Source organism: Cryptomeria japonica, chromosome 9 (genome assembly GCF_030272615.1).
Source record: "Cryptomeria japonica chromosome 9, Sugi_1.0, whole genome shotgun sequence".
In the NCBI taxonomy this organism is placed as follows: Eukaryota; Viridiplantae; Streptophyta; class Pinopsida; order Cupressales; family Cupressaceae; genus Cryptomeria; species Cryptomeria japonica.
Genome location: NC_081413.1, coordinates 329,437,601 through 329,581,779, shown reverse-complemented (window position 1 = coordinate 329,581,779; position 144,179 = coordinate 329,437,601). Strand labels below are relative to the sequence as shown.

General features: G+C 38.0%; 1 protein-coding gene across 1 annotated transcript; it reads left to right on the top strand.

Annotated features, from left to right (window-relative positions):
* Positions 1 to 37,927: 37,927 nt before the first annotated feature.
* LOC131029763 (cytochrome b5) lies at positions 37,928 to 136,455 on the top strand. The gene is made up of 3 exons (XM_057960412.2): positions 37,928 to 38,082; positions 135,754 to 135,820; positions 135,945 to 136,455. Exons 1-3 carry the CDS (start codon positions 38,005 to 38,007, stop codon positions 136,181 to 136,183), a joined length of 384 nt encoding a protein of 127 aa, XP_057816395.1. The 5' UTR covers positions 37,928 to 38,004; the 3' UTR covers positions 136,184 to 136,455.
* The last annotated feature ends 7,724 nt before the right edge of the window (positions 136,456 to 144,179 follow it).

The following is a 144,179-nucleotide window of genomic DNA, read 5'->3' as shown; positions in this document are numbered from 1 at the left end:
CCCAATATGGGAAAAACCACGGTGAGAAATGTTGTTGGAGACTGCTGCTCCAATTCAGCCTCACGAGTAAAACACTGAATTACAAGGATTTAGGGTACCAACACAAGAAGAACCAACCCCTATTGATTTAGGGCACCAAACCCTACACCAAGCTCCAACTTGATGATGTATATTGAAATACAATTTAGATACAATTAATGTTAGAGTAATCGGGTCTTTACTTGATTAATTAAACGATATTTGTTTAATTAATTAAGTTCCCCTTTATCTCTTTTACACTTAAGCTAACATTAGGTGCATAATAATTAATTCTTTTATTAATTATTATGTGCAAGCCTAGGGTTTTCCCTTTTAGGGTTTTTTGACCTATTAGAGGTTTAATTCTTTCTTTTGTATCATTATTCTATTACACATTTTTGTGAATACAGATCTCTTATATTCTTGAGCATTTTTCCCGTGTTTATATTTTTCTCTGTTGCTTCCTTGCTTCTCCTTATAACAGGTTTATTCAGCTTGCAGAGATCATTTGGGCTCCTATGGTGTTGTATTTCTCACCTCTAACATGGTATCAGAGCTTCAGATCTGCAGTTACCTGTTCTTGTTTTTGAGTTTTTTTTACATTGGAAGCAGATCTAGGGTTTTAGAATTTTTTTGTGCACCTAGGGATAGGCCTTTTTTGAGCACTTTGGGCCTAAACAGACCTCACCATCATGCTTAGAAGGCCCAAAAACCCCAATGGTCATATAAATCTTGATCATTTTCGACACTTGAGCCTCTGGGGGTATTTTTTTTGTTCTATACCAGGTCGTACGACCCTGGCACGCAGTTCGAGAAATTTTTTAAAATATATAATTTTTTTTTTCCTTTTTATGGCATGTAGGCCGAAATTTGTTTTTTTTTTTTTTTTTAAAAAAAAAATCCTTCAAAAAATTTGGCAACGAGTTTAAAAAAAAAAAAAAAACATTTTTGGGGGTTTAAACCATGGTATGCAGCGTACCGTGGGCTCCATGGCCTGCAGCAAGCCCCGCCGTCGCCGGCCCCTGCCCACTGACTGCTTCCCCGCCAGCCTTCGACCGCCACCAGCCTCCACCCCGGTCGCTGCCGACCCGCCGCCGCTCCGCCCCCGGGCCACCTCCGCCCGACCCTGCCACCAGACAACCCCTCTCTTTTACCTTTTGGGGGGGTTGGTTTTTTCTTTCTATCTTGAGCATACGGAGTCATTGTTTTGAAAACAAATAGGCGTTAGAAATCTGGTTCCGAGCTAGACCTCATGGTGTTGGAAATTTTTTTCAACTTTGTTGTTTGACTATACATTTTTCCAGTCAAAGTGGGGTCACTTTTCTGCACTTCCGGGGCTGTAGAATGGGCAAACGAAATCTGTTTTTTTTAAACAAATAGGCATTGGAAAGCTCTCAACATGCTTTATACAGATATGTGATCTTGTTTCTCAGATTTTTAATTAGGTACATGAGATTTCAATTTGAATTTTTTTCTTATGCACTGCTTCCTTCTCACTAGTATGTACTAGGGTTTGGGTTTATCTCTTGTGGGGGGGTGTTTTTTTCTCGCTTTCTGTCATTTATATCAAAAATATAGAACACAAAAACTCTCAAAACAAACAAACCCTTCTGCATCTTCTGTCTATTCTGAAAGATCACATAATAAAAAAAACACAAGCAGGTACAGGGGCAGAGTTTCATGGTAGATTCTTCAGTTGAGTTGTTGACATCACACAACTATCACACCTAGAAGCCTCACCTTGTGTGAGGCTTCTCAGGGCATGAGGGTTGTGGTCTTGTTTGGATGAGGTTCAGCCTCTGTTGTAGCCTCCTTTTGAGATTCTTCAGCACATAAACAAGATGGTTGAGGCCATGGGTTTCCTCTCATTACATGTTTCCGACAGACTTTTGTTTCACCTTGATGCTTTGCTCACTTCTCGAGCTATGTGGTTGAAGTTTGAGACTCTCTTCGGGAGAGTTAATGAGATCCAGATATTACAAATTGAGGCAGAGTTGGTTTCCTTGTCACATGATTCCTTTCCCACCATTGAGGATTTTTTGAACAAATTCAAGACTACTAGATCTATTCTCCAGGGGTGTGGAAAGATCAAGACAGACCCAGAGTGCATTCACTTGATCCTTTCGAACCTTCGGGGTCCCTTTCAATTTTTTGCCTCTACTTTCTACTCCACCATGGATGGCTTGGGTGCTCATTTTACCATGCCTACCTTTGATGTGTTTTGTGAGCGTTTGTCTCATGAGCAGTCTCACCTTTCTTAGTTGGACATGCTCTCAAGGTCCAAGAACAAAGCATTGGTTGCTCAGACATCTAAGGAGAAGTAAAAGGAGAAACCGAAGCCAAAGAAGAATTCTGCAGGCAGTGAGCATTCCTCCAAGCTACCTCCTAAGTTTGATTCTAAACCACCATTTAATCTAAAACAAGGTAAATCTTCGCAGTCTGGTGAGTCTTCCTCCAAGACAAAGAAGAAATCAAGAGATACTTGCAGTTTTTGTGGCAAGGAAGGACATCCAATTTTCAGGTGTTGGAAATGCTTAGAGGCTTTAGAGGAAGCCATGCAGTAGCATCACATCTCCTCACCTCAGGCATCTTCTCCTTCCACGAGGAAAGGTCATTCTCTCACTACTCGAGCTTCAACCTATGGGTCCACTTGGATTTTAGATTTCGATGCTTCTCACCATATGACTCACACTTAGTAGTTGGTTACTTCTTTTGTCTCTTGTGGTACTTCACAAATTGCAGTGGGTGACTATGTTCAGCTTTCAGTCTTGGGTTCAAGTTCTGTCTCTTTGGATGGGGGTACTTTGCAAGATGTTCTGGTTGTTCCTGACATCTCGATGAACCTCCTATCCATTTATCAGATTTGCCATTCTAGCTCTTGTAAGACAGTTGAGTTCTCACCACATGATGTGGTTATTCGGGACCTCCATGACTTTGATTTGGTTGTGGCTAGTGGGAGTGTTGATACTGCATCTCTTCTTTACATATTTGATGGATTTGAGCCCTCTGTGGGTACAAGTTCATCTCTTATAGCACATGCAGGTTTTGTGAGTAAGCTTTGGCATGAGCGCTTGGGCCATGTCAATTATAGATATCTTTAGCAGATGAGTACATAGGCACTTGTTCTTGGGCTCCCAGAGATTTCCTGCATTGATGGTGTTTGTCATGGTTGTGTGCTTGACAAGCATCACAGGGATCCCTTTCCGAAGGGAAGAGTCCCTCATGCTTTGGCACCTTTGGAGTTGATTCACAGTGACCTCATGTCATTCTCTACTCCTTTTTCTAGGGCCAAGTATGTACTCACATTTATTGATGACTTCTCCAAACACACATGGGTGTACTTTCTTAAGTACAAGTCTGATCTCTTTGATTCAAATCTTAAAGACATTTGTAGAGAAGCAGACTAGTTGTTCTATTCGGTAGATACGTACACATAATGGGGGGGAGTATGTGAATCAAGCTTTCAGATATTTTTGCACTAAGCATGGTTTCCAACATCAATTTATTATTCCCTACACCCCTCAACAAAATGGTGTCATTGAGAGAATTTACGAGAGATGGCGAATTGTATGATTCAGTCCAGGTCCATGGATTTGTCTTTTTGGGCTGAGGAAGTCAATTATGCCAACTACATTTAGAATCAGATGCCTCACAAGGCAATTCAACATATGACTCCTGAGGAGGCTTGGTCTCATGACAAGCCTGATGTTTCTTTTTTCCAAGTATTTGGAAGTGAGGCAAGGGCATTTATTCCTGATTCTCTGAGGAAAGCAATGGAGTGGAAGAGTCGACCCCTCATTTTTGTTGGCTACTGTGAGGATGTTATGGCATACAGGTTGTTTGATTCTAATTCCAGAGAGGTCCTATTTCGACGGGATGTTCAATTTGATGAGTGCCTTCCCATAGTGGATACCATGTCTCCAGTGTCTACCCCTCTACCTACTCCACCTCAGATGCCCAAGTGGGCTTGCTTTACTGTTGAGGTGGCAGGATCTATGGCCGGTGATCCTTCAAATACTCATCGCACCCATTCTCATACTGTGGGTTCTAGTCTTTTGAGTCATGCCATTTCAGATGATCCTCAAAAAAATTCAGAGGCAATAGGACACCCTGTGTGGGATTGTGCTATGGAGGAGGAGTATTCTTCTTTGATGAGGAATAATATTTGGGATATTTGTCCTCTTCCTAAGGGTAGAAAGATAGTTCGGTGCGGATGGTTGTATCGCACCAAGTATGTTATTGATGGTTCGATTGATAAGTATAAGGCACGTCTTGTTGCAAAGGGTTTCTCGCAGGTTGAGGGTATTGATTACTCTGAGATATTTGCCCCTATCGCCAAGATGAACTCTATTTGGTTTGTACTATCCCTTGTAGCTTCTAGGGGATGGCCCATTTTTCAGATGGGTGTGAAGAGTACTTTATTGCATGAAGACCTACAGGAGGAAATCTATATGGAGCAGCCTCAGGGATTTGTGCAGGACAGTTCTTTGGTTTGCAGACTTCGGTGTTCATTGTATGGTCTCAAACAGGCTCCTCGGGCTTGGTATGAGAAGATGGACTCTTTCTTGCTCTCCACTGGTTTCACACACTATCATTCCAATCACACGGTGTACATTTAGTATCTTGAGGGTGAGATCCTAATTCTTGTGCTTTATATTGATGATATCCTCATCACAAGTAGCTCATCCTCTATGATTCAGCATGTTCACCGAGCTTTGATGGACCAGTTTGAGATGACATATCTCGGTCTTCTGCACTATTTCCTTGGTCTCGAGGTGATTCATTCTTCTGATGGGATCTTCATTTACCAATAGAAGTATGCTCTTGACATGCTTCAGTGCTTTGGCATTCTTGATTGCAAGCCTGCCCCCACTCATTTTTCAATCAAGGGTTGTTTTGATTACTACTTGCCCCACTCCTTCAGTAGAATCTACACTTTACAGGCAGTTGGTTGGTAGTTTGTTGTACCTGAGACACACTCGTCCTGACCTTTCCTTTGCGGTTGGCCTTGTCTCTCGATTCTCCCATGATCCTCATTAGAGTCATTGGCAAGCTGCTAAACATATTTTGTGGTACATTCAAGGCTCTAATTCTCATGATATTCACTACACATCAGAGGAACCACACATTGTTGGCTACATTGACTCAGATTGGGCTGGTGATGTCAATGATCGAAAGTCTACTTCTAGCTTTGTTCTCTGTCTTGGCTCTGGTCCTATCACATGGTCTTGTAAGAAGTAGACTGCTCATGCATTATCATCTACAGAGGCTGAGTACCGAGCTGTTGTGCTCGCAAGTCAGGAGATCTTATGGCTTCGATAGTTGATGACTGAGTTTGGTTTTCCTCCTGATAGTCCCACTATTCTTTGGTGTGACAATCAAAGTGCTATTCACATTTCTCACAACCCAGTGGAGCATCAGCAAATGAAGCACATTGAGCTTCACATGCATTTCATCCGCCAGTTGATTCCGGATGGTTCTTTCATTTTGGAGTACATTCCCACTGCCAACCAAGTTGCAGACATCTTCATGAAACCTTTTGCATCATTGCGCTATCTTTAGTTGCGCTCTATGCTTGGGGTGAAGGAAGTTGTCCTTGGGGGGTCTTTACGAGGCCTTCCTTCCTTCATATTTCTTTTAGCATGTTCTTTTATCTCTTTTTGGAGAGGAGTTTTTTCCCTCTGGGTTTTCTCCTTTTTCTTTGTTTCATTGAGATTTCCTTGTATTTGGGTACCTGATCAGGCCTTGATGTCAGGATCCATCTTTCTTGCTTTCAATAGATGTTATAGGTTTTAGCTTCTCCCTAAGTCTAGCTTAAGGGGGCGTGTTAGAGTAATCGAGTCTTTACTTGATTAAGTAAATGGCATTTGTTTAATTAATTAAGTTCCCCCTTAACTCTTTTACACTTAAGCTAACATTAGGTGCATAATAATTAATTCTTTTATTAATTATTATGTGCAAGCCTAGGGTTTTCCCTTTTAGAGTTTTTTGACCTATTAGAGGTTGAATTCTTTCTTTTGTATCATTATTCTATTATACATTTTTGTGAATACAGAGCTCTCATATTCTTGAGCATTTTTCCTATGTTTATGTTTTTCTCTGTTGCTTCCTTGCTTCTCCTTGTAATAGGTTTATTCATCTTGTAGAGATCATTTGGGCTCCTGTGGTGTTGTATTTCTCAACTCTCACAGTTAAGGCTTCTTGTTGCAAATGAATTCTGCAACTCTTTGGTCAAATAGATCTCTGCCAGTTAACAATCTTCTCTTCTTTACAAGATCTCACACTGTCGGTTATGAGATCACTCTCTCTAATTCTTGGCCTCTCTTCTCTCTCTCTCTCTCTCTCTCTCTCTCTCTCTCTCTCTCTCTCTCTCTCTCTCACATAGTCTCACAACTCATCGCGTCACACTTGGATGCTGCCTTGCTCAACCACTCCTCACTGGTTTTCTCAACTGTTAGACCTGCAACAGTTATACCGGTACTCAATCACTATCGGTTAAACCCTCTCACCGGTTTGTTTGTTGACTTACTCTGCAACTTTCTGAGAATAAATTCTAAGGAAGATGATTCTTGTCTGCACTCAAGCTCTCTTCACTCTTCTTCTTCTCCTCCAACATCAATCTTTTGTGTTTCAAGTTCATGTATTTATAATCATGGATTCCCGCCAAGAATGCATTCAAACACTACCATGTTAGGTTTTCCTTTTCCAACTCAATTTGAATCCCCTTTGATTTGATCTTGTTTTTAGGGATATGATCTTTATGACAACAATCGATCACCAACCGAACTTCACATTCCAATGTGCGTTTTCTAAATCTAGAGGTCTGCACCACGCTTTTCTGCTTTTCTCTATCACTTGCCATTAATGGTTTTATTGTTTCCTTCACCTAACAAGTAAGAAGATCAAATCTTCTTGTAGGATCAGTGCAATATCTTTTCCATCTTGCCTTCCTTGAGCTGCAATCTTCTGGCGTCCTCTATGACTTACAGGTTCCTCATTAAAGTCGACCTTCTCATAGATTGTTGTGTCGATGCACACTCCACCGACCTGTGCGATACCTCCACCTGGCATCCAGCTTTCATGCTTGTCGACATCCACCTTTTATTCGATTCCTATGTCGGTTTGACATACTTTGTCATCCAAGGTTGACTATCGGTTTATCTTATCTTTCCGATATGACCATCAGCCATCCTTTCTGTTTTGTTCACCGGTTCTTGTGCCTTCATAACACCCAAACAACCTTCATCCCAGTTTATGCCTTACCGATAAGCCTTCTTTATAGATAGATGACACAAGTCACATTTACTGGTAGCCTTTCTTCTGTCTGCACACTCTCATGTGTATTGCTATCATAGCAGTCACCTTGCCAAACCGGTTGACCTCAATGACAACTTAATGCCAAATTGCCAACAAAAGATTCATCTTGGATTTCTCAGGTAGAGGTAGACCACCTTGGTTTCCCTCTGACCCCAACAAATTCAGAGGCTCACTTTTCATTAACCCCAGATGTCTGATGCTGGAGCATCCCCAGTTCACAACAATCTTGCATCAACCAAAAACATTTTCCTTTCTGTTTTGTTTTCTGTTTGCAGTTTCAGTTTTCCTTTCTGTGTGTCCTGATTTTGGCTCACCAGATCCTATGGAGTTATATTCTACTTGAAGACTTGATCATCTTTCTTGCTTTCAAACTACATCTCATTTGGATCACTTGCCAACAAGATATCGCTACTGGTTTCCATGACAATTTCTTGCTACTGGTTGTTCTTTTGTTACCGGTTGCCTGAGACCTATTCCGAGGATCTACTGGAACCCATTCTGAAGCTTGTGGAGCCTTGAGCATTGATTTCAATGTTCCTTGGTATGTGGCCGACCTTTTTCCCATGATCTGTGTTTCATCCTTTGGATTTTCCAGAGGAATCTCTTGGCGGAGGCCGACCTTGTTTATTTTGCATGTTAGTTCTTGTTCTTCAGGTTTTGATCCCTTTTGGGACGAGTGGATCCTTTGGATATATATATATATATATATTTGTAATCATGCTTTAGAATGTAATCAATTAGAATCAATCAGAGTATCAGATAGATAGATTGTGCCTATAAGATAGATCTTTCGATTCAAGGTTCTGATTGTGACCTATTCTACTAGGCCTGTGTGCTGGTATGTTGTAACCCGGTTGTTACCAGCTGGATGTAATCAAATTTCATCCAATAAAACTATATGTTGTGTTTCCGTTATGTTTACTCTTGCTGACCGATTCAGATTGATCTCCTTAAGGTCCCTCCTCACCGGTGACTGCTTCAACAATGAACACATATGTCACAACATCTTTGAATGTATCATAGGGAAAGCCTCAAAGAAACATTGCAGTACCAACCACAAGAAAAGCAATAGATGTTATGATAGATAGAGTTGAATGTACAAGTTGTCAAGGAGTCTTAGATGAACAAAAGAATAACATACAAAGCTTTAATAAGAAAAGACAATCACAGAAGTAAAAATTCTAACCCAATCACAGACACAGTCAAAGCAGTGACAATCATCTATGGCAGGTTTGAAATAGAGGTTCAAAGGCAACCAAGATATATTTTAAGGCATATGACACAGTGATAAGAGTATACTAAACTCTAGTTACATAGCAGATCTGAGACAATCAAGAGATAAAAGAACACCTTCAGCACATTGTAAAAGCATGTCAAGCCTAGAAGAAAAAAATATAAGAAGTAAAACCTTGGTTACAATCATATGATCGGAGTAATCTCAAGGTGTGGCCTCAGAGACATATCAAGTCATTAGCCTAAAGATCATTGCTACAAACTTAAACACTTATAATAGATAAAAAATATTATCAAGCACGAGACAAAGAAATACAATCCTTGGTACAGAAGATCACTGTCATAGCAATCCATTACCTCTCATAAGCAATAACAATGATCAGAGCAATAAGCTTTATTGCAAGAAACTAATGCACAATGAGAAGGGTTCCTATCAGAGAATAGTCATGAGACATCATACACAAGTGGTAAATGAAGGTGACCAAAGAAGAGCATGAAAAAGGGTAGTGCCTTTATGCAGACAAAAGATCCTTGGCTCATTACTTATTACAGTCATCAAGAAACACAATTAATACAAGCTTCATGATTTGAATTGGTGATATCTGCCACATGCACAGTACCATTAAGACAAATTAAAGTGACAAGTTTCGAGTAATAACACAGTGAGTATGGAGGGATTTTGAATAGAGATCAAAAGTGACAGGACTAACACAATTGTAGGATCTTCACCCATCCAAAAGGCAGCCTCTAGCTAATTGTCCTAAGGTAAAAGTGATGAACAATAATGAATAGTAAAAGCACTCAAGACCAACATTCATGGCTATAAGGTATGAGCACTTGCTTGACAGAGCTTCATTACATATAAAAGCAATCCAAGTATGTGACAAAGAATGGAACCAATAAACATGCAGTTTATACATTAACTGCAGAGACTGAGAAAGTAGTGCTACAAGGTTATAACATCATTGTTAAGGCAAGAAAAATGACAAAAACAATCAAGATTATAAGGTCAATATACAAAAATAGTTATGTGATTATTTTACAGTCAAAAGGCTTGCTCCAAAAGATAATCTTGTTTAAAGAGATTTGAAGAAGTTTGATGCAAACTAGTAACAAAACATTCAATAAAAGAGATAGAACACTCAAAGGCCATGGAGTGATATGAATGCAGTTATAAATCATGGCAAAGATACAGGATAAAAGCCCTTTATCTGACTGTCACAGAGTTTTCAAAAATCTTTTCATAACATAGTGGTCTAGTTGGATGATGTGAAAGCAACGAGCAATAGGGTTCTAGAACCCCATCACGATCCATTCATAGTATACATGAAAACACTATCGAGGTCATAGAAGAATCCTCATTAGGATTAAGAGAAACCCTAATCTGGATACACGTATTCACATGAAAAGGACACCATCTGAAGGTAGATGTGCAGTCACGATAGCTTAATGACAGCCAAGAAATGATTGTACAAAGTCCAAGACAAGTGCAATGAATAATAGTTACAACTATGATAGTATAACCTTTTAGTCAATCATGTAAGTCTCACCCATTAGTATTGCAATCCAAATCACAACCAAGCATAGTCAAAGTGATAGTAAATTGAGAAGAGAATGAGTATCCTGACAGTCATTAGTTGGTTGCAGCATGTATATTAGATAATAAAATAGGTCACTATTAGGATGCACTATCTTCATGGAGCAAAGGGGTTAAAATACATAAAACATACGTTACCAAAGTAGTGTAGGGACAGTTCTAAGACAAACACCAACTACAGTATCAAAGGTCAAAGCCATGGGATTGAGAGTTGGTAGTCAAGGAACAACAAGGAGACAAAAAGAATACATACTGACCAGATATAATAGTGACCACATATAATAGTGACTTGAGTCATCATAGTGATCAAATTTAATAAGAATGTATCCTCCAAGGTGAACCTACCATTCAAAGATAAAAATGGCAGTGGAATAATCTCAATGACGGTGGATGGGAAACTAAGACAATAAAGCATGCTAACAAAAACATTAGAAATTGTACAATGACTTTTCAAGCTTATAACAATCATTGTGAACAGTATGCCTCAGAGCAGTGTTTTAGCAAAGAACTAGTGATTATACAGTCCAAGCCTATTATGAAGCCAGAGAGTGATTTTAAAACAAGCTTCTGAGATAAGTTCTTATTTCTTCCAAAAGGAAATAATTATAAGAGGAAGGAATAGACACTTACCACGTAACCAATTCCACAAAGAAGTCCAAATTCATGCAAAAAAAGGTCGAATTCAAAATCCTAGCTCGAGCCCAAAGAGACCCTATTCGAGCACAACACATTGAGTGCATGGCGGCCACAAAGGTTCTTCCCCCAAAAATGTAAGAATGCGAAATGGAGAGATTAAGGATTTTAAGGTTCAAGATATTCTTATTTCCATGCCCTAGATTCATGCTTTATGGGCTTTCTTTTCATTTTGCTTTTACTAAAGAAAATTATGCATGCAAATATATGCCTTTGTAATGCCCCGCTAGGAACCCTAAAGGAAAACAACACAACTAGGCAACTAAAGGGTGAAATAATTTTTTTTTAAAGATTAAGTGCATTAATTATAACAATTGCACGTTTAATAACACAACAGAAGTCTAACACAAGATTTCCTAAGGGTTACCAACGAAGATTAATTCGTAGATTATATTAACACCATGGTTAATCCAATTGTCCATTTAATTAGGTAAATTAAATGCTTAAGTTCAAAACTACATATACATCTAAATTCCATAATGAAGAAATTAAAGTATTCCAATGCATCCAATTTCCATAAAATATTTAAACATAATATCAAAGCAACTGAATTAACATACATTCCACTGACTTACTATTACAATATCCATAAATACATGGCTTCCAATAATGCCACAAATTACAAATCTACAAAATCAAGGTTACATAAAAGTCTGATACAATGACCACAAGGTCTCAACTTAACAATGATCACGGACAAGAGCTGGTACATGAGCCATGAACCAAGAAACACCAACGAAGCCTTTCCTCGCCTGAAGATACAATCCAGAACATCCGATGGGAAGTGGCACTACCACCTGACCATGTGATCCCTAAATAGAATCACCCCACCATGCTAGGAGATAGCAGAAAACCCTCAAGCAAGCAAAGTAAGACAAGTACGAAAGAACTACAAGACTCTGCAAACATCCATGTGACTCAACTCACAAAACACTAGTGACTCTAAGGAGAGAGTGTCATCGCATAGCTTAAGATGGATACCATGGTACAACCTCCATAGGTCCTAGCCCCCATCCGGGTTATCCTGGTAACCTCTCTCGAGCCTCCGATTCCAACTATCTCATGCAGACCCTACCAATCCTTTCGTGAAGACAAGGTGGTAAGTTTGTCATTCCAGGCCTTCTCGTAGCATTATGAGCCTTGTACAAGCACTACACCTATGCACGAGGTACATTATCTTAATTAATATTTATCCTACCCACCCCCTAATCAATTATTAGGTTATCACTTTTTAACTAACTTTCGACGGGTTATCCTGTCATCCACTGCGGGCACGACCCCCACTTGAAAGCCACTATCTCTCATAAGACACTAACAGGAAAGATCTCTCTACGAGAACTCTATGGCAAAATAGACAACCATAACTAATCCTGACAAAACACAGGTGAAGGATACACAATCACTAACCCAAGATTGACCATTTGGACGAAACACACAATGGCTCACATCAATAAGGTTATACAACAACACCTGACCAAGGAGACATAATTACATAGGACACAAAGACAACTCAACCAGAATTGCAATGAAATTAAACTTGACTGCAAACACCATTTACACAAGATACTAATACATGCAATCTTTTTTTTAAAACAGCCAAAAGCATAAATAACTTGCAATAAAAGATCTTCCAGACAATAAGAAAGTACAACTATTTAATATAAAGAAATCAAATTGTCATTTGTCCAATAAGTTAAATAAGATCTCATAGAAATAATTCTCCTAATGTATTTTCAACATAATTATCAATTCTAAAAATTATAAGCTTTTCTGAAACATTCAAACTATAAACTGATTTTATAACTATAATATAATTGTATGCATACCTATATATATACATCGTATATATATAATATACTTATAATTATATTACAAATATATATATCAACTCATAACCAGTATTTAAATAACAGTAAAATAATATAATACCCACCAAAATGAAAACACATCTAATATATAAATATATATATAAACACACACACACACACACACACACACACACACACACACATATATTTATTATATAACATAACTCATAAATCATTCTGATTACCCAACCCCTGGCCACAAAACCCGAAATAGCCACATCACAGTACGCACAGGGGTAAAAGAATAATAATATAAAAAAAAAACATTTATATGTTGGCCCTAACATGGTAGCTCATGCTACCGCCAGTAGCACTGCTACCGCGCAGTAGCAAGTACTACCATCCGGTAGCACATGCTACCGTCAGTAGTACTGTGTACTATCACCGGTAGCGGATGCTACTGTAGGTAGCTCCCTACCCAAACATATATTTATATATTATATATATTTTTTTTATTATTATTATTTATTTATTTATTTATTTATTTTTTTTAAAACATGAAAATAATTTCCAAATTCAATAAAACCCTTCGACAGAATTTACATAAAATTCCCAATTCAATAAAATTCATTCACAGAATTTTATTCCAATTACATTTTTTTTAAATTAGATAATCCAATAAATTTAATTCACAGTTAAATTTATTTCTAAAGAAATCAACAAATTTCATAGAGATTTATTTAAAGGACTATCAGAACAAATCAAACAAGAGAGAATAATTTTTCCATAATAATTTTTCTAATTTTCTCAAAATTAAATTACTCCCATAAACTAGAAAATTAGAAGAGGGTTTTGGATTTGACAATAATTTTACACACACATCATTCAAAGAAAAATGGAAAAACAAAATAGAATTATTTACTTAAAAACAACAATCAAAAGAAGCTATCCAACCTGATATAGCTTTCCTGGAAGAATTTTGTAGAAGAGCTCTAATCCTTCAACAAGCTTCCAAATAATTTCTCTTTTCCTAAATTCCCTGACCTGTTTCCTCTCTATCTAAAATAAAGACCTATTCCCCTATTTAAACTAAAATTCTAGGTTCAATAGCTTTTTCCCAAAAACCTAAATTTAGAATAAAAGTAATTTTATTTTATTTTCTAATTTTATCACAAAAGATAAGCTAACATGCAATAATTAAAAATCATTATTCTTTCTTTTCTTTTCTCATACAAATTAATTAATTTTCTAAATAAAGAATTAAAGCAATACTTTAATTCTAATTAATTCTTTTATTCTTTTATTCATTTATTCTTTTATTTATTTATAATTCTAGGAAATAATAAATACAATTAATTTAATTTATTTTTCCACAAAAATTTAAATAAAAATATATTTCTAATATCATGCAACTTGCAACTTAATTTAATAATTTATTTTAATTAACTAAATTTATACTCTCAATGCATAAACAATTCAACTATGAGATAATTTCATAAACTTAATTAATTAATTAATTAAATCCACTAAAACACACACAACAGAACAAACCTCAAGCAATTATTCATAAAAAGATCAAACGACAAAATACGAAGGCCGAACTAACTGACTGGACGACCAACTCACGACACTCACATGAGTGTAACTAAGTAAAATAGGGTCAACTACTACCTTTGCCACTTCCATCGGAAAATATAAGGCACACTCAGACCTGTGAAGCCAGGTGGAGACAATACCCCGTACCTACCCGGTACTTGTACCTACAATATCCTGAATCACCAAACCACACATGCATATATACAATATAGAAAACACGACATGCACACCGATGAAGGAGAATCGCGACGTTCCCTGTCTCACCGAAATGAGTGAAGGAAAATCGTCCCCTTGCATCCAATACATTTGCAGACACACCACATATAATTCCACATTGCATAAATAAAGTAAAATGTCAGTATATAGCAATAATCCATAAAATGCCATAAATCACAAGTACTGAAATACTGCAAATAAACTATGCATCTCATATCCAGAGAAAGCATGAAATAATGTCATAAAAATCTGAATAACACATCATGGTAATGTATCCTCTGAAAAACAAACAATAATAAAATATGAGTCTAATGAGTTCAAACAAGTAGGGACACTACATTCTCCCCCCCAAAACTAGGCTTACTCCTGGAAGCCTAAAAAAAATAAGAATACAACTCTCTCATCTTCGTTGCATCCTCCCAAGTCGTCGAGGTCATCTAAACACTCCATTGTCTTCTTGCGATAGTCTATGCAAGCACTGTGAGATGATAGCCAATCCATCCCCAACACAACTCCATAAGAACCCAAAGGAATGACTCAAAGGTCAACTAAGGTAACTATGGTTCCTAGGTCCAACTCACAACTAGGAATAAAGGCATCTACAGAGACACAGACACCTATAGCCATCTCTACTGGCCACCTCCCCCAGCTTTCCTAGCCATGACCTAGCACCACAAAAGAGAAAACAGTTCAGATCTACGACAAGGATAAGATAAGAGAAACACAAACATTAAGACCTAAGCAAAAAGGTCAAACTGGATAGGCTCACTACAAACCCAGAGTACCCAGTGTTGAAACTTGGCTCTGATACCAAATGTAATGCTCCGCCAGGAACCCTAAAGGAAAACAACACAACTAGGTAATTAAAGGGTGAAATAATTTATTTTTTAAAGATTAAGTGCATTAATTATAACAATTGCACATTTAATAACACAGGGGAAGTCTAACACAAGATTTCCTAAGGGTTACCAACGAAGATTAATTCGTAGATTATATTAACACCATGGTTAATCCAATTGTCCATTTAATTAGGTAAATTAAATGCTTAAGTTCAAAACTACACATACATCTAAATTCCATAATGAAGAAATTAAAGTATTCCAATGCATCCAATTTCCATAAAACATTTAAACATAAGGTCAAAGCAACTGAATTAACATACATTCCACTGACTTACTATTACAATATCCATAAATACATGGCTTCCAATAATGCCACATATTACAAAGTTACAAAATCAAGGTTACATAAAAGTCTGATACAATGACCACAAGGTCTCAACTGAACAATGATCACATACAAGAGCTAGTACATGAACCACGAACCAGGAAACACCAGCGAAGCCTTTCCTTGCCTAAAGATACAATTCAGAACATCTGATGGGAAGTGGCACTACCACCCGACCATGTGATCCCTAAATGGAACCACCCCACCGTGCTAGGAGATAGTAGAAAACCCTCAAGCAAGCAAAGTAAGACAAGTACGAAAGAACTACAAGACTCCGTAAACATCCATGTGACTCAACTCACAAAACACTAGTGACTCTAAGGAGAGAGTGTCATCACATAGCTTAATATGGATACCATGGTACAGCCTCCATAGGTCCTGGCCCCCATCCGGGTTATCCTGGTAACCTCTCCCGAGCTTCCGATTCCAACTATCTCATGCAGACCCTACCAATCCTTTCGTGAAGACAAGGTGGTAAGTTTGTCATTCTAGGCCTTCTCGTAGCATTATGAGCCCTGTACAAGAACTACACCTATGCACGAGGTACATTGTCTTAATTAATAGTTATTCTACCCACCCCCTAATCAATTATTAGGTTATCACTTTTTAACTAACTTTCGACGGGTTATCCTGTCATCCACTGCGGGCACGACCCCTGCTCGAAAGCCACTCTCTCTCATAAGACACTAACAGGAAAGGTCTCTCTACGAGAACTCTTTGGTGAAATAGACAGCCATAACTAATCCTGACAAAACATAGGTGAAGGATACATAATCACTAACCCAAGATTGACCATTTGGACAAAACACACAATGGCTCACATCAATAAGGTTATACAACAACACCTGACCAAGGAGACATAATTACATAGGACACAAAGACAACTCAACCAGAATTGCAATGAAATTAAACTTGACTGCAAATACCATTTACACAAGATACTAATACATGCAATCTTTTTTTTAAAACAGCCAAAAGCATAAATAACTTGCAATAAAAGATCTTCCAGACAATAAGAAAGTACAACTATTTAATATAAAGAAATCAAATTGTCATTTGTCCAATAAGTTAAATAAGATCTCATAGAAATAATTCTTCTAATGTATTTTCAACATAATTATCAATTCTAAAAATTATAAGCTTTTCTGAAACATTCAAACTATAAACTGATTTTATAACTATAATATAATTGTATATATATATATATATATATATATATATATATATTATACTTATAATTATATTACAAATATATATATATCAACTCATTACCAGTATTTAAATAACAGTAAAATAATATAATACCCACCAATATGAAAACACATCTAATATATATGCACACACACACACACACACACACACACACACACACACACACAGATATATATATATATATATATCATTATGATTACCCAATCCCTGGCCACAAAACCTGAAATAGCCACGTCACAGTACGCATAGGGGTAAAAGATTAATAATATAAAAAAAAACATTTATATGCTGGCCCCGACACTGTAGCCCATGCTACCATCAATAGCACTACTACCGCGCAGTAGTACAATGTACTACTGCCGGTAGCGGATGCTACCATAGGTAGCTCCCTACCCAAACATATATTTATATATTATTTTATTTATTTATTTATTAAAACATGAAAATAATTTCCAAATTCAATAAAACCCTTCGACAGAATTTATATAGAAATAAAATTCCCAATTCAATAAAATTCATTCACAGAATTTTATTCCAATTACATTTTTTTTAAATTAGATAATCCAATAAATTTAATTCACAATTAAATTTATTTCTAAAGAAATCAACAAATTTCACAGAGATTTATTTAAAGGACTATCAGAACAAATCAAACAAGAGAGAATAATTTTTCCATAATAATTTTCCTAATTTTCTCAAAATTAAATTACTCCCATAAACTAGAAAATTAGAAGAGAGTTTTGGATTTGACAATAATTTTACACACGCATCATTCAGAGAAAAATGGAAAAATAAAATAGAATTATTTACTTCAAAACAACAATCAAAAGAAGCCATCCAACCTAATATAGCTTTCTTGGAATAATTTTGTAGAAGAGCTCTAATCCTTCAACAAGCTTCCAAATAATTTCTCTTTTCCTAAATTCCCTGACCTGTTTCCTCTCTATCTAAAATAAAGACCCATTCCCCTATTTAAACTAAAATTCTAGATTCAATAGTTTTTTTCCAAAAACCTAAATTTAGAATAAAAGTAATTTTATTTTCTTTTCTAATTTTATCACAAAAGATAAGCTAACATGCAATAATTAAAAATCATTATTCTATCTTTTCTTTTCTCATGCAAATTAATTAATTTTCTAAATAAAGAATTAAAGCAATACTTTAATTCTAAATAATTCTTTTATTTATTTATTTATTTATAATTCTAGGAAATAATAAATACAATTAATTTAATTTATTTTTCCACAAAAATTTAAATAAAAATATATTTCTAATATCATGCAGCTTGCAACTTAATTTAATAATTTATTTTAATTAACTAAATTTATAATCTCAATGCATAACCAATTCAACTATGAGATAATTCCATAAACTTAATTAATTAATTAATTAAATCCACTAAAACACACACAACAAAACAAACCTCAAGCAAATACTCATAAAAAGATCAAACAACAAAATACGAAGGCCGAACTAACTGACTGGATGACCAACTCACGACACTCACACGAGTGTAATTGAGTAAAATAGGGTCAACTACTACCTCCTCCACTTCCATTGGAAAATATAAGGCACGCTCAGACCTGTGAAGCTAGGTGGAGACAATACCTGTACCTACCTGGTACTTATACTTGCAATATCCTGCATCACCGAACCACACATGCATATATACAATATAGAAAACACGACATGCACACTGATGAAGGAGAATCACAACGTTCCCTGTCTCACCGAAATGAGTGAAGGAAAATCGTCCCCTTGCATCCAATACACTCGCAGACACACCACATATAATTTCACATTGCATAAATAAAGTAAAATGTCAGTATATAGCAATAATCAATAAAATGTCATAAATCACAAGTACTGAAATCCTGCAAATAAATTATGCATCTCATATCCAAATAAAGCATGAAATAATGTCATAAAAATCTGAATAACACATCATGGTAATGTATCCTTTGAAAAACAAACAATAATAAAATATGAGTCTAATGAGTTCAAACGAGTAGAGGTACTACAACCTTGCTCAAGACTTTTAAGTCTTTTGACCAAGGCTATAGATATAACCCTAGATGTAAAAAAGGGTTTTTGAGAAAACTAAGTAATAAAAAAGCTTTTATTAAATTTAAAAATATTTAAAATAGCTTTTATTAAGACAATTTTATTAAATGTCTTAATAAAAGTTATTTTAAATTATTCTTATTAAAAGCTTATTATAGTTTTATTAACTTTTTAATAAAGTTATAAATATTTTAATATTTTAATATAATTTTATTATAAAAATTACTTTAATTGTTATGCAAAAATAAAAAAGGGAGCTATATTTGACAACACTACAACATGCAGTTTTCAAAGGGAGAGGTGCTTTTTCAGGGGCTATTTTTTGTAGTTAGAGTATCAGTTGCATATAGTTTCAGTTGAGGGGTTATTTTTCATCATCAAAGAGTATTTTTGATACATTTATTTGATGGACTTGAAAAGCACTGAGAGGGGAGGGTGAATCAGTGACACCAAAACAAACACAACTTCAAACAATAACCGGTAGATAAACTTAACCAAGCATTTAAACAAAATACATGCTATCCAAAATGAAATAAAAACATCCACATAAAGTAGAACATCCACCATAACACAAGTGTTTATACATGGAAAACCCCAATAGATAAAAACCACGTTGAGATGGAACTCACAAGTTAACTATTTGCAGTAATAGATAACTCACCGGTTAAGGTCTTACAAAGTGCTCTGCTAGGAGCGAATCTTGTTAGAGATCCCAAGCTTGATTAGAAGCTTATACCCTGTTAAGAGTAACCTCGCTGGAGGATTTGAGAATCCAAACTAATGGATCACCTTGTTAAATGATTTGTACAATGAAGCTTGTTAGAGCTTACCCGATTAAGGGATTTGATTCAGTTGTAATGATTAGAAAACAACAAGAAAGGTTTGATCTATTCTGAGTAGCACAAGACTTGCTTGATCAGATCATTCTAAGTACATTCAACAATGCTCTTCATCTTAACACTTATCGCTCTTCAACAAAATCTTTCACTCTTTATGCATATCAGTATTCGCGTAAAATCCTCTCCTATATCAGTTCTCTTTTATTTTTAATGATTCTCTAAGATATCTTTAAATAGACATACAAATCTTATGTCGGTCATAGGAAATCAAAACACAATTTCCTTGGTGCAGTGTATCTAGACAAGTAAACATAACTCATCACAAAAATGACCGTCAAGAAAACGGTACTGGTAACTCATCACAAAATCAAATACCGATTAGAACAGTCAATACCAGTTGGAACAAAACATGTGAACCGTTGTCCTGGAATCTTCCATTTGATCTCCATCTTCATTTTCATCTTCATTTTGATGTCGACTTAATGTAACCACAAGTTATCTCTTAAGCACATACCGGTTGACACAGAGTACCGGTTAGAGATAGACCTTAAACATATCGGTTAACAGTGTAAACCAATGAAGTTACACTGGTAGTCAATGTAATCATATGTGTGTGTGTGTGTGACTGTTTCATCAATGACAACAAGTGATGAATACATTACAATCATCATCAAGCCAACAATCTCTCCCTTTGGCATTGATGGAAACACTTACAAAAAATAATTTTACCGCTAAGTGTGCATACACAACATATTTACATATGTACTCATATTCCCCTTTCAATGCAATACTCCCCATCAATGCATGCATGAATACAAAATTTTCAAAAACACACATACATATTATTACTCCCCCTTTGGCAACAATGCCAAAATGCTAAAGTAAAATATATACATATATATGGAAAATCTATATCAAAGTTTTCAGCATATATTACAATTTTTTAAAAGGTTCATGCATTTGATGAATACTAAGAGGGGGGGGGGGGTGAATTAGTATGCCAAAAATTACTGTACTTAAACACTTTACTAGACTACTAGTAAACCGGTAAAATAGTTTAGTAGACAAACCAGTTAGCACACATGCAAACCAAATAGCAAATAATGCATTCACCCACAGAAGCACAAACACCATAACATGAGAGATTTTGACATGGAAACCCAAATGGGAAAAACCACGGTGAGATGGAACCCACAAGTAACTATCTGCAGAATAGGAACTAGACCGGTTAAGGTCATACAATGTTCCTTACCAGAATAGATCTTGTTAGGAATCTCAATCTCTATTAGGAGATAAGTCTAATTAAAGACTACCTTGCTAGAGGATTTTAGATCCACAGATGTGAACCACCTTGTTAGAGGATTTACAAAAGGTTTTTGGGCCTACCCGGTTAAGGGCTTCAGACTTGTCAAAAATGTGAGTAATCAACAAGTGAGTGATCTAGAAAATAGCATAGATTGCTTGGTTAGATCCTTGATAGCTCGTTCCTAATGCATTCCAGCATTACTTCAGTCTTCAACACATTCACACTCTCTCTAACTCATCAACCACCTTAAACTCTAGCAACTCCTTAAAACCCTAGACATGATGTCCTTATAAAGGAATCTGATTTCATGTCGATCCAATAGGATTACAATACAATTTCCTAGGTTCAATGCATCTAGACATATTCTGTAACATGACACAAAAGCACCGTTAAAGTGTCGGCACCACCAAACAATCGGTGGATGGTAACTCATCACAAAATGCCGGTTGGTAAGTCATCACAGAGTATTAACAGTTCATACAAAATACTGGTTGCCGGTTTGACAAAAATGAAGGCTGGGAAATATGTGTTCTTCCGCTTTGATCCTTTGTACCGCTTGAGATCCTCAAACCGCTTGGGGTCAACATACCGCTTCAGACTGGTGAACACATTCTGCAAAACACCGATAGTCTAAAGAGTATAATGCATCATACCGGTTGGGAACAATTGTCAGTTGAGCATAACTCATACATATAAAAGTGATCTCAAATCAAGTGTGTGTCCATCAATGACAATTAAAGCATTAATCATAAAAAATGCCAACAATCTCCCCCTTTGGCATTGATGGCAACACTTAGGCAAAATTTTGACATCTAAGTGTTTTACAACAAAAATGTGCCATAATCAAAATTACTCCCCCTAAGCATATACACTATCCCTTTTGCAAACAAAACAATGTATAACTATTTGCGTACAGAGATAGACATGAAGATATACAGAGCATACATCAAAATTTTAAATACCAGACTACTTCTCCCCCTTTGCCAACAATGACAAAGTACATTTGAACAACCCCTGTTTCCATTTGGTATTAAAATAATAAGAGTTTATGACAATAAAGAATAAAACTTGTCATAAACTGATTTAAAGTCCTGCAAAAATTGTTTCATAGATAAGGACCAGGACTCAAGTAGGGAGGTAGCCACTTCCTTCTCTATCTGTATCTGGGAGACTTGTTCTTCCATGGCGTCTATTGTGCTCATCTCTTGAGTCACCATTAAGGCATCTAGATTGAGATAACATTTCTGAAGTATTTGCAGGCGTGGGAGTAGAACCAGTTGTAGTTCCTACAAATCTCGAGTCCGGTTGTTGATTTCTAACTCTATTTTGGCAGACTGGATATGAAACCGGTCAACGGTTTGCCCATAAGTTGTAAAAGAGTCATATGGCAGCTTGAAGGTGCTCATGTATAACTGCAAGTTAGATTGTAGCTTTTGCTTCTGTACAAGCACATCATCACATAAGAGATGGGGTTGGCAAATCTTACTCAGTAGTAGATTTCCCTCATCTAGAGCATCCCTTATATCTTTTTGAGCTTTTTGCAGATCGGACCGGAGCTCATTTAGCTTCTTCACCAGGGCAATGTTGAGAGCCTTTTGATGCTCTTTCTTGGCATTTGCCTCTGCTACCTCTTCTAGGCTCTGCACCTGATCATCCACTACGGTGCATAGGAGTTTCAATTATTATAGTGATAAATCAGTATTGGGGAGGTTTGTGTCGGGTAACAAACCGGTAAGAGTGTCCACCGCAGCTTGGATCACATCTTGCTCCTTCTTCCTCCTTATCACTTCAAGGTGTTCTTGAGCAACCTTAATTCTTTGTAGCAGCTCCATTTCGTTTGCAGACTAGAGGTCAATAGGACTGGTAAGGTCAGCCAGTTCGGCTTGACTACTGGTTGCCTTTGGAGTCTCCATCTGAGTGCTTTTTGCCGCTTCTTCTTTCTCTGTAGCTATTAACTTTTCCTCTTCTGTCTTTTTCTTTTCCTCTTCTTTTGTTTTCCTTTTCTCTTCTTTCCTCTGCTTCTCTTCTTCTTCATCCTTTTTCTTCTACTCCTCTTCCTACTGCTTCTTCTCCTCTTCCTTTTTCTTTTCTTCATCTTTATGCTTCTTTTTTTCTTCATTCTTCTTCTTCTCCTCTTCCTTCTTCCTCTTTTCCTCTTCATCCTTCTTCTTTTCCCCTTCCTTCTTTCTCTTCTCCTCTTCATCCTTCTTCTTCTTCTCTTCTTCATCCTTCTTCTTCTTCTCCTCTTCCTTTTTCCTCTTCTCTTCTTCATCCTTCTTTTTCTCATCTTCATCCTTCATCTTCTTTTCCTCTTCCTTTTTCCTCTTCTCCTCTTCATCCTTCTTTTTAGATCCTTCTCCACTTCCTTTCTCTTCTCTTCTTCTTTATCCTCCTCTGCTTTCTTCTTCTCCACTTGCTTCTTTGCTTCCTCCTTTTTGTCATCTGCTTCCTTTTGCTTTTCTACCTATTATCCCTGCTTCTCTTGTCCTGTTGCTTCTGATGGTGTATCTTGAGTAACATTTTCACCATCTCAGGCATCTACATCAATGGGGTCCATTTGTTCTATGACCAGTTCTTCTTCACTGTCATACACTACATTTGGTTTGCCAGTTTCCGGTTCTCGCTCAACTTTTCTATTGGCTTCAGCCACTTGATGCATCTTAAGAGCTTCTTGAGCAAGAGTATGTGTATCCTTGATCACTTCTTGACCCTTTCCTTCCAGTAACAAGAGTCTTCTTCTTCTCATGAAGAAGAGGCCTTTGTATTTATTCATAACTTCAAAAAGTTCTGAATTAGATACATCAGGAAAATGTTGAACAAATATTTTCTCCCTCATTTCCTGTTCCTTTTCTATGGCAATGCACCATCTATTGTCTAAAGAATTATACAAAGAATCTGGTGTCTCAGATCTAATTTCTGAAGGTGACCGGTCATTAACACACAAATACTTAATGATTTCCTATTCAACTGCTTCCTTTTCATCATCATTGAAGTCATCAAAACAATCAATTAAATCATTCAACACTTTTCTCCTAATGTTCTTTATAGTTCTTTGACAATGTGTCAAAGGTTTGTAGGAAGAAATGTCAATATTTACCGGTGCAGATGATGTCGGTTTATTCTTTGTCTTTTTCTTTGTTTGCCTAGTCTTCTTCTTAGGCGGTTCTTCTGACATAGTTTCTTCTGAGTCAGGTGTATTTCTTTTTGTCTTCCGCTTCCTCTTGAAGACTTTTGCAGGTGTCGCTTCAGGTTTCTTCTTAACTGGTGACCGCTTGGTCACTTTGGGACTGGTTGCAGTAATTGGTGCCGATGCTGAAGGCACTGCCTTTCCTTTCTTTTCAGAGGGTTCTATAACCGATGCAACCCTTTCCAAATAGGTGTCTCTTTTCCTTAGGATCAAGGGGTGAGGCGATTAGGGTAGAAGCATACCCGTCCAACATATCATACATCACCTCATAGCCCATAGGCTCCAATTCTTCCTATCTAGGCTCAATGACCTCCATTATGCATTCATCCACTTTGATGATAAAGCAGATTTCCTCTTCATATTTCTTGGCAATATCACCGGATATCCTTATCCTTTGGCTCATCTTGCACCTAAACTCATCAAAGTATTTGTTCAGTTCTTCCGAATAGCCAGTTCCAACTGCTTGTAGGCTCTCCTTGATTTGTTTTGTTACCAGTTGGTCGGCAGACCACTGAATATCACCTACTCCTGGAAAGTAGCCTTGAAAGTAAAAGAACAACCCAACCAGTAGTTGTCTGAACTTGAATCTCAGTGCATTGTCCTATTTGATTGACTTAAGATTCAACATAAGTTGTCTTTGCATACAGGTGCACAGATCAAATGATGCATCCTCCTTGATCATCCCGTAAGTGACATGTACCACTGCAGCAGAGACAAAATTAATTCTGCTGGCAGAGAATGTCCGGTAGCCTATCACCATGCAGGTATACTTGACCAGATCATCCTTGATTGAATTGACGGTCATTCCACGTGAGTCGCTCACTGAACCGATGAGCTTGGACATTTCAGTCTTGCTAACCTTCCTTAGGGCTGACACTTCCCCTGTATTGCAGAAACCGGTGACCGCATGAATTGCTTCCATGTGATATCATGTGTTCTCTCAAGGTACATCTTGTCACCATGAACTCTGCTCAGAATGATTCAAATGTGGTCATCTATGAAATCCTCTAGGAAGTAAACTGCATTGTGAAGTTTCTTCTTCTCCAAGATGCTATACTCTAGTTTGATATTTTTATCCTTCCCACAGAACAGACCTACTGAGAATGGATTGCGAGAGATCCTAGGGCTTCAATTTTACAATCTATATAATCACAAATGTCTTCTTCCACTATCACACCAGCCGGTACTTGAGACAAGGCATTATATTTCGACTTTCATTGTATGAAGTCCATAGAATCAATAGTTGCACTAGAACTATCATGAGATGCGGAAGCCATGATAAAACAAAAAACTCGAGAAATACCTTTCAGAAATCGAGAATTTAGGGCTTGATAATTCCACTTCGCCTCACACTTCGTCGGTTGCTGAATCACTGCTTTGAGTTCTTCTCTTGATCGTTTGATATTTCCTTCTGAATCTTCTTCAGGGTTTCGAAATTTCTTTGAATCGCAACACAAATCACTTTTTCTTCACTCTGCACTTGAAAAACTTCTTCCCTCGAAAAATGATAGTGAGAAATGATTTGAAAATTCCTTTTAAACATATTCCTCACCTACCGTAATAAATGCTCCACCATTAGGGCATAAACCCTAATTTTCCTTTTACCATTTCCGGTCTTCTACTAACTGACAGATATCTCATACCAGTTAAGGTCTTTTACCGATGTAAACTGGGGGTTCGAAGTATTTATCCATTTGCTCCCCCTAAGCTTTTCTGATGTTTAGTTTGTCGGTTCCATGATTTCCACACTAGGTGCAGAAACTGGTTCATCTTGCAACACCGTTGGTTTCTTTTTCCAGGTTTTGTTCATATCCACTTGAACAGTTTCAATATCAATCTTTCCTTCCAGAGTGACCGGTATGTCATCCGATATGTTCTTTCTTGTCCTGCAGAATCTGGCAATGTGACCCGGTTTGTTGCAATGATAGCAGATCATTCCAGGTGCTCTCCAAGGTCCATTATTCATGTTTCCATTCTTCCTTGTGCATGTTGCAGCTGTGTGACCATGACCATGGCAAATCCAACAGTTTTCTCTCCATCCAGTTGCTGCTTGATAGCCACCGCTACCTGACTGGTGATTAAAGGCATTGAACCGGTTGTGATTCCGGTTCACAAAAGGTTCAAGACCAACTCCTTGAGTCCTCTGAGGATATCTTCTAGTGTTGTTCATAACAGACATGCATTCAGATGCTCTATGCCCAAACTTGTTGCATGCATAACAATTACCATTGAACTTATTGGATCTAGGTACATTGTTTATAAAGTAAGGAAAATTATTATAGGCTCTACTCCTACATACATTAGTAGTATGTCCTTCTTTAAGACAGTTAAAGCAAACAGGTTTGAACTTTTGCTTACCTTTGCCTTTGAATGTCGGTTGCCTCATTGATGCTTCAACATTTGCACCAGAGGTCTCACCTTGCTCATGACTGGAGTAACCAAGTCCATTAGTATTCTTGACAGGTTTGGTTGATTCAAGCTTTTGCTCTAGCTTGATAGTACTCCTGTTGAACTTAGCAAGTATTTCCTTTGACTTAGAGAGTTCTTTGGAAATAGTAGCATTTGTTTCCATCAGGTTTGCATTCTCAGAGATGGCTATGTTCAGTTCTCCTTGCATGTCTTCCTTTTCCACTTTGCTCGCATGGAGTTGAGCAGTTAGGGCACTGATCTCTTGCTTCAGCTTGGAGATTTCATAATCTTTGTCTTTAACCAGATCTTCAACTTTCCTCCGGTTCTCAAGCTCTTGGAACATTTGAATAGTCAGTCCTTCCAACTCTTTTCTTGGGTTAGAATTGGATTCATTCAGCTTTTCTACTTCTTGAATTAGGGCTTCCATGTCCGCTTCATCAGAAGAACTATTTTCTGATAGCTCCATCAACTTTTCAACATGTTCTCTCCTTTTTGCATGAGAGGCCTTATATTTGACCATAAGATCATCATAGGCTTGCTCAGACAGAGTGAGCTGATGAGTAAGTTCCCTCATAGTGTATTCCCCCATATCTCTTTCTAAGTGGTTAAACTTATAGAAAGGTTGGCTTTGATACCAATTGATGAATACTAAGAGGGGGGTGAATTAGTATGCCAAAAATTACTGTACTTAAACACTTTACTAGACTACCAGTAAACCGGTAAAACAGTTTAGCAGACAAACCGGTTAGCACACATGCAAACCAAATAGCAAATAATACATTCACCCACAGAAGCACAAACACCATAACACGAGAGATTTTGATGTGGAAACCCAAATGGGAAAAACCACGATGAGATGGAACTCACAAGTAACTATTTGCAGAATAGGAACCAGATCGGTTAAGGTCATATAATGTTCTTTACCAGAACATATCCTGTTAGGAGATAAGTTTGATTAAAGACTACCTTGCTAGAGGATTTTAGATCCACAGATGTGAACCGCCTTGTTAGAGGATTTACAAAAGGCTTTTGGGCCTACTCGGTTAAGGGCTTCAGACTTGTTGAAGATGTGAGTAATCAACAAGTGAGTGATCTAGCAAATAGCACAGATTGCTTGGTTAGATCCTTGATATCTTGTTCCTAATGCATTCCAGCATTACTTCAGCCTTCAACACATTCACACTCTTTCTAACTCATCAACCACCTTAAACTCTAGCAACTCCTCAAAACCCTAGACATGATGTCCTTATAAAGGAATCTGATTTCATGTCAATCCAATAGGATTGATTACAATACAATTTCCTAGGTTCAATGCATCTAGGCACATTCTGTAACACAACACAAAAAGCACCATTAAAGTGTCAGCACCGCCAAACAATCGGTGGATGGTAACTCATCACAAAATGCCGGTTGGTAACTCATCACAGAGTATTACCGGTTCATACAAAATACCGATTGCCGGTTTGACAAAAATGAAGATTGAGAAATATGTGTTATGCCGCTTTGATCCTTTGTACTGCTTGAGATCCTCGAACTGCTTGGGGTCAACATACTGCTTCAAACTGGTGAACACATTCTACAAAACACCGATAGTCTAAAGACTATAATGCATCATACCGGTTGGGAACAATTATCGGTTGAGCATAACCCATACATATAAAAATGATCTCAAATCAAGTGTGTGTCCATCAATGACAATCACAACATTAATTATCAACAATGCCAACAACATTAGCTAGTCTCATAAAAATATCATTGAAATTGTGCCTCATCTGGGATAAAGCATTTTCCCATGATTCCAGTATGTTAGCAGTGTACTCAGAGGTAGACATCAACTAGGAATAGAATTCTTCCATTGAGTCTAGCGTGCAGGTTTCAAGAGTAGCTAGAATAGCTTCTACATTGGAGTAGGCTCTCTGAACAATGTCGACTTGCGAGGTGAGCTGACTCTTGAGCTCTCTTAGAGATCGGAATCCCTTAGCCTTCTTATTATCATTCATGTTTAGTCTGTCATGCAGATCATCTATAAACCGATTAAAGGCATGAATGAAGTCCTGGAGTGGGACATATGCCTTGCATAACCTTTCCATTTCCTACTCGGTTTCATCTTGACTGTTAGAAATGTTAGATTAAAAGAAAGTAACATTGGAGGTAGAGGCAAGATACTTCCCTCCAGATTCAATAGCTTTCTTCAATAGACTTCCATTATGAGATAAAGCCATTTTGCCACTTTCAATGTTCTTAGCCAGTTTATCTCCATATTTCTTCTTGTGGCTCTTCTTAGCAGATATTTGAGCAGCATCTTCAAGTGATTTGATTTGATCATATGCATCTGCAACTAACTGACCAAGTTTGCTGATGGGTTTAGGAAGATGTGCAACAACTGTTTCCAATAGTAAGCCAGATAAAATTTCTACTGTATTCTGGATTGTCTCTACCTCAATCCTTTGCTCTTTTAGTCTCTTCTTGTGTGCTCGAGATTGCATAACATTAGCAATCTTCATCATTTTTGATGCACTCAAAGTGTTCATGTCAATGGATCCTGAGATACTTAAAGAATCACCATCATCATCTTCAAGTAGTTTCTGCTTCGCCGGTTCAGGGGTACACTCTTGATGATAGCTCTTTCTGTGTTCTTCTCTATTGTATCTTCAGTTAGCTGAGTGACAACTTCCTTAGTAGACTCCTTTTGAGTAGTTTCAATGACCGGTGGAGATTGGGGTTTCTCCAATTGTTCAGTTGTCGGTTCATTGTCCACTGTGAGTTGAATACCCGGTTGTTCAACTAATGTAACCTGTACTTCAATGATTGTAGGAGGATCCATATCTGGTGCAATAATGTCTCAGATAGGTCTACTATGTCCTGAAAATATTCATCAGCAAGAATAATGGAATCATCCTTCTTCTTGATTGGATAGACTACGTCAGCTTGAACAATTTCCTCTTCATCCATTTCCAGTCGAGGAACATCATCTGTAGTAACATCCTTTTTGCTAGAGTGGATGACTTCTTCCCTCTTTTTGATTACTCAAGCTAGCTGATGTGTCTTAGACTCAACAACTGACTTGTTTGCTTTAAGAAGCTTCAATCTTCTCACTTTAAAATCAAAATATACTTTGTATTGCTCAATTAAAGAACTAATTCCATCCGATGATAGATTGGGAAAATATTGTACAAATATTTCATCAAAAATCTTCTTTTCCAATTGAATTGCTTCCTCCCATTTATCTAACAGAGTATTATACAAAGAGATTGAAATATCTTTCTCCAAATCATGTGGAAATCTATTGTAATGACCCAAATAAGTAATTACCTATTGGATTACTTGCTTTTGCTCATCTTCAGTAAAAAAATTAAAATATTTTTTTGACATTATCAAACCTATTTCTTTCTAATGCCTTCATTGTCTTCTCAAAGACTATGTCGGGTTTGTAGGTAGAAATATCTATAGGTGTAGTTGCCTTCGGCACTACCTTTACCTTCTTGGGTGTTCAGTCGGTTGCTTTTTCCTTCTTTGGTTCTTCTTTAGAATCTGTACCCTCAGATTCTGGTTGCAAAATCAATTTCTGATTTCTCTTCTTTGGTGCATTCTCCTTCTTTACATATTCTTTAGGCGTTGGTTCCTTCTTGGTTAGGACACTCCGAGTAACCCTTGTGGTCTTTTTCACAGGAGATTTTTCATCAAACTTCTTTTGCTTTCCTTTCACTTTAGCTACAGGTGCAGTATCGGTTTCAGTTGGTACAACTTGGACTGCCAAAATGTCCAATTTTGCCTTCTTTTTATCTTTAGGCGATGCTAACAGGGTATTAGCATAGCCGGCCAGTAAATCATGATTAACCTCATAGCTCATATCTTCCATCTCTTCCTCTCTAGGTTTAATTGCTTGCATCAAGCAAAAGTCAGTGGTAACCATGAAGATTATGTCTTTTGCAAAGTGTTTTACCACATCTTCAAGTAACCTCATTCTCATGCCCATCTTTTTCTAAAATTCATTAAAATACTTGTTCACGAAAGCTAAAAAAGATTCTTCACAACCTCAATGTTGTTCTTGATCTGTGCATTAACCGATTGTTCCTTGGACCATTCAATATCTCCAATACCCGATAGGAAGTTTTAAAAATATAAAAATAACTCGGCTAATAGCTGACCATATTTGAACTTTTGTGTGTTGTCCTTCTTAATGGATTTCAAATTTTGAAATAATTGGTCTCTGATGGCTTCACAAATATCATAGTCTGCATTATCAACAATCATTCTATGTGCTGTGTGAATTGCTGCAGATGGAACACTGTTAAGTCTACTGGAGTAGAATACCTGGTAGCCTATCACCATTGCTACAAGTTTCACCATAGGGTCTCTAATATTGTTGATAGAGAAAGCATGCTTATCAGATGTAGAACCGGTTAACTTGAAGACAATATCCTTTGAAATTCTTCTTAACACAAGAATTCACTGGTTGAGTAATAACCCGTTACAACCCTAATAGCTTCCTTGGTTATTGTATGGGTCCTTTCCAAATACATATTCTCTCTGTGGACTTGACTCAAGATGATTCTTATGTGTTCATCCTCAAAATATTCAAGAAAATATGTGGCATTATGAAACCCTTTTTCAAAAACCCTAGCATATTTGGTTTCAATCTTTCCGCTCTTATCAAAAAGTGATTTCAGCTGAGTATAGACGTGTAGAGTTCCTAAATCTTCTATCTTGCAATCTATATAGCTGGACAAGTCACCTTTGACCACAACACCACTCGGGACTTGCGATAATGCATTATAAGACATAATTTCATCTGCCTTTAGAGCTTCCTCAGGCTCAGCAGTGAGCACCAACCTTTCTACAGACTTAGAAGAAGATGCCATTCTAGTTAAACAAGTTTCAAAGCGGTATACAAAGAAATACCTTGTATCTGCATGTCGCTCTGTTTCCCAGTTGAAAAGTCCAAATGTACACCTGTTCGCCTCTCTGCAACTTTCGATTCAACTTGATTTCTCTAAACACGAAACAATTTTCCAATTGACAACAAGACAATCTTGTTCTGCTTTGAAATTGCTTCAAATTTATCTTTCGAAAGAGTTAGGGTAAAAATGATAAAGTAAAACTTGTTTTTATCCACTTTACCGACAGTAATAAATGCTCGCACTTTAGGTTACAAACCCTAATTTTTATTTACCGCTTAAGTGAAATACCGGTTGATAACACGTTAACAAAAAGTCACCAAAAAAATTTTACAATTCAAAAATTTTTTCCCGCTCATTTTGTGAGGGGTCTGGAGATGTTTTACCATTAAGCTCCCCTTAGCCGTGCTAGACAAGCTTAAGTCACCGGTGTTGGATTCTCTTCACTGGGTGAAGGAACAATTTATTCCCCAGGCGAGTCATCACCTTTCTTTTTCCAAATCTGATTCATATCTTCTCTGGTTTCCTTGACATCAACTTTCTGCTTACCTTTTTGATCCTTAAAAGAGTTGACCGGTTTGTTATTTCTTGATCTACAAAACTTTGCTAAGTGCCCCGGTTTGTTGCAGTGGTAACAGACCATACCAGATGATCTCCAGGGTCCTGCATTTCCTCTTCCTGTTCTTCTTTTGCAGTTCATAGCCACATGACCAAAGTTATTACAAAAGGTGCAAACAACATTTGTTGCCTTTTCCATTTCGAATGGACTAAAGCGGTTGCCATAGGATCTTTGCCAGTTCCTGTTTACTCGGTTATCAAAATTCCTTATCCGGTCACCATTTGGTCTAGAATGCATGTGTGATACAGGATTGTTTGATCCATATCTACACTCAATATGTCTATGCCCATACATTCCACACGTGTAGCAATGACCTTCAAACTTTCTAGACACATACCTAGCATTAGTATTGTAATTTGCATTTATGTTAGGTTTGTTTTTACAAACATTTGCAGTATGACTAGGCTTGTGACAAACAAAGCAGACATGTTTAAAAAACTTCTTACCAGTAGTCTTATTGACTTTAGGAGCAGTTTTGTTCTTTGTACCAAAGGATTCACCTTTTTCAGTTGTATGAAAACCAAGTCCAGAGATATCACCCTTCATTCTCTGTGATTGAATTTGTTCTTCCGACATGGTAGAACTTTTGACGAACTTCTCCAATTTCTTATTGGTTTCAGTAAGATTTTTGACAAGATCTTCATTATGCTTAGATAGGTTCTCTTTCAGAGACGATGCCAACTCAAGGTCTAGCTTTAGGTTCTCCTTTTCTTCTGTTTCAGCAATCAAGTCCTCATGTATAGTGTCTTTTTCTCATTTGATCTTTATGATCTCTTGATCTCTTAACTTGATAAGATCTTCAACAACTCTTATGGCTTCCAGTTCCTGACTCATGTGGATAGTGAGACCTTCTAGCTCTATTCTTAGATTTAGTTTTTCACCGTTCACCTTTTCAACTTTATCAGCTAAAGCTTCGATATTGGCTTCATCTGAAGAACTATTATCAGATAGTTCTAGCAGTTTTTCAGATAGCTCTCTCCTTTTGACTTGAGAAAATTTCAGTTTGCCCCTAAGGTTTTCAATTTCATTTCTGCTAGCTGCTAGCTCTCTAACCATCTCGAAGTAGCTCCTGTCCCCCATGGTAGTTTCAAGATTCCCTTCTAAGCGGTCAGGCTTCAAAGAAGTTAGGATCTGATACCAATTGATGGACTTGAAAAGCATTGAGAGGGGGGGTGAATCAGTGACACCAAAGCAAACACTAACCGGTAGATGAACTTAACCAAGCATTTAAACAAAATACATGCTATCCAAAATGAAATAACAACATCCACATAAAGTAGAACATCAACCATAACACAAGTGTTTATACGTGGAAAACCCAAATAGGTAAAAACCACGGTGAGATGTAACTCACAAGTTAACTATTTGCAGTAATAGATAACTGACTGGTTAAGGTCTTACAAAGTGCTCTGCTAGGAGCGAATCTTGTTAGAGATCCCAAGCTTGATTAGAAGCTTATACCTTGTTAAGAGTAACCTCACCGGAGGACTTGAGAATCCAAACTAATGGATCACCTTGTTAGAGGATTTGCATAATGAAGCTTGTTAGAGCTTACCTGGTTAGGGGATTTGATTCTGTTGTAATGATTAGAAAACAACAAGAAAGGTTTGATCTGTTCTGAGTAGCACAAGACTTTCTTGATCAGATCATTCTAAGTACATTCAACACTGCTCTTCATCTTAACACTTATCGCTCTTCAACAAAAGCTTTCACTCTTTATGCATATCAGTATTCGCATAAAATCCTCTCCTATATCAGTTCTCTTTTTTTTAAAATGATTCTCTAAGATATCTTTAAATAGACATACAAATCTTATGTCGGCCATAGTAAATCAAAACACAATTTCCTAGGTGCAGTGTATCTAGACAAGTAAACATAACTCATCACAAAAATGACCGTCAAGAAAATAGTGCTGGTAACTCATCACAAAATCAGAGACGAGTTATAACAGTCAATACCGATTGGAACAAAACATGTGAATCGTTGTCCTAGAATTTTCCATTTGATCTCCATCTTCATTTTCATCTTCATTTTGATGCTGACTTAATGTAACCACAGGTTATCTCTTAAGCACATACTAGTTGACACAGAGTACCGGTTAGAGATAGACCCTAAACATACCGGTTAACAGTGTAAACCAGTGAAGTTACACCGGTAGTCAATGTAATCATATGTGTGTGTGAGACTATTTCATCAATGACAACAAGTGATGAATACATTACAATCATCATCAAGCCAACATTATGCATGTGCTTTGCACACTATTTTGGGCAAATTCGCCTAGGGTTACTTCATGCAGATTTTTGGAGCTTGTCTTCTATATATTCTTCTCTCCTCTTCATTATTTTGGGGGAGTTCTTTCTTTCCTCAACATGATTGTAAACTGATTGTGGTCTCTTTTATGCTTAACGACAATAATGTAGTTCATAATTATGAGTTTGTAGTAGCAACACTCTTTCAACTCTCAATAAAATAACATATTCCTTCTTGATACTTCTTGTCTGGTGTTGAATGAAAGATATTGATGATTTTTTTTGTGATTCATTCTTCGAATTGTTTAATGTTGTCTCTTTCAAACAATATTAATTCAGGAGGATGCACGGTTAATGCAGGTTATAGATTGTGTAATCTAATTTTGATGAGTTTGTATTTGTGAAGATAGTTTATTTTCCTTCAAGCAAGCTTTTCTAATCAAGCCCTTTCTATGAAATATTTATGTGTTCACATATTCAGTTGAGTTGTGAAGTATTCAGGGTTATTTGTTGAAGGTTTTTGTGAGTTAAGCAGTTGCAGGTCTCAGAAAGAATATTTGGTGCATCACCTCGTAGGATAGGTTTAATTTCAGTATTCCTTCTATCCTTTTTCTCGATAGAAAGTTATTTGCAAGAGATTCATCATACGGGAAGTCGACCTATAATTCGGAGATTCACCTTCACTTTGAACAACCCACGAGCTTGAAGGTGTTTCCATGTTTCACAAGATTGCTGAGCTTTTAGTCTAGCATCACAAGTACAATCCTTCGTGACAACAGGTACTCAAAGGCCCCCACACTCACAACACCAGTCTTTTGGTGTTAATTATCCAGGCAACTTAGAGGGGGGTGAATCAGTTGACTACTTAAAATCTTCTTTAATTCTTTCACAGATCCAGAATAACCAACAAAATTAATTAAAGCAGATATAACATGAAAACTCATACACAAAACAGATCACGCAATGAACACCAGATATGACATGGAAAACCTAAGAAGGGAAAAACCACAAAGAATGTTAGTTCTCAATATATAACACTGGTTAAGATGATTTTTACAAAGGGTGGCTCACTATCCATAAAGGCTCACTATTGAAGGAAGAGGAAAGAAAAGAGAATCCACCCCTAAAACATGAACTACAATATCAGAATTGCTTTTGGTGCCTCTGAACAACACACTTCGCATATCAACATCAATCAGATTTTTCTTTTCAGTCTCGCACATATTTCATGTCTCAACACAATCAGACCATCTTCTTATATATACTATCTCCGGGAAACATAATCATCTAAGTTGGCCAAACAGAGATTCGAAATAGGTCATCGCTAAACATTCTGGTGGTGGGAAGGAATGAGAAGTAGACCTTACCAAAATGCACTTCATTGGTCATACCAACACATTACATCCATCACAAATATCAAACCCAAATCATGACTCATATGCTACACAAATGCCGCTGCTCATCCTCGAATTTTGGATCGAACCGGACCCAAAATAACACTACCCAACTTAGCAAAAATAAGAATGAAACCAAAATTTTGGATTGAACCAAACCACAAGCAACTACGAAGCTACCGAAAAGGCAGTTAATAGCTTTATAGCCCCAAACTTGAGGGAGATGGCAGTTAAGGAATTGAGAAGGCTGGGGCCCAATGCCCTCTAAGGTTGGTTGTTGACACATTTCCAATAGAAGAAATTATCAAAAACAAGGACATGGTAGACACCATAATGGCCTTGAGGGATGGTTCGAGTAGAAACAATTTAGAAACATATGAATACATGATGAGTTTAAATGGGAGCATGTTCTCAACTTATCAGTTGGAGAGATCCTAGGAAGTCGTTGAGGCTATCTGGACCCTGTTTTTCTCCTTTTGTTAATTGTTTGTAGATATTTTCTTTGTTTTAATGGAAAGGGCGCTACCCCCATGACAACAATTTGCTTAAAAAATATATAAAATATAATAATAGTATCATCATCAAGCTTATCTACTATAAGGTTTAAAGTATTTGGCTTTCTAGAATCTATTCTCATGTTCGATGATTTTTTAGAATCACTATCATTGTGATCTATCTTGATGTATATTGAAAATGAAACTCAATTAAAACCTAACTCTAACATTAACAATGAAGAACATAAAACAAGCAAAAAAGAAAAAAAGAAAAAAGGGTTCAAAGCCTAAGAAAATCAATAAAGTAAAAATTATACTTATGAATTCATTGCAATTACCAATTCTAAAAACACTACCAATCTTTAAATTTACAAAGTACTCAAATCAAATTTACTTTAATTAGTAAATCATTTGAAAATTTTCAATTAGGCTTACTATTTAAAAAGAGTAATAATTCAATTAGGATTAGGTAAGGCTTACTATTTAAAAAGAGTTATAATTGAAATTTACTTTAATTAGTAAACCATATGAAAAATTTCACTTAGGCTTACTATTTAAAAGGAGTTATAATTCAATTAGGATTAGATAAGGCTTACTATTTAAAAAGAGTTATAATTCAATTAGAATTACATACACTTATTTAAAATTTAAGTTTGAATTAAATATATCTATTTTAAGTTTTAATCAAAGATATCTCTCAGCGTACTTTGCATATATTTCTAAAGATAGGTATGCTAGTATATATTTATTATGTTTTTAGCTTTTATATACATAATAAAAACATGTCAAGATGCCTTGGTAGCATTCTAAATATATTTCCATTAATAAATTTTTAATTAAATACCAATAATAATAATTATCCCCATCGAACAAAAGCCTTAACCACACCATACACAAAAGAACTACATGGAAATGGAAATAAAATGGAAGGCAAAAATGTTAATTGCTTAGTTAAGAACCAACTCACATCAACTTAGGTGTGAAATAGGAAGATGGATGATACCTAAAGAGGAATGAGAAGATGGAAGATGTTGATATTGCACTTAAGGGATACAAAATGTCATTACATCATAGAGTGTCCAACCTATAATTATATTCAGATCAACTATGTTAAGACACTAAATGTAAACACCTTGAGTAACCTATTTGACAAAGAAAAGATAACAAGAGTTGCAGATTTTCTAATCAAGATACATAGTAGAAGATCCAAGATGCGGAAGGAAGGGAAGGTTTAACAATCACAGTATTTTGTTTGAGCTTCGTTTGGACTTTACACGTTTCCTTTATTAGTTATCCGTGGATCCCATAGATTATTTGACCTCATGAACATTACTAAAAACATTCATTCAATCGTAAATTGAAACCTATTCAACTATAAATCAAAGACTAAATATTTGTTCCTCCAACAAAGTGGCCTTTAGACATGACCCTTTTGTTGGTCTTAGACATGACCCTTAACTGTAGTGTGGAGTTGGGAACTTGCACGTAATTGGACCATAACAAGCCATTCAAACTGATTAACTACAAATAACCAAATTAATGAAAGAGTATAAAGCTAGACGGTATGAACAAATGAAAGAACGTCGTCTGTGATTGGTTTGTTTTGGTTCAGGGCAGAGGGGACGATGGCCAAGGTTTACTCATTCGAGGAGGTCTCCTCCCACAATACCCAAAACGACTGCTGGATCATCGTCAACTCTAAGGTATCGTATATACACAGTTAATTTGAATCTCCTCTAGATATCTGATAGTAACTTTTCAATAATGGAGACTTCTATGCCGGGGACTGGCTTCAATTTGAACTCAGCTCTTGGGCTGTTTCGTTAAATCGGCCAAAACTTTTGTTACCGATTTGTTTCAAAAGAAATAAATCATAATTAAATCTAAATCATAATTAAATCTACTTTAAAGGAGAATTTGAAAAAGCACTTCAAATATCTGTTGGATACTCAAACATCATTGATAGCATTGCGATTGTAAATCATTAATCTAAAGTATGGAGGGAGGGTGGAGGATGAAGGGAAATTCAATCCATAACAGTGCTATCATAATTAATATTTTCTTTAAGAAGGGTCTCAAAGGAGACTGGAACCTGGGAGTTAAAAACATGGTGGTATCCAGATACACAATATTTGTTTGACTGAAACTCCAATTTTTATTAATTAACAATATGTATTTGTTATTCTTCTCTTGAAAAAGCACTTTAAATATCTGTTGGATACTGAAACATCTGTTGGATACTCAAACATCATTGATAGCATTGCGATTGTAAACCATTAATCTAAAGTACGGAGGGAGGGTGGAGGATGAAGGGAAATTCAATCCATAACAGTGCTATCATAATTAATATTTTCTTTAAGAAGGGTCTCAAAGGAGACTGGAACCTGGGAGTTAAAAACATGGTGGTATCCAGATTCATAATATTTGTTTGACTGAAACTCCAATTTTTTTTAATTAACAATAAGTATTTTTTATTCTTCTCTTGAAAAAGCAATTTAAAATTTTAAATATCTGTTGGAAACTCAAACATCATTGATAACATTGCGATTGTAAGTCATTAATCTAAAGTGTGTAGGGAGGGTGGAGGATGAAGGGAAATTCAATCCATAACAGTGCTATCATAATTAATATATTTTTTTAAGAAGGGTCTCAAAGGAGACTGGAAACTACGAGTTAAAAACATGGTGGTATTCAGATACATAACATTTGTTTGATTGAAACTCCAATTTTTTTAATTAAGAATAAGTATCTGTTATACTTTTCTTGAAAAAGCACTTTAAATATCTGTTCCAGTTGCCTATGTGACTATGAGTTGAATCTTTGGGGGTTGGCAGTTGGCAGCCAGGCATGGGACATCCATATGATAGGGCTTAGGCCCTGGGGGCTAGTGGTTGGCAGATGGGTGTTGGTCACCCAAGTGACTAGAGGCTAAGGCCATGGGGGTAGTACCCAAGTAAAAAATCATTTTTTTAAAGATGAAAAATAAATAAAATACTCAACTGTATCTTCTAGGCATGGAAATTGAGATGACTAAAAAATTGAGACAAGCTCAAAAGATGATGCCACAAAAATTGAGGAAGTTGAACAACTATACGAATTTGTATGGTCGTACAAAATGGTACAGTGGCAATATACTTAACCCACAAGAAGAAGCTCAAATTTTTCTATAACCAAACCGTATCATGCCTTGTATGGATTTATAGGTTTTTGGGCCTTTTGCATGCAACTATGAGGTTCATTATGCACTATGATGCACCATATGAAAGCTCTTGGTTGAAAATATTTGAAAAGAGGAAAGAGGATTGCAAATCTAGAGCTTTGATATTATGTAAGAGTTGTTGATTGAACCCTATAGTAGCCCAAGGATCACTTACAACCAAAACACTCTTTCACACAAGAGAAGCAATTGATTTGCTATGAAGCTAGAGAATTCATTGGATGCAAAATGAATAGGATATGATATACAATGAATAAATCCTTGTTATAAAGACATGGATGAAACCTTAGGGTAGAATAAGATCACAACATGCATCTTAATCCTATGGCATAAGGCACACAAGGGTAAATGACCTATATAAGCTTAAGTATGCTAGTGTGAAAGGGCATAATAAGAAACTAGTTAGGTAATATACCATGTTTACACTAACATGTTGTAGGGTGAAGGGACTTAATGAGTCCAATAGAGGCCATGCTTCTTTAAGGATATTTGTAATTTTCCAATTAGTAGGTTTTTTTGTTCTTGAGAGAGTAAATATATGCAATGTCCCCTTCCTAAGCATTGACAACATTGATGACCGTTAGCTTGTCTAGTGGTCTCTCGGAGGCTAATGAGTTAAGGTTAGGGAACTCTTGAGTTTTTGGTGAGCGTTTAGTCTAGCTAATCTGGCATAATAGGTGTTGCTTTGAGCTTGGTTTGTGAAGTTTTGCTTTATGATACTTTCTAGAGAGGCTTTTTGAACAATTTGTCCATTTTTACTATTTTTAGTGACAGGCTGCACATTGACTTGGTTAGTTGGTAGTGGTACTACTTGGGGTTAGTTAGTGGTTGCATTGGATGATAATAATTTGACGATTAATGATGTTCAGAGTTATTATTTTAAATAACGTTATTGTATTAAAGTTAAATTATCAAATAAAGTGACCTTCTAGGGGTGGGTGCCTACAAGGGAGACATAAGGGGGTATTTAAAATTAAACAAAATATTTTATAACGCTACCTGGGTGTGATATTTGGAGGAGAATAAATATGCCTCTTGAGCTTATTTCCAGGATTTATATTTGGAGAAAATTGATAATAGTGTTGCCATTGAGTTGTCATTGATGTCAACCGGTATTTCAGGCAGGCTACCAGTAGAGGTATGTCATCCGATATGAAGAAGAATGTACCGGTATGGTGAAAGACAAGTAGTTGTTGAGACTACCAGTGACTTCATCGATATGAGGTGAGATGCATGTGTGTGTGAGCATGTTGCGTGGTAACCGGTAGAGCTTAAACCGGTCTAGAGTTTGGTTGCCTGTTTATGATGAAGAGGCAGAATGTTAAAGTAATCACAAACCACCGGAGGTAAAGATGTGCTACCGGTGTAGTGTGCACTACCGGTTAGCAAGAGAAGGTCTCACCGGTAAAGGCCTGTACCGGTATGAGTTTGCTGAATGTTCAAGTGTAAGCTGACTGAGTGTCGGTGAGCCAAGTGTATGACCGTTGTGATGCCATGTGGAGCTGAGGTGGCAAACATGCAAAGGTCGGTGAAGCCTCCATCGACATGGTTGTTGAAACAGCTAGTTGACATTAATGAAACAACCAAAAATCACGGGATTGTAACTGACTGATGTGGCTCGAGGAAGAAAGAATGACAGAGGAAGATCAGGGAGTAGTTGGCGCCTGGATCGAAGCAAAGAAATCAGATTGCAAGAAGATCTCGAGAAGGAAACAGTTGAGTTTTTTATGAGTCAACAGATTTCAAGGTAGAAAATCATGTACGAGATTGCTATCTTTAGCAAGTATGCATTGGATAATGGAAAACGTGTACAGATGCATTCCTCGAGTACAGGTGATCGATCCAAGGCAGACTGGATTGGATCTCATGCAGATTGTGTCAGGTAAAGGAAACCCTAACCGCTCCAAGCTTGAATTGATTCTTGGCGGGAAAGCTCAAGTTTAAATATGATGACTTGAGACTGTGATTACTGCTGCTGCAGAGTGAAGACAAGTGTAAAATTGTTGTCTGAGAGCCGAAGAGATAAATACTTCAAGTGTTTATGAGCGAAGATCCAACTGATAAGGAGAAGCAGAGTAAACCGGTGTAAGGAACAACCGATGGAGTGTGCATTGAACACAAAGGTGACGAACCGACAAAAGCTGTGCTTGATTAAGAGTGATCAAGTGTGAGTTGAAGGTGAAAAGACATTGTGAGAGGGGATTTAGAAAAGTGATTAGCAAAGTCAAGTTGTAGAGTGAATGGAGAGTATACAGACCGGTAAGGCTGAAACCGACAGAGGAGAATATTGTAAGGTTGCAAAACTTCATTTGCAACAATGATTTCATTTGTATATCTGAGTTTTATACAATTTTCACTAAGTTGCAGCTTAGTGCAAGGGTTGTAGCTCCTTTAGGTTGTAGCCTATAAATTGTGCAGGGGTTGGTGCTCCTTTGAGTTGGTGCTTCTTGGGTTGATGCCCTAAATATTATAATTAGAGTTTTATTGTGAGGCTGGATTGGAGCAGAAGATCTCCAACAACTATTCTCACTGAGGTTTTTCCCACATTGGGTTTTCCTCGTATATATCTGGTGTTGTATGTTGCATCTTTGTGCATATAGTATATTAATGTTTTAGCAAATCCTTTCACACACCTTGTTTGCACTGTTTGAGCTACCGGTTAGCACTTAGTTTGTTTTATACATTACCAGTATCTCCTTGTTGAAGGAAAAGAGTTTAAATCACTGATTCACCCCCTCTCTCAGTGATCCATTGTGTCCAACAATTGGTATCAGAGCCTAGGTACCCTGTTTTGTCAAAAGCATTCTCTAGCTTGGGTAGATCCTATCAAGTGTTCACAATGGCAATAAATGAATCCACCTCCTCAAAAACTCCTATGTTTGATGGTGTCAACTATGCCTTTTGGAGTAGAAGAATGGAAACCTATTTGTCCTCTCTAGGTTGTGATGTATGGATGTCGGTTGTAAATGGATATACAGTTTCTAATAATCCCCCTACTGATCCAAATGCTAAGAGGGAATATGAGAACAATGCTAAAGCTAAGAATGCCATTCTTAGTGGGTTGTCTGATAATGAGTTTGTTAAAGTCATGCACTGTTCTTTTGCCAAGGAAACTTGGGACAAGTTGCAAAAGATATTTGAAGGCGATGCTAAAGCCAAGGAAGCCAAGTTGTAGACATTGAGAGCACAACTTGAGGGTTTGAAGATGAAAGAGGAAGAGAAGATTGCTGACTATCTCCAAAGGGTTGATGAAACAACAAATACCATTATAGGGCTTGGAGAAGAAGTAAAAGATGAGGTGGTAGTGAAGAAAGTACTTAGATCTCTTACATCTAAGTATGATACAAAGGTTTCAGCTATAGAAGAAGCAAAAGATCTGAAGTCTTTACAATGGATGAGTTGTATGGCTCCTTAACTGCTTATGAAATGAGGACTGCCATGATGGACTTGAAAAACACTGAGAGGGCGGGGGGGGGTGAATCATTGACACCAAATAAAACACTACTTCAAACACTGACCGGTAGATGAACTTAACCAAGCATTTAAACAAAATACATGCTATCCAAAATGATATAACAACATCCACAAAAAGTAAAGCATCCACCATAACACAAGTGTTTGTACGTGGAAAACCCAAATAGGTAAAAACCACGGTGAGATGGAACTCATAAGTTAATTATCTGCAGTAATAGATAACAGACTGGTTAAGGTCTACAAAGTGCTTTGCTAGGAGCAAATCTTGTTAGAGATCCCAAAGCTTGATTAGAAGCTTATACCCTGTTAAGAGTACTATCCTGTTAGGAGTAACCTCGTTGGAGGATTTGAGAATCCAAACTAATGGATATCCTTGTTAGAGGATTTGTACAATGAAGCTTGTTAGAGCTTACCCGGTTAGGGGATTTGATTATGTTATAATGATTAGAAAACAACAAGAATGGTTTGATCTGTTCTGAGTAGCACAATACTTGCTTGATCAGATCCTTCTAAGTACATTCAACACTGCTCTTCATCTTAACACTTATCGCTCTTCAACAAAAGCTTTCACTCTTGATGCATATCAGTATTCGCATAACATCATGACCATACTCATTCTTTATCTCTTTCAAATGATTCACTAAGATGTCTTAAAATAGACATTCAAATCTTATGTCGGCCTAAGGAAATCAAAACACAATTTACTAGGTGCAGTGTTTCTAGACAAGTGATCAAAACTCATCACAAAAATGACCACCAAGAAATCGGTGCTGATAATTCATCACAAAATTAGATACTGGTTAGAACAGTCAATACCGGTTGGAACAAAACATGTGAACCGTTGTCCTGGAATCTTCCGCTTGATCTCCATCTTCATCTTCATCTTTATTTTGATGTCGACTTAGTGTAGCCATAGGTTGTCTCTTATGCACACACCGGTTGACACAAAGTACCGGTTAGAGATAATCCTTAAACATACCGGTTGACAGTGTAAACCAATTGAAGTTACACCGGTAGTCAATGTAATCATATGTGTGTGTGAGAGTGTTTTATCAAAGACAACAAGTGATGAATACATTACAATCATCATCAAGCCAACAATCTCCCCCTTTGGCATTGATGGCAACACTTAGAAAATTTTAGAGTAATACAATACCGCTAAGTGTGCATACACAACAAATTTACACATATACTCATACTCCCCCTTAATGCATGCATAAATACAAAATTTTCAAAAACACACATACATTTTTCTACTCCCCCTTTGACAACAATGCCAAAATGAAAAAGTAAAATCTATACATATATATAGAAAATCTGTATCAAAGTGTTTAGCATATATTAACAACTTAAAAAGGTTCATGCATTGGCTAATCTCATAAAAATACTAGTGAAGTTTTGCTTTATCTGTGATAAAGCATTTTCCCATGATTCCAGTATGTTAGCAGTACACTCAAATGTAGACATCAGCTGGGAATGGAATTCTTCCATTGAGTCTAGCATGCAGGTTTCAGGAGTAGCAAGAATAGATTCTGCATTGGAGTAGGCTCTCTGAACAATGTCGACTTGTGATGTGAGCAGACTCTTGAGCTCTTTTAGAGATCGGAGTCTCTTAGCCTTCTCATTATCATTCCTGTCCAATTTGTCATGCAAATCATCTACAAACCGGTTAAAGGCATGAATGGAGTCTTGGAGTGGGACATATGCCTTGCATATCCTTTCCATTTCTTGCTCGGTTTCAACTTGACTCTTATAAATGTCAGAATAAAAGAAAGAAACATTGGAGGTAAAGGCAAGATACTTTCCTCCAGATTCAATAGCTTTTCTCAACAGACTTCCATTATGAGATAGAGCCATTTTGCCACTTTCAATGTTCTTTGCCAGTTTATCTCCATATTTCTTCTTGTGGCTCTTCTCAGCAGACATTTGAGCAGCATCTTCAAGTGACTTGATTTGATCAGATGCATATGCAACTAACTGACCAAATTTGCTAATGGGTGTAGGAAGATGTGCAATAGCTGTTTCCAGTAGTAAACCAGACAAAAATTCTACTGCATTCTGGATTGTCTCTGCTTCAATCCTTTGCTCTTTTAGTCTCTTCTTATGCGCTCTAGATTGCATAACATTTGCAATCTTCAACATTTCTGACGTGCTCAAAGTGTTCATATCAATGGGTTTTGAAATACTTAAAGAATCATCATCATCATCATCATCATCATCATCTTCAAGTAGTTTTTGCTTCGCTGGTTCAGGAGGTACACTCTTAATGATAGCTCTCTCTGTATTCTGCTTTGTTGTCTTTCAGGTAACTGAGTGACAACTTTGTCAGTAGACTCCTTTTGAGTATTTTCAATGACCGGTGGAGATTGGGGTTTCTCCAGTCGTTCTGTTGCCGGTTCATTGTCCACTTTTAGTTGAATAGCCGGTTGATCAACTGATGTAACCTGTACTTCAGTAGTTGTAGGAGGCTCCATATCTGGTGCAGTTTTGTCTCCAAATAGGTCCACTGTGTTTTGAACATCTTCATCAACAAGAATAATGGAATCATCCTTCTTCTTGATTGGATAGACTATATCAGGTTGAACAATCTCCTCTTCATCCATTTCCGGCAGAGGAACATCATCTGTAGTATTATCCTTATTTCTAGAGTGGATGAGTTCTTCCCCCTTTTTGATTACACAGGCTATTTGATGTGTCTCAGACTCAATGACTGCCCTTTTTGCATTGAGAAGCTTCAATCTTCTCATTTTAAAATCAAAATGTACTTTGTATTGCTCAACCAAAGCACTAATTCCATCTGAGGACAAATTGGGAAAATATTGTACAAATATTTCATCAATAATTTTCTTTTCCAACTGAATAGCTTCCTCCCATTTATCTAAAAGAGTATTATACAAAGAGATTGAAATATCCTTTTCCAAGTCATGCGGAAATCTATTGTAATGACCCAAATAAGTGATTACCAGTTGAATGACTTGCTTCTGCTCATCTTCAGTGAAAGAATCCAAATATTCTTTGACATTGTCAAACCTATTCCTTCCTAGTGTCTTCATTGTTCTCTCAAAAACTGTGTCAGGTTTGTAGGTAGCTATATCAGTAGGTGTAGTTGCCTTTGGCACTACCTTTACCTTCTTGGATGTTTTGCCGGTTGCTTTTTCCTTCCTTGGTTCTTCTTCAGAATCTGTTCCCTCAGACTTTGGTTGCAAAATCAATTTTCGATTTCTCTTCTTTGGTGCACTCTCCTTTACATATACTTCAGGTGCCGGTTCCTTTTTGGTTAGGACACTCCGAGTCACCCTTTTGGTCTTTATCACATGAGACGTTTCATCAGACTTCTTTTTCTTTCCTTTCACATTAGCTACAAGTACAAAGTAGATTGAAGCTTAGAAGGATCTGATCAACCAAATGCAATGCTATTCAGATAGATCAAGAAAACCTGTTGTTTTCTAACAATTACAACAGAATTGAAATCCGCCAACTAGTAAATCATGATTAACTTCATAGCTCATATCTTCCATCTCTTTCTCTCTGGGCTCAATTGCTTGCATCAAGCAAAAGTCAGTGGTAACAGTGAAGACTATGTCTTTTGCAAAGTGTTTTACCACATCTTTAGGTAATCTCATTCTCATGCTCATCTTTTTCTGAAATTCATTAAAATACTTATTCAAGGTAGCTGAAAAGGTATTCTTCATAGCCTTAATGCTGTTCTTGATCTGTGCATTGACCGGTAGGTCTTTTGACCATTCACTGTCTCCAATTCCCCCGACAGAAAGTTCTGGAAATAGAAAAATAACCCAACTAATAGCTGACCATATTTGAACTTTTGAGTGTTGTCCTTCTTAATAGATTGCAAATTTTGAAATAATTGCCCTCTGATGGCTTCACAGAGATCATACTCTGCATTATCAATAATCATTCTATGTGTTGTATGAATTGTTGCAGATGGAACACTATTAAGTCTACTGGAGTAAAATACCCGGTAGCCTATCACCATTGCTGCTAGTTTCACTGCAGGGTCTTTAATATTGTTGATAGAAAAAGCATGCCCATCAGATGTAGAACCGGTTAATTTGAAGATAGTATCCTTTGAAATTCGTCTTAGCACAGGAATTTCACTGGTTGAGAAATAACCAGTTATAGCCTGAATAGCTTCCTTGGTTATTGTGTGAGTCCTTTCTAAATACATGTTCTCTCCGTGAACTCGACTCAAAATGATTCTGATATGTTCTTCCTCAAAATCTTCAAGAAAGTAGGCGGCATTATGAAAACCTTTTTCAAAAACCCTAGCATATTTTGTTTCAATCTTTCCGTTCTTATCACAGAGTGATTTCAACTATGTATAAATGTGTAGAGTTCCTAAATCTTCTACCTTGTAGTCTATATAACTAGACAAGTCACCTTTGACCACAACTCCGCTCGGGACTTGCGACAATGCATTACAAGACATAATTTGGTCTGCCTTTAGAGCTTCCTCAAGCTCAGCAGTGATCATCAACCTCTCTATAGACTTAGAAGTAGATGCCATTCTAGATAAGCAAGTTTCGAAGCGGTATACTCAAAGAAATGCCTTGTTTCTTGCACGTTGCTCCATTTCCCGGTTGAAATGCCCAGATGCACACCAGTTCGCCTTTCTGCAACTTTCGATTCAACTTAATTTCTCTAATCACAAAACAATTCGCCAATTGACAACAAGACAATCTTGTTCGGCTCTGCAATCGCTTCAAATTTCTTTCTCGAAAGAGTTAGGGTAAAAAAGACAGTAAAACTTTCTTTTATCCTTTTTACCAACTGCAATAAATGCTCGCACTTTTAGGGTTACAAACCCTAATTTCACCGCTCAAGTGAAATACCGGTTGATAACATGTCAACAAAAAGTCACCAAAATTCATGATTCAAAAATTCTTTCCCGCTCATTTTACAAGGGTTCCGGAGATGTTTTACCGTTAAGCTCCCCTTAGCCATGTTAAAACAAGCTTAAGTCACTGGTGCTGGGTTCTCTTCACTAGGTGAAGGAACAGTTTCTTCTCCAGGCGAGTCATCACTTTTCTCCTTCCAAATCCGATTCATATCCCCTCTGGTTTCCTCAACATCAACTTTTTGCTTTCCTTTCTGATCCTTGAAAGAGTTGACCGGTTTGCTATTTCTTGATCTACAAAATTTTGCTAAGTGCCCCGGTTTGTTGCAGCGGTAACAGACCATACCAGATGATCTCCAAGGTCCTGCATTTCCTCTTCATGTTCTTCTTCTGTAGTTCATAGCCACATGACCAAAGTTATTACAGAAGGTGCAAATAACATTTGTTACCTTTTCCATCTCGAATGGACTAAACCGGTTGCCGTAGGATCTTTGCCAGTTCAGGTTTACCCGGTTATCAAAGTTCCTTATCCGGTCACCATTTGGTCTTGGATGCATGTGTGGTACAGGATTGTTTGCTCCATATTTGCACTCAACATGTCTATGCCCATACATTCCACATGTGAAGCAATGACCTTCAAACTTTCTTGACACATACCTAGCATTAGTATTGTAATTTGCATTTCTGTTAGGTTTGTCTCTACAGACATTTGCAGTATGACTAGGCTTATGGCAAACAAAGCAGACAGGTTCAAAAACCTTCTTACTGGTAGTCTTATTGACTTTAGGAGCAGTTTTGTTTTTTGGATAGTTGCTCTTTGTACCGGAGGATTCACCTTTTTCAGTTGTATGAAAACCAAGTCCAGAGATATCACCCTTCATTCTCTGTGATTGAATTTGTTCTTCCAGCATGGTAGAACTTTTGACGAACTTCTCCAATTTCTCATTGGCTTCAGTAAGCTTTTTGATGAGATCTTCATTATGCTTAGACAGGTTCTCTTTCAGAGACGATGCTAGCTCAAGATCTAGCTTTAGGTTCTCCTTTTCTTCTGTTTCAGCAATAAAGTTCTCATGCATAGTGTCTTTTTCCCGTTTGATCTTTATAATCTCTTGATCTCTTTCCTTGATAAGATCTTCAACAGCTCTTTTGGCTTCGAGTTCCTGACTCATGCGGATAGTGAGACCTAGCTCTCTCCTTAGATTCAATTTCTCACCGTTCAACTTTTCAACTTCTCCTGCTAAAGCTTCAATATTGGCTTCATCTGAAGAACTATTATCAATATTTTGTAAAATTCCCTAATAAGACTGATACTGAATATTTGTATTGCCCAGATTGCTTAAGGTGTTTCATTCAATTTAACAAATTGCCTAAAACTGAAATACATCACTTCTCTTCCCATAATTAACCCTCATAAGTTTAACAGTCTGTCTAGGAATTAAATAGCTTCTAACATTCCTTGATTGAACATTTAAAATATTTTCCGTCTATCAATAAATAACATACAATGGAGAAGTTTAAGGTGCACCTACTAATTGCTGTTGCTGTTTGCGCTACTCCCGTGATAGTTGACTAATTGGGTAACCTTTACATATTCCCTGTGAACTTTCGGAGATTGTAAATGATTCTTTGACTAATACAATATGCAATCCGGTCCAACACATACCTTTGGCGTTTTATTTCTCCATCATGACTTCCGCTATATATTCCCAGTGAACCGTGTATAATCCATGTACACCAAGCTCTTGTGGTTTATTATCTCCACCGGAATACGTCCGGGATCATTGGTTCCACGCGAATACTGTTGAATACATCAAACCCGATACCGGGTCTCCTGACAATGAACAAAACCTTTCACCGTCTCCGCCCACGAAGGAAGGGAAAGCGTTGGCACTCACTCTGTGTGTTCCTCCGCCTCACTAATAACGTCTGATCGCTATCATATTTATCCACGGCTCCGGTATCCTCTATGGGGGTTCTGCGTAACTGTTGTTCTTACGTTCGGGTCTCTGAAGTTGGCAGCACTGCGCCCCTGGCGTGTTCCTTCTCACTGAACATCAGAAAAGCGCACTGATCTGTTTACAAGCTTTCCGTATTGTTTCAAACTGAGTCACAATATATCAGAATTCCACTAGGCCAAACGTAGGTTGACGAAAGGAATAGTTTATTATATTTGATGTCCCGCAAACGTTCAATTGCTTCTTTCAAAAATCAAGTCTATATCTCCCCTGCGTGCCAGACCTTATTTAAAGAATATGGGTGGTAGGATTCCCGTAGAAAACCTGTAGAAAACCAATTTCCCACATAATACAAAGTAATCAATAGTTAGCTTTAAATTAAGCTTTATTGGAAAACACTTAACTATTATTATAATATATTAGTTAATATGAGAACTAATATAAAATAAGAAAAGTTAATTTATTTCATAATTAATACTAATTAGTATTAATTTGACGGGACATCACATATTTCTAGCAGTTTTTCAGATAGCTCTCTCCTTTTGACTTGAGAAGCTTTCAGTTTGCCCCTAAGGGATTCAACTTCATTTCTGCTAGCTTCTAGCTCTCTAGCCATCTCGAAGTAGCTCCTGTCCCCCATGGTAGTTTCAAGACTCCCTTCTAAGCGGTTAGGCTTCAAAGAAGTTAGGCTCTGATACCAATTGATGGACTTGAAAAGCACCGAGAGGGGGGGGGTGAATCATTGACACCAAATAAACACTACTTCAAACACTGACCGGTGGATGAACTTAACCAAGCATTTAAACAAAATACATGCTATCCAAAATGATATAACAACATCCACAAAAAGTAAAGCATCCACCATAACACAAGTGTTTGTACGTGGAAAACCCAAATAGGTAAAAACCACGGTGAGATGGAACTCATAAGTTAATTATCTGCAGTAATAGATAACTGACCGGTTAAGGTCTACAAAGTGCTTTGCTAGGAGCGAATCTTGTTAGAGATCCCAAAGCTTGATTAGAAGCTTATACCCTGTTAAGAGTACTATCCTGTTAGGAGTAACCTTGTTGGAGGATTTGAGAATCCAAACTAATGGATCTCCTTGTTAGAGGATTTGTACAATAAAGCTTGTTAGAGCTTACCCGGTTAGGGGATTTGATTATGTTGTAATGATTAGAAAACAACAAGAATGGTTTGATCTGTTCTGAGTAGCACAATACTTGCTTGATCAAATCCTTCTAAGTACATTCAACATTGCTCTTCATCTTAACACTTATCGCTCTTCAACAAAAGCTTTCACTCTTGATGCATATCAGTATTCGCATAACATCATGACCATACTCATTCTCTATCTCTTTCAAATGATTCACTAAGATGTCTTAAAATAGACATTCAAATCTTATGTCGGCCTAAGGAAATCAAAACACAATTTCCTAGGTGCAGTGTATCTAGACAAGTGATCAAAACTCATCACAAAAATGACCGCCAAGAAATTGGTGCTGGTAACTCATCACAAAATCAGATACCGGTTAGAACAGTTAATACCGGTTGGAACAAAACATGTGAACCGTTGTCTTGGAATCTTCTGCTTGATCTCCATCTTCATCTTCATCTTCATTTTGATGCCGATTTAGTGTAGCCACAGGTTTCCTCTTATGTACATACCGGTTGACACAAAGTACCGGTTAGAGATAATCCTTAAACATACCGGTTGACAGTGTAAACCAATTGAAGTTACACCGATAGTCAATGTAATCATATGTGTGTGTGAGAGTGTATCATCAATGACAACAAGTGATGAATACATTACAATCATCATCAAGCCAACATGCCGGTACTGATGCTGTGAAGAAAGAAGCTACATTCAAGACATCAAGAAAAGGAAAAGAAGAATCTGCTCATGACGCAACCGGTGAAGACTTTGATGACATCATGGCAAACTTTGTCAGAAGACTCAAGATAGGTTCAAGCAAATATAAAGGCAAGCTGCCTTGGAAATGTTTCAACTGTGGAAAGATTGGACATTTTGCTGCTAAATGTCCTTATGGTGATAAGAATGAAGATGATCAATCAAGTGGTAGCATATCATATAGTAAAGATAGGAAGAAAAATGTCTACTGGAAGCAGAGCAGTCTTTACACACATGAAGATGATGCCATAGATGAGGAAAGTGCCTCAGATGACTGCTGCAGTGGAGATGATGTCAGAGCAAACCTTTTTATGGCTCAAGAGCTACCGGTACCTGAAGAAGCAGAAGAGGAAGAGCAAGAAGGAGAAGTAGACCTTGAAGCAGAACTCATTAGTGCCTTAGATGAGCTAAAGAAAACAAGAAGAGACTTAAAGAAGGTAAAAAGGGCTGCAGTTGAAGAACAAGAATTGCTGGAGCAATCTCTTGAAGAGTCCAAGAGAACTATCGCAGATCTAAAACTCTAGTTGGAAGAGGCCAAGAGGATGTGTGAAGTCACTAGTACCGGTCTGAGTGAAAAGGAAAAGGATCATCAGAATCTGGAAGCAAAAATAGTGAAACTCCGAAAGGACTTAGAGAAAAGTCAGGAAGAAATAAAAGTGAGAAGCAAATTTGAAGTCAGCACTGAAGCCCTGGACAAGATGCTGAGCAAACAGAAGCAATCCAAAGATACCGGTGGCTTAGGTTTTCAAGAAGATCAAAGTTCAAACAACAAAGACACATCTGATAAGGAGATACAATTCACTTCTTCAAATAAAGGTGAAAAGAAGAAGACATTCACGATAGGCAAGGATACCGACAAGAAGACATATGCAGATGGTGCTAGAAACTGCCACACAAACCGGTATACTCAATCAATGAACTAGAGACCACACTCAATGCACCGACATGCAGATCCAAGGGGAAATTCAAGTATTGATCATGAGGGATTCACAAGGGTTAGCAACATGAAAGGAAGACCCCCAGTGAGGCAGTCATTTGCAGGTTCAAGACAACCTAATCGGTATGTTCCAAAGTTTCATGGCTATTGTCACCGGTGTAATAAGTTCGGTCATAGAATGGCAGATTGTAGGAAAATGAATGTCAACCCTAGTTTTGAGAGTAGAAACTCATTTGCTGCATTACAAAGTACAAATTTCATATGTTATAATTGCAATGAGTTTGGTCACAAGAGTTATGAATGTAGGAGTAATATGCAAATGTCCTACAAAAATGCATTGAGTACATCTTATAGCGCTAATGTGAAATGCTATAAGTGTCAAAATTTTGGTCACAGAGCAAGGTATTGTCAGTTGAGAACCAACAAGCAAAAGAGAATTGTACCGGATGAGAAGTTGGAAACAAAACTAGAACACAAAGTGACAGAAAAGGAAAAGAAAGAAGAGAAACCGGTTTGGGTAGAGAAGGAGAAAAACAAGACAGAGTCCAGCCTAATTGTACAGATTGCTCTACATGCTGGAAGAAGGAATTTATGGGTAGTTGATAGTGGTTGCTCAAATCATATGACCGGAGATAAGAAAAAGTTCATCAAGCTTGATGATTGGAATGGTGGTTCAATCCGTTTTGGTGACAACTCCTCCATCAAGATCAAAGGCCGGGGTACACTGAATATTGATGGAAAGCTCAAGGCTCATGATGTGTACTATGTGGAAGGTTTGAAGCATAACCTGCTAAGTGTAAGTCAGATGTGTGACAAAGGGTACAAGTTCTCATTTGACTGTACCAGTTGTCAGATAAGAAAGCAGAGTACCGGTCAGGTGGTAGTAGAAGGAAAGAGAACAGAGGGAAATGTCTACAATCTGAAGGAATGCTATGAGTCCCAATGTATGATGGGACAAGTTGATGAAAGCTGGTTGTGGCACCGAAGATTAGGCCATGTAAATTTTGATAATTTGGTTAAGATAAGCAAGAACCGGTATGTGAGAAACATACCTCAGATCATAAAACCGGCAAGCACATGCTGTGATGAATGTGTCAGAGGTAAGCAAACAAAGGTCAACTTTAAAACAAAAGAATATAACACCTCAAGACCTTTGGAATTAATACATACTGACTTATGTGGGCCGACAAGGACAAGAGCATTGGCCGGAGAAAGGTATTTCATAGATGATTACTCAAGAATGACTTGGTTAACCTTCCTGCATGATAAGTCACAAGCATTTGAGAGATTCAAAATTTTCAGGAAGATGGTGGAAAATGAAAGTGAACACCGGTTAAAATGCTTAAGATTTGACCGGGGTGGAGAATTTTCTTCCAATGAATTTGTTGACTACTGTGAGAAACACAGAATCCAAAGACAGTATTCAGCTGCAAGAACACTTCAACAAAATGGGGTGGTAGAGAGGAAAAATAGGACAGTGAAGGAGATGGCTAGGACTATGTTGAATGAGGCCAACATACCGGATATGTACTGGAAGGAAGCAGTTCATACTGCTGTCTACACTTTAAACCGAGTACAGTTAAGAGTGAATAGTAGAATGATTCCTTATGAGTTATGGAATGAAAGGAAACCATCACTTAAACACTTTAGAGTGTTTGGAAGTAAGTGCTTCATCAAGAGAGATGCTGATGGATTAGGAAGTTTTGATTCTCGAAGTGATGAAGGAATCTTCTTGGGATATTGATGTGACCTTTTCACACATTGCCCTATTGCTAACAGGGACCCCCTCTTTGCCAGCTTTCTGCGTTGTTAGGTTCTGGTTTTGGCTGTTTAGTGGGCAATCTTGCGTTTCCCGTGCTCGAGTCTCGGAGTTTTGATCATGCCTAGTGCCGTCTAGGGTTTTTTGAAGTTATAGGATCAAGTTGTAAAACGTTGATATTTTAATGATCCTAAGTTTTGTCTAAGTGTAAGATCTATTGAGCGTTAACGTGTTTTTAAACACGCGCATCAGTGATTTTAAAGTGCCAAGGTATTCACAGACCTTTTGGAGTTGTTTTCTCGCTCCTAAGGTACTATTTAAATTGATTTCGCACTTTATTCCAATATTTTCCTAGCATTTTGCTCATATTTTTGGAAAATTTGCCTAAGTCCAGTTTGAATTTAATGTTTCTAAGTGATTTTGAGTGGTTAAAATGATAAAATCCTAAGGGAAATTCATATTCCAAGGGTTAAAGGGTCAAATTCCATGCTAGAGGTGCTTTTCCCCTCACATTCCAGACTACCCAACCCATTCCCCCACTCAAAATCCACACTACACATGGGTTTCCCCTGAAATTCATACTGGCTACTATTTTCCCCCACTGTTTATCCATACCTTGATCGATTTTCCCCTGGAAGTGCTAAAATTTGGCTAAGTGTCAAGATTTATCTAGACTGCCATCGATTTTCCACCAGGAGTGCGGACTAGAGTGTGGACCGAAGTTAAGGATGATTCCATGCCTGGGTCGAATTTCCACCAGGATTTTTGTGACGACTAAGTGAGGATTTTTGTCCGGATTTCCATCCAGACAGGGATCGATTTTCCCCTGAGAGCAAGTTAGGTTTTCACCAAGCAAGTATTTATACAAGTGTTTTATCCCACATTGCTTGTGTGGTGAAAGTGAGAGGTGAAAGCAAGTATAAGGGAGGAGTCTTAGCATTATTTTATTATTATTTCTGCCAGGTGTCTCTATGAAAGCGATTTTTCTCCAAGTTGGGTGAATTTTAGCAAGGCATTTTTGGTGAAGTGTGGGATTGAGGATTTATTTTCCTCCATTTTTTCCAGCTTGCTGATCTATTCCTCTTGGCTGCCATTAAAGACCAGTTTCAGAATTTCGATTTTTGCTAAGTTTGGCGATTTTTTCGAATTTTAGCATTTTTTGGTGAAAATTGGCAATTTCATGTTTGGAGACAGGCGATTTTTCCTCCACCATTTTGCTTGCTGTTCAGACCTTCATTGCCACTGCAGATCCAAGTTGCCATTGATAACATTTTCAGATTTTCAGTTTGGCGCCATAGTTGGGAAAATTTCGATTTTAGTTTGGGAGTGATTTGATGCCACATTTTGGTGATTTCCATGCATGCTTGGTGGCTGCCATCATTTCCAGCCTGCTGATTCGCTTCAGATCTGAGGTTTGCTTCAGATTTTGACCTCCATTAATGGCTGCCATTAATTTTCAGACTTAAGTTTTTATTGCCCAGCCAATTCCAACTTAGGCATTTTGCATTTGGAGGTGTTTTATGGAGTTTTCTGTGCATTTTTTAGACCATTTTATTGCTGTTGCAGGTCTTAAAACTCCATTGTTAGGCAGTTTGTCTTCAGAAATTTTCATTTCCAGCCACCTAACCATTTTGGCGATTCTGCTTGGAGATGATTCCTTAGCCATTTTTCATCATTTTCAGGGATTTTAAACCACTTTGCAAGGTGCTGGTAAGTCTGAAGTATCCGATTTTCAGACTTGTCCTTAGAAATTAAAGTTTTACCAGCCATACTTACATTCTAGAAAATGATTGTTTTGATCATTAGAACTGATTTTTATCAAGATTATGCACATTTTGAAGATTACAACATGTTTTAAAAGTCTGATTTTCAGGTTGTCTTCAGATTTGTTGACCTCCATTGTTGACTGCGGAAGGTGTCTTCAGACATTCATTGTGTGAAAACACAAACCTTTCACACCTTTCCTTAGTCATCATTTATTCGGTATACTCCTTTGCATTTTAGCTTGCATATTTTCTAAGCATAAGGAGGTATTCAATGAATTTTATGGAAGATTTCCATGCCTTAGTGCTGTCACACTTTAAACTTAATTGCTAAAATTTACCAAGTGTATGGATTATTTTCTTGACTCCATGCTCTAAATTAGCTAAATCTTTAGAAAGTTAGAAATTTTATTAAGAACATTATTTGTTTTCCTAAGTCTAACTTCGAGCTTCGTACAGGTGCGATGTCAAAGTGGGGATATAAGGAAAGGAAAGAACTATTGAAGATGTTGGAGACTGGATTTTATTCAAAGTTTAAGATTTCATCTAGATGGAAGTAGATCGCTGATACAAACATGCATTTCCTAGACTTCGACCAGATGCAGCGTCGGATGTTCGGAGTTAGAGATCAGGTTCCTTCCCCAGCATATGCGAATATTATGAAGAGTGGCATTTTCCATGCCGTTGGATTTTCACAGTCCATACAGTGCAGTGAGCTTATCCTGGAATGTGCACGATGTTATGATCCTCTCACAAGAATGATTAAGACTCCTAAGGGCGTTGTCATCGCCTACCTTGTTGAGGATGCTATTGCAGAGGTGTTCGGAATTCCACGTGGAGCAGACATGAAGGATGTGACCAAGGAGGATTATGCAGAAAGATACACGAAGAAAATGGGTGTATGCAAGAATTTAATTAACAAAGAGTGGATGATTGAGCCTAGGTCTCATCATTCCAAGGCTCCCAAGACACTTATGTGCATAGATTTTAAGGAGGAATATAGGGATTTGATATTCCTACTCAACAGAGTGATGGGGATGCCGCAGAGAGCAATATTTGATTGATGGATGTTCTACTTCATCCAGGATTGTCTTAGAGGAACGGTAGTGAATTGGTCCAAGATTATAAGTGACAATCTGGATTTTCAGCTGAGGAATGTAGAGCGGTCCAAGTCATTCGCCATGACTTCTTACCTGGTGTACCTTCTTGCACGGTTTGTCTCATACAGAGGATTAATATGCAAAGGTGAAGTCAGGAATGGGCAAGGACAATTCAAGAGTTATGAATGCTACCCCCAGCTAAGCATGCATAGAATTGAAGACTATAAGAGAGTGAATGATGCATTCACTATGTACATCACACGGATGCGGGAAGGCGGAATCCACAGAAGATTGTCCAAGGAGGCAACAGAGTTAATAGAAAAATATGGATCGTGGTATATGCAGTTTCCCACTTTCACATACCTCAGGATTCATGGGTTTCAATCTGAACCCTACAGACTTCCTAGGTATCCAACCGACAGAATGATATTGTTGGAAGTGGTGAGATAGCTTCTAGAGTTCGATGTTATCCAGAGAGAGAAGCACAGGACAGGCATGACATTCCCTATTTCAGTTGGGAAGACGTCAGAGGTTTGCCAATCCGCCATAGCCCCTAGCACTGTGAGTGAGGAGCTTGCATTCTATCGATTTGCTACATACAAGAAGAGAGAAAGATTTGATCCAGACAAGAAGGTCGGGAGGATCAAAGGAGAGAAGTTCACTCACAAGGTTGACATAGAAGATTATTGGGCTAACCTTATGGACGAGCAAGCAGTGAAGAGAAGAATGTGTTCCAAAATGTCAGTGGATTTCATGAGGAAGTGTGGACTTTTCCTCATTCCTGATCAGGTATTAGATGATAGAGATCATACACATCCACAGTATGAGAATAAAATGAAGAAGGCAATCCTATTGCCTAATTGGTCAGAGTCAGAAGAGATCGACCTGAATATATTGATGAGAGAGGTCTTGAATTTCTCCCGCCTATGGGTGGATATACAGATGAATAAGTTAGTTGACATGGGTGTTCCCTTCACTTATGAAAGGATGAAGCCGGAAGAGTCTACTTCCGAGGACGATCAGAGGACTATTAGCGATGTCAGGATTCATGCAGACGAAGAGAGTCAAGCTCCCAAGAGAAGGAAGAACACGTCAGGAGAAGTCAAGGCCAGACGGAAGAAGATTGAGGAGGTGAAGAAGAAACATAAGACTATCATTCCTCCACTTATCATTCCTTCACCCCCTCCCAGTGTCTCATCAATCGAAGTGATTGAAGTAACAAAACAGAACAAGGAGACTCAACAGTGTTCGAACACAATGACACTACCAGAGAATATTCAGGAGTTCCATGCCACAGCGACATCTGCACCTCCTGATGAGAATAATGATCAACTGGAATCCCCTACTGTCCTTTTGGAAGTTAGCTTGGGAAATGAGGTATATGATTGGACCAGGAATAATCCTGATGATAATGATGATGTTATTTCGGCATTGAAAGGACTTGATCGAGAAATATGTCTCGATGATGGTATGGAGATGGCCGCTATTCCTGAATGGCTGATAAGAAGTATGGAAAAAAGTAAACAAATGATAGAGGTGCAGCCTATTGATGATATTGATGACTACCTAGCTAGGAGTGCTAAGGGGAGGGAGCCCAAGAGAGCAGAGATTTTGTCGCACATAGCTAGAGATGAGATAGGAATGTGGATTGCGCAGATTGCAGTTCCTATTGCAGGCGTGACAACGGACATTGCTACTCCTATGGATTTCCAGATCACTTCAGTTGCCCTTGGTCGTACATCCAGAAAATAGGAATTCCAGGGATTGGTGAAAACCTCCAGGCAATCAATGCAAGGTTAGACAGAGCGGTTGCGGAGAAAGAAAGGTACAGAGAAGAAAATATTAGACTCAGAGAGTATATTGCAGGAACAAGGCGTGGAGATCCCACCCTTATTTCCCCTATTGCCGTTGACCATGGAATACATTCACACTGTGAGGTAGCGAGAGGTACACACTCAGAGGTGGAAAAGTGGAATGAGAGCACAAGAAAGAAGGCAGATGATTTTCTTACTCAGTTTGTCCATGCATATGATAGGACAACAGGGCTTGTATTCAAAATCCAGTATTTGGAGGGAGTTTGGGAAGAATTCCGGCCTATTCAAGACAAGACTATTCCACGCCTCCAGGCATTGAAGAAGATTCCTAATTCCACCTTGGTTAGCGAGAACATTGTGCACAGTGGAGACAGATACTATTTCCATGGCTGGTATTGTTCACTAGCCGTGAAGAAATCAACTTATGAGAACGCCTAATCGAGTTGCATGGAGATGGAAGGATTAATTCAAGACATTCAGATGAAGATCCTTGCCTCGATTGAGGAATTATTGGGTGTTGATGTTAGTAATGCTAGTGGTTGACACTTAGCCGAATTAAGAGACAAGATGAAATTTATATATTTTTGCTAGTTGGACTCTTTGAAGAAGAGTCAGATAGATGACTTGGTCTCTTTGTTGATTCATGTTCATAGTTCACAGAAGCTCATGCCAGAATGGGAGAACACTTTGAATGCTTGCTCGGATTCACTAGACGTGATTGATTTACAACAGGATACCTTGCCTAGCATTTCCATGGAGGAGTTAGATTCAGTATTGGCTAGATTCTTGGAGTATGCTAGGAGAGAGAGAGATGCAAGGAGGAATCTCTATTTGATGACTAGGTATCTTTTCATTGGGCCATATGTTGGTGGCACCATTTTTGATGTAACCCTAATTAGGGCAATTCTAGGGTTTTGTTGGCATGATCTCGACCGTTGATCTTAGATCAATCTGGGCCATCCATTTTGTAAGAGACTCTATATATGCCTCCTTGTCTCTCATTTGTAAGGGAGAGTTTTTGTAGAATTGTTGGTATATGCTACAACTATTTGAATCCTAATCATTGTTCAATTGTTGGTGATTTTGCTCTTCAAGTGTTGTATTTGCATTCATGGTTCTCAATTCCTCCAAGTTAGATTAGAATTTAGATTAGAATTTATTTTCATGTATGTTAGATTGAGTGGAAGATTTGTTGAATTTATTTGTGTGGAATCCTTAGTCCATACCACTAGCCTCTTGCCGTTGGTAAGTGCGCCTTGTGTGGTCAACTGGAATTTGAGTAAGCATAACTTCAACTATCACTCGTCCCTTGACAAGCATCAACTTGGATGGTGTCAACGTTTGATGGTGATAGCCTGAAAATCTTTCAGTATACCTTAGACGATTGCACTAAGCTTGTGTCAATACCTGATTGTGAGACCTTGCCTGGTTTGATTCCACTAGATCCATTCATCATTTCTTGCATTCCTAGGCTTAGAATAGATTTCCTGAACCCTATTCTTTTCCCCCCTTTTTTAGCAAGAAGTAAATCCAGAGCCATATTGATAAATCTTAAGTTGTCAACACACCTATTCTGCATCATTCATGATAATCCAAACATTTGCATAAGTCTTCAAGTGAAACACAGCAATTCACATCGACCATTGAGTTACCCTCTTGTCAAGACCTGACATGTAGAAACCTTGGAATCATTTTAGTTGATCTCATTCTTAGCATCTGAGGTGATTTTGTTCAAGAGAGGGTAAATTATCTTGGTAATTTATTCTGTATTGTTATGTGCATAAAAAACACATCAACAGATACTCAACCAACAGTAAAGCTTACAAATGCTACAACAAGAGATTGAGAAGGGTGGTTGAGAGTGTAAATGTGAGTATAGATGAAGACTCACTTAGAGGAAATTTTGCATCGAAACCTTACATTGATGATTCAGATGTTGAAAATGAAGAACAATCTGACATTGGACCGGTAGAAGATACACCAAACAAAATCCCCAACCGGTATGTGCAGAAGAATCATCCGGAAGAACAGATCATAGGAGATAGGAATGAAAGTGTGCAGACCAAAAGGAGATTAGCCTGGGAAGGTGAGCAGGTAAATTTATGTCTCATGACTGAAGTAGAGCCCAAAACTTGTGATGATGCTAGCAAAAGTGAGAAGTGGGTAGATGCCATGGATGAAGAATTGAGACAAATTGAGAAAAATCAGACTTGGGAACTTGTTCCTAGACCAGCAGACAAGAATGCCATAGGTACCAAATGGGTCTTCCGGAACAAGATGAATGAAGAAGGTAAGATAGTCCGACATAAAGCAAGGTTAGTTTGCAAAGGGTATGCTCAAGTGGAAGATATTGATTTTGAAGAAACCTTTGCACCGGTTGCTAGGTTAGAGGCAATAAGAATGTTTTTAGCTTTCTCAGCCTATAAGGGATATAAAGTATATCAGATGGATGTGAAATCTGCTTTTCTCAATGGCAATCTTGAAGAAGAGGTGTATATGGAACAGCCAGAAGGGTACTTGTTGCATGAAGATGAGAGTTTTGTATGTCGGTTGAAGAAAGCCCTGTATGGTTTGAAGCAGGCTCCCAGAGCATGGTATTCCCGGTTAGACAAATACTTGAAGGAGCAAGGATTCTGGAAAGGGAATGCAGACAACAACTTGTATGTCAAAGTAAATGGAAATCACATGATTATAGTTGTTGTATATGTGGACAATATTATCTTTGGTGGAGACAAGGACATCATGTGCAAAGAATTTGCAGATCAAATGAAGAAAGAGTTTGAGATGTCCATGCTGGGTGAGTTGTCCTATTTTCTTGGTTTGCAGATCTCACAGAAGGAGAAAGGAATTTTCATCTCCCAAACGAAGTATGCGAAAGACATGTTGAAGAAATTTCAAATGGAGGACAACAAACCGGTAAGTACTCCCATGGTTACCGGTTGTAAGTTGAGCAAACTAGATGAATCACCGGAAGTTGAGCAAACACTGTATAGGTCTATGATCGGTAGTTTGTTGTATTTAACATCTAGACCGGATATTGTACAAGCTGTCTACATGGTAGCAAGATTCCAAGCTGCTCCTAAATAGTCTCACTTAAATGCAGTCAGAAGAATCTTCAGGTATCTGCAAGGAACTGTCAGCTATGGTCTGTGGTATCCAAAGAAAGGAGACTTCTCTTTGCAGGCTTATACTGATGCAGATTGGGCAGGAAATATTGATGACTGGAAAAGTACAAGTGGAGGTGCTTTCTACTTAGGAGACCGGTTAGTATCATGGCACAGTAAGAAGCAAGATTTAGTGTCACTATCTACTGCTGAGGTAGAGTACATAGCAACTGCTACATGTTCACAGGTTTTATGGATGAAGCAGACATTGAAAGACATATAGGTGGAGATATTGGAACCTATTCCAATCCGGTGTGATAACTCAAGTGCAATCAACATCTCCAAGAATCCAGTAATGCACTCAAGATCAAAACACATTCCAATCAAGTATCACTTCTTGAGAGAGAAGGTAGCTGACAAGGAGGTCATGGTAGAGTATGTTCCCACTGATGAGCAAATTGCTGACATATTTACCAAGCCACTTCCTTTGAGCCCATTTGAGTATTTGAGACAAAAGATGGGAGTTGTCCCACCATCTGGCAGCACTTGAATGCATAGAAGATTGCATGATTCAGGGGGAGTCAATCATTGCTACTATCTTATGACTCTTGAATCATGAAGCATGGACACAGGGGGAGAGTGTGTCATAACCGGATGCAGTCAAGGGAGAGATTATTGGTGTCAGATTAAGGTTCCCTTTGCCATTGCTGTCAAAGGGGGAGAGAAACCAGAAAATAAAATGTTGACATCAATGCCAAAGGGAGAGATTGTTGGCATTGAGTTGTCATTGATGTCAACTGGTATTGCAGGCAGGCTACCGGTAGAGGTATGTCATCCGGTATGAAGAAGAATGTACCGGTATGGTGAAAGACAAGTAGTTGTTGAGACTATCAGTGACTTCATCGGTATGAGGTGAGATGCATGTGTGTGTGAGCATGTTGCGTGATAACCGGTAGAGCTTAAACCGGTCTAGAGTTTGGCTGCCTGTTTATGATGAAGAGGTAGAATGTTAAAGTAATCACAAACCACTGGAGGTGAAGATGTGCTACCGGTGTAGTGTGCACTACCTGTTAGCAGGAGAAGAAGGTCTCATCGGTAAAGGCCTGTACCGGTATGAGTTTGCTGAATGTTCAAGTGTAAACCGATTGAGTGTCGGTGAGCCAAGTGTATGACCGTTGTGATGCCACGTGGAGCTGAGGTGGCAAACATGCAAAGGTCGGTGAAGCCTCCATCGACATGGTTGTTGAAACAGCTAGTTGACATTAATGAAACAACCAAAAATCAAGGGATTGTAACTAACTGATGTGGCTCGAGGAAAAAAGAATGACAGAGGAAGATCAGGGAGTAGTTGGCGCCTGGATCGAAGCAAAGAAATCACATTGCAAGAAGATCTCGAGAAGGAAACAGTTGAGTTTTTTATGAGTCGACAGATTTCAAGGTAGAAAATCATGTACGAGATTGCTATCTTTAGCAAGTATGCATTGGATAATGGAAAACGTGTACAGATGCATTCCTCGAGTACAGGTGATTGATCCAAGGCAGACTAGATTGGATCTCATGCAGATTGTGTCAGGTAAAGGAAACCCTAACCGCTCCAAGCTTGAATTGATTCTTGGCGGGAAAGCTCAAGTTTAAATATGATGACTTGAGACTGTGATTACTGCTGCTGCAGAGTGAAGACAAGTGTAAAATTGTTGTCTGAGAGCCGAAGAGATAAACACTTCAAGTGTTTATGAGCGAAGATCCAACTGATAAGGAGAAGCAGAGTAAACCGGTGTAAGGAACAACCGGTGGAGTGTGCATTGAACACAGAGGTGACAAACTGGCAGAAGCTGTGCCTGATTAAGAGTATCAAGTGTGAGTTGAAGGTGAAAAGACATTGTGAGAGGGGATTTAGAAAAGTGATCAGCAAAGTCAAGTTGCAGAGTGAGTGGAGAGTATACAGACCGCTAAGGCTGAAACCGACAGAGGAGAATATTGTAAGGTTGCAAAACTTCATTTGCAACAGTGATTTGATTTGTATATCTGAGTTTTATACAGTTTTCACTAAGTTGCAGCTTAGTGCAGGGGTTGGTGCTCCTTTGAGTTGGTGCTCATAAATCAGGGGTTGGTGCCCTAAATATTGTAATCAAAGTTTTATTGTGAGGCTGGATTGGAGCAGAAGATCTCCAGCAGTCATTCTCACCGAGGTTTTTCCCACATTGGGTTTTCCTCGTATATATCTGGTGTTGTATGTTGCATCTTTGTACATGTAGTATATTAATGTTTTAGCAAATCCTTTCACACACCTTGTTTGCACTGTTTGAGCTACCGGTTAGCACTTAGTTTGTTTTATACATTACCGGTATCTCCTTGTTGAAGGAAAAGAGTTTAAATCACTGATTCACCCCCCCTCTCGTGATCCATTGTGTCCAACAAACAGGGCTCTGCCAGTTTGAACTTGTTCAACCTAAGGTTTTGTGAGGACGAAAACCTTCACAGAGGACATCTACTTCGATGGCGAAAGATCCCTTTTGGTAGATTTCATTGGTGGTTTCATCTAAAGATTGCATTTGGGCTTCATTTGTTAAGATTTCAGATTGCATCTTCAATTTTGAGCATAGAAAATCAAGGACAGATTTGTAGAGACAAGAGAAGATTGGAGGGTTTATTTGCAGACTTTTTACTCCATTTTGGTGGCTGCTCCCTTCCTTTAGCTGGCCTTACATCCTCCAGCTTGGGTGTGGATTCCCTAGACTTGGACAATGTAGAGTTTGGGGCTATTTGGTGTTGCAAAGGAGGCACCTAGGGTTGAAATACCAGATGCTATCAGTTTGGGGGTGGAGAAGCTTCCTTCTTGTGCTTATTGACATCATTTTCAGAGCTCAGTTTGCTGGTTTTCAGGCATATATCAGACTGATTTTGTAACAGAAGCAAATGGGTATGTTGGTATTGTGATTAAAATGTATTTTGGCCATCTGGGTATTGTTCTATTTATTGATATATTTCTGTCCAAACTCTGAAATAAATATGAAACTGTTTTCAGTTAAGGGTATTTGAAATTTTGATCTTTTGGGTGTTATTTTCTTTATGTCTTAATTGCAAAAAATTATCTTTTGTACTATCTATTTTCTTTACTGTGGCTTACCATTCAAATTTCACCAGCATCCAGAAAACAATCACAAATCAGAAAACTAAAAAAAAAATGTAGCAGTGTATATTACAAAATATCAACATGGAATCTGTTTCCGCATAAAGGAATCAGTGCCACACACTTGAAGTAGTTGTAATTTCAATACCAAAGTGGAGGCTTTGAGTTCATTGTTGGTACGCTCTTGAAGGTCTAGTATTTCCTCTAGAAGCTCCATCATAGTTTAGTTTGTAGGATTTGAGAGGGCATGGTATCCACTTCATTTTATCTCTTTTGATGGAGAATGGATTATCCCTTGGAGGCCCATGAAGAGGGTTAGGCTCAGATGTTTCCAGATGCTTAGCATGTCCTTACCCCTAGAGGAAAACCTACATTTCTTTAGCAATTTTTCTCTTACCTTTTTCGTCACGAGTTCAAAGATTGCCACCTTCAATCTAGAAAGCATAAAGTCCAAAGAAAGCAATTTCTTGTAGAAAATTCTTCTGTTCTTTTCTTTTTGTACATGCCAAATGATCATAGGACTTGCAATTCATGGGAATGAGAAGATTGCCTTTATTTTTATGAAGGGCCATATCTTGAATACTTGGAGAAGAGTGTTTGAGAGAGCACCAAACCAGTTCAATTGCACACACAACCAGGACAAGCATTTCACAGCAAAGGGATGATGCAAGAAGATGTGGTCCCCCAATTCACTTTCTTGCAAACATAGAACACATCTAAAGGAATAGCCAAGCTTCATCAGTCTCCCCCCTGCTAGCACTTTGTTCTGAATAGTTGCCCATGCAAATGACTCTGCCTTAGGTAAACAGTCTTTGTGCCAGCGCTTGATGGCTGGCCAATCATTGTCATTGATCTGCACTACGTTGATAATTAACCTAACCTTGTGAGTAGGAACTAGATTTGGAGCAGGCCCAAAGAAGTTCACCTTTCCCATCACCAAATTCATATTTTCGTATTGTCAAGTATTGCTCTTAGAAGTTTTTTTTGGGAATCCACAACCTGCACATTTGACATATCTTTCCACCTGAAAATTTGAAGTCCAACTACAGTGCATGTGGTGACATAATCTGTAACAAACACCCCCCAATCTTTGCTTGAAATGTCTCTAATATTTTTTAGATCTTCTCTTTCTTGTAGGAGTGATGTCCATTCCACATGTCCTCCCAAAACTTTGCTTATTTGCTGTCTCTTATTTCCCATAAGAGATATTCTATTATTCAGTGATGGTTGATTTGTATGAAGTCATGAAGTTCCACATTAAACACCCTCTTGGGGGATTGGGAGTTGTGAATATGTTGTCTGTGTCCATTGAACCTAGCCAAAGGTTTGGAATATATATTCCAAACAAGTTTCACTCCTAGAACTTTGTTATGAATCATTAGTTGTTCAGATCTGCTTTGTCCTCCTTTTTGATGTGTTAAAATTTTCCCACTTTATCAACAGGAACTTTCTATTGTCTTCTGCTCCTTGCAAAAGACTGTCTTTCATAATCTTGTTTATTGCTTTAGAAGTATTCTAAGGAGTGCTCAAGACATACATTAAGTAAATGGGAAGGGCCACTAAAACAGGTTTTGTACTTTTATCATAATCAGTTTGCTTGGAAAAGAGAGCCACTTTCCTTTCCATCCAGAGAATTTGGATTGCCATGACTCTAACATATTTGTCTAATAAGATAATTTTTCTTGCTCCAAAAAATTAAGAGGACTCCCAGATATCTGCTAAGGAGCTTACCAATTCTGAACCCTAAATTTGTTGATACTCTTATTTGAAGTCTTGGAGAAGTATTGAAGAAAAAGGTTTCATGATTCATCTTCATTAATGAATTGTCCTGAATCATTTAATTAGGCAAAAAACTCTCTTTCATGGTGGATGCTTCTATAATGCCCGCTTCACCAAACAAGATTGTGCCATTTGCAAACTGCCAACTGGAGGTCTGTGAAGGCTTCCAATCCTTCCGTAACAACGATACCTTTTCATATCCTTCTTTGGTTAGCATTAGCAAGACTAATTGCTCTCCTCAAAGCCTTTGCTGTTAAAATGAATAGAGGGATAAAGTAGGCGTCCTTTGTCTAAGGCTATGGGATGGTTTGAAGAAATCTATAGGACCATTGTTGAACATGATGGAATAATTGAGGGTTGAAATGCAACTGAATATCTATTCACACCATTCTATGCTAATGCCAAATCTTTCCAAAACTCTCATTAGAAATCTCAAATTAACTCTATCATATGCCTTATATCTAACTTGACCAACATGCTGCTCATCTTTGGTGATACAATGGAATGGATGACCTCATGAGCAACGACAATCACTTCTGAAAAAGGCTCTATTTGGATCAAATCCACTTTGTTCAACATAAATGAGGGAGGAGAGAAGAATTTTGAGCCTATTGGCCATTGCCTTGTAGAAAATTTTGTACACTATGTTACATAACAAAAAAGGCCCGAAATTAGTGAATAGTTGAGGGAAAGCTCATTAGGGATAAGAGGAATGAAAGTGCAGTTGATTGCTCTTAGGATCTTTCTTGAGTGTTTGGCTTGATTGATGATGGCAATTGACATCTTTTCCCACAATATTCCAGCATTTTTGGAAAATTTATCTGACCCTGGAGCTTTATTCAGATGCATTCGGGATAGTGGCAGCTTGATCTCCTTTTTTGTGAAAGGTTTCATGAGCATTTTGTTCTATTCTTTTGTGATAATGGAAGGAATGAATTGAAGGAGGCGTTTAAGGTTTGAGGCTTCTTTCCCTCTAAGTAGATCCTGAAAGGAGGAGAGAACTTCATTGTGAAAGTCAATGGGATCTTCCAAGAGCACTGCATTTTGTCATGGATGGATGAAATTTTGTTCAAATTCTGACCAGTGCTAGTAGAGTTGTGGAGAAACTTTATATTTTTGTTCCCTTCTTTCAGCTACTTTTCCCTAGATTTTTGCTGCCAATAAATCTCCTCTCTCAGTTGAACTTGGCAAAGAGAAGCAAGTAAATCTTTCTCTTGTGTGAACAAATCTTGATCCATGGTAGAAATAATAATTTTTTCATTTAGACAATGCAGTTCTGTTTCTATACGTTCCTTTTCTACAAAGATGTTTTTGAATTTGTGTATGTTTCATTCTTCCATAAGAGATCCAAGAGGAGAGAGTTTCTAAACCAAGGAAAACATTTGGCTCCATTGATTTTTGGTAACCTTCTCACCATGATTTGATCAAGACCAAAAATTTTGAATCATGAAACCACATATCATTGATTTTTGGTAACCTTCTCACCATGATTTGATCAAGACCAAAAATTTTGAATCATGAAACCACATATTTCAAACATGAAGGGGAATATGGGACTGGGTTGATCACTTAACATTAACATCTCAATCCATAATGGGAAGTGGTCTGAACTTAATAAAGGAAGAATGTTACACTTGAAGATCCTGTCTAAACCAAGCCATTAAGTTCCACGAGGAATCTGTCTAATCTTTCAGTGATGTAACTGAATCCCACTCTTTTGTTTGTCTAAGTGAAAGACCTGTTCTTGGGCTTTAAGTCCAGAAGCTTGTTGTGGTTAGCAAAATACACAAAATCTAGTTGTGATTGTGCTTTCCTGGAGATACCTTCTATTTAATCACTTGGCCTTAGGATGGTGTTGATGTCGCCAGCTAGGGTGAAGAGCTCATTGTTTATAGACTCATAATTGAAGCAAGCTGGTCCTGTGATCTTTTTTTTCAAAGCATGTCCTATGGGGCCATAAGCAATTTTTGTTTGAAGAAAAACTTCTTATCTTGCAGAATTGCCAATGGGAACCTTCTCCTATGACTTCAATATCCACAGAGAGGCTTTATCAAAGAATTCCCAAACCCTCAAGATCCCCTACAACTTTAACAAAGGAACCTTTCCATCTTTGCCATCTTCTCAATGTTTTAACCACTTCTTCCAAACCTCTTTTGTTTCCTAGAGTAGGATTAAATTGCTTGTAGAGTATCCAAGTAACACTTAACTAAGCATCTTTTGTTAGGGGTATTGAGGCCCCTAACATTCCATGATAGGATCCTCATTGTGGATTTGGGGGATTTTCATTGTTTGGATCTAAGATAATTTTTTAAGTTTGATTGTGTCTCTAATTTGACCTCCCTATTTTTGATATCAACTCTGGACTTTCTACCCCTCTTTTCTTTTGTTCTACAGTTTTCATTCGACTTCTGAGAATCCTTTTGTGAAATAGTGAATAGTTCTGTGGTGACCAGATCATCATTCTCTTTTGGGTCATTTTCCAAAATAAAAGCCCTCTTCTTCCAATCTTTCTTTCCTTAATGGTGCCATTTTCTGTTTGAACATGGTTTTTAATTGGAGGGATGGATGGCTGAGTGGAGTTTCACCCCCTTTACACATAGGGACTCAAATCGAAGAGAAAGATTGGCATCATTGACCAAGGGAAGGACGATATAAACAGTTTGGGGAAGAATAGGGGAGTTTCTTGCTACCACAGATTTGAATTATCAGTTCTAGGAAGCCTTTCTGAGTCCCTTTTAGGAGATCTTAATCCATCTCTAGACCTTTCTTGGTTTTCTTTTGGACAATCCTTGCTAAAGTGACTTTTGTTGACCCAAAAAATAGATAGTGTCCCTTCCCTCCAATTCCATAGATTGCTTCAATATGGCTGAATCAGATTCAAGAAGGATATTATCAGGAATCGGAGAAGACAAATCCTTTTTAATACATAGGTGAGCACATACTCTAGAATCACTATTTCAAACATTTTCATATACACAATAGAAATGATCTAGTGAATTTCTGATTTTCTCAAAGGCTGAAGGATCCCAATACTCCTTCAGAAGATTATAGAGGTGTAGCCAGATCAAGATTTCCTTGATTGTGCACGTTAAGGGATAAAAACTACATTATCCCGAGTTTCCGGGACGGGACGAGTGGAGGACGGCAAAGGGGACAGCTATATAAAATATATGGAAAATCTGAAATATATAGCAAAATTTTAAATGTTCATATGAAAACATGGATATAGCATGTGTATGATACTATGAAAACATTTTAGAATGTAAATTTTGAACATACAACATTGTCAATACTCAATATGCATTCATAATTCAGAATTTCAATTCATTCACATTGTCAATATGCATATGATAATAGATATTAAAGAAATAACATACAAAATGCCCAAAGGCTACACTACTGCCATATAGTTTCATTGTCAATTACGATATGAAAATCAAAATAGTAAATACAAAAAAGCAAAGTACAATGCTGCCCCTAATCTGCATCTCCTAACTTTGCATTAAAATTTGAGTCCTCTATTGTCATGGTCCACGTCCACCTCATCCAATGGAATTCCAACCAATCCCTCTGGTGCCTCCTCATCAACTTGGGCCACATCTTCAAGATCAACACTCCATCGTAAAGCTAGAGTTTGTCGATACTCTGGAGTCTGACGATCATGAAGTCGAAGAGCACTATGCATAACCACTAGCTTCTCCGCTCGTTTAGAGGTAAGTCTATTCCTTTTGATAGAGTGTATAAAGCCATATGTGGACCAATTCTTCTCTGCAGCAGACAAACTAGCAACCTGTGAAAGTAGGTGAGTGGCAAGCCACTTCAGTTGTGGTGTATCCCTCCCATGCCATGTCCACCATCCAATTGGGTCTCTTTAGGCTAATATAGCTATGTCCAAACTCGCTTGTGGTTTACTCAATGTAGGACCACAAAGATTTGTGAAGTCAAGGAATTGTGTGCGAAGTATGGAAGCCTCCTCTATATATATCTTATTAATGGCCTACATGAACCCATCTAAAACCTCATCATCATCACATGGAGGCACCCTTACATCCCTTGGTGCATACCATTTGGGATTCACTGCATAGGCTGCCGTATGAAGCGGGTTGTTCATTATGTTCCACCTCAGTGTCACAATGGGCCTAATATGTTGCTCATATAATCCCAAAGTAGGATCTTTAGCAAAAATGGTTTGCTTAATCTTTTCAAGCATACTGTCAAATGTCTCATATATCTCTCCAAGACTAGGAGAGTTTGTATCAGCATATTTGATCACATCTACAATAGGTGAGATGAGAGAGCAAACATATCTGCAAGTGCAAAGTTCAAAATATTAAAATCAGAATATGAAAATCAACAATTTAATATTTAATTTTTAAAACAATCAACAATTTAATAATAAAATCAGCGATATCTTACCTCATAGTGGACCACCAATTGTCATCAAGGATCTTTTGTTTGGCAGATTTTCCTTCAGTAAAGTTCGATTCCTGCCATCTAGCCCACTCAGGATTCACCACCATCAACTGTAGAGGATCATGCACTTCAAGCATCCTCTCCAACAAGATGAAGTGGCATACCTACATTCATTAAAATAATAAAAAAATTAAGTAGCATACCTATATTCAATGTTCATTAAAATAAAAAATTGGAAGTTTGATACCAAATCAAGTGGTGTTAGCATATCTTGTTTTAACCAGTTTGAGGAACTCCTTTAAAAATGATCTAAAGAGAGCAAGTGAGGTGTGGTGGTTGCTAATGAACAGCTGAATGTCTCTAGCTTCTACCACCACTTGTTTCACCCAATCTAATTTTCTATGTCTTTCAATGCATTGTTCAATGCATGAACACAACATGGGGTCCAAAAGATGTGCTTGTAAGCACCCTTCACCATCAAACCTGTTGATTTGCACACACATGCTGAATCAGTGATCACATGTACAACATTAGCAGCCCCAACCTCCTCTATGGCATCTCTCAAAATGCTAAACTGAAACTCTGCATCCTTATGCTTCCTTGAACAATCCACAACTTTCAGAAAATAAGAACCAGTAGGGCATGTGACAATGATATTGATGAGTGGCCAATGTATAACATCAATCCACCCATCCATCACAATAGAGCAACCATTCCTCATCCCAATTCGTTTCATATCCTCCATTAGCACATTAACCTTGGAATACTCTTTGTCTAAGAGAGTAGTCTGTAGCTTATGATCTCCAGGGGGTGTGAATGTGGGACCAAAAGCGGCTATCTCTTTGACCATTTGTTTAAAGTAAGAGGAACGTGTGACATGAAATGCGATGGCATTAGCAAAAAAGAATCTACCAATGGATGACTCAGTAGTTTCACGTCCTTGTGTATCAAACAAAGCTTCTATTGACCCTCCCTTCTCACTACCCACCTTCCTCTTTCCTCTTGTCTCAATTTGACTACTACTACCAATAGTGGATGTCATAGGCCTAGATGTTTGTGAAGAAGCAAAAGAAGGTGCCTGTATTGCCACACTTTGTTTGTCCATTTCTGCCTCCATATGCAATCTATGACACTTTATCCTCTCCTCATCTTTTAACTTTGGACAAGCTATGACCCCATGGCCTGGAACACCCAAAAAATGAGATTTTACCCTTGTGTAGCTGCCCCTAAAATCTTTCAAACAAACATGACAATTCCACACCCTATTCCCTTCCGTATTTCTATTCCTTTCACCTTTAGGTGTAACATATTGGAGAAGAGTTTTTTTTTTATTAAAAGGGCCCTTTGCATATGTTTCCATAATTTTTGAAGGGCATTTAAATACAATAGGTTGCTGCTCACTACTTCTCTTAACACTTCCTCTTGCATTTCCATCAACCACTTCCACTTCATTCTCACTACTACTATCACCCCCACTGCTGCTCATTTTTTTTGAGTTTGAAATTGAATGAAAGTTTAAACTGATAAAGTACAAAACATAAAAAAATTCAGACATTTCTCTCATTCATTCTTCAAAAAAAAAAAGGAAAATAAATTAAATAATAAAATGTCAAATATGGAAAGCAATTTAGTGGCTCACCTTAAATTCAATACAAAACCCCACAGTTGCTGCACCAATGGGTTTTTGTCTCAGATTTCACTGTTTTAGCGATATCCTAGTGGGTGAATGGAAGCTGTTCAAAAAATAATAAAATATAAAATATTCCTTAATTAAATTACTAATATTTGACATTTGTTTCATGTTGGGGTAAAATCTTCCTTTCATTAGTATTATAGTTTACCATTTAGTGTTTACTAAAAAGTAAACCGTAATAAACAGTAAACCATAATACTAGTGAAAGTATCGATGGAAGAATTGAAGATCAGTGAAAGTAATACTTAAAACTTTTTAAGTTTTGAACTTTTGATTTGTGCTTGCGTGGAGCCAGCGTTGTAAGTCGCTGGCTCCACGCAAGCACAAATCAGAAGTTCAAAACTTAAAAACAAAAAATTTAAAAATGAAAATTGAAACCCCAAACGATTACAGATGCTCAGGTATAAAACACGGAGACTGCTCACGGTGCTCATGATCCGAAGGAATTGAACCAACAGCATGACGTGAAAAAAATCGCAGTGCACTATGCATAAAATAAATCGCCTGTATGCTTGGATAGCACAGCCCAGCCGTGAAAATGAAAAAAATAATTGAATGATATTTGATCATATGTTAAATACCAACATCCCCCCGTTTCCGGGATGTCCCCTAATTGGCAAATTGGGGACGGGGAGGGGGGAATGTCCCTTGGCCGTCCCCACGTCCTCGGGACTGAGACGGGTGTTTTAGGCTGGGGACATATCCCTGGGTTACATAGGATAAAAGTCAGGTCTCCTCTCTTGGAGGAAGAGACCTATGCCATCTAACATCCATGGTTCCACATTCAAAATTTTATCTGTGTTCTTTGTTGGGGCAAGACACTAGAAAAACCCTTTTGGAAGAAATTTGATTTGGTTTTCCTTGGCCCAATTTTCATGAATCCATTTCTCCACTCTTGCTTGTAACACCATCAAATTTGCTAATAATTGCAAGATTGACAAGAGATGCCTTATTTTTGCCCAATTTTGTGCATCCAAGATTGATTTTGTTTTTGGTTTATCTTCAGACTATTGGAATCTGGGCTGGAATTCCATGTCTTTTGATTGCAATTGAGCTGATCAGCATTAGCGCTGGTGATGTGAAGATTACTATAAAGGAGAGGAGGTGTTGACGTGTATTTTGTACACTATCAAACACAGAATAAAATACCCAAGGGTACCTTATCCTCTCTTGAGTAAAGCCTTTGATTGCTGAAGATATCGCGGAAAAGGATCAATCAGGATGACTCCAAGGTTCTTCGTTGTAGGATCTCTACGTGTGGATAAGCTCTCTATGGTATGATGTGATTTGCTGGAATTACAAGGGGACTTACACTTGATGATTGAACGCCTGATTTGCTTTGAATATTGCTGGAACACAGGATTTTACTAGCTTTGACTTAAAAAAAAAAGGAAAAAAGATGGGGGCGAGGAAAGGATCTAATCCTAACACTAAGAATGTAGGAGCAATGAATGATCTTTGATGAAATTCTAACTAAGTCTTGTTTTGACATCCCAGGACCATCTCCACAAGGTTAGTGCGATCTTCAAAGGAAAGCTTTATGATGTTCAAATCATCACTGCAGGCATAGACACCATCAGGTTGATGCATATCAATGAAGAAGCGATAATTGAAGTTAAGCTTAAGCTGAATGATTCTAGTTGACTACACAAGGCAAGTCTGCAATCAACAAACTGCTAGTAGTATGGATATACGAGTTCCCATCAGTCAAGCACATTTCTTCCATTCATCTAATCATCTACCATCTAGGATTGAAGATTCAACAAGAAACCATGCATATTGCAAGAAACGACACACTTCACCATTACTTCAATGAAAATGGAGTTTGTTTACAATCAATGGCAACAATTTCTTGCCTTGTCCTCTTATTCTACTCTAATTGCTAGACTAATTCGCTATTCTAACTACTGACTCTCTATCTTCTATTCTATTCTCCTTTTTAACTCCTAACTATTTCTATTCTATTCTAACTATTGCCTTTACAAATGAAGAGCTGGGGCTTATATAGTGCCCTCAATACAATTCGATGGCTGAGATCAATTCGAGATCAATGGCCAAGATTCAATAATGAAAACCCTAATTAGGGTTTGTTACAACCATTACATAACATTTAATGCTTGACCGATGAAATAATTGTATCTTTAGGACATATGTCTTCTCTGGAAAAATCGACCAATGGATAGCTGGGGTAGGTACATCGAAGTTTGTGCCACCTCCCATGAGTTAGGTACATTGAATCTGGACATGCTGAGGTGGACCACACTGACTGGAGAAGTGATGACTAGGATGCCACCTTGTCTGACACTTGTAACTTGGTAGATATTCGATTTGATGTTGTTGAGAAGCTAGCTTTAATTAACTCTTCTAGAACTATCTGCTCCTTCAACGAACCCTTTGCTCTGACTTCTTGTGTCCTTGATTTGCAGGATGATTGATGTACCTCGCCTTGGAATGCTGGATTGGAAGAGGTCGCCCTTGATGATGTTAGTTCGAAGAAGGCCGTCCTTGTCAATGCTTGACTGGAGGAGGTCGCCCTTGTCCTAGCTTCATCCTCTTGGAGGAGACCGTCTTTGATCTGGCTTGATTTTCCTTGAGGAGAGCCTTTCGACTTGTAGATCTTTCGAGCTTGGGAGTCGCCATCTTGATACCTACACAAAATATTAAAGTTAGTCTTTTGAGCATCAAACCTTAAAGCATGAAATTTAAGACCTTTCAAAGGTAAAACTTAAGATATTAATTTGAAAAAAGTCGTGATAAATCAAGAACTACACATTTTCAAATTAATAATGAATGGAATTTGGATCTTCAAGACTTAGACTTTACAAAATTGCAATGGGATCACAATAAGTCTTGAATAAGAACTTCAAAAATGATTCTTCATACCTCCTCCTTTGAGTATTTAAGTACAAAACCTTGAAAAAATGAAGGAAGAAAACCGGATTTTGATGGACAAGCTTAGATTATAGTCCTCCCTTGGATGAATTACGCCTCCTCTAGCTTGGAAAAGAACAAATTCCACTTGCCTCCTCAAGATCTGGAAATTCGCCTTCAAATGTCTTCAAAAAATCTGGAAATTATCCTCCAAACTAGCAAGAAATCGCCTCTCCAATTTGCCCTCCAAATTCGCACTTGAAGCAATGAGTGAATGACTTGAACCGTGAAAAACACCTTCAATATATAGAGCGCTCACCTTCCACTTACCCATGAGGCCGACCTAGCAAATAAAAGGTGAAATAATAAATAAAATTGCAAAAAGGAGAGGTCGACTTGATAAATAAAGACAAAATAATGCCTTGTGCGCTCAACTTGTAAATTTTAATTTCACAAAAATTAATTTTAAATGCCTTTATAATAGAAATTCGATTTTTTGAGGCCCAAAATTAATTTATTAAATGCCAATTTAATTAATTTTTTCAAATATTCCAAAGTTAGCAATTTGGCATCTAATGCGATTTGGAGGATATTAACGCCCAAATATGGTAAAAAATAATGAATGCCATTAACTTCGCTCTGGTCCCTTGGAGAGGGACAGGAGCACTTTTTCATTTTTAGGCTAGGATTCTCAATTTTTTGAAGTCAAACCTTTGTTCACCATGCTTTAGAAGATCCTTACCATCTCACACAACTTTGCCTTAGCATAATCTCGGAGGGAATTTGTTGTTTTCATAAAAAGCGCCCTGGTCCTTCAGTGAGGGACAGGAGCACTTTTGAGTCCTTGTGCAAATTCTTGCACATTAATCTTCAAATTACCCTCAAGGCGTAGAATATCACATTTCACTCCATCTTGAGCCTTGGTAATAAAAATATCCTTTCAAAATGCAAGGTAAATGGTCATATTTGGAAATTGCGCCCTGGTCCCTTGGTGAGGGACGGGAGCACTTTTGCCAGTTGTCGTCAAAATTTGCAACTCTCGCATCTCAATTCCACTTCAAGGCATTTTAAACACTTTTTCAAACTTGCGCCTTGGCCTCAATTTGTCCAAAATTGGCGAGAAAGGCTAGATAACATGTTAAGCGCTCTGGTCCTTCAGTGAGGGACAGGAGCACTTTTTCAACTTCAAGCTTATCCGTCCTTTGCTAGCTTCCCAAATTATCTTCAATGGGCTAATTGTGTCCTCTTCCATTCATTTCAATCACAAACTTGCCTTGTCTTTGCAAGAGATTTGCACTTTTTGGAAAATCGCTCTGGACCCTTGGAGAGGGATAGGAGCGCCTTTTTACATTTTGGCATACTTCTTTGTTCTTTTAAACCTTCAATCGCATCTAAGGCATAAAACATCATTCGTCCTTCCCATCCAAGTCAAGTTTTGCCATAAAATATCAAACAAAGAGGAGGAATTTGAAAAAGCGCCATGGTCCTTCAGTGAGGGATAGGAGCACTTTTTGCCTTCTAGGCCAAATTGTCTCACTTCTCACCTCGAAATTCCTTTGCTAGGGAAGATTTCACCTTGTTTCACGCTATGAATAAAAGTTAATGTCCAATAAAGGTCTAAAATTGTGCATATAAAGAAAAGCGCTCTGGTCCTTCAGTGAGGGACAGGAGCACTTTTTCCCTTTAACCTTCAAAATTCACCATTTTTGTGCCTCCAAAATCTTCAAAAGTATCAAGTCACGTCCAATTATCACTCCGGGAGACCCTGCACAAAACAAAATAGAAAAGTCAGTGACAAATATGCATTAAATAACATTTTCGCCCTGGTCCCTTGGAGAGGGACAGGAGCGCTTTTACCTTTCTAGACAAAAACTCCATCATTTCATCGTCTTTGATCAAGTCTGGATGCTCTATCATGTTCATTTCGTCCTTCACCATGCATTTGATGTTTCAATTTGACCAAACAAGGCCAGGAATGACTCAAATAAGCTTTTTCGCCCTGGACCCTTGGTGAGGGACAGGAGCGCTTTGCATTGGATCCTCAGTGAAGGACAGGAGCACTTTTCGCTCTGGATCCTCAGTGAAGGACAGGAGCAAAATTTGACTTTTTGAACTCTCTATCAGGATAATTTTTATGGAATATAACATTTAAGTATAAGAAAGAAGAAAGATAGAAGATTTCCTTCTATCTTTCTTCTTTCTTATACTTTAAGTTATATTCCATATATACTTTCAGGATGTTTGAGAGTGGTTTCAGACCTCCAGGAGTTATATTGCAAAATCTAGTTTTTTGAGGTTTTTCAGTTTCCAGACTTAGTCAAATTTCAGGATCAGGACATTCCAGACTTAGTCAAATTTCAAGATTAGGACATTCCAGACTTAGCAAATTTTCAGGATCAGGACTTCACTCAAGCAAGACCTGCTATCCATGATCTCCCCGACAGCACTCAAAAATGCAAAGGCCAACTGACAAAACCCTAAAAGACCTAAAAACAAACCCTAAAAAGCAAAAAACAAGGGTCCCCATTTGCAATGGGGCGATGTGTGAAAACGTCACAACAGGAGGGAAGGACTCCCTCGTGGGAAAATATTGCCTTTGAAAAGAATTATATCATCAATTTTCAATCCTTAGCCTTGAGTCCCTCATCATTGTGCTCTAGAATCAAATAAGTTGGTATCATTGTGATAAGATGTGTGTTGGTGACTTAGCTAAGGAATAGCTATTCTAATAATGGATTGGATTAGTATGACAGCAGGTTGTGTTCCTTGTTTCTGTGATTTTCTTGTGGTATGACTCTTTGCATGCTAGCATCCATTACTAGAACAAGTTGTGGAAGAGGAGAAGGTGAATTAGTTCCTTCTCAACAAGAGGATCAAATAGAAAGTGGAGTAAAGAGTGATAAGCATGGCTCATAAAGAAGAAAGAGTGCTTCATGATGATGATGGAAGATTCAACCACTTGGAAGAGGATGCTACAAGCATTTTTCAATTTGTTGGCATGATTGATCATAAAACGACTCATGGGAAAGCTAGGCATTCCTATTGGTGTTCCTAAAGCAAGTGAGAAGCTCAGAAAAGAATAGTCTCCAGCCCATGAGAAGGAGCAACCATATGCAAATAAAGAACCGCCAATTCAACCTCCATTTAAAATGGAGGCCAAGGAGAAATTCAGCCTTATGAAGAGGATGTAAATGTTGAGAAACTTGATTTTTTATCACCTTAACCTTAGGCATATCTCAATTATATCACAATATGGAAGAACAACAAATTAATCTGCAAGATTGAAATCATCTATCCTTCTAGGTATGTATTAATTTGGTTTGGACTTTATGTGATTCATTGGTTATGATAAAATTATCATCAATTTCTAAATGGGGTGAATTTAACATGTTGATAAAGAAGTGGTTATATTGTATTTTATTGAAGAGGAACTATTAATTGGAAACATTTTAGGCAAAAACAGGGCCAACGAGTGTAGGATTATACAATTGAAATTTACTAGCATGCTGTCCAAATAAGCAAATATGTGCAAGATCACAACATTGTAAAAGGCATGGCTCATGAAGAAGAAAGAGTGCTTCATGATGGTGATGGAAGATTCAACAAGTTGGAAGAAGATGCTACAGCCATTTTTCAATTTGTTGGCATGCTTGGTAGTTTGGAGAAGATCATAAAAGTTAAAACCACTCATGGGAAAGCTGGGAGTTCCTATTGGGGTTCCAAAGCAAGTGAGAAGCCAAGAAAAAGAGTAGTCTGAAGCCCATGAAAAAGAGCAGCCATAAGCCAACGGAGAACCCCCAGTTCAGTCTCCATTTAAAATGGAGACCAAGATAGAAATTCAGCCTCTTGTGAAATGATGTAAGTGTTGAGAAACTCGATTGTTTATTAGCCCAACTTGAGGTATATCTCAGATACATCACATTAAGGAAAAACAACAAATTGATTCTACAAGACTGAAATCATTTAGGTGTGCATTAACTTGGTCTGAATTTATATGATTCACTGGTTATGAGAAAATTATCATCAATTTCTAAATGGGTTGAATTTAGTATGTTGATGAAGAAGTGATTGTATTGGATTTTCTTTGAAGACAAAATATGAATTAGAAATATGTTAGGCAGAAACAGGGCCAAAGTGTGTAAATCATGACATTGTACATCAGCTGGCCTCCAAACGAACAAAGATGTGCAAGATCATGACATCAGCAACATGTGTTAGGCAAGATGCAGATGTTTTAATGAAGTGTTCATGAATACGAATAAAACAATGAATGTTTTAATGAATTAAAAGATTGTTGTGTTACTAGCTGTATCCATATTACTGAACAATTACCTAACTGTAATGAACGACCTAATTTTATCAAATGATCCACATTGACTAAATGTTTGTCCATTATAAATACTGAATTGCCTTCTAACGATCATAAAATTTTTCTAACTTTTGTTGTTGTATCTACTATCTTCATCTAAAAAAGTAATTTACTTTTGTTGGGAAATAGACTCCCTTGCATTGTACAACCTCAGAGCTAGTTTGACTACATGGTCTGCATACTATTCTCTGCCCCTTGCTGTATGGTCTTGTTCATTAACTACACGACCTTGCTCATCCATCATACTCCCTTTTTCTAACACCATACAACCTAGTCCTTCAATCACAATGCTCCTTGCTATTCACTGTTAGTAACTTAGTTGTATGCTACCAAACAAATTTCTACATTTTACAACCTAGATTTCTCCCTATTGTACGTATTGAATACATCCCTACAATATGGTGCTCCATCTCTTATGCAATATGGTCCTCTTCAAAACCCATTGTACAACCTTAAACCAAATTGTTCTTACAAAGATGTAATCTCCAACATTCATCTTTTGTATGACCTTCAACATCACAATGTTCAATGTTTCGTAGACTCTTTCTTTGAAAAAGTAGTAGTAGCATTGTGGTTATCTTTCCCTTTTCACTTGGAACCATCTTGTGTTTGTGGATGTGAAGACAACGACAGTTTCTCTTTCTTGACCATCTTGTGATAATAAGGAGAACATTTTCATCTATATCCTTAGGCTTGGCCCCCCCCCCAAAAAAAAAAATCCTCAGATGACAATGGAATCCTCCAATCTACTTCATCACAAATACATGATCTTGCACATCTTTTTTCATTTGGCAGAAACTAGGTACACGATACTCCATCAGTACTGTGACCTCTTGAACGTACATCAGCTGGAAAAGTGTGTGCCCAATAGTCACTGTTGATTTGTTTATAAGGCAGCAACATTTTCTTGTGTGAATCAAGCATCTCTCTTGTGAAGAGATTTTAGTCCCTTCAAGGCTCTATTTCCTTTGGTCGAATATGTTGTGGGAATAACTTTAGGAATAAATTTTAACCCATAGTGGCTTTTGTTGATGTAATAGCTGCAGGAGATTTCTTTCTCCTTTAAATCGAAATTAATAATAAATATCAAATGAAAGATATAAGGCCGACTCAAGGAGGAGTTGCTATTTAAACATATAGTAATTTATCAAGGCCGACTCAAGAGGAGTAACGCCTAATTTAAAATAATAATAATTATATTTATTTATAATAAGGCTGACTATTCATGAAGAGACACCAAGTTATGTATATATACTCATGACAATCTCCTTCATTTGGTATCCAATTCGAATTCTTCAGCAGCAAGTTCGTACCTTAGCAGCAGATCTTCATTTGATAGTAGCAGATCTAACCATTCAAGGAGGAGAACAATTATCTTCAGCAGATTGTCATCTTGCTTCAGATCTATTATAATCAAGGAGAAATAATATCATTTACAGATTTGCATCTAGAGAGGTGCTATCATCTTTGCATCAATCGGCCTTGTGATTGGCCAAGTTGTAAATCAGATTTTCTGCCTTATTCAATATAATATATGTGATATATTATTGGCTGGGATTTTCTCCCTCAAGAAGGAGGGTTTTCCCAGGGTAAACTGCTGTGTTAATTGTCTATTGTGTTGTGTATTTCTGCTTATTTCATTTCTGATCCTAAAACTAACAGGTTTTCTCCATCAGTATTTCTTCAACTAAAATATGTTACTACCACCAATTTGGGTTCTTTGGATGGAGAGGTAGTGGTCTACCTGCAGCAATATTAGTTTGGCTTCTTCTTCCAATGTGGCTGCAGCTATACTTAAATGTTTGGGATTTATCTGATAGTCATATATGAATCTTCTTGAGCTACTGGCTGCCTGCTCAGCTTCTATCCAATTTAATTTTGGTTGCAATTAAGGAACCTCCACACATATAGTCATTGTATACTCAAAAGAAGGAAAATATACATTGCAGTCCTTTTATAACCCCCAATAAAGAAGCCGGGTCTCAAATAAATTCCAAAGGTAATTAATTTCAAATAGCCTAGATACAATGACTTAATGGTGAGGCTTCATTATTGCAACCAAACTTGAATTGGATAGAAGCTGTGCAGGAAGTATGGCTGGTAGCTCAAAAATATTCGTGTCTGACTATTGGAGAAATCATTAACATTGAAAGAAAGCTGCAACCATATCAGACAAAGAACAAAGCGTACATTGCAATCCTTTAATAACCCCTAATAAACTAGCCCAGTCTCAAATAAATTCAAAAGATATATTGAATTGAAATAGCTTATCCTAAACATCACCAATTTCTCACAAAACTAATTTATAGAGGAGAGATTAGCTTTCAGCTCAAAATGACATTGAAAAGGAAAAAACGATCTTTGTTCTACACTGTATTTAACCAAAAGATTAAAAAACAGTCTCAAAAGCACAAGGGATAAAATAGATAGTGAACATTTCTTTTTCCCGAATATGAAGCTTGTACATCCAACTTAAAGCTTTCAAAGAAACAAGATACTACAGCCATTAGCAATTTCTCAATAATTAGTAATATCCATGCAAAAATTCAAAGGTACATTTCTCATTTTTAAAATGATAATCTACAATAACGATCGGTCATGAATGTGCACATGCTTGATGAGGATTCAGTAATAAGATAGCAAAAATTCTGGTTAAATCATGATTTTCATTAAAAACATATTCCAGTACAGAACTTTAAAGCATACAAGTAACATCCAAAGTAAACGAAATCATGAAACACACAAAAAGAATTAAAATATATAACATCTAGGAAACTAACTTCCAGCTTTAACTTGTCAGTTTTTGAACCATTTGATAATAAAAATAACATGAATATGTAGAGTTTTTTGGCCAGTGATCTTCGGATCCAACTGGGCCGAACCAACAACTAACCAAGAAAAAGCAACAAACTATTTAATGAAAGTCTTAATTCCAACAGATTTTCCACTGCTACAAATAGTGCTTTTGGTGCCTTTCTTTTGCCAGAAACTACTTGCTTGTGTGCCTAGAAATCCACATAAATTTGGATTCCATTAATGAGCATTTTCTGATGTACTTGCAGCTTAATCATTTCTAACATATCTGAGAAGGGTTGAATGGCCTCCTGTGCAAATTCCAGTACAATAGAGGCGAATTCTAGACATTATCATTTCCTTGTTTCTCAATATCTTTGACTTGTAAATTGACACTTGCCATAAAATTACCGCAATGGCTGCACATTTTCTTCTAGACAGATACTTGTCATCTCCATCCTTCAAGACTGAAACCCCAGCAAGTGCAAATTATCATTCTGCCTTGCCTCTCTGTGAATCGAGGGTTGTTGCAATGTGTTCCACTGTTTGAACATATCTCATAAGAATTTCTTGAATGAAGGATGCCCTTGCAGACCTTGGCTTCATGTTCAGTCATAATTGGAATGGATACTTTGGTGATAGAACGAAAAAATGAAAGAATAAAATCTACCTTTCAGTCAATGCTTTCTGATTTCTCTCTCTTGGCAACAATAATTGTACACACCTGTGATACCTATAGCAATAAATCCTGTAAATCAATAACAAGACCAAACAAAATTTTTATCTTCTTTTGAATGGGGAAACGTGATAACTGTTCGCTGTGCAGCTCAGCATTTTCCTGTGTCAAGATCTGGATATGATCCTTAGCTATACCCCCAACATGTGTATTATGAAAGATTTGGTTTTGGCTCCTTTTTTCCCCTGCAATATCTTGAACAAATCTTTCTTACCATGTGCCAGCAGTGTGTCTCCACCCTTATTCTCTTGGTATAAGTTCCTTTAGCATTCCCAGTCTTCTTGTCACATCAAAGCTCTATTAAAGGATCAACCTCCTTTTCTGATTCTCTGGTCTCTAACCTCCTTTTCTGATTCCAAGCTATGGTGCCAAAGATGAGCTAAACCGATGTGCCAATGAGCCTTCAGGAATTTGTGTAAAAAGTATCTATACGGAAAATATCTGCATTCAATGAATTTGCAGAGTCGATATTGTGAATGTATGTTACTATTTGTACTGCTGCAGGCATTCTCGCAATGCTGGCATAGATGATCATGATGCTGGAATAGAAATGTCTTTACTCTGGAGGTTTAATATTTCCGGATTATCTGAAGCATGGACATTTTGGGTCTTTTAGGTGAGGTTGGACTTCTTTCCACAACAGGCTCTTGCTCCTCTCTTCCTTTTGTTGCTTCTTCCTCCTTTTTTTCTCATTCCTCTGCACTGGTGTTCACAATGTCAATCACCTTACCTTGTAAAAGAACTGGTTGCCCTTGGCTTTGAGTCTTGACTGCAGTAATAATCCGCTGCAAAGATGGAATATCCTTTTCTGAAATGACCATTTACTGGATTCTAATCTTTCTTCTGAGGGGGCAGTGGTTGGAGTCACTGTTCCAGGTGGCATTGGTGTTACTGTTCCAGAAATGTAAGTAATTGATACTGAGGTGAACTGGCCAATTTTGTTGTGATTATTTAAGCCATGAAGGGCAGATTTGATGGTGTAATGTCTTGCTCCAAGTGCAAACTTAGTTGATCCTTACACACCATAGCCATCTTTTGGGGCATTAGATTCCACCACTGCGTTGCCACCATGTTGTCCAACAATTGATCATCATTGATAGTGTACAAATAAAATAAATCATCTTCTTTGGATTCTTCATGGTTGTACTCATACCTGTATTTATTTTGATTGGCAGCAAGATACACAGCAAACTTGTCTTCTGGGTCCCATTATTTGTAGAGAGTTTTTGAAAATTTATATCCCATGATAGGGATGTCAAGCAGACCAGTAGCAGTAAAAGTGGGGATCTTCAAATCACCCAAATCCCTAGGTAATGTAGGGAACACTCTGATGTGCCGACTTCAAAACCTTTGAAGTCTCCTGAACTATTTGTGAGCAGACTTCCATCAGGACTAATGAACCTATCAGAAAATGGAGTGGAGCGAAAGCCCTAATGACTTGAACAATGGTGTGGCTTTTGTACAATCACCACCCATCATTTTTCTCAGTGAGACCACCATCTCCCCAAGGATTCAAGACATTTGTTAGAATGAAAATAAAAGGAATACCTCGGGATGCCATTCATTGTAAATGGCTCCTAGAGATCTGTGGAAATGTGAAGCATGCAAGAAGTTAAAAACAATGTGAACAGGTACCTTAGTAGCAAGTGCCCAATATGGAATCTGAGGAACCAACTTTAAAGCTATACAAAAATTGTCAACGAGGAGGTAAGAGATCATGTAGAAAACCTCACCCTTATTTGCTGCCAAGAATTGTTGTACAGTGGTAGCAATTATTTCTCCCCTGTTTGGGACTTTGTCATTCTCCAAACTCACAAACCCAAGCCAGATCTACATGATCAGTTGTAGAGGCCCCAAAAACCTTTTTCAGCAAACAAATTGCTTCCTGAACCACAGGCTTGAAGGATCACATCATCATGGTTAAAATATCTTCTTTATTAACCCAATTATCTGGGTCACAACAGTTATTTTTCAATTCTTCATATGCTTTGTGGCCTACCGGCAAAAGTCTGTGCCAGCATACTATCATATCTTTAATCAGGATTACGAAGCTGCAAACTCAACCTAAAAACAGTACTTATAGGGCTGATTTTAGTCTTTCTCAAGGCAATTTTTATCAATTCACATTCGATTGTACAAAGCATCCTTTATCAACTTTAGGCAAGAGAAAATGTTCCCCTTTACTCCAGCTTTGTGCAATTAGGTTTTCTTGATCCCTAACCCAATCAATCCATTCTCCAAGGTGATCACTTTTGTCTAGAGTGCGGAGGTTGTATTTCTAGAAGAAATCAAAACAGCTCCATGAAGGAAGAAATTGATGACAAGTCTGGGATAAGAACAGGAGCCCTACACTCTGATTTCTGAGTGTCCTTTGGTGCCATGACTTGTGTTTACTGTCTGTAGAAAAGCCGATGTAGAAAACTTTATTTTATCAAACTCCTGCACCTGATGTTTTGTGAGGCTTCAAAAATGTTTTGGTGAGTTCTTGTCAAATACAGTTTCTTTAGCTATATTCAATGTTTAAATTCACACATCAATGAGGGTAAACATGACAAATATTTTAGATTATGGAAGAATATAATTTACCTCATAGTTTTGGCAATAATTTGCAATAAAGACACATCTACCTTGAAAAAAAATTAAAGTCTTTTCAGACAAGTTTTGACATTCTACAATATATTGATGCAAAAAATGAGGATTTCAATTTTCAAATTACACAATTATTCTCCAGCAAGAGATCTGGAGAAATATAAGTTCTCCCATTATTGTGCTACTGTAAAAGAAACAGAAGTAGGTTTTAATAGCTTGAAATTCCAGAGAGTATTCCATCCATCACTTTCACACTATTGAGCTATTCAATGAGTCTTAAAGTGACATAAAGTGAAGGCACATGGCCATGATGGAGTTATCAAAGGAGGACCATGTTGTAGTTATTACAAATCAAAATTTTAAAGGCTAGTTGGGTCCCCTTATTTGTGCTATCATGCTGCTTGGTAAGAAATATGAATCGAGTCTGATGGCACAAGATGTTAAAGGAGATTTCTTATTGTCTCCTCACACTATCGGATGGGCATCCCTATAAAGTACTTGTTAAATTAACAAAATAAAGGGATGGTGTGAGAAGATAAAGGGACAGGTCATTTAAATAAGAAGGAACAACAAAGAAATAAAAAGGCTTCTTAAAAACTAATTAGTGATATGACTGAATGATCAATTATGAGACCAACAGCTTATCAGATTCTTGTGCTACCACGTTGTAAAAGGTAAACAAAGAAATATAATTTAGTGCAATTTTTTGGGAAACATGAGGGATTATAAAATCGGGTTAAATGCTCCACTTTGATTTGTGTACAATGAAATGATGACTGCCAATAACAAGACAAAATAATGAAATGGCTTAGATCCTCATTCGAAAAACAAGATTATAATAAGAAAAGACATGGCATACTACAAAAAGATGGAAATAACAGTCCTAGTGGAAAATAAATGAATCAGAGCAGGACCTCTAGAATCGCTGAGGTTCCAAGTTTTTCAACTTGGGCATGTTGGGGTACAACAGTCACCTTCTACACAATCCAATATGCCTGCAATATTGGAGGCAAATATTCCTCCCAATCCATGCATTCGATCGTACATGACTTCTGCTGGATCACCAAAATTATAATTTTGTTCATGGCCTTAGCTTGGTCAATGGCTCATGAGTAGTATGGGCTAGAGAGGTAGTTGAAGATTTAGATTTCTGTTGTCATCAACCAAATCACATGGTTAATATTATGCCTGCCTTTATTACTTATTGTATTGAGATTCCATATTTGGAGGCTACTTTCTTGTAGATCTAGTAGGGCCCTTGTTTCAACCCACTTGGTCAGGTGCTTTGTGGCAACCACAGTGTACTTACACTAGTGCATCTTATTGACCTTGAATGAACCAATAAAATCCAATACTCAACATTCAAACAATTCTTGTGGTTGGGTGCCCAAAAGGGCATGTAATCCTTCTTTAATGGTTTGCCAACTCTTTGACATGTATCACATTTTGCTACCAATTCTTTCACACTGCAGTTCTGTGTTGACCACCATAGGCCTACTAAGATTATCTTATGCATTGTGGCATTTGTTAGCATTTTAATTTGTGCCTTTTAATGTGACACAATATAGAATAGATGTGCAATAGGACCACTTTGAGAAGGGGAAGCTCATAAAAATACTAACGTGATCCTAATTTGAATTTTATGTATTTTCTATTTATAATTTGTACATGTGTTTTTAGGGTGGTTCATGCATAGCAAACAAAATTAAAGTGTGTCTTTAAGTATGCAATACAAATTAACTAAAAGAAAAACCTATCTTTTTGTTATCAAGCTAGGGCAAAATGTTGATACACACCTTTACTCAAGGCGATAGGTTTTTAAGTTCTTATGACAGAAAGTAAACCCTAAAACAATAACTACGCTTATGCTTGTCAACTAAAGGCAAAGACTGAGCATTGCAAGTACACTTAAAACTAGATTCAGTTTAAATAACATAAAAGATTCAATAAATTAGAAGAGGGGAATGACATACAAAGCAAAAAAACTCACTTCACTGCAATACAAAGTCTGTTGTTAATATAAAAAACACTTATATTCACATCATATACACATACATTTGACATTATGAGCTATACATAGTAATTGCATTCAAAACTATAACAATTAACTTAAGACCTACTACAGTACAAACTACAAAGCTTTCAAATAGCTGTTAAACGACATTCAACTTGTAAAAGCACAATAACACAGAACATTTCAATTTTTAACAACAATTTAACAGCAAAATAGGCATACTGAATCCTATTGATGAAAATCAAACTGCCAAAAGAACCCACTTATATGGTTTACAAAACATTACATGAAAAGTAATAAAAAAGTAAATTACCAATTCTATGCTAAGGTTTGCTTGTGCACAAAGCAAGCTTATTACACAATTCTGTCCATACATTCTAAACCCTAAATTAGGAAATCTTCAATTAGGTTTCTGATAAAGATAACTATCAACTAACAATAGACCTCTAAGAAAATATTTAAAAAATAGCTGTTCTATAAATAACCACCAGAAATAGTCTTCTCAGAATATGATTATCACCTAAGAACCAGTGATGGCTAAAATAACACAAGCAAAGGACAACCAATTTGATGCTTGGCTCCTAGTGAGATGAGTCTAACAAAGCTCTTTCATTCTTGCCATGCAAATCCTCTGAAGAAACTTTAAAACTTTGACAATTCACCAAACCTGAGCTGAAATACACAACCTTGGATACCCTAAAACTGTAACATATATCCTTCATCATCTCTGCAAATTTTGCAACACCAAACCTCCACAACAATATCTTTTGGCAAATTTCGAACCAGTTACTTTGAAACATCTATCGTTTTCTGTTTTTATGATGATTGGTACATGCCAAAGACCATTAAATCTCTTCTAAGCCTTGCTGATGATGACTGAAATTCAGGCAACTTGATATGACAGGACGACCTAAGGTTTGATTGCAAATTTTTGAAATTTGATTGAAAAACCTTGGTGCAGCTGATATGTTTTGAAAGACAAAACCCTTTGAAGAATGAAGTGAATTTTATCATAAAACCCTCTCCATGTGATGAGGATTGCTGCTGATTTCTCAAAAACTCCTGCCACCCTACTCTGCCAAACAGCAAAATGGATGAAAACAATGTGAGGAAGAAGTAGATGATTTATGCACACATATCACTGTTATTCCCAACCCTTCCAATCACCTATCTATAGACCACTTTTCTGCCTTTTATTTGATATTAAAATTGCTTCTTCTTTATAAAAATGAACCTCATATTAGTCGGAGATCAACTTTTTGAAGACCCATTTTTGATTTGATAGATAGGCACATTTTTGTTAATATGTTTTTTTGTTTTGGGAAGCTATTCGGCTCTTTATAGGTGTGCTCCAGCCTATGTGTGTTCAACTTTGGCAAAAAATCTGCTCCCCACTATTGTAGGGTGTGCACCCTAGTACCTGCCTGCACACTTTTGTTTCTTGAAAAACTATAAAAACATTTTTATATGGCACATGATAGATTATTATCCATGCAGAATTCAAAAACTTCACAAAATCTATATTATCTTCATTGTAGGGGGTGAGCCATACATGGTGTTGAAAGTTTTTCACTTTGAAAACCGTGTGTTTACTATCATTGACACACACCTATATGTATCAAGATTCAATACAAATCTTGCCCACTCAAAACCTGTTTACCTCCCTTGTAGCTTGCTAAACCACACTCTTACAACTTTGACTGCCAATTATGTTAGTTCCTTGAGATAGAGATGTACCTATACATACATCTGCTGATTTTGACTTCACAAATTTTGTCTCCTCCCATATTAGCGCACACCTTTAAGTGGAGTTGTAGACAAACTAAGTCCCAAAATTCATAGAACCTCATAGTGGTGTACACTATTACACTGTTTTCAAATTTCAAATGAACAAAAAAATACACACTCCTAAGCAATGGCATGCACTTTTAGAAACTCGCAGATTTCATTGGGATGAAAATGAGTCTCCATGTTCTAGGACCTAGATAATGCCTTGACTGCAATATTTTAGCAAATGGGAATCAAAAGCCCTTCATGTGTTGTGTGTTGTGTAATGCCTCCATTTTTATGCCATATTGTTTGAGCTTTTGGCTAGTTCCGAGTTTTCTTGTAAGCTTCTAGGTGTGCTGAAGAGAAATCCAAACTTCTTGGAGGATCTAGGTTCAACTTTTATTGGCATTTGTTTATGTAATTGAGCTCAGTTGGTGTTCCAAATTGCAGTGACACTTTCAAAAGCGTTTTCAGACTCTTGGGGTGTTCTCCAAAGTTCTTGGAGAGCATGTGTATTTTTCGCAAGTCACTAGGTTGACCCCTATCATCATCCCATTGCCTTAGTATTATCATGGCATGGTTAGTTCAAGTTATCCGAAGCCTCAACAGTGCTTTCTGCAACTTGGACAAGAATATTTAAATATATACATAAGTATTGATGTTCAATGTTATATTATTCACTTAGGTGCTATATTTTTATAAAGTCACGTTATGTTCCCCTAAAGTGGATGCCTAGGGAAGGGGACTGACACATGAGACATTTTAATACTTCCAAAAGTGTTGTGGGTGGGAAATGTAATATTTTGAATTTCAAATTGGATAATTTTCCCTCCAAAGCTATAAAAGGAGGTCTTGGGCTCTCCTTTGGAAGGCAGAAGAGTACACATAACAGAATGTTGCTGGATTGAACCTGCGAGTTCTTCCAAGGGTCAATCGAGGACTAAAACCCTCTTTTGGTTACTAGTTTCAGGTTCAAGAGATGGTCTCTAGCTTGTTGGAGTGATTCTATACAGTTGTCACCGTCGTTTTCACAGTGTTGTAGATTTGAGGTTTCAGAAAAAAATGAAGATTTTGAAGGTCTTTTGATTGCAGGTTTTTTGGGTTTATTTTTAGAGTTATTTGTAGAGATTTTGTTGTGTTTTGGAGGAGATTATGGGGGTCTCTATTGGTTGGCTGTACACCTTCCAAGAGTAGGCTGTACATCACATTTAGTGATGGAAAGGGTTGAGTTAGGGATTGGAAATTGTGGGAGGCTAAATTTATGACTTAATCATTGTTGGGCGACCATTTTGTGTTAGTTTTTCAATTGAGTTTCAGCTAGCATAATTCCCTATAGGAGTCATACAGGTGCAGCAGGCCATACCAAGCATGTTTGAGCATGGCATGGGAATAAGGAGTCTAATTGTTGCTCCTTTGGGATGAATTTCTCCTTGATGGTTGGCGTCCAGGTTCGAGAATTGCATAACAAGAGTTTTAGTGTGTGTTTTTAGGAGTTTAAGGTGAATTTGAGGAGGCCGTACATCTGCACTTATGCTGGCCGTACCAGTCTGGAGTCTTCTATGCATTGCTGGGTTTGTTTGGATTCTTTTCCATTGGTCTTCTGTTGTTGTTTGACGTAGTTGGGTGTGTTTGAAGGCTTTCTGGCAGTGCTGGCATGTACCCTTGTATTTGGCTTTGTTTTGGAGGTGTGTTTGGTTGCATAGACAAGTTCTGGAAGGGTTAAAGTGGTAGTTTTGCCTTGTAACAGTGGTGAGACAGTCCTGCAACACATTTTGCTGCTATAACAAACCTGTTATATCTCAAAACTGTGAGTTGAATGATGATTGCAGCTGTAGAGTGTTAATTCAATTTTCAGTCCGTTGGACACAGTTTTGGCATTAGGAGGCTTGCTGGGTGTGATTGATAAGCTATTGTAGACCTGTAATTCTCCATTTCTTTGATTATTGGCAAGTGATGGAGTTTGTTTGAAGTTCATGTTGCGGATGCTATTATTTGGAGGCATTCTAGGATGGTTGGGAGGAGTGTTTGTTGAGTTTTCTAGTTGCCAACACCTGCAAATTCCTAACAGCAGACCTGCAACAGCAACAACAGCTGAACTGAGCTTTCAGGCCTTCATGATTATACCATCTTATGGGTTTAAGGTACCTTTGTTGTGCTTGCATTTTATGTATTGAAATAATGTATCAAGCTTTGGGTAATGATTTCTACCTGTCACTTTGTAACAGCAGTTAATGAACATTGAAATTTCATAGCAGAAAATGACAACAAGAACCATTGTTTGCATGTCCATTGAATTTCCTTTGGCAACAAATTGGGAAAAAATTAGGGGTGGTTATTACATGCTGGCCTTTATCCATGTAACTTATAAACTTTCATAGTGTATATCCTTCCTTCTATATGGTCCATGCTTTGCTACACTGTTGCAGATGTTATTTTGAAAACTTGTATACTCTACTCTTTATGTGGTATGCACCATGACATAGCCTCTGCAATCTTTGTCAACTTAAAACATACAAATTTTGCAAAAACTCACATTTGCTTCCTTTCACAAGAGCACACTACCATACATGTGCTTGCAATATCTTTAGCCAAACATACCTTCATGTTGGTTCGCTCTACTCAATTGGAGAACATACTTATAAAATTTGATGAGTTTTTGCAACTTCATCAGTCAAACTCCATTCTTTGCCTTGACAAATGTGTTTGAAAGCTCATTTTATTGGCCTTGCAAAGACATGGATGAGAGTTGAATAGACAAGATAGATGACCATTATGAAGCTCTTAAAAATTGGACACAGTACAATTTCTTTTGTAGGGGTACAACCTGAAGAAATAATTCAAAATTTCAAAATCTAATGACTACCTCTTGTTGTGACCTAATCACACATCACCCCATCCTAGATGGGGACCCCCTACTTCTTAGGCCCTCTCAGTCTTTTGTCTTGTTTTTTGGGGTCTTTTGGTGACAGTCTCTCTACTTTGCGAGTGTTTGTGGGTTGATTTGGTCAAGTTTGCTTTTTGTTTGAGCGAATTTGGTGAATTCTAGGGCTCGTTTTGTCAATTTTAGGGTTTCTGTCTTTAGTCCTAGATTTTGGGGCTTTCTGTTAGGGTTTTTGAAAAAATGAATGTGAAACTGGAATTAGGACCCTTCAAAGAACCTCCCAGTAAAATTTAAGCGAAATTTAAAAAGTTCCTATTTTAAGGATTTTACTGCATCCTGGAATGTCTTCATTTGGCCAAAAATCAAACTTACTATTTTTAGTAAGTTCCTATTTATAGTAAGTCATCCTACGTCTTGTTTTGGGCTCTAACTCTGACATTTTGAAAAGTTTCTATTTTTGGAAAGTTCCTTTTTAACAGGACCATTCAGGGAGGTGATGAAGATTGAGCATTCATGACTATTTCTAAACCCGGGAAGTCGAAAAGAAGACAGGTTGATCAAAGAATGGCTTAAGTGTCAACATCCATTCTTGAAGTGGAAAGCATTAAAAATCCTACAAAACACAAAAATCCACTTCATATCCTCAAAATAGCATGTCATCCAGAAATGATCAAGTTGAAAGAGACAAGGAAATTTTGAAGAAATCAAAATCCTCTACCAAGTGCAAATTGTACCCAGTAATGGATTAGGGCGCTAAATCCATGAAGCCGAGGAAAATGTTCAAATTTCCAAATTCCTCCTCACCATGAAAACTCCGCCCTAGTCTTGGATAGGACACCGAATTGGCTCAAGCATGGAAAATCCAAAAAATACAAAATTCCACCACAAGGGTGAAATAGCGCCCAAAGGGAGTGAAGGGTGCCAAAAGCAAGGAGTTAGGGAAAATGCGAAATGCAATGAATTCCTTGCCAAAGGGAGATTAGCGCCCAAGATTGAGAGTGGGCACCCAAATGAGGAGGCCTTGGAAAATTGCAAAAAGGCGAATTTCCTTACCTAAGGGAGAATTGCGCCAAACACCAAAGGAGGGTGCTAAATAAAGGCATCTAGGGAAAACTAAAAAATGTTGAATTCCATGCCCAATGCAATTTGGCGCCCAAAGGAGTGATAGGGCGCTGAACTAAGGGGACCAAGGAAAATGCTTGAGGTAGAGAATTCCTTGATGGAGTTGAAACAGTGCATAGGGAAGGAGGGAATTGGCTATGCCTGCAGCAAAATGGATCTTGACAAGACTCATATTTGAATTTAATAATTAAATTAAAAATCAACATACAGTTGAATGATGATTTTTTAATTTAATTATTAAATTCAAATATGGGTGTAAGCCGGTTAATTAGTAAATAAGGCTTTTTGGTAATGTGTTAAAATAAAACAATAGTATTAAGTTATACTTACGGGGTAGTTGGTTGTTTGACGGTTGATGGCCTAACCAACCGCAAACTCTTTATATGTAAGCTTGTAGCAATTGGAGGGACATGCTAGTGGAGATTAATAGGATATACATTTGTATTACATGAATATATTTCGGTATGCTGTGTCGTGTGTTGTTGGTTCCATGACAATGTTTTATTGTGCTTTGGTATTATAGTTGGATCTTGGTGTTTTGTATGCTACAACGTAATCCACTTAGGCTACTAACATTTTGGCACCGTTGCCTAAGTCGAATCCGGAGGTCTCTGGAGGGAAGGCTGGCGGGATGGAAGCATAATGGGTTGTCCATTCGACCAAAGCATCCAGGTAACAGACAGTGACATAGAGGATAACACGGAAGTAACCAGGGAGGATCAGTTGACACAAGCCCTGATTCACGTGTGGGACGTTTCCGTGGACCGGTACGTACAGCGAGAAGCAGAACTGAGCATGGTCTCGGCTGATACGGTACGGGCGGAACTCAACGTGAACCAGGCGGTACATGATCTCCTGGGTAGCCTTCACCGGTTATTGGCATGTGAAGAGGAATGAGAGAACATACAGAGGGAGCAACGTAGGCAGCAAGTGCTGCAATAGTATAGAGAAAGGAACAAAAGGGAAGCAGAACAGCGGGACTCCACACAGCGGAGAAACCACCGTAGCCCCAATAATTAATGCCAAATACACTCAACAAAGATCGAAGCCGACAACCCCTGGAGGAAGAAGAGGGGAGCCACGAAGACATAGTAAGGAGATCCCTGCGCATCCAGGAGCAACTTGAGAGGCGCTTGAAACTCTACCGGATAGTTGAAGAGAGAGGGAGCCTAGCGGAAGGTTTGCGGCAACATACACAAGAGTGGGACAGGAGTCACCACAGCCCACAGGCAATAGAAAGTAGCGAGAATTGGGAGCAAACAACCGCCCCAACCGAGTCACTCAACAATTTCTAGAGTAAACCGGAGAGCACGAGAAAGATGGCACATAACCCCGAAAACTTGTGTCACCATATGGCAGGCCAATGGCGAGGATGATGAGGATAACTGGTTGAAAGCATTTCTGTCCACCCTCCGTGGGATTGCCATTGACTGGTACACGGACCTACCCACCACCTCAAAGGATACCTGGAAAAACCTGGCTAAAGCATTTGAGGAGGAGTTTTGGCTACTCCGGGACGACGACGAGATCATTGCAGAAATATACAACACCAAACAGGGCAAGACGAAGACGGTAAGGTCCTACTACCGCAGACTAAAAGAATTGATTGGAAAAATGGACAACAAGCCAGCCGATGGATTGAAGAAGCGATGGTTCATTGAGGGATTGCAACCGTCCTTGCGGAAGAAGATGAAGGTAGTGCCTCCATCCACGGTCACGGACGCATACAATAGAGCCATGGACATTGAAAGCGAGAACAAGACATCGAAGGGAAAGAGGTGTACAAGTGATGAAGATAGCAGTGATCAAGGAAGCGAGGAGGAGTCACACACGATACAAGCGCTCCGAAAGGATATGAGACGGGTGATGCGGGAAATGCAGATGCAGAAGGAAGAAAGTAGGGAGGGAAGGGACCTCTGGTGCACTGAGTGCAAACTAGATGGACACACAAAAACCAATTGTCCAAAGAAAACTTTCTGCGACATCTGCCAAGTGTTGGGGCATTCCATCAAGGAATGCCCCTACAACTTGAAGGCAAGGAGTGCCCAGGTCCTATATACCAAAGTTCCCAGACTCGGACTCGGCTCGGACTTGGCAAGGCCGACTCGACTCGTGACTCAGTTATGACTTGGCAACGACTCGGCAATGACTCGGCAAAATAAAAAAACCTTGAAATTAAGAGATTTTTAACAATTTAAAACTTGTTTCATGCACCCATTATTGAATAAAGCTCAATTATAATGTGTGCTAGCTTGTTATGCCATGAAAGGCATGTTGGTAGAGTATCTACTTGTTTGGGGCTTCTGTTTAGTATTTTCTTTGGCCAAATTGAAATTTTGGGAGCACCAACATGAGACATCAAGAACATCTTCACTTGGAAATTGTAAGGATTGCATGTGTATGGTAGCATTAAATAGTGTGCTTGTTGAACTTAGGTTTTACCTTGGGACTATAGTTGACCTTGGTCTTTCTTGGACCTCTTAGTTTTTAGGCTATATATATGTTGGATGGAAGGGGGAATTGTGAGGCCAGAAGGGTTTGAAAATATGCTCCTCAGAGACATGTCCCTTGCCAAAAATAACCTTGTGCCCCATGGGGGGATTTTTTGGGATGTGGGGATAGGTAGGAAATGTCCCCAACTCACCCCCTTTTTTCAAAATTTTAAGAAACATCCTTGTTGTGAGGTACTCACACATCACCCCATTGCAAATGAAGAACCCCACTTTTTGCTTTCTAGGGTTAGCTCTTTTAGTTTTGTTGTTGGTTGTTTTAGTGTCTTAGCCTTTGCATTGAAGGGATTGAGTTTCTCAAAGGTCATCAAATCGGGTGGATCTCCTCAAGGTGGAGTGAAGGAGGTTAGGTCAGTTGAGTGATTAGGGGTTATTTAGATCATTCCTAGGGTTTTTGTGTACTATTTGGTCACGCTTCAAGTTGCTAAATCAAACCTTGGTTGAATGTATAGTGTCCTCCTAGGTCGCATCCCTTACATCAAGGTCAGAGTGAACTTGCCTTAAAAGTCTGGAATGTCATCCTGATCCTGAAATGGCCTGAAATTTGACTAAGTCTGGAAATTTGAAGGATCCTCCAAAAACTAGATTTTGCATTATAACTCATGGAGGTCCGAAACCACTCTCAAACATCCTGACAATATATATGGAATATAACTTAAAGTATAAGAATATACTTAAATGTTATATTCCATATATGAATCCTGGCAGAGAGACTAAGTTGTCAAACAAGTCAAAACATTGACTTGTCGTGGCCGAGTCTTGGAGCTTGGACTCGGCGAGTTTTGCCATAACTCGCCTGACTCGCGAGTCAGGCGAGTTATGGTCAAAACTCGCCGAGTTCGAGTCCCAAGTCTGCAAAACGCGAGTCAGGCGAGTTATGGTCAAAACTCGCCGAGTCCGAGTCCCGAGTCTGCAAAACTCGCCAAGCTTGGCTCGACTCGCCAACTCGGCGAACTCGCCCGACTCGCGGCAAGTTTGGGAACTCTGTTTATATACTCAAGAACAACCAGCACCACCAACTACACCCTCCAAGAACACAAACGCAAACGCATCACCAGGGGGCTATAGGAACAGCCGAAGGGGGAGTAACAACAACAGCAATAATAATACCCCACGAGGACGCATCCAATATGATGCAAAAGGCAGACTGATGATACAATGTCGACGATGTAACGAATGGGGCCATTTTGCACGTGACTGCCAGAGTGGTGTTGGACAAGGAGGAGGGCTACTCTGCAAATGGTGTGGGCCGGGCAACCACGAAGATGCTGAATGTCCAAGACAGAAAGGCGTGAACATGCTGGAGGTAGTACGGTCGGAACCAGAAGTATTGTCCATTACCCAATTCACACAAGGAAACTAACTTACCCTGAACCAGGTATAGAAAAGGAAAGACTAAAGGAGGCACAAAAGGAAGTAGAAAGGGAAATGAGTGAGGGACAGCGGAAGACAGTACCCCACAAAACCACCAGCACCATACGAGCCGACTCCGAAGCTACCATAATGAACCAGCTGCTACAAACCACCGTGCCAGTCCGTGTAGCGGATCTATTGCAGACACTACCACAACTACGGATAGCTATAAACCAAGTGGAGGAGACCACAAAGGAGGAAAAGACGCCGGGCCACAGAGAGGGAATGAACGGAAGGAACCACTCAAAGGAGACCACCGACCCTATGTTGATGACAGTAGGGGTAGGTAGGACACCAGCCGTAGTAGAAATGGAGATTCTTGGTTACAGACTTACTAACACAATTGTAGATGGTGGGTCCGTGGTAAACGTGCTACCCTAGGAGACATGGAAAACCTTGGGGAAGCCGACGCTCTGGCCACCTGCCTTCCACCTCGTAGGAGCAGATCAACATGGCATAAAACCACTGGGCACACTTATGGGCCAAAATGTAACCATTGGAACCCAACAATTCTTTCTGGATTTTATGGTTATATCCTTAGCAAGGAAAGGATACGATGCACTCTTGGGAGGAGGATGGCTCATTACGGCCAAAGCGGATCACAATTGGAAGAAAAACACTCTCTCAATCGAAAGTGAAGGGAAGAAATATATCATTGATCTAGGAAACCAAGTAGTGAGTCAAGAAGTGGCTTCAGATTCCGGGTCCAAGGAAGGCGCACCAGGAGAGGATGCTGAGATGGAACCTGATGAAGAAGGAATCCTCCGCCTGGGGAATTGCTCAGAGGACGAAACAAGTTCTATCAATGGGTTATTCCACTGGCAGATGGAAGATTATGAAATCTTCCACCCGTGCAACGTGTTGGAGATCCTGGAGATCGAGGAAGGCAATACTTACACACCACAATTTGCCGAATACCAAGAAGGGGAGGCCCGGGTAGATGGGACCGCGGCCCACCAATTCGGAGAAAATGAGATCTTACAATTTGTGGAACCCAAGGTACAACAAACCAACCTCGGCGAAGAAAAGGACCCAAAAGTAATACTAGTAGGGGACGATTGGGACCTCGTACTAAAAGCAGCAGCCTTTAAAATATTCCTCGAGTACAAAGATGTGTTCGCATGGACATATAAGGATTTGAAAGGAGTGCCTCCAGAACTATGCGTACATCGTATACCATTAATACCAGGGGCTAGGCCAATAAGGAAACGACCTTACCGCATGAACAAAAATTATGCGGCAAAGGTACAAGAGGAAATAGAAAAAATGTTAGAAGCTGAAATCATATTCCGGGTGCAAACCAGTGAATGGGTCTCGCCTATTGTCATTTCGCTCAAAAAAGAGGGGAATCAGATCCGCATCTGCGTAGACTTCAGATGTTTAAATGCTGTGACAGTGAAAGATCCCTTTCCCATATCGTTTACCGATAGTATATTGGAAGAAGTGGCGGGGCACGAAATCTATTCCTTCATGGATGGCTTTTCGAGCTACAACCAGATCAGCATAGCTGAAGAGGATAGGCTGAAAACCACCTTTATTGTGGAGGATGGAGTTTACGCATATAATCGGATGCCATTCGGATTATGCAACGCCCCAGCCACATTCCAGAGGATCATATTGCATATCTTCGACAAAATGGCAACTGGAAATTTTAAAGCATTTCTGGATGATTGGTCAGTGTACAACGAGAAGAAAAATCACTTGCAAATACTGGGGGAGTGCATGGAAAGGTACCGTTGAGCACGACTTGCCCTCAATCCAAAGAAATGTCGGTTCCTCGTCCCCCAAGGAAGATTACTTGGCCATATAGTCTGCAAAGCAGGGTTGAAGACTGACCCGGATCAGATAAGAGTCATCATGGAAATGGAAAACCCAACAGATGTTACAGGAGTAAAATCCTTCCTGGGCCACGTAGGATACTATCGACGGTTTATCAAAGGATTTGCTGAGGTCTCCCTCCCACTGGAAAAACTCACCAGGAAGGGGGAGCCATTCGTATGGCACCACGATCAAGAAGAGGCCTTTAGGGAACTTAAATCCAGACTTGTAAGTGCACCTATCCTGATATACCCAAACTGGGATAATAAATTTCATGTGCATGTGGATGCCTCCAACTTTGCCATTGGCGCCACCCTAGCACAGGTAGGAGCCACAGGCTTGGATCACCCTATATATTTTGCCAGCCGCCTACTGTCGAGAGCAGAAAGAAACTATAGTACCACAGAATGAGAAGCCTTGGGGATGGTGTACGCAGTGCAAAAATTCCGTCATTACCTCCTGGCTACGCCCTTTACCTTCTTCGTAGATCACCAGGCACTCTTGTATCTGGTCAACAAACCGGTCATCCAAGGGAGAGTAAGTCGATGGCTGATCTTACTGCAGGAATTTACTTTCAACATTGTGGTGCGACCCGGAAAGAGCCATGTAATGGCTGATCATCTGTCAAGAATAAAATCAGGGGAACACGCAGAAGGGGGAGTAAATGAGGATTTTCCAGATGGCCACTTGTTCCAAATAGTAGTCTTACCATCTTGGTATGAAAAGCTCGGACAATAACTTGCCAGCGCAACGTTCCCAAATGAGATGCCCCCAAGTGAAAGAAGGAAGCTGGCACTAAAAAACACAACGTTCCAATTGATCCACAGCCTTTTGTATAAAATGGGCCCTGATGGGGTACTACGAAGGTCTGTCTTAGAGGAAGAAATTCTGGGGGTTCTTAGGGAATCACATGAAGGGCTAGCCGAAGGGCATATGGGCCCAGATGCGACTGCAAGAAAAATATTACTAGCAAGGTTATGGTGGCCTACACTTTATGCAGATGCGCGGGAATGGGTGTCAAGTTGTGATACTTGCCAAAGGGTGGGTAAGCCACTCAAACGAGACTTTATGCCTCTTTTTCCATCCCAACCACAAGAGTTGTTTGAGAGATGGGGGTTAGATTTCGTAGGGCCACTCAAGATAAGCAAAGCACACAGATGCCGGTACATAATCATAGCTACAGAATACCTTACAAATGGGCCGAGGCTAGAGCTCTCCCAGACAATACGACACTCAGTATGACCAAGTTCCTATATGAACAGATCGTAACTCGGTTTGGAATACCCATACAGGTCACCGGTGATAGAGGTGTACATTTTGTGAACCAGGTGATACGCACTATGACAATAGAATTCAGAATTTTTCCCACACTATCAAGTCCATACTACCCAAGGGCGAATGGACAAGCAGAGTCAACAAACAAAGTATTGGTGTCCATTCTATACAAGACTTGTGGAGTAGAACAAGAGGACTGGGAGGAAAGGTTGGGCGCGGTGTTGTGGGCCTATCGTACTTCTTACAAAGCCACTACTGGACATACCCCATTCCAGCTCATGTATGGACAGGAAGCTGTGATGCCAGTAGAGTACACTGTACCGAGTTTGAGAATAGCGGTCCAGAACCGGTTGGGGGATGAGGAGAGCTTAAGGGAGCGGTTGAATACATTACTTCAGATGGAGGAACGTAGAATAGTAGCACAATGGGCCACAAAAGTAGCCCAAAGGAGGAAGTTCTGGCATGACAAACACCTGAGACAGATGAAATTCTCACCGGGACAGTTGGTGCTCAAATACGATAGTCGGAATGAACTCCGACCTGGGAAGTTTAGGGTACGATGGTTAGGACCCTATAAAATAGAGGAAGTAGGGACAAACAGAGCTATGAAATTATCTACCCTAGATGGCGATCTGATCAAAAACCCAGTAAATGGCTCAAAACTCAAAATCTACAAGGAGAGAGAAACTGTTGCAACGAATATATTGGGGTATGCCTCGACAAAATGTGGGACTAAGGAAGATGAGAAGGGGTCCAAGTCTCGAAAGTTAAGAACATGGGTCGAGAACAAGGGAAAATTAAATACCGAGAGAACCAAAATAAAAATATTTTGCATGAAAAAAAAAGACCATAGAAAAATAAAGACCAAAGCAAATATTAAGAGTCTAATATGGGGCCAACAAAATAAAGGAGGGAGTGCTTCACAAAAAAATAAATGGAGGATAAAAAGCACCGGGCATAAAAGGGGGAAAGAAGTGGCACAAAGGCACATAGATCTTTGTGAAGGCAATGGAGAAGTGTGGAGGAGCGTGGAGTTGGCATGAAGGCACAAAAACCCCCGCGAAGGCACTATGCAGCATGTACGTGCTACGCAGCACGTACGCACTACACAACCCCCATGCACTCTGCCGCACGTACGCACCACGCAGCACATATGTGCGACCAAAGGAAGACACACCACGCGTGGGGAGGGGTGGAGCGTACGCGGAGCCGCACAGGGGAGACGCGGCGTACGCGGAGGGCGCAAGGGGGGAGGTGTCACGAAGAGGGAAGGCGTAGGCACACCCGGGCGTGGTGGCACGAAAGGGACGCAGGGAGGCGAAGGCGGAAGTCTGGAAGGGAGCGCAGGGAGTGTACGCAAGGAAGGGAGCGCAGGGAGTGTACGCAATACCGCAGGCACACGCAACACACACAACGGCCAAAGCATACGTAGCACACGCAGCGGCCAAGGCTGTGGCGTATGCCTTAGCCATAGCAAGCGCAGGGACTACACCATACACAGCCGCAGCGCAAGCAGGGACGAGGTAAATCGACCACATCAGCCCTGCAGTATAAGAACTCAAAGCCACCAAAGGGGCCATCACTACAGTTGCACAGTGAGGGAGAAGTGTACACCAGCAAGACACAAGATGGTGAAAGGGAGTCACAGCAACCCTAGAACGGGTAGTTATGACATAAACTACAAGACCAGTACCTCTAACAAGCAACCAATGGCCATGCCGGGAACTAGCAAGAAAAGCCAGGACAGGGCAGCAGAACAGGTAAACGTGGAGAATATTACGTTTGAAGTTCTTGGAAGTGAGTGCAGGAGGTGGTGGGAAAGCAATGAGGAGGACCACCCTCTAAAGAATTCATTGAAGAAACAGAGGTTGATAAAATCATTTTTATGCCCATCTTCAATCTGAAAGAATTTGAGCCTATATTGCGCGCTATGGTCCATGGATATGAGCAGGACAAGCATAGATCAGTAATTGATTGTTTGGGACAGACGGTGGTCATCTCTTATGCACCCAAGGAATTCAGCAAGGTTTTCGGAATTCCAAGTAGCGGAGATTCAGCTATGAAACCCTCAGCAAGAATGTCTACAGAAGAAAAGAAGCAGTTGCTGGAACACATCTGCGGTAATACACTTACAGAAGAGCAATGGGACAGTTTATGGCAGAATAGCAATAGAAGGGGCCTAAAGAAATCTTACCTCACCTCACCTCACCAGAGTGGAGATGCGTCATGGATATCCTGAAGAGTAAGCTAACAGCAGCAAGCCGAGCATCCGATGTTGCAATATGGATGCTACGCCTCATGTACGGACTGAGCAATGGCAAAATATACAACTGGGGCTGAGTCCTTTCCAGTCGGGTAAAGGAAGCCATACTCCTTAAACATAAAACCCTCTACGTACCCCATCACCTCATCGCCCTCTTCTTGGAAGCATTGAGAACCCAGGTGGCACTGGAAAATAGAGGAGGGTTTGTGGCCTCAAGTCGGGTGGAGCCCTACAAGCCAGCCATGTATTATTGGTTACACTTGGACACTTTTATAGTCGTAGCCACAGAGATGACACCGAGAAAGAAAGCAAGGCAAGAACTGGCAGGGAGCATGGAAGATGGAGGAGAGGAAGATAACAACTCTGATGAAGAGGTAGAGACGGGGGAAGAGGAAACATATATATCATCTTCATCGGATGAAGATGAAGGGGAATTCCGTATGGAGCAAAGCCACACTATGCATGGACCAGAAAGTGATAAGGAGGACAGGACAGGGCCATTGGAACCAACGGGCATGGAACAGGAAGGAGGGCACGTAGGAGGTCCGCGGCAAGTGGAGACGGAATGCCGTATGGGGGGCATACCAGCCGTACCAAGATGGGGAGTAAGGAAAAGGGTACTTTTCAAACCGGCACAGATTCCCACCACGGCACATTTGGCACCTGGGGTCGCTGGGAGCCCATCCTAGCTAATAGACTTGAGGAGAAACAGTGCAGGAACCCACACTCTCCATATAAACACACCCAGGGGCGTGGAAGCCGCTAGGGCTGTCGCATTGGTAGTAGCACCCATAACCAACCCTCTGGCAAGCGTGGAGGTAGGGAATACAGAAGAAGAAATGAACCTGGAAGAGCCAGCAGGAGACAAAGGGAAGGGGACCGAGGAAACAGACATGGAGACCGAAACAGACAGCCTACTCACCAGATTCCAGATGGACATAGAGGTTCCACCTCCTTCACCATCGCTGGGCCTTGACCAGCAGGAGGAGAGCCTGAGGATTGAAGAAACTGGGAAAGGGCACAACACGTCCTCACAAGTAGAGGGGATCGAAGAGTGGGAAGCTGCTGCACAACATTTTCTTTCGGAGTTGGAAGTAATGAGGACAACCACGGAGAGGATGAGAGATCATTCTCGAGGATCCGATGTGTCTGCTATAGCAAGAGCAATGGAAGCACTACTGGCGTTTATGAAAGAAGGCTGCGAGAGGGAGTTCTCGGAGAAAATTAGGAACCAAGGTTGGCCCGACACGGAAACTTTGGAGATGGTAGCAGACTGGGGAGTACCACATATCCTCAGTGGGCACACAGGAGGTAATCAAGAAGTAATAGGAGCCCTCACTTCCATGGAACAGACTTTCTGTACTACATTCTTACAGCTCCAGGGGATGACCTGGAAAGCGAGCAAAATGGAAGGAGACCACACCTTAGCCCAGCAGCGAGAGAGTGAGCTGAAAGAAAGGGTCAATGCCCTAGAGCAAGAAATGGTTCAAGAGAAAACCATGCGGCTGGAAAAGGAATGGAAGTTGGCTGCCTCTGAGAAAGATCGAATGGATGCACTCAGGCTTCTAAAAGCAACTCGGGAGAAACAACTCATTGCTGAAAGAGATCTGAAGATCCTCCGGGAGCGGACCCCTATGGGAATAGGGACGTCCTCTTGTCTCTCTAAGTAGATAGTTTTGTTATTTTGCTGTTTTGTGTGGGGGGGGATGATGTAAGCCGGTTAATTAGTAAATAAGGCTTTTTGGTAATGTATTAAAATAAAACAATAGTATTAAGTTATACTTACGGGGTAGTTGGTTGTCTGGCGGTTGATGGCCTAACCAACCGCAAACTCTTTATATGTAAGCTTGTAGCAATTGGAGGGACATGCTAGTGGAGATTAATATGATATACATCTGTGTTACATGAATATATTTTGGTATACTGTGTCGTGTGTTGTTGGTTCCATGACAGTGTTTTATTGTGCTCTGGTATTATAGTTGGATCTTGGTGTTTTGTATGCTACAACGTAATCCACTTAGGCTACTAACATGGGTCTTGTCAAGAGCAATTTTGCTGCCTGGGTAGACAGCTCCGGGAAGGAGAGGGGCACTAAAGATAACATGCCATGGAGAAAACCAAAATCATGAATTCCATGCCTTAGTGAAAAATCCGCCCATGTACAGGAAAGGGTGCCAAAACAAGGAAGTCAAGGAAGAACTCCAAAGGGTAAAATTCCTCCTTCATATACAAGTAGCACCCAAGTTCAAAAACAGGTAAGGAAAGTTTAAAAGGTGATGAAATTCCTCCTCCAAGGTGATTCCACGCCCAAGAACATTAGAAGACTCCAAATTCAAGTTGTTGAGGATAAGCCCCAAAATGTATGGATTTTTCTCCATGACTAGGTTGAAAAATTGAAGAAACCCAAGGCATGGAAAATCAAGGGTCAAAAATGGAATGAAAAGCAAGAAATCCCCTCGGGAAATAAATTGAAATTTCCATTTTTAGGCACCAAATCTTATCAAAATTCGAAATTTTTTGTAGATTTGGAATTGTGAGAGATTTCTCTCTCTACTGGACCCGGGTCCTAAATTTTAGGAAAATCCCTAAAAAAGTATGAGATGGTCAAAGGTGTGGGAAATTCCCTCCAAGACAAGAAAAGTCAAGCCAAGCGGATAAATAAGGAGAATCTTGAAAGAATCTTCCAATTTCCCTTTGAAATTTGAAAAATGGAAAGATGGTGAGTTGGCAAGGAATATTCTAAGTATGACGCATGACTTAATGCATTAAGAGGAATTTCCAAATTTGAACTCAACTACAAGGGAAATTCCATTTGCAAGGCGCAATGATTGGGAAAGTATGACGCATAATGAATGCAATTGCCGAGTTAGATTCCTCCCAACTTAGCAGCACGATTGGAGAAATTCTATATAAGCGTGAGGATGCATTTCATTTCTCACGTGCAGGATTTAAGAGAAAAAGAGTTGGATAAGAAGTGAAAAGGTCATACTTAGTCAATTTTTCATCATTTTCAAGGGGCTTTCCCAAGATGATAGAATCAACCAAGGCGGTTACTATCACCAGGCAAGCACAAATAAAAGCGGAGATGAAGGGTTTTCTTCCGGATTTCAAGATTGCTTCCAAGTGGAAGGAGATCAGCGATACAAATTTAGGAACGTTCAACCTGGCTGCATTCAAGATCAAGACGTTTGGGACAGCAGGGCATAATCCCTCTCCTATAGCTGTCAAGTTTGTCAAAAGTGGAATTGTTGCAGCAGCTGGTTTTCCTCCTGCTATCCAATGTCTAGATTTGATTCTGGAATGTGCAAAGCATTACATTCCGGAGCAGAAGGCAATTTCAACGTCAGATGGCAAGTTGCTGGCGACATTGACTCCGGAATCAATTGGTGAAGCCTTCGAAATAACTTCAAACCATTCCATGACATACATGACCATAAATGGAGCTAAGGCAATTTATGAAGCGGGTCCTAGCAGATGTGTGGATATGATCAATAAATAGTGGTTGCTAAAGCCTAGGCCGCATATCTCCAAAATGCCTAAGGTTCTCACTATCTTCAAATTCAAACAGGAATATGTGGACCTGATAAAGATGCTAAGCAGGATAGTGGGATGTTCACATACTGTGAATTTTGAACCCTGGATGTTCTTTTACATAGGTGAAATCATGAATGCTAATGGGTTAGTGGATTGGGCCAGGTTGATCAGCCATTACTTGCACGGACAACTGAGAGATTTGAAAGAAAGGAAGTCCCAATCCTTCTTCATGAGCTCCTACGTGATTTATGTGCTTGCAAGAAGGGGAGGCTTTGATGGTTTGTCGACAAAAAGAATCATGGGTTGCGGATTGGCACAACTGAAAGTGCATGAGTGTTATCGTCAGCTGCATCTTCATAATACTAATTCTTACAAGCTGGCGAATGATACCCTCACTATGTATTTGACAAGACTTATGCAAAATGAATTGCACACAAGGGTGTCACCACAGGCTAGAGCCCTGGTTCAGAAATATGGAGCCATGTTCTTACAATTTCCGAAGTTCACCTATATCAGGACGTAGGGATTCTCTTTCCAGTCATACAATTTGCCAAGGTATCCATTCGACAAACTGGTATTGCTTGAACTCATGAGGCAGTTGACAGCCTATGATCAATTACAGAAGAAGTAGAAGGAGCAATCTATTGAATTCCTAGTTGTCCTAGGTGATTACATGGAGGTGTGACCGAGTTTGGAAGCAGTTGAGAAAGCAGCAGAGGAGTTGGCATTCTATCGCTTGGCATTTTACACATCCAGAGCTTAATATGATCCTTATCGCCAAATCAGAAAGGTTGCTGGAGTGAAATTTATACATAAGTTTCACCTAGAAGACTACTAGGCAAGTGCCAAGGATGACTTTAAAGTCCTAAAGAAAATGTATTCCAGACTGCCCCTTGACACCATCAGGATTAGTGAGATAATGTAGGTGCTGGATCAAGTGAAGGAGGATTCGGACTTGGTGCAACCAAAATTCGAAAGGGTGAAAGATCAACCCATTCAGCTGCCAGACTGGTCAAAACCTGTAATTGACGATCTAGACATCTTGGCCAGACCTGTTTTAAAGTTTACCAGACATTGGGTTGATAGGCATATCAAAAGGTTGAAGGAAGGAAATGTCCACCTAAATTTTCAGTTGATGGGAAGTCTAGATTCCCATAGCGAAGCAATTGAAGGATCTTCACAAGCTTAGGAAGAAGGAGAAGTCCACTTGATAGAGGGAAAAGTGCTCCAAAGAGGCCGAGGACGACAAGGAAGAAGGATGTCCAACAAGAAGCCCAACAGAAAGCCCAACAAGAAGTCCATCAAGAAATTCATCAGGAAGTTCAGCAGGAAATGCAACAGGAAGAACCACCGCAAAAGAGAGCAAGGGTAGAAAGGATGTAGTCATCGGCTAGTTCTTCTTGTGTGCAGGAGGTAGAAATGTTTTCACAGGAAAATCTAGTAAATCCACCTCCAGGCAACATCCTTGACAGTGCTCCAGCACAAGATATTCTCAGCATCAGTGCTTCACATAGACCAAATCAGCCAAGAGGTCAAGGACAAGAAATTCCTCCTCATCAGGAAGAAACTCGCCAGGATAGTTTCGTGGAAGCCATCCTAGGCGAAATGGAGGAAGTACCACAGGAGCAAGAGTAGATGGAAATCCATAGTCATTCCATTCCCGCTCCTGATTGGCTGATGGATAGATTAAGAAATGAGCCGAAAAAGGAAATTGATCCAGCATGGAAATTAGAAGAATTGTTAAAAAGAATGAATCAGCCAATAGAGAAGAAGGCTCTCCGGAAATTCTCCAAGGTTGTGAGGGATGAATCTGGATCCCGAACCTTGCATATAGTTGAGCCCACAGTAGATAAAGACAGGAATAAAATAAGGCTGGAAGATTATGTAAATAGACAAGTTGACCTCGAGCATGCTTCCACCGGACACGTAATTGAAGACTTCGAGGGATCTTCCTTGGCCATGAGGGAAAAGATGCAGATTACAAAGGCAAAATGTAAAAGGCTGAAAGAAGAAAATAGAGCCTTATGCAAATACATTAGAAGTCTTAAATGACCACTCAGGGAAGCATATCCATCTTTTGTTCCTCTTTCCTCCCTCCCTAAGGAAGTTGTTGACGACTCAGATGTAATTAGAGTGATGGCCCAGAGTGCCAGGGAGTGGGTGGAAGACGTATTTACTATGGCTGGAAAGTTCATTGAAGATTTGGCTCGGCTTCATACCAGATTTGTGGCCCTTCTAAACAGATTGGAGATAGCGGAAGGTTTGTGGGAAGATGTCCACATTTATCGGGACTTAACCATTCTGCGACTCAGGGCTCTAATGAAGATTCCGAAGCAAACATTGATTAATGGAAAAGTAACCCAAGAGAATGAAATTTATGACTTTTCCCGATGGTTCTATGCTGTTTGCTCAGGAAAGAATACCTTTGAAAATTTTAGCATGGAGTCTTTAACTTTGAAAGACTCAATTAGAAGGGTGCAGGAGGAAGTGATCAATGTGACCGAAGCATTGTTCGCAAAGAGGCTAAATGAGGATGGAGTAACGGTGAACTCCTTGAAATCCCAGTTACATGAGTTCTTCGTAGGTTCCTTTTCTAAGGAACATTTTCAAAATGTTTCCTCATTTTCCAACACAATGAAGAAGGCTCAGGAAATGATTGTGAAATGGGAAAGCTTCTTTTCAAAGAGCGAGGAAGAAATCACCTTGATGGAATTTGACATTGAAAGTGTGCCAAGTGTCTCCGTAGGAGAACTGGAAGTCGTCATCGGTAAATTAATTGCATATGCAATTAATGAATGGGATAATGGTCGTCCATTCTTAGACGAGAATCTTTTGACTGAGTAGTGGCGGCACATTTACTGTTGGGATATTTTGACTCAGTGGCAGCCTGGTCAATGCATGTTGAATGCATGAGGAATCTTTTTGCATGCAGCCGTCATCTTAATGATTTTATGACAAATTCCTTTTGCATGCAGCCATCACATGAAGAATGATGGGCATTTATGTTTGCATGGGGAATATTTGTTGTGTTTTGGGCAAATTTGATGTAATGGGGTGCATTTAATGCACAAATGGATGCCATTTTTGGGCTAATTTGAATTAATTGTATATAGGCTGTGGGTATTAATTGCTGATTCCCACCTTGTTGCATCTTGAGTGGAGAATCTTTTAGGGTGAAACCCTAATTAGGGTTTTGCATGTAGCCAAGGCGAGAAGCCTATATAAAGGGGTGACCCCCCTCATTTGTAAAGGAGGAGAGATTGTTTTCTGAGATTGTTGCATTAAGATTGTTGAAGTAGCCAACTTAATACATTGTTCGATTTTGATGGTGTATTCTTGTTCTATTTTAGCAATCCGCATGGTCTTTCTCTCTTTAGTTAGAATAGATTTTGCTTTATGTTGTTAGAAGAACTAGATTTGATAGGATTACTTGTTGCAAAGTCCGTGCTCACACTTTTGGTGTACAGCTGATTGTTGCATATTGTGCAAAGCTAGCCTGAGCCTCCATTATATTTGTATGCTTAACTTCGATTATCAGTGAAGATTGTTCGATTTGATTGTCTCCATTGGTAATTTGAAAAACATTTACACACCCTCTGAGGATTGCACCGCCTTCGTGTAGTTGTGCTTTGTTGGTGAAGCGAAGTGTGGTTAGACTTTGCGTGAGTGATCCCGTCCCCTTGTTCGTAGGATTAGATTAGTCTTAACTTAGTTTTCTAAACCCTTCACTCATTTACTTTCCGCACATTTTAAACCCAAAAATCCAAAAAATAGAGCTTTCATTGCAAATCATTCACGTAGGAACCCTTGAACCCGCAAGTTTGTTAAGATCTTCTGTGAGCATATGTAAGGCCCCTTGGGTTAACAACAAACCCATCAACTAATTGAGTCACGTCCACGCGCAAAAGGAACCTTGAGATTAGCCGTTTGATCTTTCTTTGCAATCTTAGCATATGGTCTGATTTTAAACAAGAGAGAGTGAAGTGACCATTGGAAACTTTGTTCTGTGTTCCACGTAGTCCTAAAAAACACGTCAACACCTCTCAAAATCAAGAATCTCATTTTTAGTAAACAATGGAGGTTGTTCATCCTGCCCCATCCAAATCACTATAGGGATCTATCTCATCCAAATCAATGGGATCCTTTGATTTGCCCTCTACCCTTGTGCACAACATAAGGTTGTATTCTACCCTTGTGCGCAACATAAGGTTGTATTGGACAAAGACAAGGTCATTGTGTAATGTCCCCAAATTTTTATAAAGTTAATTAAATTAATTAATTAAGTTGTCCAAAAAAAAAAATTTATTTCATATGGATGACTTTTAATTGATTAATTTAATTAAAATAAAGGTGGAAATAATAAAAAATAAAAGTCCCCTTATTAGATAAAGTTCTCCAATTATGATAAAAATTAAAGTCGGCCTAATCTTCTAGATGTTTCCTGGAGTTCTTTTTAAGGAGTTGTTGGAGTTGTAGAAGGGCATGCTTATGAATTTGATATGATGAATTTGTGTGATGATTTATGAGAAGCTGAGGATGGAAACCTTTAGTTGATCAATAAGGGTTGGACGAAAATCTGACTCTTCTATGGGTGGATTCGTAATGGAGTTCACAGCTGAGAAAAGTTTGTGAAGTCTTCATTCGAAAATAAATTTGCAATATTAAAGATATTTTATATCTGATTTGGGAAATAAGATTATTTTATTTAGAATGTTTATGTCATCTACGGAATATTAAAAGGGAGCTCGACGATTATTGATAATTGATATTTAGATGGCTTTATTGGGGTAATAAGATTTATGGCTGCTATTGTCTAATGTCCAATTTAATTCCCAAATGACAATATTGATATCTGCCATTAATCAATATTGGCAAATTGATATCGAGGACCTTGGCTTAAGGAATATTGCAATTATAAGTGCAACTTGTGGTCTTGATTAATCAGCAGCTTCTTCCAATATTTCTAATGTTTGGCAAATGTGGTGAAATCATGAATTTTATTATTACTGCAAGTATTATTAAGCAGGCTGATACAAATAAGCAGAAATTATTGAGATTTCGAGGTAGATAAGTATTGAAGCCTGATCTATAATTGGACAACTATTGTAAAGTTTGGCATTTGAATCTCTATTTGATGCTATAGCCGTGAGAAGCAAGAGATGGAAATATTTCCTATTAAGTTCATTATAATATCTATGTCAAAGCATTATTTACGTCTGGAACGACATCAATTCACAGAGAACCTGGTCCTATTTCAATTTCTAGAGGCGGTGGTACAGATTGGATGTGAGAAGATTGGCGTGGAAAACTTTTGTTGGTGAATCAATGCCTCAAGTGATTGCATAGGACTTCCTTTTTGTTGGATTGAACATTTTTGGGCGTGGCTGTTAATTCTCAGTATTGAATAGATTTGGGAATGTTGTTCCTCGCTCTACCATTTGGAGTTGGGTATTTGAAGTGTCGACTTATTCCTAGCGATTTGCAATGCTAGCATTAGTCTTCTATTGAGCATAACAGGTTATTACATGGCGGGTGCGACTATCCCATACTTGGCTTGAGGCTTGGATTTCTGTGCAGAGCTTTCTCTATGTCTGGTGTTTTTTTTGTCAACTTCCATATTTCTATATTGGCATGAGTTGTTGCAGAAAATTGTGGGAATTCATTATCATATGTTGGAGTATTACATTGGTTGCAAGAAGCGGGGAGATTCCAATGAGATTTATGTCTATGTTGCTACCATCTGTAAGCCTGTAGCTTCCTAGACAGATTGCTTGCAATACAAGGTTAGCAATTTTCAACACTGTTTGGAAAGATTGACAAACAAATTTAAATATTGATTATGTATTTTGCCACTAATTCAAATTGCAATAAAGGTTAGAGTTGGTTGCTATTATATCTGGCAAAGTTTGAGGACTTGGACTTTCCGTGGACTCGATAGCCCAAAATAGGATTTGGACTTTGAGACTCGGCCAAAGACTTGGCTAGGACTTGACAAAGAAGAAAACTATAGCTCTACAAAAAAAGGAAATTAATGCATTTAGAGAACATAAGAGCCATAATTCAAACATTACACGTCATATGATCTTCAAATACTCAATATTTGAAATTTCATCATTCATGAGTCGTGATCATACGCATAGTTTCAAACTTTCAAATGTATAATAACCTTATAAGTTTATAAATGTTTACATATAATGATATGTTGAAATGAAGAAAACAACCAATAAAATCTACATCCTCTTTCCTCCCCTAATGTAACTCAATTTTTGAGGCCTCAAACTAGAAGGTGCTACGAAATTTAAATGATGATGAGTTGTTTATTGTTCTTCAAAATGAAAATTGTCTTCGCCCTCCTCCATTGCATCCAATTCTGTTGCTTTTGCTTCTTCTGTTGCTCCTCTTTCGAATTTTGCAAGATCTTCTTCAGTAAGGAGGACATCATCATCATTTTGTTCATTGACAATCCATTCACCATATGGATCAATATCATCCAGGTCAATGGACTCATGTGAAACACCCTCCACCTTTCTAGTTCGAAGGGAAAGGTTGTTACGGACAAAGACAAGATCATTGAGGCGCTGGTGGGTCAACCTATTTCTCTTCTTTGTGTGAATGTTCTCAAATAAACTCCAATTGCATTCACACCTAGAAGAACTACATGGTTGGGACAAAATACAAATGGCTATCTTTTGAAGATTAGGCATGCCAACACTATAATTCTCCCACCATAAATCTAGCGAAATTCATTTACAAATATAAGAATTAAGTCAAAAAATATAACAATCAAGTTTCTAATTTTTTCTTGTAGTATTGAACTATTTTTTTTTTACTTGGTTGTTGTTTTTGTCTCCAATGAATTGCTTGAGATGAAGAAAAGAGTCTGCCCTCCACAACCTTGTAGACCTTGAATAGATAAAAGTTAAAATTAAATCAAATGCAGAAAGTTAGTTACTATGTATGTAAAATGGATGTTTCTAGATAGTCAACATTGCCGAATTCATAAATAAGATATAGCAAATCTAATCTCTAACTCATCAAGAACCTTGTCTCTCAACTCATGAGTAGGCGCCATCTTATCAAAACATGCATTAACACCTGCCATGATCTCCTCATCGACCTTAAATGTAGTAGAGAAGTAGAATTTTGGGTTCAAGAAGTAGTCCATGGCATGTATCGGTTGGTGGAGTTGGTTTGTCCATCTATGATCAATGATGCGCCAAATGATTTCTATTTTCTCTTGTTTCTGCCAGAGTAATGTGAAATGGCCTCTGTGGCCCTATCCATGGCCTCATAAATGAAACCCATTGGCATGCCCTCTCCATCCACCATACGAGAAACCCTTACCAAAGGTTTTGTCACTTAAAAAAATGAAAACAAATTTTAAATTATTACAAAAATTAACCCCTCAAAAAAGAGAAGAAAATAGATTATCTTGTATAAAGTTTATGTTTGTGTTGCTTACCTAATTAACTTTTTTGCATTTTTGTTGAATGTGTCATCAAAAACAACACTTAAAATCTTTTTCGCTTTAGCTTTTTCGGAAAATGGAGACTACAACCAAGCATCAGACACAAACATTTGCGTGAGATGAGGAATGGCGTCAAGAATGCTTTGCAATGTGAGGAAGTGGCTAGCAAATCATGTCACTCCTGGTTGCACAATGTCATTGCCATTTGTGTGTTTTCTCATCAAAGAGAGGACCCAAGTATGGTGGTAGATAAATTTGGTAATATTTTAGCATCTTCAACCACACTTTTGACCCATCCAATCTTCCCAATGCCCTCTAACAAGTCCAAGCAATGTTTAGCACAAGGACTCCATGAAATTGTAGGATGCCTCCCCATAAGCATTCTACTTGCAGCTACATATGCACGTGTGTTGTCCATGATAATTTGGACAACATTCTCAATGCCAACCTCCTGGATCACCCCATCTAATAAATTGCACAAAGTCTCAACATTTTTTATTTCATTGGAGGCATCTATAGACTTGAGGAACACTAATGCACCATTAGAAGCCACTAAGAAGTTCAGGAGAGTCTTATTCCATCCATTTGTCCATCCATCTGATAAAATGTTGCATCATTTTCTCCTCCAATTTTTTTTTTGTTTATCAACCATAAGCCGTGTATTTTTTACGACTTCCTCTAGCAATGGCTCACTCAAGTGTTTAGTTATTGGGGTCTTAAACCCCTTGCTTGCAACTATCAATGCATTCACCAAACCTTCCCAATATGGGCTGTTCGCTACATTGAAAGGTAAATTATTGTAGTGCCAAAAATTTGCTGCTCCCATCCCAGCTTTGTGATGTTTTTCTTTATTCCATCTAGTACCTTCAAGTGAAGGTTTTGTTCTTGGAACATTGCATGGAATAAAATAATTTGGTCTTGATGAAGGAGGAATCTGACTATTAGTAGAAAAAGAAATCTCAAGACTCTCACCAAAAGATGAATGTGGTTGACAGATGCTTGGACTTGGGCCACCAAGGGGATCCGATGGTGTAGAAGTGGATACATTCTTAGTCATCACTGCTACTAGTGCTTCCTTTGTTTTTTGCCTTTCTTCTTTTCTCAACTCAAAACCAGTGAGAAGGGCCTTCATCTCTCTAACCATCTCTGGAGTTGATGTAGGGCATATGTCCACATTTTGTCCAGGTATTTTTGGTAATGTGGTATTTTAATCTATTGATTCCCCCTGTCATCCATTTACCGCATTTAGTACAAGTGACCTCACTGTTGATTTGGTCAGCATCTCCTTCGGGATTTGCGACATGTGCTTCCTCCCGCCTCCCATGGATCCTTGTCTCTGGTCGCTCTCCCGTTCGTTGACAGCTTGAGCTTTTGGCGTAACGACAACGGTGATTCGAATCCCAGGAGGCCTCCTTCATTTCATCGGTGCGAAACCCTCAGTCGGTGCTGAGGTGGAGACTGTTGACTTGGTCAACACTTCCTTCGAGATTCGCGACATGTGCTTCCTTTCGCCTCCCGTGGATCCTTGTCTCTGGCCGCTCTCTCGTTCGTTGATAGCTCGAGCTTTTGGCGTAACGGCAATGGTGATTCCAACACACCCTTTTTATTTCCCAGTATGTAATGTTCCTAGTTGGGGATTGGATTATTTGGCGTTCAAGTCCTGCAAACAAACGTTAGTATACAAACAATATGAAAGATAATTAAACATATATATTTGTTTGGGAAATTATACAAGAAAGAATGCTATACGTTATTCTACATATTTAACAAATAATGTTAAGCTAATTTTTTGTTATCTATAAAAAAGGATACAATACTCAGTTGGACCTTACCTGGATTGACCCAACCCTCTATTGAGAAATATTTCTCAGTTAGGAGCAACCCAGGATGTCGTCCTCCTAAGGTCTCTATTTGGGATCTCTATTAATGAGTGAAATCATTAATTTTCTCAAAGCTTGGCAGAGATCCCACCCCTGCTCAAGCTTCTCTATCTCTAACATATGCATATGGTTAACCTCTACAATATATATATATATATATATATATTGTCTCTAAGAGATTCCCTATGAATCTCTCTCTGGATTCCTCTTGGAATCTTGGCATTCAATTTTGCCCTCTGGTCTCTATGGCTCCTTTAAAGGGAGCAATCATCGTAAACATTATCAGGGACTTAAATATAATTCTGCTCTGAAATGCCTCAATGATCCCTAGCTCTGTAAATTGCCTCTGAAGCAATCTCTATTCCCTCTATTTTAATTCTAAGTGTATCTCTACAATCTTATGGTAATTGTTATTTAACATCACTAATATATCACTATTATATTATAATCCTGAGTGTATCTCTGTCTCTAGAGTGTCGTTACAATTCTGAGTGCATCTCTATTATGCTAATTCTGAATGTATCTCTGCAACATTGATTCTAAATGCATCTCTGATATATTAATTTAGAATGTATCTCTGTTATTTACCGGCTATTCTGCTTTAATTTATCTTGCGGTATGATTCGAATTCCACGACATTATTCATGAAGTATTTCCTACGGTTTAGGGCAAACCACTTACCGTTCACTTGCCGGTGGTGTATCCTGGATATGCTAGGTACGCTCTATTCCTTCCATGGTTTTTGCTTCCAACGTGGCTATCACTGTTAGCACTATCCCCATGCATACCACCAATAACACAAATGTTACTGCCTGTAACTTGATAACAATTCTGATCTGATCTGATCAATGGTGATGTCACTAGATGCTTTTGATTCCTTACCTTTATATCTCTCAATTTGAGGGAGAGGTCACACCTCTTCATCATGTATGCCCTTTGGCAAGAGACATACCCTTTCACCCTTAGCACCATTTGAAAGAGTGCAACTCTTCATTAATTCTACCCTGAAAGGGACACAGCCTTTCATAATCAGATGTGCACTTATTATTTAAATCAGATCTGCACTTCTCATTTCCAAATTATCCCCCCTCTCAAATGAGGTTCTCTTCTCCCTTTTATATCTCATTGTTGAGGGAGTCACAACTTTTCCTTTCATGTCTTTTGTCTTTTCATTAACTTAATTAATTTTTTAATTAATCATATTTAATTATGTTATTTTATATTTTAATTTAATTTTTAATGTTTTAATTTTATTATTATCATTTATTATTAAATTCTATTTCAAAGTGGGGACATTACACGGTATCACATACTTCCATGTTGGGTTTTTTCTAGATGGCCTTGCCTTTGAAGTTGACATTGCTATTTTAACATGAAAAAATAAAAAAATCAGTAGGGTTTTGTGAAAAATCAGCAAAAAAATGATAATCATTTGAAAAGAATAGAATTCAAAAACAAGCTAAAAATACTAGGAAATAGGTTATGAAGGGAAATGGAAATTTTTTTGCCAGCATTTCTCCTTATTTTTGAAGAATTTTTTGATTTTCAATAGAAGAAAACAAAAAGAAGAGAATAAAAATCACTTACTTGGCTCCATTTTAATCTTGTATGCTCATCTTCTCCTCTTCTTCAAACCCTACTTCATAATGCAAACCTTTTTTGGGCACCAACAACGCGTGTGCCACACACACACGCATATGTTTATAATAGATCTGTCATATGTGATAGATCACGAATCTCTTTGACAGAGTTATAGTCTTATAATTATATTGTCTCATGTATATGTACCAATATATATATGTGTGTATGCAGGATATATGTATGTTTGTAGGAGCAATAATAGTAATTAAGAAATATGTAGAGTCAAACATAAATTATAGATTAAAATGATAATGAAATATAAAATGCTATATGAATAACAATAATTTGGCTATGTGATGGAGGCTATTGGGAGAAAATCCCCTTAGCCTAATTCGAGATTATGATAATCCCTGGTAGGTGGTATATACTGAGTACTCGTATGCATATATGTTAAAGGCTTGGGTGTTGGAAGCTCACTCAAGAGAAGACGGATCTTGCCGGTCCTCTCTACTAGACTTGGATGATAAGATGTATAATCCAAGGCAGGAAGTGATCATATATGACGATCTTCCTTGGTAGGCTTGGATGTAAGATGCTACATCCAAGACGAAAATCGAATTATCTATCGATTTTCCTGGTAAGGCTTGGAACCATAATGGATTCCAAGAAGGCGGGCATTACAACCGCCTAAGGGCATATCCCAATACTTCATTCGTATCCTTTTTATTACCTAAGAATGGAGATTAGTTTTAATTAAGTAATTGAAGTTTAATTGCAAATTAGATTAGTAATATATATTTTGTTGCATTCTAACAGTCCGTTTTGCAAGAAAGTGATCTCTAACTAGTAGGGACATTACAAAAATCTTTGGAGATTCAAGGTATTTGCACCCCAATTTGTCCACCAAGACTCTACAAAATAAAATATCATAATCAAATTATCAATATTTCTAAATTTGAAATTTGTAACTTGTAAGATGCATGTAAAATAAAGACTCCAAATTTTATATTTGGTGTCTGAGTACCTTAAATTTGAAGAAAAGTGCCTAGCCCTTCCATACTTGTAGCTTTCTAATTCTTGGACAATGAGGTCTCTTATCTCAACTTGGGGTGTCATCCTTTGAATGCATATCATGAGGCCCTCCATAACCTTTCCATAAGGATCTGAGAAGGTATTTGAACAAAAAAAATGGGGGCTGAATAAGTATCTTGCTGCATGGATGGGTTGGTGGAGTTGATTGTTCCACCTCCTATCAATAATCTCCCATATGGGATCAAGTTTAAGGTTGTCCCTCTTTTAATAATTTCTAATGGACTCTTTGGTCCTATCCATGGCCTCATAAATATGCCCCATTGGGTTTTGATCCCCATCTACCAAATGGAAAACTCTAAATAAGGTCTCTGACACCTACAATTTACAAATACAAAAAGATTAAATTTACAAGTTTATAATGAAAGACTTTAGTTAAAAAAGTAAAATATTCAATTTGAATTTAAATCCAAAGTTTTGAGGTTACCTTCATGATCTCTGTAGCTTTGTGTGCAAAAAGGTTGTCAAAGACTATGCTTGCAACCCTCTCTGCTTCAGGCTTCTTTGAATAAGATGAGTCTAACCATGATTGACTCACAAACATTTGATTCAAAGCAACGAAATTATTTTGCAATGTTAGGAAAACCGTTGCAAACCTTGTGGCACCTGATCTTACCAACTCTTTCCCTTGGGTGTGATCACTCATCAAATTAAGAACCCAAGGGTGATTGTAGATAAATTGTGATGTGCTCCTTGCATCATCTAGAACCGGTGTCACCCAATCAGGTTTGCCCATTTCCTTCAAAAGAAGGTCAAGGCAATGTGCTACACAAGGTGTCCGAAAAAGTGTCTTATGTTTGTCCTAGAGCAATCTCCAAGCTGCCACATATGTTGCTGCATTATCAATTATGATTTGCACCATATTTTCTATGCCCAACCTTATGACAGCTTCCTCTAACATTAGACACAATGTTTTTGCATTTTTGACTTTGTTGGAGGCATCCACCAATTTCAAAAACATAACCTCACCATTGAAGCTATAAAAAAATTGATAATGGTGTAGTTTTTCCCATCCGTCCACCCATCTGAAAGAAGAGTGCAGCTATATTTTTTCCATTCCTTCTTTTGTTCTTCCACTATTAGCCTGGCCCTTTCATTTGCATTCACGAGCAACCTACAAGTACAAAGTGAAAGTAAAAAAATTTAATTTATAAACACAAAAAAATAGTTTAAATTCAACATAAATTTAGCCTTAAACTCAACATAAATTACTATAAGTATAAATTAACATTTAATTTAAATTAACTAACCTCCCACTCAAGTCTTTGTGAGAAGGCACCTTATAGCCTTTCCTGCAATTGTCAATGCAGTTACCAAATTCTCCTAATAAGGACTACTTGCCAAATTTAATGGAAAGTTCTTGAAGTACCAAAAATCAGCAGATGCCACATCTGCATGTTCATGCACCTCCCTTTTCCATCTTGTAGCTTCCAATGATGGTTGTGCTCTAGGTGTGTTTTTAGGCACAAAAAAATTGTGGTGTGTGTAGGTTCGCTAGCACTCTACTTGAAGTAGATGAAGTGGTGGATTTGCTTTGGATGTACGGACCATGAAGAGAGCTCACTATGCCTTGACATGTCATATATTCATTTGATTTTGGTTGCACTTGAGCACCATGAGCACCAAGGATGCTACTATGGTTACCATTGTTCTCTCCTTTCGCAATTTTTTCTCTTCTACCAATGCAAGTAGGGAATCTATCACTCTTTTTCTATCTCTTTGGTGGTGTTGGTATAGGGCTTGGCATAATGATGAGTAATGCCTAAAAGATGGTATTTCAGGCGATTTATGCCTCCGTGATATAAGTTTGTGCATCTAAGGCAAATAAATGACCTAGGTACTAGTCCTTGATAGACATATTTCCAGGCAGGGTCTTTATCTCCAATAGGCTGAGTGCCTGTAATTAGTGGTGGCACCGATGGGGCAGAGCCTAAGGCTGAACTTGATCGAGAAGTTTCTCTATTCGCCATTATGTGATGTATTTAACCTACACATACAAATTGAAAGCACAATATATTAATTTTTTAATACAAAAAAAAACCTAAATTATACATAAATTACTAAAAATAAGCATAAAATTAGTTTAAATCAGCAAAAATTTACATAATCTAAAGATTCTAAACATTTTTTTCAAAAAAAGGCTACGATTAAAAAAAAGGTTGTGTATGCAAAAAATAGTAAAATAGTAAAAAAATCAGAAAAAAACATCAGAAAATGGTGATGAATCCAACTTTTTGGAATTTAAATGCAAAAATACTACTTAGTTTTAGCTTATGATAATTTTTTTCAAACCTTGATATGGCTTTCGCAGCGAAAATGTTTTGAGAAAAAAAACAAAAAAAACTGACCTGTGCTTCAAATCTGCCTTCTGAATTTGCCAATAAATCCTTTTCAATCTTCTCTCCTCGATGCAAACATGCTGGAAATGGTGTGTTTCAGGTGGCAGCAGCGTTGGAGGGTTTGTTTTTTGCTTGCTTGGCAAATAGATCCCTCGATTTGTCTTTCTGGGGCCATATTTTTTGATTCGACACCCTTTTATTTTGATGTGGCTAAGTTTTTAAGTTGGACTTGCCAACTTTCTGGCGAGTACTCGCCAAAAATTCAGCAAAGTCAGCAATTCTTTCTATTAAGTAAATGGCACTAAAGTCACCATTCATTTAGCTTGGCGAGTACTCACCGACTCAGTGAGTATGCCATCCATGCACTATTCTATTTGACAAGTGACCCAGGTCCTGATAAGTAGTCTTTTCGAAAAGTCAAGTAGATTTAATTCAATCCCCAATATTCCCTAGCTGTGAATTTAGTCAAGACTCATATATAACTTAGCTTGCTAGATACTTAATTTGCAGCTTGACATATTGTTTGAGTTCGTTGCACACATGAGATTAAATAGGTTTGAGTAGCTGAATCAATTGGATTGAAGTGCCCAATGGCATGCCTACATATCCTCATGCATGGAATCAAGCTTAATGTAGTTTCATTGAGTCTTTCTTTCCAATAACTCGTTTGGTAATTTAAAAATGATTTGGAATCTCTAGGTTGAAATTGAAGTTAAATTTATTAAACTCTTTGACTATCTTGCTATTTTACAATAGTCCGGAAAATTGTAGAATTAAAATAATCTTATTATTTTTTTTATTATTAAATAATGAATTTCAATTAAATTTTAATTTTCCCAGATGTTGATGGCCGGGCTGATACGAAGAGGGGCTTTTCTTCAGAACTCTAAATCACACAAAAACCTCTTTTAGATTTTCTGTTTGTGAAATATAAATTTTTCCATCTTTTTGAACCATTCCAAGTTAAAATTTCACAAATTTCACTTTAAAACAAACACAACACTTAACCTAGGGCATGCCACCAATCAAAATTCATGTGTGACATAATTAGATTGCTGGAACACTTAGAATTTTTGAAATCCTCCATTCTGTTTCTGCTGTGGAAAGGTAGGCCAATTTTAGTGAGGAAATCAGCTCTTTCTCATCTGAAACATATGCATGCATATCAGCCAAGGCAAGTGACCTAGGAGCCATAAAGGTAGAGTATCCAAGGTTGGGAGGATATGATAAGAGGTGTATATTTCTGTGTATACACAAAGTCTAATCAAAATATAACTGGCATATGTAAACAAAATGAATCTAAACACTAGGAAATCTGAAAGTGAATTGATAGAATCAGAGTTATATCAGATCTGAACACACTTAGAGAAGGGAAGGTATATCCTTAAGTGGAAACCCTAGGTTTGTAGGCATGGATGGGTTCACCAACAATGTAAAAATATGTTGTGATTTGTATGCACTCATTTAATTAGCCTAGATTAACATAAGAAAAATATGTTTCCTCTAAGTAGAGTAATTAATTACTAACTGGAAATGATAAATGTATAAATTGAAGTGCTATTTTTGGAAATTAGGCACTTAGCTTAGGGACCTATGATGAAGAAATAAGACTAATGCAATGAAAAATCTGATTGCTTCGGCACCATAAAATAGATGCTTTTAGTAAAACTGCCAAACTCTCCGTGGGTCAAATCTGCATTGTGCAAGATTTATCCCTCTATTTGTAGAGTGCCCTATAACACGAAAACAATCTGAAACTTGTGGGATTGAATTGGCTAATAGTAGACTACTGGAACTGATGTCGCTTGCAACTCTAATATCCATCGAAGCATAATGATTGTTGGCACTGAAAAATACCTTGGGAAGGTTGCTGGGTTGTAAGTGTCTTGTTCTCCTAGCTCAACCCCCTTGATAAGATCAGCTTTACAATTGTGGAAAAAGATTGAAGCAAACAATCTCAGGCATGCATTAGTCCTAGATGAATTCAAGAATATAAGTTTCCTTTTAGTGCTCTGAAACAGGTTGTTCCTCTAATGATTCTCCTTTTCAATGCATAGGATTTTCAAATTCCAACTCATTAATTAATTGCACATTGAATGCCTTTAAATACCAAGACATAGCCGTAAATTGCATGCACATGTACCAAGTCGGTTCACAACAGCTAGTGAAATAGGTGGGAGTTGGAAACATTTGAATTTTCGAACTTCAGGGGTCAATTCTGCATGGTGTTACAGCAAACTTGCATGCTGCAAGATTGACCTACTACAAGGAGGTGTTAATCTCAAGGTGGGAAATGAGCGTATGGGAATAGGTGCAATGATAGGAGCAATAAATGATTGATAATGGCAAGAATTTATGGGAATATGTGTAAGGTCAAATGGGTGGAAGTGTGTAAATGGGGATAGGTGAAGGATTGGGCAATGAGCCAAATTTGTACAAGAGTGTGCAATTCGTCCATATGCAATATTAAGACATTCCATCAAATAAGTCAAAAACTAAATGGGAATTGGTGTAGGTATGCAAAGTTCACCATTTACAATTCTATTGAGAGGATTACTGATTGTCTATCTTGGCACATCACTCATTATCCCTAGTTCTAGAATAAATTTCTACCCCTTTCTACAGCAAGTTAATAGTAGCAGTAGAATGCCAAAATACAGGAGCTGACCTATTCCCAAGGTTGTTCTGAGTTTGGAAAATTACAAAAAATGTGGATTATTGTTCTGGGGTGCAGTGTTCAGGAAGTCAAATAGTAGGTGAAAAATACATTCTGTTTTATTGAAAGCCCATTTTTTATTACTTGAATGAATTCCCCTTGAAAATTTATGCACTTCAAGCCAAACAAATTTTGATTTCAAGACAATATAAAAAGTTATGGCCTCCACAAGTTGCAAGACTTTGAACAGTAAAGGGGCAGTTTGATAATTATCACAATGTCATGTAGTAATTTAGAAACTGTTAGTCTGCTTAGTGAAGCAACAGTTTCATTTCCAAAACCTATGTAAAATGATGTTTTTTGTTCCGTTGGTTATTATTGAAGGCTTAAAGCAGTTGTTTTGTCATTATAGGTTGCACAAGTTGAATACCTCTCTTGTAGTCTTGAGACTCTTGGGAGTCCTTTGGTATGTGATAGGATGATTCCAGCAATAGTTTAAAACTAGAGAGTTAGAAAAAAATTGGCTGGCCAAAAATTTGACTAAGACTTGGAACTCGAAAAATCAGCATATTAGGAAAATACATGAATTCACACGATAAACTTGAATAACTATCAAATAGTGTTAAAAAGCATAACAAATTGAATTTAATTCTTGTACAGCTAGGAAACTTTTTGAAATATTTTCAAATCCAAAATGGAATTTTTTTTTTTCGTAGAAGTAAAGAAAAAACTGAAACAAATGTTTTATTGCTAGGTGAAGAATATTTGGAGAGTACTCAGAAAAAATATTGGGAAAACTTGGTGAATATTCACCAATAATGAGGCATCTATTTTTTTTATTCCACTGAAATTAAATAACAACAAAAAAATAGATGGCTCAAAGAAGATATCTCTCGGCATACTTTATATAGATTAATCTTAAGATATATAAGCTAGATTGGAACTCCCCTAAGGCCTTTCACTTGCAAATTCTTGTGAGTTGGTGAGTAATTGCAAAGTTTTTAAACTATGCTTTCTAACATTTTAAATATGATTTAAGTCTTAATTGAGCAATGAATGAATGAGCAAGAGAGAACAAGTATAGAGGAGTCATTTGGTGATGTATGTCAGATTAACGAGCTGTTCTTAGTTGGAACTACTCTAGGCCTCTTGTAAATCTTTCCATAGCAGCATAATAGATAGAAGAAAACAAAGATTTTGTGTTTAGGCTCTTAGACTCTTTGCATTGACCTCCTTGATCAAAGAAGAAAACTAAGATATGCGATTGTCATGTCTAGCTGGTTTTTACCACCTTGAGGTTTCTAGGATAAATTCTGCGATATTGGTTTATTTCCTTCTCTTTATGTTGTCCATGGTTATGCAAGTAATATACAAATTCTTGCACATTTCCACTGCTCTAACACACCCTAAGACCGCTGCCATTTCAAAAAATTCAATTAGTTGAAGCATGGGTTGAAATGTTGTCTTTAATTTCAACAAGCTTGTTTTCTTGCAGAGAATTTATAGATCACAAAATTGCAAATTGAAATTATCTAACAGGTTAACTGTCCATGCCTTTGGAAACACAAAGAACGCTATAAAGGTAGAACCTGCCAAGTACTTCCAGTTTACAATTTGTAATTTGACCATGTAAAACAACTTTTTTATGTCAATCTTCTAAAGCCCAGGTAATGGGTATTTTAAAATTATAACTTCTGAGGATCTTTTCAGCTACACTCATCTGGTAAATTTTCTGCTTGAATGGAAAGTCAATATCTCAAGAATTTATTTTGTGTGTTGTTTACAATATTAAATCTCAATCATACAAGGAGGCGAAGGGAAGATTCCTCATTAACATTTTATTGAATTTACATATTTGGAGCTGAGATTAGGGTTATTTTCTGAGAAAAAAATAAAAAAATCAAGTGTCCACACCTTTATTAACCATATATTCTTGCATCCACTGTTATGTGATGTCCCCAATTTGGAGCAAAGGAAAAATTTAATAAGGAATGTGCGAATAATTAAAATAAGGCCAAAAAACTTAAGTATTGTGCATAAATATTTTAATTATTCGTTATGACTCAAGTTGGGGCCATTTTTAAGTTATAACGTTATCTCTCCTAGGCGACCATACTTGGGGGTCATTTAATAATTAATACAACTTATATAATTTGCCTAAGTCACTAATGAGGAGTCTTCTAGAGGCAATCGATGGCTTTTTTGGAGAGCATGGAGTTCTTATTTAATGGGTCGATTCACCAAAAACATCATTCATTATAGTCTTCTTTTATCGATTTATGAGTTCTCTGCAATTTAGTACTCAAGCAGGACGAAACCCCTGTTACCAGCAGTTCTGGATGTAGCCCCAGGTCTGCAACAGCATTCAAATTCATTCTGGAAGCAATAAATATCTGTTCAAAGCTTTATCGCTAGGGCTGAAGGTGTTTATTTGGTGATTGGAAGGCAACAATATCAGTTTGTTTGAAATTGCAGCCAGTTAGAAGGGTTTGCAGTGCTCAGAACAAGGATTCAGATTCGCTTATCAGACATCAACAGCAGGAGCAGATCATCAGCAGCATCGGCAAATCGTTTGTGAGCAGCCCTTCTCTGCTTTTGATCATCATGAGCACATGTCAAGGTTTATGGCATGATATTTTGAGCGATAATGGTATGCTTATGTTCAACACTTGTAATGAATGTCACTCGAAGTTATTACTGATCCTGACTTTAGCAATTATTGATGGATTTGGAATTGGAAAAGCCATTGTTGAATGTTAATAAGAATCATATTAAAATGCCTGTAACTTGCAAAATGTTCTTGAAATAAATTATCTCTTGAATTGGCCTTGTTTTTATCTGTGATTAGTAAAAATCGCTAGCAAGAATATTTTAGTGGTATCAGATCTGGTGATCTTGCCAGCTTGTTAGGGTTTCAGCAGTGCATGTCAAATTTTGCAGTTGCATGTGTGTTGGATGTTATTGCATGGCAATTTGGTGAATACCCAGATGATTGCATGTCAGTTCAGGAGCAATTTATGAAGAGGGTTACCATTGCATGTTATTTCCAAGCAATCCTAGTTAGTGGATTTTGGTTGCATGTTAGAATTTATGATTGCATGTTGCTTCTAATCAGTTGCATGTCAGAATTTATGGTCGCATGTTGCTTCTAATCAATTGCATGTTAGTTTGAAACGTTTCTATGCACTCGAGAGGGTCTGGGTCACATAGATATTTCACCAAGAGTAGGTCCGAGTAGCGGTTGGAAGAAGAGAATCTCTTGTTTGATTCTGGTAACATGGCTGAATCGAGAAATGATGGTGGAAATGGTCGATCGAGCCTTCAGGATATTATGGGACAGATGGCACAACAACAACAACAGATAATGCAAACATTTATGCAGTCTCAACAACAACTTCTAGCTGCACTTGGAAATTTAAGGATCCAACAACCGCAGGCACAAAGTCAAGATGGAGTTAGAAGTGAGGCTGGGAATTATCATCAAGAAAGGACAGCTTTTAACGCTGTTAGGACAGCAAACACCAGATCCGATTGACCTCTAAGCCCTGTGTTCTTTCCAAGGCTAGTTGAAGAAGAAGCAGTCCCAGAGGTAGAGGAAGAAGAGACTCAAATTACTAATGATGTTATGGTAGCATATGACGAGTATAGAATGCTTCCGGCTGATGTAAGGCAGTTAATGAACCTAAATCAATTCATGAACTAGTGAAGGGATAAATCCAGGTTTCGCCTGGAGAGGCAAGAAAGGAGGTCTAGAGGGCAAACCAGGCAAGGCACTTAGCCTAAGGAATTTAAGGATGCATTGAATAAGGTGTCATTGCCCGTTTTTGATGGAAGCGGGAAAGTAAGTGCCAGATCATGGGTGCACAAACTTGATAAATTCCTATCACTGAAACCTATGGAGGAAGAGAAGGCTATCTAGCTTGCTACGATGCATCTGGAGGATGTAGCATATGATTGGTGGCAGCATGGGTTATTGTCCCAGGATCATGCTTTAATCCATTCCCATGAGGAATTTGTCAATAAGCTGATTGCTCGCTTTGACAGGAAAGATGTAGAGGTCTACTATAGAGACTTGGCTCAACTCAAGCAGGTTGGACACGTGGAAGCATATATCAATGAGTTCCAGAAAATTTCAGTTATGGTTTCTGATATGTTTTCGAGGCGAGTGACTATGTTGTTTGTTGAAGGTTTGAGTGACAATCTAAGGGGGTTGGTCAAAGCACATAAGCCTAGTACCTTGTATGATGCCATTGGGTTAGCTCTTGACCTTGAGGTCACACCTCCTTTTCAGCCACACCAAAAGAACTTTAGGAATAAGAAATCGGATGATGAATTAGATGAGAAGGCTCCCATTCAGCCCAAGAACACATCTCCTAAGGTAGAAAGAGTCAATAAATGAGTTAAGAAGAAAGAACCTTTGTTTTTCTTGCAAAGAACCTTGGGAACCGGGACATAGATGTCTTGGTAAGGGCAAGGCTCATCTTATTGAGGTGATATCTGATGTGGACAGCGATGAGGATAATGAGCATGATGACGAACACATGGTACTTTTGCTTCCCTATCTGATGGATCTAGAGATCATCTTTTCATATTAAATGGGATTGTCAAAGGACAAAAAGTTATGTGTATGGTGGACGGTGGTGCTAAACATAACTTTATTGATGAGTACTTTGTAGTTAGGGAAGGACTACAAGTAGAAGACTTTTCCGGATTTAGCATCATGTTTACAGATGGATCCAAAATCAGTTGCACAAGAATACCAAGGTTGAGCATTCAATTAGATAATTATACTTTTGAAGATAAATACTATGTTGTTGGAATTGATGGCACCAAACTAGTTTTGGGAGTACCATGGTTGAAGTCTCTTGGAAGACATCCAAGATTTCAACACAATGGAACTTGAGTTTACTCTCGAAGGTTAGCAAGTTGTGTTGAGAGCTGCCAAAAGTGTTAAGTCACAGCTTGTGGCAGCCAAATGTATGCAAGCTTACCTTGATAATGAAAATACCAATGGGAGACATGGGGATAAATCAGATTATCCCATCTATGACAGCAGCAACATATCTCCTTACACTCATGACTTGGCAGCCTTGATACATGGTGCTAGCAGCAATATCATAACTTCAGCCTTTGGTGTAATCAGTATGCATGACAACATTACTGTTCCAGATTCATCTGACTATATGGACACTTATGTGGGGTCATATATGTTGGAATCCAAGAACACTAAGAGGGGGGGTGAATTAGTGTTCTACCAGTAATTAGATTTCTGAACTTATTGCATATGAACCGGTTAACAGTAAATATAATTAAAGTGCATAAGCCAAATAACACATAAAGAAGCACAACCATAACACCAGTATTTATATGTGGAAAATCCTGTAAAGGGAAAAACTACGGTGGGGCTGATACCCACAATATCTATATACTTGATCAAGGTATACAAATATTACACGGAGGGGATTGCACATGCAATCAAACTCATCGCCTAAAGCTCATTGCTCAAACAAAAGTCTCACTGACTTACACAACATTATAGAATGATTACAAAAAAAAATGAAATTATAGATTGCATCTGACCATGCTGGATAAGTTCTGGTTAATGCTTTGTCAACCTCCCCTGTGAACCGGTTTACTGATACTCTATTCTGCTACCGGTTGGAATTGCGAATGTGAAACTGCACACAAAAGCTTTTACTCGCTGATCAAATCGCATACCATCAATCTCTGAATGATTCGCATCAAAAATCGCATCTTAAAATAACCTTGAATCCATTGCTAAAAGATCTCCCTTAAATACCCTTTTACCCTTTTAACTTTTCACCATGTCGGCCTCAATGAAGAAAAATAAACATGTTGGCTGCTGGATCACAAAGTATATCATACATTATCCGATGATCATGTCGGCCTTCACACGCTACCATAAATTCCTTCAAAGATATTACCGGGGTCCCAAAATATCTTAATCGGGTCCTATACTTAACCGGGTTCCAAATTACACGTTACCGGTACCAAGACTAACCGATTATCAAGGATAAAGTGAAGTGTGAATATACCGGTTGACCCAATCAATGCAAAATGATAAGACAATGAATCCCGATGAGAAATATCAACACTTGAAGATGAGTTGCCATCAATGACAACCCTAAATGCAATTTACCTTACCGGATGAGTGTCAATTGCCAACAGTATATGACCTATGTTCTTCATGAGGAAGGGTCTATACATGATGTTATTGATTTGCAGCTGAATAGTAATGCATGGGATTATGGCAGTGTGCTTCATAGCTTTGGGCATTATTATGTTTACAATAGCTTAGAGCAGTGGAGATGTGTAGTAGATGCACCAAGACTTCTTTGGGATCCAGGTATTGCTTGGTGTTCCTAATCTTAATCAAATTTGGTTCTTGTGATTGCTTGGGGTGGGAAGAATTGTAATGTCCCCAATTTGGAGCTAAGGCAAAATTTAATAAGGAATGAGTGAATAATTAAAATAAGGCTAAAAAGCTTAAGTATTGTGCATAAATATTTTAATTATTCGTTATGACTCGAGTTGGGGCCATTTTTAAGCTATAACGTTATCTTTCCTAGGCGACCATACTTGGGGGGCATTTAATAATTAATACAACTTATATTATTTGCCTAAGTCACTAATGAGGAGTCTTCTAGAGGCAATTGATGGCTTTTTTGGAGAGCATGGAGTTCTTATTTAAGGGGTCGATTCACCAAAAAAATCATTCATTATGGTCTTCTTTTATTGATTTATGAGTTCCCTACAATTTAGTATTTAAGTAGGACGAAACCCTTGTTACCAGAACTTCTGGACGTAGCCCCAGGTCTGCAACAACATTCAAATTCATTCTGGAAGCAATAAATTTGTTCAAAGATTTATCGCTAGGGCTGAAGGTGTTTGTTTGGTGATTGGAAGGCAACAATATCAGTTTGTTTGATATTGCAGCCAGTTAGAAGGGTTTGCAGCGCAAAGAACAAGGATTCAGATTCGCTGATCAGACATCAACAGCAGGAGCAGACCATCAGCAGCATCGGCAAATTGTTTGTGAGCAGCCCTTCTGTTGATGTGTTTTTCATGCACATGCGAACATAGAATAAAATACTAAGGTATCTTATCCTCTCTTGAATAAAGCTTCTCCGAATGCTGAAGATCTCATAGAAGGATCAATCGGAGTAGCTCCAAGGCTCTTTGTATGTAGGGTCTCTACGTGTGGATAAGCTTCTCGCGGTATGATGTGATTTTGCTGGAATCACAAGGGGACTTACACTCGATGATCTGAGTGTCTAATTTGCTTTGGATATTACTGGAACGTGGAATTTCATTGGCCCTTGATTTTGAAAAAGGAAAAAAGGATAAGCGTTGAAACAGGATCTATTTCTAACACTAAGAATGTAAGAGCAATGGATGACCTTTGATGAAACTCTAACTAAGTCTTGCTTTGACATGCTAGGATCATCTCCACAAGGTCAGTGCGATCTTCTAAGGATGACTTTATGATGTTCAGATTACCGCTACAAGCATAGATACCGTCAGGTTGATGCATATCAATGAAGAAGCAATAATTGAAGTTAAGCTTCAACTGAATGATTCTAGTTGACTACACAAGGCAAGTTTGCAATCAACAAACTGCTAGTAGTATGGATATACAAATTTCACCATCGATCATACACATTTCTTCCACTCATCTAATAACATGAAATCAAATTTGAGAAGTATAGAGACCATGCAAATTGTTGAATCGACACATAGAATTCACCATTTCTTCAATGAAGTTTACAAGTCTTTTGCAACAATGTCTTGGCAACAATCTTTGCCTTCTCTTTCTACTCTACTCTAAAATGCTACGAATTACTGACTATTCTCTCTAACTATTTCCTATTTTCTGACTATTAACTCTTAACCTTTACAAATGAGGAGTCGGGGCTTTATATAAAGAGCCCTTTACAAATTGACGACTCTAATGGACTTAGAATCAATGGCTAGGATTACAAGATAGAAACCCTAATTAGGGTTTGTCATAACAAACTTCCTTAGCCAATTAGAAAATTGCATTCCAGGAGTGAGGACCAATAGGAAGCGGGGGTAGGTACATCGAAGTTTGTGCCACCTCCAATGAGTCAGGTACATTGAATCTGGACATGCAGAGGTGGACCAATCCGACTGGAGGAAAAGTGACTGGGATGCCACCTTGTCTGACGTCTGTGTCTTGGTTGATCTCTTTTCTGTCTCAATTTGATGAATGATGTATTCCTTGATTCACTATATGCTTGATGAGACTTTGTTACTGTCAAGTTCTTCTTTCTCTGATAGCATACCTTGCCTTGAAGTGCTGGCGAAGCCTTTCTTTGTCATCTTGTGGTTCCTTAGTGTGGCGAAGTGAAGGTTTTGGAGGTAGCTGGCAACTCCTAGAACACATGTAGTCCACCTTTATGCCTTTGGAATGTCCTTGATGATGATGGACTAGAACAGGTCGTCCTTGTCTTGATCTTCTTCCACCTGCAAAACAAACCAAAAGGTGATTAAGGACACATAATAAATTCATTCAACATAGCATTTTCTACCTTAAAGCATCAACAAGAAGACATCAAAATGAAGCTTGCCCAAAATCCTTCCCAGGGACAGGCCCTATAAAAATTTCGCTCTAGACCCTTTGGAAGGGTCAGGAGCGAAATTTGCATTTTAGCTCAAATTTCACCATCTCCTTGCCTTGAACGTCTCTTGACCTTTGAATTGCTTTCTCTTGAAGATATCATTGATTTGACCCCCAAAAAGACCAAAAGAGGATTTCACTTTGGATCTAGGCCAAGGACAGGATCTATTTAGAATTTCGCTCTGGACCCTTTGGAAGGGTCAGGAGCAAAATTTGTAGTCTTGGCTCAAATTCTTCTCATTTTGTGACCATGCTTGCTCAAATGCATGCCTAAGGATGCCCTTAATCTCAATCAACACTAGGTTTGATGCAAAATTGGAGCAAAATAGAGTTTTTAAGGATTTCGCTCTGGACCCTTTGGAAGGGTCAGGAGCGAAATCTTTGTTCTAGCTCAAAATCTTGATCATTGGTGGCCACAAGCCATTCAAATGCATGTCTAAGGGTCTCTCCAAGTTCAATCCACCTTGATCCACACTTGGCTTGACACAAAATGGAAGGAAAAGGGAGATTTTGGGAATTTTGCTCTGGACCCTTTGGAAGGGTCAGGAGCGAAATTCTTGTTCTAGGCTTGACTCTTCATTCCTTCAACTCCAAACCACCTCAAAAGGCAAGGACACATCATCTCACTTCCATCCACGCCATAAAAACCAAGGATTTGACCTTCTCCAAGGGAAAAATAGGTGTTTGCAAGAATTTCGCTCTTGACCCTTTGGAAGGGTCAGGAGCGAAATTGAAATTCGCTTTGGACCCTTTGGAATGGTCAGGAGCGAAGTTTGACATTTTGGTCTCTCCGTCAGGATTCATATATGGAATCTAACATTTAAGTATAAGTGTTATATTCCATATATACTGTCAAGATGTTTGAGAGTGGTTTCGGACCTCCAGGAGTTATAATGCAAAATCTAGTTTTTGGAGGATTGTTCAAATTTCTAGACAGTCAAATTTCAGGATCAGAATGACATTCCAGACTTCGCCAAATTTCAGGACATTTGAAGATCAGGATGACATTCCAAACTTCATCACTCACCAATTTGACCTAACTCAGACCTTCAAAGATGATATTCACTTACCAAGCTTCATTGACCTTCTCGAACTCAAACAAGACACAATTAGCAACAAGAGCAAAACTTTGTCCTAAGGAAGACTTTCAAAGATGACCCTAACCCGGAGCATCCATTGACTCACCTTTAGCTAAAACAGAGCCTGCTCTCTTAGTAGTCCCTCTGGCAACACTCAACATGCAAAGGCTAATAGACAAAACCCTAGAAGACCTAGAAACAAACCCCAGAAAGCAAAAAAGTAGGGGTCCCCATTTGCAATGGGGCGATGTGTGAATACGTCACAACACCTTCTCTACTTTTGATCATCATGAGCACATGTCAAGGTTTATGGCATGATATTTTGAGCGATAATTGGTATGCTTATGTTCAACACTTGTAATGAATTAGTCACTTGAAGTTATTACGGATCCTGGCTGTAGCAATTGTTCACGGATTTGGAATTGGAAAAGCCATTGTTGAATGTTAATAAGAATCATATTAAACTGCCTGTAACTTGCAAAATGTTCTTGAAATAAATTCTCTCTTGAATTGGCCTTGTTCTTATCTGTGATTAATAAAAATCTCTAGCAAGAATAATTCATGTTACCCATGAAACATACCACCCCCTTTACCATTATTATGTGACATAGTTATAAAGGCAACTCAGTAGCGTTGGTTGACATTCTGCAGTCTTAACTGTTAAGGACTTCACTAAAAAAATTTAAAGAATGAAGAATTCTCTCCAGCTTCCACTTCCAAAGAATTGAAGCATAGATTGCTCCTTCTGTGCAACAATATGAATAAAGATTCCTCGATCATCATACTCAATAATGTCAATTTTTGTGAATACCTAGCTACCCATGAATGACAAATGAAAATCTGCCTGAAAGAATGATCAGGTCTAACAGATAATTCCTTTATTTTAAGCTTGCTGCTTGAAACTCATACCCGTAGGATTGAGGTCTATTGATATATGCTTGTGGTTTGGAATGTAGTCGTCATCTTGCTTTGGCTGATTTCAGTTTATATAATAAATCTGCCTTGCAACATGGTCAAAAAATCTATCTCAAAACATTGTTTGGGATGTTCATATGAATTTTTTTGGGTCCAATTTCATGGTCTTAAGCACTTCAAAAAGCAGCGCAGAATAGAAGGCACCAAAGAACAACCCAGAAAAAAAGGACCAACAAAGGTCGTTTACAAAATACAGGGCCAAAATAAGGCAGAAAACATCCCTAAGATGTAGGGGAACACCGCAATGCACTTGTAAGCTGACAAACCATCAATTATGCCTGATAAACCTAGTCAGTGACTTATTAGCCACTTGGAGTTGGTACCTGTGGGGCTGACAATGCCCTTTTTTTAAAGTTTTCACTAACGGTATCGTTTGCTTAGGATTGAAAAATTGTCTTCATTATCAAAAATGATTCCTTGTCCTGTTATTGGATTATTTTGAACATGAAATCTAGCACATTTGGTTTATGGCTGGGTATAGTCGAGAAATGTCACAGTAATTTTTTTCCCAAGGTATCTAATTTATATGTTTAAAGATGTTAAGGAAAATATTGCAGATAATGTGATCCTGTGTCAAATATATCTGTGCTTGGACTGGTGTTCTATATGGCTGCGAATTTAATAGTGATGGCATTGAAGCACAACCTCGATACACGAGATATAGAATAAAGCTAAACGCATGATACCATGTTAATACTTTTTTTGTCTTTATATTTAGATAGTAAATAGGATTTAGGTCACCTTTTATTTGATAAGCCCTGATCAATATAACATTTAAATAGGTATATGATGTGACAAGTTACTTGGAAGAGCATCCTGGTGGAGACGATGTCCTGCTGTTAGCAACTGGTGTTGTATCTTTTGACTTTTCTGATTCTCTTTTTCTGATGCAAATTGGGTGCCTAGTTTATTTGAGACCATTCATTCATAATCATGCTACTTGTGGTGTTTTTGGTTTGTTTAATTTGGACAGGTAAAGATGCGACAGAGGATTTTGAGGATGCTGGACATAGTACAGATGCAAGGGAAATAATGGAAAAATATTATGTTGGAGAGATTGATACCTCGTCGTTCCCAAAGCTAACGTCTAAGCCAGTCCCTGGCCATTCTCCAAAGCCCTCTGACACTGCAACCAAAATTTTGCATTTTGTAATTCCGGTGGCCATTGTGGGAGTTGCTGTACTAGTTTGCTTTTATATTAAGAAAAGATGAAATTTAACTGCATAGCACTATCAGGCATTAATCATTTATAATTCTAGGTTAATCATTGCGAAATATGTTTCCTTTCTTGGAGGCTTTGCCAAGGAGCAAGATTTTTCGGAACAACACGATGCGTTTGAAATAAATCAATAGTATTCAGGTGAAAATGGGGTCTGTTATTGAATTGCTTATTTTACTTCTACATAAGCCAAAATACATATGGCAGTTGTTTCCCAAAATGCCACCTTTGCTGAAAATAACTAATGCAAGATTATATTTCCTCCCTTTGGGTTACTGTATGGACTCTATTTAAAATACAGTGTGCAACAAGGCATGCGAGTAATTGCAGAGAGTAAAAACTGAAGTCGTTCTAGTTATCTTATAATGCCAATGTAGTACAGGGACTAAAGATCTAAATCTCGCAACTCCCATTGATATGCAAATTTCAACTGTATGAAGTGTAAGCAAACTCCTGTATGCCATTTGCTTTTTAATTCAATTTTTTTTCCTAATAGTTAGCCATCTTCTGCCAAGTTGCACAGCTCTTATTGAAACATAAAATCTATTAATAATTTTTATATACTTTCTCAATTGTTGAAGTATGCCCATGTGAGCACTTCAAATGTATGGATGGATAGAAGCTGCAGTTTTGTCAGTATGGGGTTTAGGCTGGGGTCTTATGAAGGAGCTCCAAGATGTATTTTGTCGGTATTTATTTCGAGACCCCTCTACATAATAGCAAATAGCATCCTTGAAGGGGTATCTATCTCATTTATGAAATCAAATTTACTGGGAATTGGGAATTTGGTTCAGTTTCAGGTTTTTGTATATCAATGTTTGAGGTTTGAGCTTAGTTGAGAAACTTACTATTTATAGTAAGTCAATCTTGCAGTGAAGCTATTTTTAGTCAGGTCACCTGGACACACGGGGGTTATACATTGTTGACCCCAGCGTCTCACGACACGTTTCACGGCATGTCAAAAGATTGAATATTGAAAGAGATTAATATTTTAGTGGTTAAGTTATTTAATTAACTTATATGAATATTATGAAGTCATAAAGTGACTTTACGAAAATTAAAAAGCCACTTAAAATGTTATAAAGTGATTTTATAATCCCTTAAATCATAAAGTTCATCCGAATTTGATATAAACTATGGAAAGTAAGTTAAATACATTTAAATGTATTTAAATTGCAATTGGGCATCCCTTTTTGGAATTCGTGTCATTTGGGGATTATAAGAGGCAAAAACAAGTACCTCAATGCATTATTGATTATTTGACATTGCTTGGTTTTTGCTCTGTGGATTTTCTGAGACAAGGGTTCCATTTGGGCTTTCACCAGATATTTTTCATCAGTTTATTGTTCCAATTTTCAATAAAGAAGGGGATTTTGGTTGAGGCGCCCTCTTTTAGCAGTTGCAGGCATTTAATAAGCAAGTCGTACATTTCTTTTGGCTGGTCGTACTTTCTTCTTTGCCAGACAGACATCACCTGGCTAGGGCGTGAGGACTGGGGGCTGAAACATATTGGACACCTAGCACTATCAAGACATTCCATCTCTTTTCTGGTTTGAAGAAATTGCATTCTGGACTTGTGTACCTTGTTTTGTCAGTTTCACAATTTTGGCTGGCAAGTTCCAGAATTTTCTTATTTAATTGTAGCAGTTATCTAATACTTAATAAAGTTGCAGTTGCTCTATACTTCTTGTCAATTCAGTTTTATGTGCATTTCTTGCCTAACGCACTTGTTATTTTTTTGCTTAAAATTCTTCAAAACCTTTGAATATACAAAACAAGTTCTTCTATTTCTTTTTCGGTTGGTGGAGCAATTTCTACCTCCAATATAATTTCACTCGCTAAAAAGTCCTAAAAAGTAGGGGTTTCTATTTTTCATGAACAAAAATTCAAATAATTTTGTAGCATATTTTTTTGGTTTTACGTGACCCCACCCTCAATGATGGAATTTGGATTGTAGCCTTACCCTCAATGATGGAATTTGGGTTGTATGGTTGTTTATGATTGTTATGAAGTTTCTCTAAAGGTTGTTCAAGTTTTAAAAGGTGATTTTATGGGTGGTTTATTTAAGTTTAAATTTAAGTATAAGTAGTTTTATTTAAAATAATTATAAAGAATTTTTTTTTTTTGTTTAATCATAGTCGAGTTGTTATAATTTATGAATTAAAAATAAGTTGTGGAAAATTAGGACATCATGTTTAATGAAATATATGTTACATGATTACATATTTTGTTCTTTTCTTTTCTACATTTCACTTCAAAACTTATCTTTATTTTTTTAAATTAACACGAATAAATACACATTTGCCCATGCTCAATTAAAATTCATAGAAGAAATTTGATCTGCAAGAATTAGTGATCGCCCTAGGGCTGCTTCCTGGGTTGGTCGACCGGTTGGTTCTTTTAAGATCATTGTGTTGTTCTCAGTTTCGGTTCCATAGACTCCCTAGTCTCATGGACGTTATTAAAAATCTTCATTCATTCATTCCTCGCTTTTATAAGACATGGCTATTAAGCTTTCAAAGTTATCTTTTTGTGAGTAGTACGAATAGCCCTAATTAATAAGTAGTGCTTGAGACATAGGGTTTGAGTGTTTTTCAGTATCATCTGTTTGAAGTAAAGAAACCAGAGGGGCAATTTCTTAGTTCCCTTCAAATGCACAAGGGATTCTACGGTTTCAAAAAAAAAATGAAACTCCACAATTACCTCTAATTTGTCATATAGAATGACATGGCACTACTTGGTTCGACAACAAGGACAACATGAGTGACACCCAAAAAAATAATTATGCAATTTACAACATGTTCTGATAAGAGGACTTTGCTTTGCCCATAGATGCCCTACCTATAGGTTTCGACATAGTAGAAGGGGGATACTAGTAAAATATTGAAGTCTAGGCCAGATTCATAAACAGATTCAAAGACAATCTTTTGTAGATATCTTTCAATGACATTGTTGGTATCATTGTTGGTTGCACTGTGAATAGTTGTAGATTGGACATAGAGCTAGTTAGGTTGCATTAAGGCTGGCACGAATGCAAACCATCTATCAAAAACTGAAAATTCTTTAACCAAGGCAGTGTAGATTGGAACAACTTTTGGTTTGAAGCCATTCATCATAGACTTCAACATGCCCTTCTTAACGTTTTCGGCTTGTTGAATGAATGAATGAATGAATGGTTTTTAATGACGTCCACGAGACCCAATGGCCTAAGGGACCCACAAGTTCAACTTATCCCAGTTTCAGATTCTTTTCCGTGCTGGATCTTCTCTTGTGAATCTTGATTAAGAGGTTTGTTGTTTTGTGAAGTCTTGACTCTTCAAAAAGCTCATTCAGACTATCTATTTTTAATTCATTCCCAAACTAACTGCGAATGTCTTCATACGTTGTACACTCCATAATGAAATGCCATTATGTTTCTATTGTCCTCTTGCTGCAAAACAGGCATGCTCTTTCCTCCCACTCTTCTTTAAGCACCTTCCATCTACCAGTTTCACATCTCAAATGGTGAGATCCAATCCTTAATCGATTCATGGGAGGAGGATTGGTTGCAATGTCTGTGGAGTTTCTAAAGATTTGTTTCCTGGCGACGACATCAACATTTTTCGGTGACAACAACAAAGTTTCTGGAGTGAGACGTCACGAATCTGGTGGGCTTCCCCACCTATAAATGCCTATTGGCTTTTTAAACTTCACTTTAACTGTTATATTGATTTGGTTTCATTCACCTCAATGTCTAGATGTGCACCAAGATAAATATGGGTTATTAAAGACACATTCTTAGACAATTTACATTTTAGTTAACTATTTTATGAAGTTACAAAACCTTTCATTGCGAACCCAATATATAAGAACATAGTGATAGAAAAATACAACTTTACTATGTTCTAGGTATGCTAAAGTCAAAGGTCTTACCCACTTTTTAGTAAAGTGGTCCATAGTAGTCTTGCTTGATTATAAGTTTGAGTTAATTTTTGCTAGTTTGGCACCCTTGACACTTAGGAAAAGCCTATTTCTAGGGATTTGAGACATACAACATTGAGCACCAACCTAATGACATTATTGCTATGAGAGTTTTATTTTATTCCATATTTTAAAATCCTCAATGTTTCAAGATTATACACTTGTTATTAGACAAATAAAATATTATCTCTCCCAAAAGGAGAGTGTTGATTCTATTGTAAGTCAAATTGAATCCATAGTCAGTTTGCATAGCAAAGGAATTAGAAATTGAAAGAGGTCACTCAAGGGATGTCCAAGCACATTAGTAAACATTAATGCAAGTAGGAAGACAATGCATTGCTTAGAAAGCTAACAACACAAGTATGTTTGATAGATTCATTCAAAGAGATGGTGAGATACGTACTAAAAAGTTCAACCTATATATTGTGCATCTCACAACACACCCCATTTCTATTTTGGGAAAAAATAGGATCTCCTTTTTTGCTTGGCTCTAGGCTAGTTCTTGATGTCAACACTTTTCATGTCCCAATGTTTGGTCTAATTTTAAAAGAATGATTGATTTTAGTTTCATTTCATGTTACTTGGATACAATAATTACAATCAACTCAAGTTTCTTTCAAGAGTTTGTTGAAATAGATTGTTAAAAAGATATAAGCTTGTAGAGTTTCGAATTGCAAGTGATCTTGATGTTCATTTCACTTTGTGTTTAGATGATCTTAGAAATTATGTAAAATATTAAAACCTCACGTGTTAATTGTAAATTGAACTCTTTTGTATAAATCCAATACCCTAGATTGAACAAGTAACCATAAAAAAATTAAGTCACTTTTGAACATGTTGATCCCCAATTGATTCCCAATTGAACTTCATTTCACGCTTCACATTGCTTTTCACTTATAGAGCCCCACAAATAAAAATAATGTTAGAATGAACTATCATACAAAAATTTAATATCTTACCAAATAGGATGTAAATCTAAAGTTTACCTTCACTTCACTTATAAAATCCCACAAAGAACCTCTTTTTTTGTGAAACTTTGATTTAGATTTGTACATCCAAAGTGAACTTCCAACTTCACTCACTCTTCAATTTGTTAACAATTTCCACAAAATAAACATGAAAGGCCTTTAAATAGATTTTGTATATAACTTACAAAATTTTGATGTAGAATTGAAAATTATGAAATATAATATTCACGTGCACTTCCACAAGAAATGTTTGCCACTTTGACCATTAATTATTCAACTACCTTGCAAACACATTGAATATTGAATGCTCTTTCTATTAACCTCAGACTATATATCCAATTGAATTATCATTTTAATATCATTTGAAATAAAATCACGATCTTTATGAGTTCAACAACTAATAAAAACACAAATTTAGAAATAATGGCCACCATTGCCATAACCAAAAGTGGGAAGAGGAGGGTATATGAATAGTGAGTTGAAGAAACTATTTAGAAAAGTTTACAAGTGAAATTAGAGAGGGATAGTTAGTCAATTCAAGGAAAGTAGGGGTGGGTAGGGTTGTGATCTATTTGACTTGTGTCACATGGATGATGACATGTGGATCATTCAATCGAGATTTATTAATAAGTACCCCTATCACATTGTTTGATGAATCTTTTAATTAGAAATGATTTTTTCAATGTATTTTCAGTTAAAAAAGTTATTATAAATATACAAATTTTAAAAAACACAATTAGGGTAAGATCACCAAACATTAAATTGTTCATACAATCTTAGATATGTCTTAATTTTTCTAAAGAGTGACAAAAAGGTTAAAATTTAAAGTTGGTTTCATTTGAAACTAATTTTCATAATTAGAGTAACTTATGAGATTTATTTTATAAATCCTAACTAGAGTTTATGATGAGTTACTTTTTTCTTAACATGTGCACTTCCAAACCAATATCTGAAAAATAGGTAGACTTGGAAAATGATACTGAAGTGTCATATCTTAAATACCCTAAATATTTCACTTAAAGAACTAAATTCATAAAACCTTGCAAAACTTCGATGCTCATCTAAACTTGACTTGATATTCAATTAGAATTTCAACTAAAATTGAAATAAATTTTCAATGGAACTTCACTTCCAATGGAAATTCCTATTAGGAACAAAAGGTTAATGTGAGTGAACATAACCCCTAACTCTCAAAAGTTGAATAGACTAAATGATGGATAATTTTAATTTATAAGAATTAGTGACTTCCAAGGGAAATGCAATGAAGTACCAATATAAAGGAGTCAACCTTAAATCAGAGACCACTTCTAGATGGGAAAATATTACCAACATAGAATTGAAACACATCAACTAGATGGACTTCAATGAATGAATGAATCGTATGAACTCTACTAGAAGGGGTAAAAAGATAATAAAAAATGGAAGAGACAAAGCTATTGAAATTCCTAACTCTCTCCAATGTTAAAAATTAATGGTGTAATATGCTAAGAATTATGATCCTCAAAGATGAATGATAATTTTAAAAGGGAGAATTATAATAGACTTTAGTACAAATGCTATGAGAGATACTTTCAGTATCCCATTCAATATGAAGGTAAGTATACTACAAATGGATGATTAGGAGGCATGCAAAAGAAATATAAACTCAATATGGATGGACCTTCTGAAGGACATCTTTAAAAAATTTCCTAAGATATTTTGTGTTTGTTTATCTTTTGTTTTTGTTTCTATATTAATCATAATATTTATTTTCTTAACACTATTACATTTTCTTACCATAGTCTTGAAACAATACACACATGATAAGAAAAATATAATCTAGTTTAGTATTATTGCTAGTTCAAAAGGCCATCTTCATAATTTAACCATAACATATGAAGGGTGCCATAAACATGTTTGCATGTATTCCTAATTTGTATTTAATGTATTATTATAATTTATGGCTTGTTACAAACATTTAAGGGTGCCTACTTGAGTTATATGTCATGGTTTTGAAGTTCATGCCGGACATAATGTCACTTATGACATTATTGGTCCCAAGAAGATTCGTGTTTAGAACTACATTAAATTTAGATGCTTACATCATGAGACACTTTAAAAAGTAGTTATTTACATGTTTCATAACAAACCATCCAATTTGAATGTAAAATAAGAGGATAAGGCATTTAGTATTAGACCCATGATCCTTGTTCTATGTACAAGGACATTGTACTTTTAACAAGCGCTTCTCTATTATATAAATATTGACAAGAAAAAGTGTCAAATAACCAACATCAAGAAAAGGAAAAGAGAGAGAGATAAGTAATTAGAGAATGAACATGTGACCTAAGAGATTTGAAGAAGAGAAATTGATGAAGATCTATTAGAGTTTAGGCAAACCAGAGCAATAAACAATATTAATTATAATACAAAATAAAAGAGGCAAAAAAAACAGTTCACAATAACACAAAGATTTAGCGTGGTTCACCCAATGTGGACTACATCTATAGAGAAATAGCCATCCATTTTTCTTTTATTATCTAGTCAAGAGAAAATTATAATTTGATATTTTTTCACATTTTACAGCCATTTCTTTATCAATTATTTTTAGTGGTTTACAAACTAAAAATATACCCGACTCCTTTATTAAATAATGGGCAATTTTTTCTTTGGGGGCACTACCCCTAGATCCCTATAGTGGGTTTTTCCCTTGGGTCCATGAGACCCACAGGAGGGGATTTGCCCCATGCACTCCCCTATTAGATGATTTGGGAAAGAAAACGTAGCTAACAAAGTCACCAAAATTTAAACCTAGTAGCATGATCAATCGCCACATACCAACAAGATTAATTTAAAATGTTCTATATTTGAAGCCCATATTTGTTTATGATTTTGTTTCAAAGCTAAGTCTCACTTATGATTGTAAGCCCTAACAATATAGATTATTGATGTGATTTTGGATCATAAATTAATAAACGTTTGTTCAACATATCTCCAACCATGGATACACAAATAACTTAGATTTGATTTGCATGAGAATTGCCTTAGTTCATGAATTCTAAATAGATAATTGAATTGTTAT

Excerpts from the sequence above, each read along its gene's own strand:
- LOC131029763 (XM_057960412.2), top strand. The coding sequence starts at position 38,005 with ATGGCCAAGGTTTACTCATTCGAGGAGGTCTCCTCCCACAATACCCAA. Across the intron at positions 38,083-135,753 it reads GGATCATCGTCAACTCTAAG|GTATATGATGTGACAAGTTA; the intron begins GTATCGTATATA and ends ACATTTAAATAG. Across the intron at positions 135,821-135,944 it reads TGTCCTGCTGTTAGCAACTG|GTAAAGATGCGACAGAGGAT; the intron begins GTGTTGTATCTT and ends TAATTTGGACAG.